Below are 144179 nucleotides of genomic sequence, written 5' to 3'. Positions count from 1 at the left end.
TCACTGTTCTGTAATTCGCAGCCTCCGCTCTGCAGCTCTTTTTGTGCAGAGGAACAACGTTAGCTGTTTTCCAGTCCAGGGGGACTCTCCCCGTACTTAGGGAGAGATTGAAGAGCATGGCTAACGGTTCCGCCAGGACATCGCACAGCTCTCTGAGCACTCTTGGGTGCAATTTGTCTGGTCCCATGGCTTTGCTCACCTTGAGTCTTGACAGTTCGCTGTAAACATCAGCTGGTGAGAACCCAAAATTCTGAAATGGGTCTTCCTTGCTTGGCTTTGCTTCCAGCTGTGGCCCGTGTCCAGGTGCCTCGCAGGTAAAGACTGAGCAGAAGTAATCGTTCAGTAGTTTGGCTTTTTCGGAATCTGTTTCCACATAATTCCCGTCTGCTGTTCTAAGACGTACTATCCCGTTTGTGTTCTTCTGCCTGTCACTAATATACCTGAAGAAGGATTTGTCCCCTTTCTTAATGTTCTTTGCTAGAGTTTCTTCCACTCGAAGTTTGGCCTCCCTGACTGCTGTTTTGACCGCTGCAGACCTTGTCTTGTATTCAATGTTAGCTTCTTTCTCCCCGGTGCGTTTGTATGAAAGAAATGCTCTTTTCTTGTCCTTGACTAGGTGTGAGACCTCATCAGTGAACCAAAGGGGTTTCTTCTTTCTTTGTTGTTTATTTACCAATTTTATGTAGCGGATAGTTGCTTCGTGTAGTGTCCTTTTCAGTGTTGACCATATAGCTTCCACATCATCCGTTGTTTCTTGAGCCTGTAGCGTCTGGTGGACAAAATCACCCATGCTTGCGAAGTCAGTGCCCCGGAAATTGAGTACCCTCGTTTTTGTTTGTGATCTAGGGAAGCCCTTTCTAAGGTTGAACCATACCATGTTATGGTCACTGGTTGCCAGCGTTTCTCCCACCGAGACTTCCGTGACGCTTTCCCCGTTCGTAAGTACCAGGTCCAGGATGGCCTGGGCCCTAGTGGGCTCTAGTACCATTTGTTTGAGCTGTACTCCCTTCATGGACGTTAATATCCTCCTGCTACTACAAGAATAGTTAAGCTCTGGAATGCATTGCCAAAGGATGTGGTAAGAGTGGGTTAAAGTAGCTGGTTTTTAAAAAAGGTTTGGACAAGTTCCTGGAGGAAAAGTCCATAAACTCCAGATGAGACAGACATGGGAGAAGCCACTGCTTGTCCTGGATTGGTGGCATGGAATGCTGCTACTATTTGGGTTTTTACCAGGTACTTGTGAGTTGGATTGGCCTCCGTGAAGATGGTATACTGGACTAGATAGACCATTGGTCTGATCCAGTAAGGCTATTCTTATGTTGTTACAGTTATGTGATGAGCGTCAAGCTCGCGAGGTAAAATATGGAATCAGAAACTGAGATAACAAAGTTGGTAGACCAAAATGTCAAATTATATATGCTAATGTAAGGAGCTTAAAAACTATACAATGTTTAATGGGAAGACAATTTTCCTTCTGTAAAAGTGGGGTGACGTGGTACAATTTTCATGCTACATGAATGAGCTTAATTGTGTAAAACATTGAATTTCTGTAAGACAGATTTCAGGTAGAGGTGTGCAGACTAAAACATTTTGTTTTGTGTGATTTCCCACTTTGATGTCTCAGGTACCTAAGACCCCTCCCATAGGGGAAGGGCCTTATATGCCTTTAGCCAATCAGGGCCTTAGGCTCCTCCCAGTGTATCCCTGAATGCACTAGGCAGGGACCTTAGGTCTAGATTGGCTCAGGCACCTATGCATCCTCCCCTTTGGAAGGGGCTTTAGGTGCCTGAGCCAATCAGGGCCTTAGGCCCCTCCCAGTGCATCCCAGGATGCACCAGCAAAGGGAAGGCCCACTATTTTGGAGAGCTGGGCCTGACATAGGAGGGCGTAGGCATCCTTCCTGCTCTCTTCTTCCAAATAAGGTATGGATATGGGGGTGGGTCAGAGGGTGTGTGTGGGGAGGGGGAGCTGAGTGGCAGAGGCAGGAGGGAGTGGGCATCCCTCCTGCCAAGGATCTTCATAGGGGGAGGGTGTCTGGGGAGTTGCAATCCTTGTGGTGTAAGGGTGTCCAGGTGGTCATGATCTTCAGCAGGGGGAGAGTCGGGAGTGTGGGGTGTCTGGGTGTCATGATCCTCGGTCAGGAATGTGGAAAAGTCAAGGTGGCACAACAGGGTGGAAGATTGGGAGTGTGGAGGGTCCAGGTGGCTGAGGCAGGAGGGAATGGGCATCTCTCATTCCTCTATTTTTGTTTCAGGGACATCATTGGGGGGTTGGCAGTATGACTTTTTTTTTTTGATGGTAACAGATATTGTGCCCATAAAAAAAAAGAAAAGACATGGCAGACCTGTCGATAATCATGGGCCCTTAGCAGCATCACTAGATTTAAGGCATGCCCTAGAATGTTATGAGCATCAATTAGAGAGCTCATTTTAATATTAATGACCTCATTTTAATACTTAGGTCATTTTCAAGGCAGAGTCAGAGAATGTACGAACATATGGAAAATCAAGCAGTGAGCCATTGTGTAGATCAGGTTGGCAAATTAGGTCATCGCTAAACCAGTTCAAACTGATTTAGCGATGATCGTTAGAAGGGCCTGAGATCATATTCCATAAACCCAGCTTAGGAATGAGGTTCAATATTGTCATGGTATGCACAAACCTATGATTACTGTATACAGTAACTGTAATTCTATTGCAAAATTAGTCTGAAAATTACTATGCCATAAGTGGGAGAACACTGAGGAGTTTGTGACATTTTCAACAGTGGAGAAAAAGCCTTACAAATACCATGCAGCACATTTCACTAACATTGTGACAAGCTGCCTTAATACTATCATACTTTGCACTACACTTTTGATGGCACAATTTTTCATGATAAGTTTGCAATAGGGATCAAACTTAAATATCCAGATTTTTATGAGTTTTACTATAAATAACAAAAATTGGTGTAGATTAACTGAAAGGTTTTATACGTGTTTTACAGGGAGATCCTTGAAAAAGCAATTATTTGAGAAACATGTCGGATCAATTAATCCCATGAGCATGAGAGTATGATGAATTTAAGTTAAGTATGAAATTCATCAGATTTAATTAATATCTTTATAAAAATTTCTAGAAAAGCACATGAACTTAAAAAATTGATAAAATGAAAATAAATAGGAGTGATATGAGGAGAATGTAGGCCAATGAGGATATCGATACACCGATATTCCCACCAGATATAAATTTTTATCAAATGTGGAGGAGGTGTACCTGAGGCCACATTCATCTATTTAATATATTAGTTACAACATGAGTGGTGATAATAATATATAGAATACACAGATATCGGCGGTAAATAGCTTTAGCATTGGGGAATATAGTGGAGATTTAATACTATCATAGGCATAAAAAAACTCCACTCATAAAACATAAAATACCTTTAATATCTCACAAGAGAACATCCCACTAGTGTGAATGCTGCAAAAATAAAGAAAACAAAACAAAAGCAAAACTTAGATGTTGGTTGAATTCTTTAAATGTTCCCTGAAGATCGATGCTGACACCACCACGCTTCTCAGCATTTTTTCCAAACAGACTTCACTCTTACAGTGGCATATCAAGGGTGGGGCGGGAGGGCGGCCCGCCCTGGGTGCACGCCCTAAAGTGGTGCACAGCTGGCACACCAGGTCTGGAATACACAGCTGCCCTACTCTGCCGCTGCTGCTTTCCCGAAGCAGCAGCAGCGGCAATAAAGTTTAAATTCAGGTATCGCTGGACCTTGCTGCACCTCCACGCGGCTGCCGGTCTACCCCCCTCTGACATCACTTGTTCCAGAGCAGAGTCAGCATCTGTGGGGAGGAGCAGCAAGGTCCAGCGATGACTGCAGCTGCCAACTCTGTTCTGGAACAAATAAGAGACATGGGTGGGGGTGGACCAGCAGCCGTGATGAGGTGAAACAAGGTCTCACAATGACTGCCGCTACCGGCTCTGCTCCGCAACACATAAGTGATGTTGGAGGGAGTAGACTGGAATTCATAGTCATCATGGGACCTTGCTGAACCTCCCCACAGCTGCCAGTCCACTCCCTCCATCGTCACTTACTTGTTCTGGAGCACTCCTGGCAGCCGGGGAAATGCAGCAAGGTCCCAGGAGAGAGACATAAGGGGGAAGTATACTGGATGGAATTGAATTGAAGGGAAAGGGACAGATGCTGATGGAAATGGGAGGAAGAGAGAGACAAGGGGCAGATGCTGATGGAAGAGGAGTGGATGGAGAGAGAGAAATAGCAGACATTGGATATTAGTGGGAAGAGTAGAGGGGGAGCCTATGCTGGATGGAAGTGGGGATAGGAGAGAGAAAGAGAAAAATAGATGCAGGAATGAAGTGTGGAGGAGAGAAAGAGAGGAGCAGACACTGAATGGAACTGAAGAGGGGGCAGACGCTAGATGGAAGTGGACAGAGAGAGGAGAAGATGCTGGATGGAAGGGGTAGAGAAAGAGGGCACATGATGGAAGGAAGAGATAAATAAAAACAGGGTACATGCTGGATGGGGGGGAAGAGGATTGAGTTAGTGAAATACTGGAGGGGGTGAGGGAAAGAGGTGGCAAGCTGTAGGTAGACACAGTGAAAAGGGAAATTGATGACAATAAGAACTTAATCTAGACAGATGCAGAAAATAAATTGAGAAGGAAGATAATGGAAGGGAGAGGAGAGAGTAAAGTGCCAGACCATGGGGGTGTGGGAGAGGGAAGGGAAGGAGAGGAGAGAGATGCCAGACCATTGGAGGAGGGGAGGGCAGGGAAGAAGATGGTTGCCAGACCAATAGGGTGAATGGAGAGATGGAAGGGGGGGACACACAGTTTCTGAAAGGGATATAGAAGGAGAGAAGATGCCATATAGAAGGTGCAGAGAGAGGGCAAACAGTGGATGGAAGGAAGAAAGGGATAAGAAGATGAGAAAAGTAGAAACCAGAGAAGAAAAAGGTAGAAAAAAAAATTCTATTTATTTTTTTACTTTAGGATAAAGTAGTATTGTAGCTGTGTTGATAAATATTTATAAAAAGAAAATGAAAATAAGGTGATCCTTTTATTAGACTAATTGTAATACATTTTTGACTAATTCAGAGACCAAAACACCCTTCCTCAGGTCAGGACAGGATACTGTAACAGTAGTAAACTTTACTGACCTGAGAAAAGAGGTTCTGGCCTCTGAAAGTTAATTGAAAAATGTATTAGTTCAATTAAATGGTATTATCTTATTTTCCATTTTTGTTTTATTCGCCCCCCCTCTTTGGCCCCCTTTTATGAAGCCGTGACGATATTAGCTCCGACGCTCATAGGAATTCTTTGAGCGACAGAGCTTTTACCGCCATGGCCTGCAATAAAAAAACAGCCCTAACACAGCTTAATAAAAGGGAGGGGTTATTTGTTAATTTGTAAAGTGATGATTTCTTAGAAAGAGGAAGAGATAATAGTTACTGCGGATGGGCAGGCTAGATGGGCCATTTGGCCTTTATCTGGCATCATGTTTATATGTTTCTATTTCTTTGTTTTTTTTCAAATTTATATCTGCTATCTTTATATCTTGCACAATATTAGGGGACACTATTTCTGTCACTATTTCTGTGTTTCTGCATCACTATTTCTGTTTCTGTGGTGTTGCATTGTATGCAGAGTCCAGCTTCTTGGTGGTTCAGTTTAACTTTTGTCTACATATTTCTATTTTTACCACCTCTCCCTTTTACAAAACTGTAGCCTTGTTTTAGCGCCAGCCACGGCACTAACAGCTACGATGTTCATAGGAATTCTATGGGCATTGAAGCTGTTATTGCCTTGGCCAATGTTAAAAATCGCACTACGATTTTGTAAAAGGAGGGGGGTCATAGTTTGTAATTACATATTCCATACTGGGCAAAGGTGTTTTCTGTATTCTGTGTGTACAAAAGGCATGGTTCTCTGTTAGCATTCACTGTGCAGACTCAATCTGAACTAGTCTGACTTGTTTAGTTTAACAATGGGTGTAGTTTGTTCTACTGCTCACTGCAGTATATAAGATGCTGCCTTTTCCTAGGTACACTTGTTGTGCGACGTGCAGATTGTTACTAAAAATCATGTTTTTCATTTAGATGGGGAAGGGGAGGTCAAAAATGATGGGCCCCGGGTGTCATATATGCTAGGTACGCCATTGCACTCTTGCAGCTAGCTCAGATTATCAGCGTAAGTATTTTATGATCTCTCAACAAGAATCTTGTTTTCACCACCAATACTGGCTGCGTCAGGGGAAATTCTAATTTTAATTTGTGCACTGAAAAAAATTAGAAGCATTGATCTTCAGGGAACGTTTGAAGAATTTTAACCAACAGCTAAGTTTTGTTTTTCCTTTTTTTTTTTTTTTTTTGTAGTGTGCACACTACTGGGATGTTCTCTTGTGAAAAATGAAAGGTATTTTATGAGTGGAGTTTTTTTATGCCTATGATAGTATTAACTTGTGTAGGTGTGGTAAAATTTCATGGTTTAATTCAGAACGGTTTATGTCAACTCCAATATTTGAGTCCCGAATATAGAACTCTATATTAAACCTTTATCTGGGTTTTAAGGAAGCCTCAGCCCCACCACTCCACCGCTAGTTAGTTTTGACAGCGGGAAGGATTACGTGGTTCTCATCACCAGCTTCCAATCTAATCTATTTTATAATTAAATATTCTTTAATATTGTTCTTAAATTCTAATAAAACTCTATTGTAGCCATTGTGTATTATTTAAGCCACTTATCTTTTTGCTAATGTGACTCGGGAGAGACAACCCGAAACATGTCAGAACAATATTTAAATCTAAAATAGATTAGATTAGATTGGAAGCCGGTGATGAGAACCACATAATCCTTCTCACTGTCAAAACTAACTAGCGGGACTCAAATATTAGGTATGATAGTATTAAGGCAACTTGTCATATTAGTGAAATGTACTGCATGGTGTTTTTGAGGCTTTTTCTCCACTGTTGTTGAAAATAACACAGATTTCTCAGTGTTGTCCTACTTTTGGCATAGTAACTTTCAGAATAATTTTGTAATAGATGCACAAACCTATCCCTTTTGGAGACATTGCTCTAGAAAGCAGTGCAAAAGAGCTTTTGTTAGCTTCCAGCACCATCTGCTGTTCCACAAAGGATTTACAACTATTTCAAATGCTCCTCTTATATCCTCCATTCACCATTCTATCTAGTAAACTTTTTTTTAATGCTTGTATGCATCTTATGTGCCTGATCATGTAGTTTTACAGATCCCACACATAATTGCCCTGTGAATGAAATGTTATAGTTTCAAGAGGAAAGTTATACCTCTCATTCTACTGTACAATCTTGTACACACATCTTCCTCTGTAAACTGCTCTGAACTGTTTGTGGTATTGCGGTATATAAAAATAAAGTTATTATTATTATACAAAGATGTACACACGTGGGTTATAGAATAGTGTTAGTTACATATATAACTTATTTGATAAAATAGGTGCTAATTGGCACTCGTAAATGATTATGCATGAAATAACAATATAAATGATTTTGTTTCTAAAATAGCTTAGACAGACATTTATGTTCAGTCACATAAACAATTATTTTTCCTGAAGCTGTTAGAGACTTTGGGCAGGATAATAATAATAATAATAATTGTATTTCTTATATACCGCTATACCATAAGTTCAAAGCGGTTTACAACAAGATTCATGCAATGAGAGTATGCGATGTTTACAACAAGATACATAAGTTCAGAGCAGTTTACAAGAAGATACATGCAATGAGAATAAGAGAGGTTTACAATAATATACATGCAATGGGGGTAAGAGGAGTAATGGGAAGAGAAAGGACTTTCAGGGATACAAAATTACCAATGGAATTACCAATGGAAGAGAACTCAAATTGTGTTAAAGAGACGAGTCTTCAGTGATTTTCTGAAGTCAGCGTATGACACGGCCTCGAGTATGGGTTTTATGAGCCATGTGTTCATTTTAGCTGCCTGGAATGATAGCATTCTGTCAAGGAACTTCTTGTAGTGACATGATTTCAGAGATGGGTAATTAAAGATGGGGGGGAGGGGGCATCTTTAATCAAGCTCTGCTCAATAGGAACATGTTTTTGAAACCTAGATGTTCTGGGTAACAAGCTTAAGTCCCAATGTCAATTTTAGGACACAGGCATTAATTCCCCTTCTGAAATGGGGACTAAAGATTTATTTATTAAGCCTGTCCTAGTCCTGTCCAAGTAAGAAAACAAGAAGGCATCTGGTCCACTAGATCCACCATAGGGGAAAAATAAAGAAGCATATCAAACAAAACCCAGATGTAAGGTCTTTATTAAAAGTAGTCCCAGAACACAAGGATGTGCCTGATGTGGCTGCGTTTCATCAGGGGCAATCTAGCTGGTGAGAGGCACACAAAAAAAACACCAAAGCTGTAAGTACAAATGTGCCTGGCTCTGTGAAGATTAGCAAACACACTCAGACGACATCCCTTGCCATTTGCACGTTCTTTAGTTTTAAATGTGTATATTTCAACTTTGCAAAATCAGAACTTAGATGTTCATGCAAGCTAAACATTTAAATTTCAATTTATGTACTTCTAAAATGAAGGTAACGCTTCTAAAATAAGTGCCAAAATGTGATGACCACAGGTAGCTCCGTGGATAACAACCACATTCAGTCAATTTCTCCCACATTCTATATATGGCGCCCAAAAGCAGATGCTGATCCAAGATGTTTGTCCAAGTAAATTTGGTTAATGAGGCAATTAGTGCCAATAAATGGGTTCTAATTGGCACTAATCAGTACCAATTAGCAGTGGCGTAATAAGGGGGGCAGTTTACCCTGGGCACTGCCTTAGTAGGGGTGCTGGCACCCATCCTCCTCTCTGCCCCCCCCCCCGCTCCTTCCCACTCCTCCCCCTGCCAGGCATGCACCTTCACTTCCCCCACCGCACCTCCAGCTCTTCGCAGGCACGAACAACTCCAACCTGCTGCTCACGCCAGCATCGGCTCTCCCTCTGACATCACTTCCGGGTCCCGCGCCTAGGAAGTGACATCGGCGGGAGAGCTGATGCCAACGCGAGCAGCAAGTTGGTGATGCTGCTCGCGCCGGGAAAGTTAAAGAGCTGCTGGGGAAGGGAAGGGGGTGGGAAAGGAGCAGGAGGCCAGAGAAGAGGGTGAGGAGGGGCGCCACCGCCCCGGGTTCCTCTCACTCTCGCTATGCCATTGCAAGTTAGCACCCAATTATTGGCACTAATTGGCTCATTATGATAATTATGTGTGTAATTCCTGTTAATAGAATTTATGAAAAGCATACATACTTTAGGTGCCTAACTTAAAGCAACCGGAACATAATTATCCTCTATAAAAGCAATTCTATAAATGGCACACAAATTCACGTGTGCAAAATTGCGTGCTATTCTAGATGTGTGTGCGACTAAATTGGTGAGTGAGACAATTAGTGCCTAAGAATTATATTAATTTGCATTTGTGCACACATCTTGCTAGGTGCTATTCTACAAAGATCTGTGTGCAAATTTTATAGTGCATAATTCAAAAGAGGGTGTGGCTATGGATGGGGCATAGATGGGTCAGTGGTGTAACAGGGGGGCAGGGAAGTGGTGCCATCTTGGTGGGGCGCTGGCACTTCTCTGCCCCATGCTACATCTTCCCTTCCCCACCCCCCAACCCCGTAGCTCTTTATAATCTTGGCCAATCAGGGACTTCCTTAGGCTCCTCCCTAAGGAAGTCCCTGATTGGCTCAGATGCCTCAGGCCCCTCCCAAGGGAGGAGCCCGAGGCACTTGAGCCAATCAAGGCCTAAGGCCCGCATTGCTGATGATGGACTACGGAGGAGCAGGAGGGACTGAGCACCCCTCCTACTCCAGACTAAAGGGGAGGGGGATGGGAAGACAATGGTGACTGCGACATCGGGGGGGGGAGTGGGCATCCCTCTTGCCATATCATTTCGGGGGGGGGGCGATGGCAGGAGGGAGTGGGCATCCCTTCTGCCATTTTTTTTGGTTCAGGGTGGGGGAGAGAGGGGGTGCTTTGTCTGAGGGAGGGGGATTTTTTTTTTTTTTTTATTGGGCAGATATTTTGCCTATGTAATACTGTACATGCAAAACATCAATGCCATACTCTACAGCAGTCAGGTTTTAGGATCATAAAACCCGATGCAAAATAGCCAAGCAAATGTTAGTGAATCAATCACTTGGCTATTTTGCATGGGGTTTTACAAATTTGCATGGCCGGATCGGAAAATGGGCGATCGAGGGAGAAAACACGCGGTGGGCTGTTTTGTGAATCGGGTCGGTTAACAGCGATCGTCGCTAAACCTGTTTAGCGACGATTGCTGACTTTAGTGAATCGGGGCCTTTGTCTCATCCCAGTTTTGAATGGCTTAGGCAATTAACACTTTTGCTCCAGAGTCCAGACCCTGTACCTTTTGTTCTACTCCAGCATCTGTTTGATGTTCATAGTTTGGATAACAGAGTTCTGTTACAGTTCTGTCATTCACTGAAAAGAGTACTTAACTTCTTTGTTTTTGGCTTTCAGACAGATAGCTAGAGTTTTTCAGGGGGCTGGTTAGGAAATATTTTATATAATTCAGAGACACTGACCATACAACTTCTAACCCAAAATGCCCACAAAAAATGTAAAGAGCATGAAAACTACTGCTGTTTTTAAATAAGAGCAGTAATCCACAACTCATTGCAAAATGTCACCTTTCCTATCAGCAGGATTAGGCACCGCCATTTTGGATCATAGCATTGCAGAAGGCAGGAGTGACAAGGCTTCACTCCTGCCTCACCAGTTTTGAGGTGCATGGGGTTAGTCTGGTGGAGATGGAGTATGGCAGGTGGTCAGGGGCCAGATGACAATGGATTGTCAGGGATGACAGCTACCTTGTTAGGGGCATCAGGTAAGCTATTTTTGGATCATGTCATGTTGGAGGGGCAAGGGGGAGTCAGAGATTGGGTCATGTGTCAAGAGTGGGGTTGTGAATAGCTACCAGTTAGTCAGGCTGAGATGAGTCCTATAAGCTCCCTTAGACCTGGCAATATATTTTTAGCATTGTGCTGACACAGAAACATCAGTGCTCAGCTTTCCAGTGCTGCAGATTACTAAAAAGCCTCTTTACCATGCTTTTTACTATGTTTTGCATTGATGTCTACTGTGTAACTCAACGTCAGTGCCAGGACCCTTCCTGCAGCCCACAATGAGCATGCAAACCACTGGTTAACCCTGGGAAAGAGAGGGGAAATCAAGTGCAGAAGAAACAGATTGTCTGAGGGGAGGGGGAATAGGAAATTAAGCTTGTGCACATACGAGGGGGAGCCTTAAAGTTCTCAGTCCAGCCAAGAAGAGAATGACGTGGATATGGTTCAATCAATGATCTGAAGCAATATCAAAATATAGAATTTTGTTTCTGCAAATTGGCACTTAACAAAACATCACTCTTTTCAGCTACAGTGGCAAGATAACGTTCGGAATTTAGGAAGTTGGTTGGTTGGGCTAACTTTTCAGCACCCCCTCATCTACCCTTCCCTAGTGCATATATCACACACCGACAGGTACATATTATCCATCTTCAACACCCTTTCTCGAATGTTGTGCACCAAAGGGAATACACCTTTCTCATCTTTTGTTTTTATTTTAAACCTGTTTTCTTTGCAGAAATTTCAAAAATCCACAATCAAGGTGCATCATGCCCAGCAAGATGGAACAAGATTTTTAGAAAAGGCTTTGGCTTTCACAACCAAAATATGGCATAAATCATCTCTGTTTTATGTTTCTTCAACTTTCACGAGACATTCACAACTCTAGATTGGATAGCTCCAGGGAGACCACCCACGGTCTGGCAGATATGCCTAATTTGAAACTAACAATAAGAAAAAAAAAATTTATTCTCTTATACAATCAACAACTGAAGGAAGCCAAGTCCTTTTTAAATCCAGTTAGTGTCATCCTTTTTCCCCTCTATCTTTCCTGTACAAAACACACTCTAATGCATTATGTTCTGCTTTTAAAAAATCTTTATAAATGATGGGAGATGGGAATAATTAGTGAGGTAATTAAATTTGCTGATAACACAAAGTTGTTAAATTGCAAGAGGATTGTTAAAAATGGCAGGAGGACCTTGCAAAACTGGGAGACTGAGCATCAGAATGGCAGATAATGAATAATGTGAACAATTGCAGCAGGGTTAGAAACACGGAAGACTGCGAAGACCTGCAAAGAGACCCAACGAGGCTGGAAGAGTGGGCAAAAAAGTGGCAAATGAGCTTTAACATAGAGAAATGCAAGGTCATGCACATAGGGAAAAAGAACCCGATGTTCAGCTATAAAATGGGGGGGATCATTGCTAGGGGTAAGTAACCTTGAAAGAGACCTGGGGGTGATGGTGGACACAACATTGAAAGCATCAGCACAATGTGCGACAGCCTCAAAGAAAGCGAACAGAATGTTGGGTATCATTAAAAAGGGTATCACGACCAGGACGAAGGAAGTCATCATGCCGCTATATTGTGCAATGGTGCGCCCACATCTGGAGAACTGTGTCCAGTACTGTTCGCCGTACCTCAAGAAGGACATGGCAGTACTTGAGGGGGTCCAGAGGAGAGCAACTAAACTGGTAAATGGTATGGAAAACTTTTCAGACGCTGACAGGTTGAAAATGCTGGGGCTGTTCTCCCTGGAAAAGCGGAGACTTAGAGGAGACATGATAGAAACATTCAAAATCCCGAGGGGCATAGAGAAGGTAGACAGGGACAGATTCTTCAGACTGTGGGGAACCACAAGTACAAGGGGTCACTCGGAGAAATTGAGATGGGACATGTTTAGAACAAATGCCAGGAAGTTCTTTTTTACCCAGAGGGTGGTGGACACATGGAACGCGCTTCAGGAGGTTGTGATAGGCCAGAGCACACTACAGGGTTTCAAGGAAGGTTTAGATAGGTTCCTAAAGGATGAGGGGATTAAGGGTTTCAGACAGATGTAGAGGTAGGTTACAGAAATGGTCAGGAACCACTTCACAAGTCACAGACCTGATGGGCCGCCGCGGGAGCGGACCGCTGGGTGTGATGGACCTCTGGTCTGACCCAGTGGTGGCAACTTCTTATGTTCTTATTGCAAAGCAGTGCATGTAAGAAAGAAGAATCCAAACTACTTCTATGTGATGCAAGTTTCTGTATTTGGAGTCACTGCCCAGGAAAAGGATCTAGATGTCATTTTTGATACATTGAAAGCTTCAGCTTAGTGTGCAGCAGTGGTTATGAAAGCAAATAGAATTTTAGGAATTATTAGAAAGGAATGAAAAACAAAAATGTGAATGTTATAATGTCTTTAAATTACTCCATGGTGCAACTATACTTCAAGTACTAGTATCTGGTTATAGCATCTCACAAAAGAAATAGCGGAATTAGAAAAAATACAGAGAAGATGACAAAAATGAAAAAGTGAATTAGGTGACTTCCCTAAGAGGAAAGGCTAAAGCAGCTAAGGCTTTTCAGCTCAGGGAAGATATGATAGACCTCTAAAAAAATTGAGTGGAGTGGAATGGGTAGATGTGAATCACTTGTTTATTCTTGCCAAAAATACGCACTAGAGGGCATGCAAAGAAGCTACTAAGCAGTAAATTTAAAACAAACTGGAGGAGGTATTTCTTAACTCAATGTGTAATTAAACTCTGGAATTCATTGCCAGAGAATGTGCTGAAAGCAGTTAGCTTAAGAGGGTTTAAAAAAAGTTTGTATAATTTCCTGAAAGTCCATAAGCCATTATCAAGATGGACTTGGGAAAATCCACTGCTTATTTCTAGCATTAGCAGTACAAAATCTGTTTTACTCTTTTGAGATCTTGCCAAGTACTTGTGATCTGGATTGGTCACTGTTGAACTCAAGGTACTGGGCTTGATCAATCTTTGGTCTGTCCCAGTATGGCAATTCTTATGTTCATCATTGCTAGGCCCAGTAAACAATGGAATGCCAAATGAATCTCATTGTTTCATAATTGTTTTTCATTCCCAGTCATGTGCTGTTTTCAGAGCCAGTTAATATACAAAATGAAAATGGCACGGAAACAGTGGATATTTTTTCACGATACATTTTGTCCTGTCATGTGATGAACTAATGCAGTGATGAAGTGTCAGAATGATGGCTGTGTGACAATTCATCAACACTTCTTCACTTCATCATCTCTCTGAAAGCAGTGTAAAACATATCTTGCATGAGAAAATACTGGCTCATATTGCTCACACAAGATCAATTTTGTGCTGTCAAGTGATGAAGTATCCATTATGAGCTGCCAACATGGCCATATACTAGGATAAAGGAGGGAGTTTGATAATTTATTATAAAATACCAACTGTAGAAGTATGTGCCATGACATGATGGTGTATACTTTGCTGGTGGATATGGACAGGGGTGGAACTGGGCAGAACATAGGCATGTGAAAACCCCTGCAGCTCCCTCTGGGGTTCAGCTCTACCCTGATCCAATGCAGCAGCTAATTAGCTGAGGTCTCAGCACCGTGTAGTAAGTGGAATTTCCCCCGGGTCAGAGCACACTTCCTCCCAAACACACTGCAGTAGTATAAGACTTTACAAAAGTCTCTGGATGGTATGAGTCTCAGTGTATAGCTGGTAAAGGAACACAATTTCACAAGTGCCAATTCAAAATAAATTAAATATTTATTGCACAGAAAGAAACCCAAATGCTTTGCATAACGTTAAAGTTCTTTCAACATGTTCAAAATTCCTTTAAAACAGCATTAAAACACACTCAATTAAAGTGCAGCAGCTATTAAAACACACTCAATTAAAGTGCAGTATTTGTTACTCTAAAATATTTCTCTTAAAATCACTTTAAAACTTCTCTGTAACAACTCTCTATTGCATAAACCCCCTCTTTTACTAAGGCATGCTAAATATTAGTGCGCGCTAAATGCTAACGCGTCCATTATATTCTATGGGCATGTTAGCTTTTAGCGTGCACTAAATCAGCTCACTTTTCACACACCCACCATCCAAAAATGTCAAACGAAAAAAAACTATATGACAACCTAATAGCCACCAAAGCAGCTAAACAGGACAGACAAATCACCATTCTGTCGTCATCGACCACAGACTACGAAACCTTCAAGAAAGAAACTAAAACCCTACTCTTCAAAAAATACATAAAACCTATCTAACACGACCAGTTCCTACCCAAACCCCACCTACCCACTTTATACCCTTAACATACTCTAATATGCTTCTAACTACCCAACTAATGCTAAAATGCCTCTATTTACCCAACACTTACCACCTTAAGATCTCGACAACTCTTTGGTAATTCTTATTACCCAACATTTATCACCTTAAGATCTCGACAACTCTTTGGTAATTCTTATGTAACTCTTATGGCATCTCTTATGCTATTCCTGTAAACTTTTATGTAATCTCTGAAAACTTTTATGTAATCCTCCTTGAACTTGAAGACCCTAGGCCTTCACAGACAGACCACTCAACTCTCTTTATGCTGATACAAATAATATGAGTTTTAATAATCAAATAGTAATAGCTTACAGGAACAAATCACACAGCGTACAGAGTGATAGAGCATACACCAGGCTGGCCAGACTGATGGAGAACTTCCAAAGAGTTCGGAATCCTTGGTTCAAGGAGCTTTCTTTTATATGATTCTGGCAGCTCTGGCCCACGTTGGTGCATGTTACAATTCACACATTTATTGGTTAATCATATTCATTATCTCATATATTAAGCTATGGATTGGTTAATATAATTGAGTGATTCTGTGTCACACCTTTTTTCATATGCTTCTCCCTCAATTCCCCATAAATGTCCTTTTAATAAACCAAGTTCCTCTTTTGAGCACCTGGGCCTAACGGTTTTCCGGTTCTGTGGTTAGCCTTCTTGTACACTTCTGTCCGTGGTTCGTCTTTCTTTCATAAAGTTATCATGCTACTTATATTTTTCACCAGAATTGTTTTTCTCTCTAACTACGCCCTCTGCTTCTAAGAAAAAGCAGAAGTGTCTTTCAGAGTTGACAGTGTCTTTCAGAGTTGACAGTTTCTAGTCAGAGAGCCTATTTTGCTTTTTCAGCAACCATTTTAGGTCTTAGCTGTATTGGCCTTGCTTTGGCCTGCTCCTGCTGTAACAGGGAAATTCTCGGGGGTCTTCACCTGAGCTTACAGGACTTTTCCTCCCCTTCCTCAAATTGCAAGGTATTGGCGGAATAGAAATCACTAATGTAATCTAATGTAATGTAAAAGGACCCCAAAGTGTTTTAACAGTTTGTCTTTGTCCCTCAGGAACCTTTCAGGTGAGTACCTTTTTACAACACTTTCCCACCTCTTAAATTCCTTATGTCCATGTGTAAACTATTCTGTCTTTAGAGTGTGTTGCACAATAGCAATCCGCTGTTACTCAAGCCACTTTGATTTTTTTTTTAATACTAAGTAGAGCAAAATAATGTTTTAAGACATTTCTAAAACCTGCTGAACTGTGTGATAGGTTAGGGCCCCTTTTACAAAGCCACGGTGGCAAGTCCCGGCATGGCAATTGTGACACAGCCCATAGGATATGAATGGGCTTTGTTACATTTGACGCAATGGGAATCACTACTGTGTTTTGTAAGAGGCTCTGTAGCTAGATAATATTTTTCTACACCATTATAAGTTGCAAACTACAAGTTTTTAAATCAATTTAATTTCTGGCATTCCCATTATTTAGATCAAACCCTGCAAAGAGAGAATTCAGGTTGCTGATTTGCATTTAATTGGCAGTTTAAAATAAACTGGAAGGTTCAGTCTTCTCTAAAAATAAAGGAGGAGAGTGCAGAGCACAGGACGGTGTAAGCCCCAAAGCATTATGGGAATTCATATACTAAGGGGCACACTCTGGGTCCCAAAACCCTGGATCAATGCTTTATTGAGCAGCTCTTGAAACTAGAGCTGAAAAGGAAATCACTCAAAAAAGATTGACGCTTTGCACATGTACTGTACTGCTCTGTTTTGACCTGTTAGCACAGCTAGTAGCTCAGGACTTTTTACTTTTCTTATGCTAAAGGCAGCAATCATATTCTAGCTGCATTAATATCAAGGCAATCATCCATTTTAGGGGGGTGGCCCTCTTACAGTTTTATGCATTTCCAATTCCATCCCCCCACCAATTTGTATAAGTCACTAATGTAATGTAATGTAATGTAATTTGGTCTTAAAAATTAACAGACCATAGGCCATAATACAGTACACATCTACACAATTATCTATTGATCTAACATGACTCAAAAAAATACTGCTCCCAGGGCAGGATTAATTCTTCGAGGGTCCCATGGCACACAAGTACACTGGGCCCCCCTGGCCCTGCCCCACCCACACACTCCTGCCCCGCCCACACCCCGCTCCCATTCATTTACTTCTTTATTTCCACTTGTATTTTTTTTTTCTTTTATTTTAAAATTCAAAACAAACAACAAAGATTACCATACCAGTGCCAGTGTAGTTTTAGTTCTATGCAAGCCCCCTTCCTTCCCTTCCCACCTACTTGCTCAGGATTTTAACTCTGAACCCTTTCCATACGTATATAAAAGTGTTCAAATGCATTGTAAAGCAGTAATACTATCTGAAACATAAGTCTATATTAATAACCAAGTTTGCAACTCCTCTCAACTGCCTCACTCTATGTTGTCCAACTTTAACCCATATGTATGTATAAACAACCAAATCTGTAACTCCTCTGGTATGTTCCACTCCATGTATGTTAATTTGTAACAAAACAGCAAGGCAAGTGAATCCAACGTGGAACAAAAGATTGGCAGACAATAAGGAGATTCAAATCAGATTTATTCAAGATGCTCCCAGGAACTATGCCTGATGCATTGCATTTCACCAAACAAGGCTGGTCAATGCTAACAGAAAACCATGTCTTTCATACACATAGGACACAGAACCACCATCACCCAGTATAGACTAAGTAATCACAAACTACCCCCCCCCCCCCTTTTTACAAAAGCACAGGAGAGGTTTTTAGTGCTGGTGGGCTGAATGTTCTGCGCTGTTCTGACGAGCATATGAATTCTATGACCATTAGAGGAGTGCAGAGCATTCAGTTTAGGGGGTGAAGAACAGTGGTGCATAGCCCCCAATACTGAACAAAATATAAAGATAGCAGATATAAATTTGAAAAAAGAGAAATAACAAATCACTTTACAAATTAACAAATAAAATTAAAACAAAAATGGAAAATAAGATAATACAATTTTATTGTACTAATACATTTTTTAAATTAGCTTTCAGAGGTCAAACCCTCTTTCCTTAGGTCAGTAAAGTATACTGCTGTTACAGTATCCTGTCCTGACCTGAGGAATGAGGGCAAAGAGTGGGCCATTTTTTATTTTTTTTTTTCAAACGGCGACAGTACTCAAGATCAGCAACGCCCCCTGCCCCCCCCTGGGCGACGGCACTTCAGATTGGCAACAGCCCCCCCTCCCCCGGCATCAACGGCACTTCAGATCGGCAATGCGGTTCTCAGTCCAAAACTTCCCTCTATCCCGAACTGCCCAGGCGGAAACAGGAAGCTGCGTCAGAGGGGAAGCTTTGGGCTGAGCACCGCATTGCCGATCTGAAATGCTGTCAATGCTGAGGGGGGAGGCCCGTTGCCAATCTTAAGTGCCATCACCATTTGAAAAAAAGGCTCTCTCTTTGCCCTTCTTCAGCAGGCCCCCCTAACAATTTTGTGCCCTAGGCACGTGCCTACTGGGCCTATCCTTTAATCAGGCCCTGACTGCTCCCTAGAGCTTTCAAGACCTTCTAGGTCCCTTCATTAGATGAGACTACAAGAGTGGTGAAGAAATGAGAACAAATATACCTATGTCCTTCAAATTTCTAGTTATGTATGGAAAAAAAAGCTGTGTGCTCTCTAAGGTTCATACATTATCAGCTCTGTAAATTACTTTGTTAGAACAATAAGATTTCTGTTTTCTCCAGGCCACGAGTGCTATCAGGAATATTCTGTTAGAGCAGGGATTCTTAAACCAATCCTTAGAAAACATCAAACCAGTCAGATTTTCAGGATATTCACAATAAATTCAAGGCTGTGAGTTCAAATTTATCTCACGCAGATTCATTGTTGATATCCTGAAACTGTGAGTGGCTAGATGTATCCCGAAGACTAGGTTAAAAGCCCCTGTGCTAGGGCGGGGTAGACAACCACGGTGTTCAAGATTATGACAACAAATATGCATGAGATTGATTTATATGTACTGCTTCCATTCTATGCAGTCAGATCTCACGAATGTTCATTGTCATAATATTGAAAGCCCAGCTGGGTTTCAGCCCTTGAGGACCATGGTTGCCCACCCCAGCTTTATAGTTTGGGGACCTGGATATAGAGTAACACATCTCCTCTCTCCTCCCCTACCCTATGGTGCATATCTCCTTCTTGCTTACTCTCTCTGTCCCATGATCCAGAATCAATCTCTCTCCCTTCAATCCTCCTCATGGTCCAGCATTGCTCCCTCTCTGTTACCTTCTTCCATAGCCCCAGTGGTCCAATATCTCTCCTTCCGTCTCTCCCCTCAAACCCATGGGTACAACCTCTCTCCTCTATTCCCCCCTGTCCATAATGCAGCATCTCTCCCTCTCTCTCAATACCCCTGTCCTAACTTCAAACTTGTGTTTAGTGTAGACGTCACCTCTACAGCCTACCCTTTCTCACATCTTCTTATTTTCAGTGGGGCAGGATGTGGCAAATGAAAGGTTTCAAGGATGGCCAGAGGCAGTGTATGTGAATTGCTGCTATTTTCAGTGACCTCTAGAACCAAAGACAAGATTCAACATAGGACAGGGAGGGGGGGGGTGAGGGTTGAGAGAGAGGGGGAGATTCAGAACCAAGGGAGATGAAGAAAGGACAGAGAAATGCTGGACAATGAGAGGGAGAAATGTTGGACCCAGAGATGGATGGACTATAGAGAACATGGAAGAAGGAAAGAGAGAGGGAGAGCTAACAGATCGGAGGGAGAATGTTAAGGGAAGGATGGAGAGATGCTGCGCTACAGGGGAGAGCAAGAGTAGAAATTTAAGACACTTTCTATGTCAGGAGTCCCCAAAACTATTAGCCTATAGACTCAGCAGAATTTAGAAAGCAAACAATGCAAATCTTTGTAAATTTATACCTCAGATGTTCTTCGATTTGGTTCATTATCATGGCGAAGCTCATTCTTTGGGATGGGCTGCCCTTTGTATCTCTGTATATAGCTGCTGCTCTCTTTTTAAGCAACAATAACAATTCATCATTATATTACTTTATAGATGGAATACATGAGAAGTACCCAGTTGTAATGGTCCTCATTTATCTAATTGGTTTTGGCTTTATACCTTTTTTCTTGCAGTAGGTTGTACTGGCGGAGATAACATTCTCAGCACCAGAGAATGTGCAGTGAACTTCCCTCTTATCATGGACCTGAGCACACCCAGACCCAAATGGCCTTGCTGGACAGGGGTTCCAATCAGAGATCTGTTAGGCCAAAGTCCACAAAAGTCTAGCCATATAGCAGGGTCCTGCAGTGCTGAGCTGTAAGCTTATCCAATGGTTGGCCTCAGGTGTCTGTGGGCAGCAGACATGCTCTACACTTGATCAGATCCAGAAACCTGGGAGCCGGCTCTTAGGTTTAACCAAGCTGTGAGGAAAAGTATGAACTGTTGAAAGCTAAGCCAAGGCCCAGGAGCATCGGCCTGAAAAACCTACCCTCTGCTAGAGGTAGAAAATACTGACTTTCCTATGAGCACCAACAGGTTATTATACAAGTGATGGCACTAGGAAAGACCAGTTTCTCTACCTCCCTCTGCTGACAGGAAGGGATAGGATAGCACGTTAGCACCCATTAGTATGGATGATGCAGCAAGGGCAATTAGGAAATTTAAAATATGTCCTCTCAGTCATGTGGATGCTCTGTCCATTCCAAACTGGCTATACGTAGGTTAATCAAGTATTTGCTGGGTCTTGATGGAGTTTTACACCATTGTAGTTAATCTGGTTTGCTATAGCTAGTACAATATACAAATTATGGACCCCCTTTTACGAAGCCATGGTAGTGCTTCTTCCACTGCACAAACACTAAAGCCCATTCAAGTCCTATGGGCTTCGGAGTATTTATCACAGAAGAATCACTACCATGGCTTCATAAAAGGGGCCCATGATTTGTGTAGATTACAGCAGCTACAGCAAACAAGGTTAACTACAAGATGGCATAAAACTCCAAGAGCCAGCAAATACTTGATTAGTCTCATCATTTAGGTAGCATGTGAATCTGTAACTTGGTAGTAATCTTTTATAAGGCTAAACATTCTTTAAACTTTTATGAAAGTCATTGTCCAAATTCCATGCAGCTGTATAGTTAAACACCATTCTGTGAATTTTTTTTTTTTAATTTTCAAACCTCCAGTCATCTTAGGGCTTTGGGAACTTTACGCGCATATCCTAATTAACATAGATTAATTTTAAATCTAAATACTCATGAAACATAGGAGTCCTTTTACTAAGGCGCACTACCCGATTTAGTGCATGCTAAAGATTAGCACGCACTAAATGCTAAGGTGTCCATTATATTCTATGAGCGCCATAGCATTTAGCACCAGACCCCTGATGCACGAACCATGTCAGGTCTAATCAATTTGTATAAATAACTCCTTCCAAGGAACAGTTATGACTGAGTTTTCTTCATTTCCCAGGTGAAATGGTTTTGTAACTCTACTTTTTTTGCTTGTCCTTGTGGAGATTTGGCTTTTTTCTTTTTGACAGAAAAAAACACAATCCATAGGCGTGGATTGGTGTAATGAGACAATAAGGAATACTCTTGTACAAATAAAATTGCAGGTTTCTTAAAAATCATCTCCGTGTCCAGTTGTATCTGAGCCTTAAATATTTCACTTAGTTTTATCAATTAAATTAGTTAGCATGCGTTAAATTGGTTAGTGTGCCTTAGTAAAAGGCCCCAAGTCTTTTTTTTGCTGGAGGTTGTTTTTTTTAGTTAATTGATTTATTTATAAACCACTTATATCCCAAGTGGTTTACATTCAAGTACTTTATCTTATTTCCCTATATGTCTCAGTAAGCTCAAATTCTTACCTGGGACAATGAGGGGATTAAGTGACTTGCCCAGGGTCACAAGGAACAGTGAGGGATTTGAACCCACAGCCTCAGGGGGCTGAGGCTGCAGCTCTAACCCCTGCCTAGTGTGGCTTCGACATATGCCAGCGCTAAAACCTGTGCTATGCATTCGTAAAAGAGAGGGGTTTGTGATGATGGTCAGGCCTTCAGTCTCTGGCTGATTTGTTTTGTGTTAATAACAGCAAATAACCCCCCTCCCCCCTCCAGCTTGATAGAAGTGTATGTGTCTGTGGGGGGAGGGATTCATTGCACACCATGATATATATCCTTTTTATTTACTAGTACAGTGGTGCCTCGCATAACGGCCGCCTCGCACAGCGAACGCTGCGCACAACGAACTTCTTGTCTTGATCCGTACAACGGACTTCGTTTCACACAACGAAGTCGCCCGAGCTGCATCGCTTAACTGGCGCTACATATTTTAAACCTCCCCCCCCGCCGCCACCGCATATTTTTAAACCTCCCCCCGCCGCCACCGCATATGTTTAAACCTCCCCCCGCCGCCACCGCATATGTTTAAACCTCCCCCCGCCGCCACCGCATATTTTTAAACCTCCCCCCCGCCGCCTGGGCCTGCGCTGATCTCTGAATGGCTGCAGTCAGCTCTCGCGGGACTCACAAGAACTAACTGCAGCCAGCTCTCGCGGGACTCACAAGAACTAACTGCAGCCATTCGGAGATCGGCATGGGCCCACACAGGCGTGCAGAGGAATTGCTCCTGATCTCTGCGCTTCTGGCCTGTACGCCACTGGCTGGGAAAGATGGGAGGAATTAAAAAAGGTACTGGGGAGTATGTGGGGGGTGATTATAATACACAGCAAGGATCAACAAAACCCCTGTCTCCCCTCCCCTTCACATATATCCCCTCTATATCATGCTAACAGCTCTAACAAGGTAAATTTATCTTTTTTTATGTCATCTTAGCATATTTTATGCTACAGAACGAATTATTTTTTTTTACATGTATTGTTATGGGAAAATGCGTTTCACATAACGAACTTTTCGCATAACAAACTTGCTCCTGGAACGAATTAAGTTCGTTGTGTGAGGCACCACTGTATAAACATTTACCAAGAATGTTACTTTCCTTGTCATCAGCAGCAGATGAATCCAGACGAGTGGTTAAGTCCACCTACCTATATGCTCTATCTCCGCAGGCAGATAGTTTCTCCTGCTCCTGGTCTTATCTGCTGTTCAGCATGGCTTGATCCAGCTCCAGGCAGAGCTTCACTCCTGTTTCGTTATACTGACTCAGTGAGCAAGGGGATAGGCTTCCCTGGTGCCTTTACTGGGTATGGCTGGTGGGGCCAATTCCCTACACATTCCCTCTAAGCCCATCTGTCTTGACCCTGTGCTCCTCACTCCCATTTCATATTTTTTTAAAAAATTGTCTGCTCTACCTAGAGGGAGGACAGTGGACTAGGGATGATTCTATTTTACAGTCCAACGGAGCCAGCAACAGACCTCATCAGTACCGGTGAGTCATCCCTCCCACCCAATCTGACAACATCCTTGGCAGCCTCCTCTTCGTTTTGAGGCACAAGGTTATTCTGTTTGTGGCAGCAAGCTCCCTCAATCTGGGTCCATCCTGACAAGAGGCTTTGGCCATTCCACAAGATATCTGCCACTTGACAACCTGATCAATCCTAAATTCCTTCTTTAAGCATTACAAGATAGATTTCTTGACCAAATAGGATGCAGCAGTTGGTAGGACAATCATTCAGGGGGTCTTGTGTCCTCCCTACTGTTAAGGAACTATTCTTATACATTCCATTGGTGTGCTGTAGTGGGACAATTAGGAAAGTGAATATAGTCACATAATTTCCTTTCCAAGAGTTATTCTAGACCAGCCCTGTGACCCATCTTGTAACATCTTGTACTATTTTTTTGATCTGCTCTGTCCTTCCTTGAAGCAGAAGATTTTATGATCTTTAATTATGATTTTTTTTTCAGAGGATTTTCACTATGGGGGAGTTTGGGGCTGGATAGTATACTGCTTAGGCAAAGCAATGCTAAATAATTCCTGCAAGCATCAGCCTTTATACCAATGATATCACTGGAAAAGTTCAGATTCTCTTCCTGCATCTGCTGGTCAGAAAAGACACAAAAATGTGGAGTTACAAACCCATTCCAATTAGGGAAATGAAGAAAACAAAGTCATAACTGTTCCTTGGAAGATGTCATAATTTATGCAAACTGATTACAGCAGACACGGTCCATGTTTCAGCTGCACTGTCCAAAAGTTAAGAATGTATGGCATCTGTAAACATGAATGTGACAAAGAGACCATACTCTATAGAAAAGTACTCGACTCAGTTATTTCTTCCTGATAGCCAAAAAAATGCAGCTGCAAAAAAGCAGCAGTTTCCAGATAACCAAAAAAAGTAGCAACATTTTTTAGCTATGAGTTAGAAGCTATTGCACAGAGTCTTCTGGGTTATCAGAAAGAAATAACCGAGTCGAGTACTTTTCTATAGCGTATGGTCTCTTGTCAAATTCAAATTCATGTCTACAGACACCAGACCCAAGGAACAATTATGACTGAGTTTTCTTCATTTCCCAGGTGGAATGGTTTTGTAACTCCACTTTTTTTGCTTGTCCTTGTGGAGATTTGGCTTTTTTCTTTTTGACAGAAAAAAACACAATCCATAGGCGTGGATTGGTGTAATGAGACAATAAGGAATACTCTTGTACAAATAAAATTGCAGGTTTCTTAAAAATCATCTCCGTGTCCAGTTGTATCTGAGCCTTAAATATTTCACTTAGTTTTATAAATTAATAAAAGCTCAATTGTTCCATTTCATGGGCTTTGCTTAGTTTTCCATGGGTTATAACCTGCTAGTCTAGGACAGCTGTATTTACATCTACCTCTCTTCTCAAGAAGAGAGGAACATCCTTTAGATTCAAATAATTTTACTAGCCTCTTGCCCAAAGGGAAAACCAAAAATCAACTCGCACTTCTATTTTATAAAGGTAATTTATATGTTTAACTGCCTTTATATAAGTAGTGCCACAAATAATTCCCAGCAGAGCACAAATGCTCTCACCCAAGTTACACTTGATCCAAGCAAGGTGCAATTAAAATATACTAGTATACAAAACAGCCATTCAAAAGCAGACCTATTAAAAGTAACATAGTAAATGACAGAAGATAAAGACCTGAACTGTTCATCCAGTCTGCCCATTAGTTATTCTCATTAAAAATACATGATTAAATTGTCTCTTCTTTGATATTTCTAAAGTCCACCTGGTATTGTCCCAGGTTCCAACTGTTGAAGTTGCCATCTAAGCTCACTCCAGCCTATCCAACTATCCCACTATTTGCAGGATATCTACTGTAAAGTCTGGCCAGTAACATCCTCACGTTACAAGTTAGTGGACTTAACACTGATGTCCTCCCCAGCCCATCCTACACTGAATCATCATATATATATAGGACACAAACTGTACAAGTATGTCCAATATTGGCCTTAGTTCTTTAATTTATAGCATTTGTTTTCTAATTAGAGATCCTCTGTGTTTATCCTACGCTTTTTTGAATTCCATCACTGTTTTCCTCTCCACCACCTCCCTTGGGAGGGCATTCTAGGCATCCACCACCCTCTCCGTGAAAAAGAATTTCCTAAGTCTTCCTCCCTGCAACTTTAAGTTATGCCCTCTATTTTTACCATTTTCCCTTCTCTGGAAAAGATTTGGTTCTATATTAATATCTTATCTTTTAAGTATTTAAATGTCTAAAAGTACCCCAGGAGATGACTCCTCCCAGTCAAACTCTAGTACAAGGCAATTAGGCAGATGGTCCAATGGCAAACCAAATCCTTAATCAAAATTCAAATGGTCCACTAGCAAGCTAAATCCTTAAGCTCACTATACCAGTGGATCCCAACCCTGTCCTGGAGGACCACCAGGTGAATATGCAAGGAGCAGATTTGCATTCCTGGAACCTCCATTATATGCAGATTCTCTCATGCATATTCATTAGGGCTATCCTGAAAACCCGACTGGCCTGGTGGTCCTTCAAGACAGGGTTGGGAACCACTGCACTATATTACAGAGCTGAGTAAAGATACAGGATTTTCTAGAACACAGAATTTGCAAACCTCAATTGCTAAAAAGTCAGGCTGGAAACAATTTTCCTGCACTTGCAGAGTATCCCTAATTCAGCAGAGAACCAAGCAGATAAGAACCAAAAACCTCCCAAGAAAGTAAAGAAAAAGAGGGTTTTTAAAAAAAAATTAAAATGTATTTATTTTACTAAAAGTAGAAGACTGAATGGAGAGGGAGGGTATTGGATTCTATACGTAAAGCAAAAAACAGGGATATAGAACTCAGGATCACTTTAGCTCCTAGAGATTTGCAGTGCTAAAAAAACACATGTGCTCCCACCAAGGCTTTGTCCCAGGAAAAGAAAATACCCCAGGAGATGACTCCTAGCCTGAAATAACTACTTACACATGTACATACTGTATAACTACACAAATTTATAAAAGCTATTTCTGTAGGTATCTCACAAAGAAAATGCTTTACAAAACTACATTAAAAGGAAAAATCACAACAGTAAAACTAAACGCTAAGCCACAAAAGTGTCCTGCATTTACAGTCAAATACACTAACCCCCTCCCCCTTTCCGTGATAGCAGCGGTTATTAGCGCAGGGAGCCGCGAAGAATGCTCCGCGAGTCCGCGCTGCTCTCGAAACTCATAGGAATTCTATGAGCATTGGGAGCCGTGCGGGTCATTCAGCGCGGCTCCCTGCGCTAATAACCGCTATCGCGATTTAGTTAAAAAAAAAAAGAGGGGGGGGGGGTTAGTGCGAGAGCACATAATGCACGTTCAAATCCATAAATGCGTGCGTAAACTCTTTGCGCAGGCTCCTGATGCCGCACACACGAGGCCTTGCACACAGCGGCTATGGAAGCTCTTTCTTTAGGAATTTCCAAGGACGGATCCTGCACCCTTCGAACAGGAGGCCATCAACAAAGTCGAAGCAAACCCGACGTACCACCATCTGCAAATGCGGTGAGAAGCGCAACGGAGGAAACCTATAGTTAACAATCGATCCTCTTTTCTTCCCTTCCCCTTGAACTTGTCTTTAAGGTCTCCGGCAACAAATCCCGGAGTTTTCCTCCCCCCCCCCCTTCTGACACACCTTCTGTCCCCGTCCCGCCGGAAACAGGAAGTAACGCCATAGGGGGCGGGGCGTTGGGGGGAAGGAAAGCTACGGGGCCTGCTTCAGGCAACCTGTATGAATTGCTGCTGGTGCCGGCGACGTCAAAGACAAGTCTAAAGGTAGGATGCGATGCGGGGCGGGGGGTAGTTTGAAAATGAGGGTGAGACATCGAACCGCGCTGTGGCAGGAAGGAAGAAAGTGGAAGCGATAGGGAGAAATGCCAGACTTGGGAAAGAGGGGGAGGGGATGGGTCGCCGGTCGCGCGTTTAGAGTGCTTGCTCGTCGTGTGAAAGCAGCCAAATGCGCGAGACTTGATATCTCTGTGTATGTACACAAGCAATCATTTTGTTGTTGTGTTTATATAGAGCCCTATATTAAAGGCAGCAATGGTTTGAATCTTTGTTTTAAAAAAATTCACCTGTCTCTAATGATCCTCCACTATCCCATTCCCCCCAGCTGCCGCAGCCTCCCATGCTTCTCAAAACAGCTTCAACATTTGATCAGCAATTCATGCAGGAAACATAGTAGTATCTCAAGGGAGCAGTGAGGAAAGATATTATTGTTAATCATTTGACATTCAATTCTTGCTTGGATGAAGAGGTGCTAACCTCTTTTTTTTTTTTTTTTTTCTTCATCAGTGTTACATGTGTAGAAGGAATTCTAGTTCCTCTGTATTAATTATTCCTTGTACCATTGACCCTTTGTGATTCTCGTAACCACACCCCATTGGTATATAGATCACTCTTTTTCACTCTTTGTAGAATTCACAGTAGGGAACACCCTTGCCAGTAGTTTTTCTACCTGTATGATTGGATTTAATCATGAATTGCGTCAGTAATGATTTTAATCACCTGAAACAACCACATCAGAGAAATATAAATTTGGAAAATCAGGGGCAACAACTTAGATTGTGAGTCCACTAAGGGCAGATAAAGTATCAATATACAAGTCAAACCTCGGATAGAGAGTAACGTGGTTTACGAGTGTTTTGCAAGATGAGCAAAACATTTTCTTAAATTTTAACTTGATAAACGAGCATATATATACACGTGTGTCACGTCAAATACACACAATATATGCGTGTTGCATCATTGATCATGTCTGAACGTAATACATGCACCTGCAGTTCAAGCACGCACAACATATGCACATCTCACGCTGAGCGCAGCTGAACATAATAAAAGCATCACGCCCAATTCACCCACAGTGTTTGAAATGAGTGAGATCTTGCAATACAAGTACATTCAGTACTGTATTTTATATTAAAGTTTTTGGGATGTGGAATTTCCATTATTTCCTAAGGGAAATTTGCTTTGATATACGAGCGCTTTGGATTATGAGCATGCTTCTGGAATGAATTATGCTCGCAAACAAAGGTACTGCTGTATAATATGTAAGCCATTTTGATTGTACCACTGAAAGGTGGTATATCAAATGCATGACTCATTAAGTCGCAACAGAAGCTCACTGATTCTTGCTCCGGATGCAGTGGTTTAGTAGAATTTTGAAAATCAGTCACAGGCTAACTGTTCAAATATTTTATGAGAATTCCTTTTTATAATAACAATGTAACAACGTTTATGCCCAAAGAAGGGAATTGGCAACTCTGTGAGAAAGGGAGGAAATAGAAAAGGTAGTTAAAACTATGGAATTTATTTGAGATGGTTAAATAAAGAAGGCAAAACATCTCGTCATCTTATTTGATCATTGCATAACATTGAATAGATTTTGTTGCTGAACATGCCGGTGAAGAATGTTTTCTAAATTACCCTACTTAGGGCTCCTTTTATGAAGGTGCACTAACGTTTTTAGTGCACGCACAGGATTATCACACGCTATAGCACTCGCTTGCTGTAAAACTGCTGTTAAAGGAGCCCTTAGTTTCATAAGTGTATAAGTACATAAAAGTTTCTGCACTGGGACAGACCAAAAGTTTATCAAGCCCAATATCCTGTTTCCAACAATGATCAATCGAAGACACAAGTACCTGGCAGAATCCCAAAAGAGTAAATAGATTGCATGTTGCATATTTTGGGCACAAGCAGTAGATTTATGTGCAAACCTCTTTTAAACCCTGCTATGTTGCCAACTTTGTTCACGTTCTCTGGCAAGAAATATTGGAGCTTAATTATACCTGAGTGAAGAAATGTTTTCCCTAATTTATTCTAAATGCATTACTTCCCCACCCCCACCTTTACAAAACCACAGAAGCAGATTTTAACGCAGGCCGGCACACTGAATGCTCTGTGCTGCTCCCAATGCTCATAGGAACTCTTTGAGTGTCGGGAGCAGTGCAGAGCATTCAGCACGCTGGCCTTTGCTAAAAACTTCTGCAGTTTTATAAATGGGGGGAGGGGTAATAATCAACCAAGTCACTCCTTATTGCATGTATGATTTTATAGACCTCTTTTGTATCTCTCCTCAGCCATCTCATCTTTAAACTGGAGCCCTAACCTTTTTAGCTTTTCCCCACAGGGAAGTCATTCCAACCCTGTGTTACGAGAACTGGTGGCAGCCATTCAGGGAGTGTCTCAGGGCTAGGCAGGAGTGCAAAAAGTTCACTCCTGCCCAGTACACTTCTGGGCCGTGAGAACTCGAGTCAGCCATTCAGGGAGGTGCTTAGTGTGGGGCAGGAGCACAGAAAGCTCGCTCCTGCCCGGTGCACTGCTGGACCACCAGGGATTCAAGTTTCCAAGTTTTATTTAAAATTTGATTGATCATCTATCCTGGATTCTAGGCGATATACAATAATAAAAAGGGGAGTACAAAAGTTAAGCCAAAGACAAGCAAAATACTTAGACACAACATACAATTAAACGAGAGGGAAGAGGGATGAACTACAATAAAATCTAGGTACATGGGGGGGGGGAGGCAGAAGGGAAGTAAAAAATTGTGAGTCGGCCTGGACAGGAGACAGGAGGAATCCCTCCTGTTCCAGCCTATCGCTAGACCACCAGGTCATATGGCAGGCTCAGTGGAGGCATACAGGGCAGGGAGGTGGGACTGGGTACAGGGCCTGGCAGAGCAGGGAGTGAGGGGCACATGACAGGACACATGAATATTAACAAACACACACCAAACCCCCCCCCCAAAAAAAAAAAAAAACTCAGCTTATATTCGAGCCAACCCTTTTTTCCCTCAACTTATATTCGAATCATCTTGAATTCGAGTATTTACCGTAATCAAATTTCTCTTAGATTTACTATGAAGGGGTGCTGAAAAGTTATGAACCCAACCAACCAGGTTCTTAAATGCTGAGTGTTATTTTGTCAATGTAGCTATAAAGAGTGTGCATCTTATTTTGTTAAGTGCCAATTTGCAGAAATGAAATTCTATGTTTTTTTCAGATCATTGATTGAACCGTATCCACGTAGTTCTCTTCTTGGTTGGGCTGAGAACTTTTCAGCGCCCCCTCGTTTACATAGTAGGAGTTGGGGTAGGACATTAGAAAAATAGTCACAGGTGTGGTATACTGATGCCACAGATCTGGGTACAACTCTGGTCCCCTTGTTGGGCAGATTGGACCATACTAGGCTTTATTTATCATCATTTACTATGTTACTGTGCTCTAACATATTATATTTGATGTGTTTAAAAAGCTATGTTTATGGGTGCAAAATTTTTCCAGTAATATTACCTCTAAAACAGAACCCCATATGGACAACAAACCTCCCCTCTGCAACACTAACAGGCTTTAATTTCACACACACACAAGCCAATCACACAACAGGTAGTAACAGGGAAAAAGAAAGGTGGAGAAAAAGCCTCAGTTCAGCTTCATCTGGCAAAAAACTCCACCTTTCAAGGCTAACCTTGTACTCCAAAATATAGAACCAGTAGAAAAAGCTCTATGGTAGCCTGCAGGGAGATGTTACAAAACACACCGGGACACACAGCCGTCAGTTGTGAAAAAATGGGTAAATCAGCACTGTAGCAAAGTAGTCCAGGATTCAGCATGGAACACAGCAAAAAAAGAGAACAACTTAGCTGCTACGGCATCCAGGATCTCTCAGTCCTTCACCTCCTGGGCCCTGCAGCCACTAAACCCGACGGGGAACCCTCCGTTTCGCTCTGGTTGCTGCGTCAGGGGTTTCAACTTCACTGCTTCTCATACGCTTCTCATACGGTGGAGTTTTTTGCCAGATGAAGCTGAACTGAGGCTTTTTCTCCACCTTTCTTTCCTTTCTTTTTCCCTGTTACTACCTGTTGTGTGATTGTCTTGTGTGTGTGTGTGAAATTAAAGCCTGTTAGTGTTGCAGAAGGGAGGTTTGTTGTCCATATGGGGTTCTGTTTTAGAGGTAATATTATTGGAGTTTAACTGACCCTTTTCCTGAGAGTATATGTATTAGTGGGTGTAAAATTTTTCCCCCAGTTACATCAATTGTCTCTCTTCTCTGGCTGTCCATATTTTATGGAGTACAACTAGAGTTTTCTTTCCATTTTAAAAGTTCTTTATATTTCCCTCAGGGCAGGATGCACAAAGCCTGGCAATCCACTAAAAAAAATACCAGGGTGGGAGCGATTTTGTTTTACCATACTATGCTCAGCACAAATAGCATACAAATTATATGCTTGCTATTTGTGCTGAGCAGCTCGGTAAAAGGGAGAGGAGAAATGCCTAGCACCTGTGCAGAAGAACAAATTGGTAGGCACAGCTCTTCTACATAGGGTGGTGGATACATGGAACGCGCTACCGGAGGATGTGATAAGCAGAAGCACACTACAGGGCTTCAAAGAGGGTCTGGACAGGTACCTGGAGGACAAAGGGATTGAGGGGTACAGATAGGAGTAGAGGTAGGTAATAGGGATAGGATTAGAGGCAGTTACAAAATTAGTCATGGACACTGTTCAGGCAATTAGGCCTGATGGGCCGCCGCGGGAGCGGACCGCTGGGCAGGATGGACCTCTGGTCTGACTCAGCGGAGGCAACTTCTTATGTTCTTATAGGCCCAGTACAGCTTCCGATTGCTGGAGATCAGAAGCAGGTTTTAAAAAAAAATTTCTGACTTGCCTGGGATCAAACCCAGACTCTCAGGCTGTTGAGGCAGGAGCTCTAACCACTGAGCTACTCACCACACTTGTATATGGCTGTGCTGAGTTCTGATAAGCAGCAAAAAAAAAAAAAGAGGTCCCAGGCTGGATGGTATTTTTTTGTGTGTGTTTGCTGCTGCTCAGCTCAGCTGTGTACAAGTGTGGAGAGTGGCTCAGCGGTTAATGCTCCTTCCTCAGCAGCCTGAGGTTGTGGGTTTGATCCTGGGCAAGTTTTAGAGTGATTTTGGATGCAGTTATTGTGCATATGTTAAGTGAGTACCGTATTTTCACGCAAATAACGCGCACCCGTATAAAACGCGCACACGGGTATAGCGCGCAGAAATCACGATGATATGTACAAAAACTTTGGTATACCGCGCTCACGGGTATACCGCGCATGCTGCCCGACGCTCCTTTCGCCCGCCCTGACTTTCCGTGCGCTGTCCCGACTCTCCGTTCACCCCCCCTGACTTCCGTGCACTGTCCCCCCTTGAAGGTCTGTCCCCATCCTGAAAGCCTGATGCCCCCCCCCCGACGTCCGATACATCCCTCCCCCCGAAGGACCGCCGACTCCCCAACAATATCGGGCCAGGAGGGAGCCCAAATCCTCCTGGCCACGGCGACCCCCTAACCCCACCCCGCACTACATTACGGGCAGGAGGGATCCCAGGCCCCCCTGCCCTCGACGCAAACCCCCCCCCCCCCAACGACCGCCCCCCCCAAGAACCTCCGACCGCCCCCCCAGCCGACCCGCGACCCCCCTGGCGACCCCCACGACCCCCCCACCCCCCTTTCCCGTACCTTTGGTAGTTGGGCCAGAAGGGAGCCCAAACCCTCCTGGCCACGGCGACCCCCTAACCCCACCCCGCACTACATTACGGGCAGGAGGGATCCCAGGCCCTCCTGCCCTCGACGCAAACCCCCCTCCCCCCCAACGACCGCCCCCCCCAAGAACCTCCGACCGCCCCCCCAGCCGACCCACGACCCCCCTGGCGACCCCCACGACCCCCCCACCCCCCTTCCCCGTACCTTTGGTAGTTGGCTGGACAGACGGGAGCCAAACCCGCCTGTCCGGCAGGCAGCCAACGAAGGAATGAGGCCGGATTGGCCCATCCATCCTAAAGCTCCGCCTACTGGTGGGGCCTAAGGCGCGTGGGCCAATCAGAATAGGCCCTGGAGCCTTAGGTCCCACCTGGGGGCGCGGCCTGAGGCACATGGTCGGGTTGGGCCCATGTGCCTCAGGCCGCGCCCCCAGGTGGGACCTAAGGCTCCAGGGCCTATTCTGATTGGCCCACGCGCCTTAGGCCCCACCAGTAGGCGGAGCTTTAGGATGGATGGGCCAATCCGGCCTCATTCCTTCGTTGGCTGCCTGCCGGACAGGCGGGTTTGGCTCCCGTCTGTCCGGCCAACTACCAAGGTACGGGGAAGGGGGGTGGGGGGGTCATGGGGGTCGCCAGGGGGATCGCGGGTCGGCTGGGGGGCGGTCGGAGGTTCTTGGGGGGGGGCGGTCGTTGGGGGGGAGGGGGGGTTGCGTCGAGGGCAGGAGGGCCTGGGATCCCTCCTGCCCGTAATGTAGTGCGGGGTGGGGTTAGGGGGTCGCCGTGGCCAGGAGGGTTTGGGCTCCCTTCTGGCCCAACTACCAAAGGTACGGGGAAGGGGGGTGGGGGGGTCGTGGGGGTCGCCAGGGGGGTCGCGGGTCGGCTGGGGGGGCGGTCGGAGGTTCTTGGGGGGGGCGGTCGTTGGAGGGAGGGGGGTTTGCGTCGAGGGCAGGAGGGCCTGGGATCCCTCCTGCCCGTAATGTAGTGCGGGGTGGGGTTAGGGGGTCGCCGTGGCCAGGAGGGTTTGGGCTCCCTTCTGGCCCGATATTGTCGGGAAGTCGGCGGTCCTTCGGGGTGGGGGTGCGAGTGGTCCTGCCGGGGGGGGGGGATGTATCGGACGTCGGGGAGTCGGCCGGGCAAGAGGGCTTGGGCTCCCTCTTGCTCCGATCGTGGATGCGGGTGCGGGTGGGAGCGCGTGCGAGCGGTCGTTCGGGGTGGGGGTGCGAGCGGTCCTGCTGGGGGGGTGAATCGGGCGTCGGGCGGGGTGGGAACTATGTTTTAAAACTTTTGTATACCGCGCTCACGCATATAATGCGCGAGGGGTATGCGCGGTAGGTAAAAACGCGTATAACGCGTGCGTTATATGCGTGAAAATACGGTATATATCCCACGTCTAACAGATGAACAGGACTTACACTCAAATAACAGACGTACTAATGAGCTCCTTGTAATGCATTTGAATAGGATTCTTGGTGACTGTTACTGTGATTGGTAAATGCCCCCGAGACCCCTTTTGAGCATCAGAGGCTGAGCTGCCTTGCAAGTAAGACTGACTATAACCAGTCTTACTTGCACAACAGGCTTTTGAGCATTGGGGCCTTAGTGAGGTGTGGCTTCATAAAAGTTTGTGGCAGCGTAGTAATGAGTTGTCATATTTGTTGAAAGATGCTGGTGTTAATATACTCATATATAGTGAGACAACTTTAGTTTAGTAGTTTGATCACTAGTACTAAATAAGATGGATTGTTGCAATACTATCAATTTTGGCATTTCTAAAAATTCCCACAAAAAATTGCAATTTAACTAATTTTTGGTTTGAAACTGTTTGGCAGGGTGACCCCATTCTTATTTTTTTATAATACTACATTGGTTTCCAGTGAAGGCAAGAATACTTTCCCCAACTACTGAAGTCATCATCAAAGTTCCTGACCAGCCATGATCAGAGCATAGACCACAGAAGTTTGCCTGGTACTGGCTTTGCATTTTGCCTAGTACTGGCTTTGCATTTTAATTACTGGAGTTGCCATCTAAGCACTGCTAAGTTTGTTTGGTTCAATTTTTTTTCCATACAGAATTCCTTTGTGTTTACAATTAGGAAGATTCAAAACATCAAATATATACATGCTGCATTAATGGAAGAAAATCTTAATTTTATGTACTTTATTTATTTCTAAAATTTCTAAACCGCTATAACTTAACAGTTAATAATTAAAACATTCACAGTAGTTCATGGACAGCATATTTACAAAATGCATTCAAATAACATTGCAATTTACATAGTAATTTAATCCACTTAAAATAATGTCAAAAGCTCAATGAATTTACATGTTAACCCTCCCCATTAAATAAAGTGCAACAATCGCAGTTCAGGATTCTTACTAAATATGCCTACTAACATAATTTCAGAGAAAAGAATCCACAAACAGTTGTGTCTTCAACATCTTTCTAAACTGTAAACAGTCAGAACAGGTTCTCAGGATTCCAAGGAGGGAATTTCAAAATTTTACCCCTGCCATGGACAACTTTGTCGCTCTAGATTTAGCATACCGGACATTTTTCTCCATCATGGAAGTTAATTTCATAATACCCTCAGACCTTAGATTCCTCCTCAGCTGATACACCTCTCACAGAAATTGAAAGTTCAAAGGAACAGATCCATACAAGCTCTGATGTATCACTGATAACATTTTATAACAAACTGTTTGCGACACTGGTAAATTGAAAATAACAGCTGAAATGCAAAAGTTGCAGAGATAAGAGAAAAACAAGAGAGAGAGAGATCAAAGTAAATTATTTAGAGAAAACCCAACTAAGGGAACTGAGAGAAAATATCTGTATAGTGAAACACCCATCACCCAAAGCTAAAATAGAAGGTTCATTTAGAGCACATCCAAGAAGCAGAATGATTTATACAGGAGAATTTGTAATGGACAAATATTTTAGTTATAGGATGGCCTGAAGTAACAACAAAAGAACTGGAAGAGCCTTGGCCAAGATGGAATGACCAACTTTTGGCTCAGACAGTGAATATCTCTTCACCAAGACTTGGCAAACTGCAAAATCAATTGATCAGTTAACCAGATTTGACACTACAAAATGGCCAATAACAAGAACGATGCTTGTATTGCCAAAGAGAAATGCAAGTACCCTTCCCAAAAATTGCAGGCTGATAACTTATTTCTTAGAATTTATTAATAGGATTTATTACCTGCTTTTATGAAGAGGTTCACCCAAGGCAGTATACAGCTGGTACAGTTTAACATAAAACTTGTAATTTTGTTAACAGCATAATGGTAAAATAAGCATTAACTTAGTCAATAAAATAAACATGGAAATAGAAAGTTGAAACCTCTAATAGGACTAACATGCAATAGAATCAGAAATGAGAAGACATGAAATGAGTAGTGTAGTAGTAGCAGTAGAAATGTTCACATTTAACAGCACTATAGAGCAATCGTATAACAAAAATATTTATTTATTTAAAGTACTTATGCACCACTTATAACCTAAGTAGTTAACATTCAGGTGTTCAAGTACCTGGGGCAATGAAGTTTTAAATGACTTGCCCAGGGTCACAAGGAACAGTGCTGGGCTTGAACCTGCATCTTATCACTAGGCCATTCCTCCACTGACATGATAAATGTCAGTACAATAGAAATGATGCTATAGTGAAACATCTAATAAGCACACATTAGAACAGTGGTCTCAAACTCAAAACCCTTTGCAGGGCCACATTTTGGATTTGTAGGTACTTGGAGGGCCTCAGAAAAAATAGTTAATGTTTTATTAAAGAAATTGCAATTTTGCATGAGGTAAAACTCTTTATAATTTATAAATCTTTCCTTTTGGCTAAGTCTTAATAATAATATTGTAATTTATAAGCTAAAGAGACATATGATCAAGAAACTGTTTTATTTTACTTTTGTTATTATGATAAACATACCGAGGGCCTCAAAATAGTACCTGGCGGGCGCATGTGGTCCCTGGGCTGCAGGTTTGAAACCACTGCATTAGAACATTTAAATAACATAGATAAGATATTTCATGGTATTGTAAGAACAGCATTAGAATACTGTGGAGCTGAGAGGCTAAGTGCAAATATATTAATGGAGACAAGATGGGTTGTGCAGTCAATTGAATAAATAGATGGGGTGGCTAAACTGGAAACAAATTCTATATACAGTTAAATAAGATATGAAGAAGTGGGCTAAGTTACAGTGTGTGTACCAAGCTAGACCAGGTGTTGAGTGAATGGGTAGTCACCATGGCCCTGATTCTGCAAAGCGCGCCTAAAGTTAGGCACAGTTTGGGCATCCAAGATAGGTGTCCTTTGTAGAATTGCGCTCAGTGACGTTCAGCACTGTTTAGACGTCCAATTTTTGAGATGTCCTTTAGAGAATTGGATTTTAGGTGAGAGTTAGACGTCCAAATGTCCTTAATGTTATAATATTTTATTATTATGACGTTATTAGAATGGCAATTTTATGGTGTTTTTCGTTATAATTGTGATACTGGGAGTTGGATCTGTTTAATGCTTTTGTTTTTTTCTCTTTCATCAGAAAAAGTGACTGGAATTCGAAACAGCAACATTAGGGTAGAAGGCTGTAGGTTTAACCAGTGAGCTACACAGTGAGCTAGCAAGTTGCATAGCAATTGTAAAACTAGGTCCTATAGGCATTGTAAAGGAGGTCTACTTCTGAGCATAGTTTGGGCTTCAGATTAGAGGTCTGCACGGGAACGGGGATCGCGGGGATCCCGCGGGTCCCGCGGGTTCCCCCCCTGGCCCACGGGACTCCCACGGGGACGCCCCCTGGCCCACGGGACTCCCACGGGGATGCCCCCCTGACCCACGGGACTCCCACGGGGACGCCCCCTTGCCCACGGGACTCCCACGGGGATGAAAACAACCTACCTAAATTCTGGCGATGCAAGCATGCAGCTTACAAGTCTGGCGTCGCGTCGGGAAATAGCCATGTTGAGCAGTGAGCTCAGCACGTACACAGATGAAAGCCTTGCTTGCTGATTGGTCCGGCGGCCCCGCCCCACCGTGCCGCCGGACCAATCAGCAAGCAAGGCTTTCATCTGTGTACGTGCTGAGCTCACTGCTCAGCATGGCTATTTCCCGACGCGGGCATTAGGCTGTTTTTTGTCATTTCGGGTGGGGGATGGCAGCGGCAGCAGCAGCCTGAAAAAGAAATCATCCTGGCCGGGTTCGGTGTCATGCTCCGGAGCTTCTACAGCCTTCCTATCTCCCTCTCCCTTCTACCTGCGGCTCTCTTCGGCAACTCAGCAGCAACGATCGACACAAGCTTCTGGCGTCGGGGCCTACCCTCTGCGAGTCCCGCTTGTTTCAACTTCCTTTTTCCACAAAGGTGGGACTCGTAGAGGGAAGGCCTCGATGTCGGCAGCTTGTCTTGATCACCGCTGCTGACGAGTTGCTTAAGAGAGCCGCGGAGCAGGGGGGTGTTGCCAGGTGCAGGTAGAAGGGAGAGGGCCAGATGCAGGACTCGTGGGTGAGGGAGGAGAAGAGAGAGGGGAGAGAAACAAAAGGAAATATTTCATACTGGGCTGGGCCGGAGTGGAGAGAGGGTGGAAAGATTCTGGCTACAGGGTGCAGTAACAAAGGAAAAGGGGGGGAAGCTGAAAATGGAGATAGTGACACAAAGAAGAGAAAGGGTAAGCAGGACCTTCTGAATAAGGATAGAGATACAGAGGGGACATGAAGAGGAGGTGAAATAGAGACATAGAAGTAATGCTGAAAAAGTGTGTGTGGGGGGGGGGGGAGATAAAGACATTGAAAGGGCAAATGGTGAATATGGGGTAAAGACAAGGACAGAGACAAATGAAGATTCTGAAAAAGTGGTGAGATACGGATATAGGTGAGATGGACACAAAGAAGGGTGATGCTGGAAAATAGGTGGAATGGTAATTCTGACAGACACAGAAGGGAAATGCTGGATCAAGGAGAGATGGGGCTCAGGCTGGATGGAATGAGGAGAAATGCCTTGTTGGCCCGGAACTTCCTCTCCTACGTCAGAATTGACGTCAGGGAGCGGAATGCTGGTCAGCGCGACGCTTCTGCAGGGAAAGCTTGGGACAGCGGTGGCTTGGGGACTATTCCCCGATGGCGGTGGCAGCAAACCGAGTGGCTTGGGGGAGGGCACGGAGAAAGAAAGAAAGGGGGCAGACAGAGAGACAGAAAGAAGGGGGAACAGGGAGACAGAAAGAAAAAGTTGGGGGAGAGAATGAGGTCTGGAGGAGAGGAAACATACAGGAGGCTGAAAGAAAGGAAGAAAGATTGGATGCACAGTCAGAAGAAGAAAGTGCAACCAGAGACTCATGAAATCACCAAACAGCAAAGATAGGAAAAATGATTTTATTTTCAATTTAGTGATCAAAATGTGTCTGTTTTGAGAATTTATATCTGCTGTCTATATTTTGCACTATGGCTCCCTTTTACTAAACCGCAATATTGTTTTTTAGCGCAGGGAGCCTATGAGCATTGAGAGCAGCGCGAGGCATTCAGCGTAACTCCCTGTGCTAAAACCTACTATTGTGGTTTAGTAAAAAGGGAGGGGGTGTATTTGTCTATTTTTGTATTTTGTTACCGAGGTGACATTGCATAGAGTCATCTGCCTTGGGAAATGTATATGGCAGATATCTTTGTTTTGTGTTCAAAAGAAAAGGAAATGCATTTCTGGTTTTATTTCTACAGTGTTGAAGTACTTGTTGGCCCTTGCTGTGACTGGTGGGGATCCCCAAGCACCGCCAGCAGAGGACCTCCTCTAGAGATGGTCAGAACTCCCCTCCACCAAGCGCAGCAGTCGCTGGCAGCATCCATGAGCCACTGAGGTGCCAGCATCTGTGACTCAGGGACGCTACTGCTGCCTGCCAAGCTTGGCAAAAGGGACCCCAGGCCAACTGCAAAGGAAGTCCTCAGCTGACAGTTTGTGGGTTCTCATCAGCTGAGTATTTATATTTTATATTTACATTAGAGGTTCTGGTAGAAACCCATTTACAAAGTATGTATTCTTCCCAATTAATATTTCCAAATTAATAGTCTCTTTGCTTATTTGTAAATGGGTCTCTACCAGAGCCTTTAATTCAGTAGCATAATTAAATAAAATAACTATTTCTGAAGTTTATAGGGAAGGATGGTGACGGAGGGGATTCCTCGCGGGGACGGGTGGGGACGGAGGGGATTCCTCGCGGGGACGGGTGGGGACGGAGGGGATTCCTCGCGGGGACGGGTGGGGACGGAGGGATTCCTCACGGGGACGGGTGGGGACGGAGGGATTCCTCACGGGGACGGGTGGGGATGGGTGGGATTTTGGCGGGGACGGGTGGGATTTCTGTCCCCGCGCAACTCTCTACTTCAGATAGACCTGAGTTCTATGGATAGAACTTAGGCACAGTTTGGATGTCCTTAAAGCAATTTGCTAAATAGCTCTCTGGGTTTTTATTTTTGCTTTTTTAAGCTCAAAATACATTTAATAAGACACCACATAAACAGGGCACATCAAAACAGATATATTGCATGCAAAACTTTCTATTTTTGTGGACAAACAGCAATGGTATTTGCTAATTAGAGGAAAAGATCCATTAACTGAAGCACAGCACATGAAAAACACAGCTTTAGGTTTCTTGCTAAAAATCTTCCCTTTTTTTCTGCCTAAACAGTGCTTCAATGAGATCATTATTGAAAGCAAGGAGAGCACAAGAAAAAGTATATAGATTGCATACATAACTTCATTTGCAAAAGCTTAAAAACTGGGGGAAAAAAAAAACCCGGATATAGACCATAGCATGGCTTCTACTTCATTGCAAATGGAGGTGTGCAGCTGCTTAATGCTGACCTCATTGTGAGATCATCAAGGTGCACCTGCAAGATAGAATGCCGCAATTAAAATATGTGCTGGGATTTGAACCCATGACCTCTGGAAGATGGCTCACAGAGCTTTTACCTGGTGAGCCACAGCTGCTTCATTTCAGTCATGGGGGTTCCTGCCATGAGAGCTTAGTGATCCTAGCCATGTGAAGGTGAAAATACCTGACAAGATCATAGCTTAGCAGATCCCTAAGCTATCATATCAGATGTGAGGAAGAAAGACATTAGTGGAAGCTGCTGTGGCTCAATGGTAAAAGCCCTGTTCCCATCTTCCAGAGGTCATAGGTCAGGGGGAGCAGGTAGTAGAGGATAGGAGTGCTGGTCATTAAAGGGGGAGGGTGTGATAGGAGTGCTGGTCATTAGGTGGAGGAGGAGATAACAATGGTCATTAGTGGGGATAGCAGTGCTGGTCATTGGAAAGGGGGGGGGGGGAGAGAGAGCAGTGCCGGTTATGGGAAGGGGTGGAGGATAGCAGTGCTGGGCATCTGGAGGGGTGGAAAATAGCATTGTTGGTCACTGGGTGGGGAGGGGAGAAAAAAAGCACCATCATCCAAAGGAGGCTCAAATATAAACTGATAACCCCTTTTTGGCCCAAAAATCTCGGTTTATTATTGACTAAATATGGTACTAGCGCTGACAGCCGCAGGTATTACTAGCATTCTGACCAAAACAAGAAGTAAGTGTGAGGAGTAACCTTGTGGTTAGTGCAGTGAACTTTAAACCAAGGAACCCAGGTTCAAATCCCACGTAAATAAATATGTAAGCCACCTGCAAGCCTGAAGGCTATTGAAGTGTTGTACATTCAGATACAGAGGTATTTTTCTATTCCTGAAGGGCTCACAATTACAAAAACAATGAGTTGAACCAGTGTCCCTTGGTTTAAAGACGAGCTGTAACGAATAACATATTTTGCTATTAGGTTGAATAGGAATAATGAAAAATATTATTTGGCCAAATATGAATACAGGAAAGCTAGGGACCTCCCTCCACTTCAAAATCACTGAGCTCTGGAACAACCTTACCTCCCCTCTTTGGAACTTGAGCTCTCTCCAAGTTTTCCGCAAACATCTGAAAACCTGGCTTTTCTCAAAAATTGTAAGTCTCCCTCCAACTTAGGAATCAAGAAAACTCTTATATCTTAGCATCCCAAGTCCTCTAAATTTTCTTCACACTTCTACCTCTAACCCTCTGTTGTAGTTCCTTCCTATTTCTCCTACTGTAAACCGCGTCGAGCTCTACGAACGTGGAGATGATGCGGTATACAAACCTAAGGATTAGATTAGAGTACAAATAATGGGCATTGAGTTTTAACATAACAAGTAATAAAAGAAGCAATATGAAATCAGAGATTGTGTTTATTTCAGTAGGATTTGGCACAGTAGAGCCTTGTATTTTTTGTGTTCAAATTTAAATCATTATTTGGCCAAATAGGAATAATATATTTGGACATTATTCAGGTCAGAATCAAATAGAATATTCGGTACAGCCCTAGTTTAAAGTCCACTGCACTACCCCTCTGCTCTGCCTAGACATCTGTGTGGCCATTTTTCTCAAAATGATACCACATAGATGTCCTTCTCCCTGGATTTTTACCATTCATAAGCTGGAATGTTTTATTTTGGAAAATGGCTATTAATTTTGGACGTTCTCAGCACAAAAGCATTCATCTTGCAGCCATTTTCTCAAACAGAAAATCTGAATGTTTTTCTTGTTTGAAAATCGCTGTGTAAGAGGCAGATTTTTGGAATGTTGGAGTGCCTTTAAGAGTCTATCTATAATAATAAAATGTTAGTCGCGCATGCGCACTCTAAAGTCGTGTTCCCTGATCCGTCGCGGACATGAGAGTGTGCATGCGCGCTTATCACGCATCGGGCTTACCACCGCTGCAGCCAGCTGAGGTCTATGACGCAGCTCAGCCTCTTCAGACACCGCCGCTCCTCCTCTTCGGGCAGCAGGCTCCTCTCACGCACCCAGCGCCGCCGCTTGGAGGCCGCCGGGACAGAGCTGCGGCGCCGATCGCCTCCACCAGTCGGGCAGCCAGCCGCCGATCTCCAGCGGGCGGGGTATCGGAGGAGAGGGATCGCGGCCGCTCAGCGCCCCCACCGAGGAGCCCAGCAACTTTCCACCTGGGCTCTTTAACTGACCCCACCGCCCGGTGGCGATTCCAGCAGCGTGTGCAACAGTCTTCACACGCTGCTTCGGGCCCTTCTACTGCCCTGATTTGCTCTGCCGCGTCTCTGATGATGTCATTAGAGATGCGGCAGAGCAAATAAGGGCAGTAGAAGGACCCAAAGCAGCGTGTGGAGACTGCTGCACACGCTGCTGGAATCACCAGGTTTGTAGTTGGGCCCACGGGAAGGGAAAGTAGGGTAGAGGAAACGCTAATGCTGCTGCACAGGGAACTGGTGTGGGGGGAGGGAAATGGAGGGGGAGGGAATGCTGCTTTGGACAGACAGACAGAGGGAGGAAGGGAGACAGAAAGAAAAGAAGAAAGACACAGGGGCAGGGAGATACACAGAAAGACAGACAGGCAAAGGGGGCCAGGGACAGAGACAGACAGAAAGGACAGCGGGAGTCGTGTAAGGGGGGGGGGGGTGCGGGATGTGGCCGAGGGAACTTTTCCAATGGGTGCAACTGGGCAGCTGTCGGGAACCTCTGATCAGGGACAGAGCAAGGTAAGTGTATCATAGGGATAAGAAGGAGGAGGGGGGAGAAAAAGGAAGGGATGCCTACTGCTGGACAGGGGGAGAAGGAAAGAGGTGCTGATGGACGGGGGGGGTGAAGAAAAAGGAACAGAGGCCTAATGTTGGACAGGGGGAGAAGGAAAGAGGTGCTGCTGGACAGGGGTGAGGTAAAACAAAGGGAGAAGGGCTGCTGCTACATAAGGAGAGCAGTGAAAGGGTAGTGGTGGACACAGGGGAGGTAAAAGGAAGGGAGAATGGACAGGGGGAGCAGGCAAGGGGTGGTGATGGGCAGCCAAGGAAAAAGAAAGAAAGAAAGCGGCTAAGGAGAGAGAGAGAAAGAAATAAAGACAGACACACACACATATATTCTAGCACCCGTTAATGTAATGGGCTATAAGACTAGTATGAAAATAAAGATTGTATGAGACTGAGAATCCTTTGTTTTCACATGTCCTACTTTTCCCCTTTGACTGCTAAATGATTTTTTGATTATGCCTCTCCACATCACCACTCTTGTTTTATATAGCACTTCTTAACTCTTTGCCAGTTCTAGGATTAAGGATAGATGCATAACACAAAGAGCCTGAAGTTATATCACACCTGCTATTTGTAGATGACTTGAATCTCTACAATTCCTGTGATCAAAATTTAGCAGAACAACTTTGTTTAGTAACAAGCTTTTCAGATGACATCAAGACAAATGTGCTAAAGCTACTTTCCTAGGAGGTATGTTGTAAAGCTGAAAACATCTCTGTGCTGAAGAACTTGAACAAGAAGGAGTATATAAATATCTAGGAGTTGAGCAATAAACCAGCATAAAGTACTGAGAGAGAGGACCAGCAGATAGTACTACAAGAGAGTAAAATTGATACTGGTAAGTGTTCTAACATCAAAGAATAAAATACAAGCCATCAACCAGCTTGCAATCCCTGCACTTCGTATAGCTTTGGAATTGTGGAATGACCTCTTACATCCAATTTTTCCAAGATATTTACAAACAAGAAAACTCCTCTATGCTTGTGAAGTAGTCTATAAGAATCGGTGTATATTAAGACTATACATTTCTAGATTTGCAGAAAGGATGGCCCTCATAGAAGTAAATTACATGATAGAGTGTCATTATTGGCCTCCTGGCCTATTTAACAGCACAAATGGATCCAAATGCAGAAAAAAATACGGCTATTAAAATAGTCAGTGGTCTTCATCATAAAGCAAATAAGGACAGACTTAATGATCTCCATATGTGCAGTATATTTTGAAAGAAAGGCACGAGAGGGAAGATATGATAGAGACATTTAAGTATGTAAATGGCATAAATGTGTAGGAGTATAGTCTTTCAGTTGAAAGGAAGCTCTGGAATGAGGGGGATAGTAAGAAAGTGAAAGGGGATACACTCAAAGTAGGAACCAGTTATGGAGATTTAAAGTCTTGTATCCTACACCAGATTCTATATGGAAACTCAGCAGCCCCTCTCATCCAACTATTCTCTCCTGCTTGGTCGACATCAAAAAGAATCCTTAACAGAATCCAAATAAACCTGTCATCCACAAAATACCTCCACTACAAGCAAATTTTCCACTCTATGTTAACTTATCTGGAATGACCTACCAGAAGCCATCAGGAAAGAGACAAACTACACCACATTCTGAAAAATCCTGAAGACTCGCCTCTTTGACAATTAACTATCTTGATATCTGTATAGCACCTCCTACTTCTAGGTCCCTCCTCTTGCTTCTCTATGCCCCCTTCCCCTACTACTTTCCCCTTCCTCTTTGATAAAATGCTTCTATAAAATTTTCAAAGCGATATCAATAAAATACATAGGTAGAACATATAATAGACAAAAGTAACCCAAGGAAATACTTCTTCATGGAAGAGATGATATATTCATGGAATAGCCTCCTAATGGAGGTGGTTGTGATGAAAACTGGGGACAGGTACATAGGATCTCTAAGGGAGAGGAAGGGTCTTTATCTGCCTTCATTTTATGTCTCTATGAGAGCAAGTGTTCAGAATCTAGTTCCATCATTAAACTTTGGACAGGCATTCCGATGAGCAGAAGGAAAGTGAGAATCAACCTGTAAGTACAAGAATGGAATTGACAGACTATGCCAAGCAAAAGAAGAACTTCTTAAAGAAACAGATCAAAAGCACCAAGGAACATCCAGACTTGGGAATGAATGCTTGATTCTTGGACCCGACACAGTCTGTGTTTCGGTATAAAAGCGCCTGCCTCACGGGTCTAAAATAGCAAATATTTACAGCATCAGCAAAAAAAACCAAAATAATCATACTGTAAATAATTAAAAATATAAAAATAAAACAAACCATAATGATCTTTATAATAGATCATCAACATTGCATGTAAAAAATTATAAATATTACATATATGAAAGCAATATTATATAAACGTATGGACAAATGGTGCATTGATAAAAAAATGATTATGTATGAAAAATGTTGAAAAGCACTGACCCGTGATAATTGAAGAACCAGTATAATTTAACCTTGAGGTATCCATAACAACTTGAGTACATAAAATAATGCAACTGCCGTGCCGCCATGTTGCTGGAGTTATTTCAAATGTGAATGAAGTTGAGCGCTTAATAATAGTAAGTGCTTTTAAAGTCTTTTTGATGATTTCTTTGATGTGTATGATGGAGCAAACTTTGGGAACTGACATTATTATATTTTTTCAGATAATTTTGCCCTGATGCAGATCGCAAAACATGCATGTCGGCAGTTCACTACTACAGCTCAAGATAAGTTTTTCTAATTTAATTTTCAAGTTGAAATTATAAGAAATATGAGATATGAAATATATATGAATTTGTTTCTATATGAAGTATATATTGAGCTGATGAGGAAGCTAGCGTTGGAAATTATTACTCAACATGGAAGCTCGTTCCGTTTTGAGTGCTGCTTCTGAAGCTCTCTATAAGGAACAAAGAAAGTTTAAAAAAATAAAAGGGTAAAAGACAAAAAGGTTTTTCCACTCTTAAGTGGTATTTTGTCTGGCTATGTTTTATGAATTTGAATGGATCCAAGAATAAAGCATTCATTCCCGAGTCTGGATGGTCCTTGGTGCTTTTGTTGTTTCCTTATATTTTGTACTTCGACCTTCTCTTACATTCCTTTTTTTTAAAGAAGTAGATAGCAGACAAGGAAAAACAAATAGCAAATGCACAAGTGGGACAGCACTTCCTCGGATAACATGGACTTTCAGAGCCATTGCTTGTATCACCTAATAATGAAGATTGCATTAGAAAGAAAGGACAATGAATATTTTCATTTGAAACAGTACTCTTCACTAATTTTGCGCAGGTAATCCTTGATCTCCAGAAGATTTTTCAACCATCTGCACAGTATCAATTTAGCAACTTTGATGTCTCTGGAGATGCTTGTTTATGTTTCACCATTATCAATTCACAGTATTGCTCTTAGTTTCTCTTCTAATGTATATGATTTTCTCTTCAATTAACCACTTGCCATTTTTAAGAGTTATGAGCCAGAAATGTGTATCCATCATATGAGCCAGAACCACAAAACTTGCAATCACGTAAGTTATTTACATAATTGAGCTAAAGCCACAAAATATTCAGGAGCTATACTTGCAAATGCATTGTATCCGAATTCACGTTGTAATGGTGCACATGATTATTACAAGGGAGTGGTATTTAAAGTGCTACTCCAGGAATAGTATGTAGATCAAGCCTAGACACATGAATGATTAAGGAGAGGAGAACTGAAACCAAAGGATGAGCGATTAATAGTTGCAGCGAAAGGCAGCGGATTACAGTTGAGATGGTTCACAGCAAGCATAGAAAGAAATTAGTGCAACTGACATTTGTGGATTTTATAAGCAAGAACTTGAAATGATTACTGATCTCATAGATGGCTACGAAATGTTGATGGTAGAAAATTTTCATGCAGAAAGGCACAAAGAGGTGACATTTTATTCACTGTAAACTGTAAACAATTACATCACTATACTGGAAAAGCATTGGGATAACCTTAAGATAATTATGGAAAATGAAGAGGTTATGATAACCAGGCACATTCCCATCCAAACTGATTAAAAGTTTGTTGCACAAAAAACTGGACATTATGTAAAACGTAAGAATGCCAGAATAGTGTTAATCATAGAGGCTTTAGTCTAAATGAATACCCTATGAATCACATGGAGAGAGAAGATCCTGAAGTACCAAGAAAATATGGCAGAAAGATACAGAAATATTTCCCATTATGTTGGAGGTTCCAGGCTTGATTAAAAAAAAAGAATTTCCAAACACACCTATGGTGGTTATTTTAGAAACTATATTTATGCTTTAGCATCTGAAAACCAACATTTAGATATCTATATAGATTTTATAAAGACGATGGATATAAAGATATTGATAAAGATATGGATGTTTAAAACTGCAATATATCATATGGCAAGGAGGTATGGTCTGTTTGTGTTTGTGTTTGCAGAAAGGGAAGGGATGACCATGATCAAAAAGATGGAAGTCTATATTTAGACCTGGTGCTTGGCATGTCCATATTATAGAAAGATGCTCTGATGGAGTAAGGGAAATCACAGCTATTTTTCTGTCCCTGGAAGGCTCTCAATTTAAAAAGAAAAAAGAAGAGTTATAAACAGTTACAGCGGGATTTGAACTGGCAACTTGTTCCCAAGCAACTGCTCTGTTAAATGTCCATATAGAGGACTAACCCATATGACCATTTTATAACATGATTGTTCCTCTGCTGCTACAAAGACATCCACATTCTTTATTTTGTTCCATTCATAATTTGGACATTTCAAAATGCATATTAATGTTGGATATAGTCAGCACTTGAATGTCCATTTCTCATGTATTTAATTTAGAAAAGATTATATGTAGGCAGATCCTGCTCTAAATACATAAGAAATGGGTATCCATATGTGATGTGCAGACTTGTGCATCCATATTCTGAGTTGTATGTTCTCTCTAAAATGCCCATCTTACAAACACCAGAGGGAAGCTTTCTTTGGCATGATGCAAGTGTTATGATGAGCATTAGCAGTAAATTTAAGAGAGAGAGCATAGCCCACATACCCTGGTTTAGGAGTGAGGTTTACTCCTGTCATTGTATTCACAAAGCTAATCCAGTTGGAGAAATTGCTACCAAAGAAGGTTAGGTAAATTAAAAAACAAAATAAATTGTGGGCTAGTCCTTTAAAAAAAAAAAAAGTGTTAGTAATCAAATGCATTGACAAGCTTTGTTACTGTGTGTATAACTTTAGATTACCATATGTACTCGAATATAGGATGAGATTTTGGCCCCCAAAAAAGGGCCCAAAAATGGAGGTCTCGTCCTATATTCAGATCATCATCCAGTGACCCCTTGACACCCGGACTTCCTGCAGGCCTGTCGTTAGACTGGGATAGAAGGAATCACTCCCGTCCCGGCTGATACTAACAATTACTCCTCCTCCCTCCCTTCGTCATGTACCTTTTCCCTGGTGGTCCAGCAGTGTATCCCGCCTGAACTCCTCCTGCCAGTCTCGCAGCCAGTGGTGCATCTGGGCCGGAATGCAGAAGCGAGCTTTTTGAACTTCTGCCTGGCTCTGCGCTGCTCTATGAAAGGCTGCCGCCAGTTCTCGCAGCTCTCACGGCAGCTATTCAGGGAGTAGCACAGGGTCGGGCGGGAGCTTGAAAAGCTTGCTCCTGCGTGCCGGCCCGGATGCGCTGCTGGCCGCAAGATCAGCAGGAGGAGTTCAGCGCGGGATACGCTGCTAGACCACCAGGGAAAAGGTACGCGACGGAGGAGAGGGGGGAGGTAATTGTTAGTATCAGCCGGGATGAGAGACAGGAAGGATCCCTCCAGTCCCAGCCCTACCACTAGGTGGTTTTAATAAAAATAAACATTTTAATCATCTGACGTTCTCTGGAACTATGGTCTTAATGTATGTACATTTATTGAAGACCAGGCACATGCATTGGTAGCTATCTCTCCCCTCTGAAACAACTTTACAATCTGTGTATGCTCATCTACCCTTGAAATGTCTCTGTGGCAGAGGCCAGCCTCAGATCTGGAGCAGAGGAATTAGCAAGTAAGTACAGGATATCATGGATACAGTTAAGGGGAACAGTTAATCTGCTGGCTGGGTTGAAGGGCACAGGACAATCAAGCCATTGTGACATCACTGATGGGGTTGGCTCTTATTGGTAGAAAGAGAGGACAGGGTGCAGAGCCTGGCAGGGAGTGAGGGGGCTGAGTTCAGAACCTGGCAGGGGGACACTGGGTGCAGATCCTGGCAGGGAATATTAAGCCCCCATCTTATATTCGAGTCAACCATTTTTCCTCCTTTTTGGAGGGAAAATGGGGGTCTCAACTTATATTCAGATTGACTTAAATTCGAATATATACAGTAATTTGACTCCTTTTATCTCAAAGGTGTGGAACATTTAGATTCCATTATTTATCAATAGTAATTATAGTACCAGAATGAATAATAAGTTCCTGTATGAGTTAAAAGAAACATCCATTGTGTTATAAATATAAACACAGGTTCAGGAAATTTTAGGTCTTAGTAAACTTAGGGCTCCTTTTACCAAGGTGCGCTAGCATTTTTAGCACGTGCTAAAGATTAGCACGTGCAAACCATGCGCTAAATGAAAAATACTAACGCAAGCTCTATGGAAGCGTTAGCGTTTAGAGTGCGCAGCATTGGAGTGCGCGCTAAAACCACTAGCACACCTTAGTAAAAGGAGCCCTTAAAGTTTGAAATAAGATTTTGTTAAGTATACATGCATGTCTTCTCAAACTCAAACTGCAACACGAGCTTGATTCAAATTGTTTTCTGGTTTGATTTTAGAATTGCAGATGTGCTACTTAATAATGAAATTGAAGCTGAGAACGTGATTTGTCTGCCCACTCCATACTTGTTAATATCGCTTCTGTTGAACATGCTAGAAAATGCTTTATCCGAAGAGACTGGCTTTACACCTGGTATGTATCAACTGAGCTCAGAACAATTAAGGATTTTTTATCAATAAAGTGAGTTTTTGGAGAAGTTATGTTGCTAGATGGTCTCAACAAAACAGTCTGATGAAGTCGGTACAGCAGTTTCAAACACTTTGCTTTTCATCTTGTAGAAAAAGCTAATGGAGAAGAGTCTTCAGATGACTATAACAAATTGCTAATACAAAAATAATATTTAACCACATCCACTAATAAGATATATACATGGTCAAGTCACATTATTATGACCACCTGCTAATATCCAGAATAACCGCCTCTGGCAACACAGACAGTAGCCAGACGCCATGGATTGACTCAATAAATTGCTGGATGGTGGCTAGAGATATATGAAGCCATGTAGACTGCAGTGGGTCCGACAGTTGCAGATGGGTGCATGGTGGTGGATCAAGTCAAACATGTCGATTGAGGTGGTCCCAAATGTACTCAATTGGGTTAAGATCTGGGGAATTTGGATGCTAGGGAAATAGCTGGAAGTCTTGGTCGTTCTCTGCGAACCACTCAGGAACAATTCTGGCAGTGTGACATGTTGCATTGTCCTATTGAAAGATCCTATCGGCCCTAGGAAAGACCATCAACATGTATGGGTGTACTTGATTGGAAAAGATGGAGAGCTACCCATATCAGTTGAGAGTGTCTTCTAGAGGTATCAAGGAACTCAAACCATACCAAGAAAACATTCCCCAGACCATAATGCTGCCACCACCAGCTTGTTTATGTCCAACAATGATTGCTGGATTTTTGTTCTTGGCAGTTTCACGCCTGACACGCCAACATCCATCTATTCAATGGAGCTGAAAACATGTCTCATTGGAGAAGGCAACCCTTTGCCAATCGGTGAAAATTCAATGTTGGTACTCCTGTGCAAATTGCAGCCATTTTTCCAATGAATCCTTGTGAGCATGGGTGCAGTCACCAGCCGTCTTCTCCATTGCCCCTTTTGCAGGATTCACTGTACAGGTTGTTTTAGACACACATCTGGAAGTCTCCTGGTTCATAAGGACAGTGACTGCTCCATTGGTAGTGTTCCAATTGGCTCGCACCAACCTGTGCAGTCGACATTCACCTCTCACATTGATGGCTCGTGCTGCCCCACAATTATCACGCCGGGTTGTTGAAAAGGTTCCATTCGGCCACTCATGGCACACTTTAACCACAGCAGCCTGTGAACAGTTCACAAACTGAAATGCTCACCCTTGACCCAGTAACTGGTGATCATGCCTTTAGTTGTGGTAAGAGAGGTTAGCGTAACTGGTTTTAAGAAAGGTTTGGACAAGTTCCTAGAGGAAAAGTCTATAGTCTGTTATTGTCAAAGACAGGGGGGAAGCCACTGCTTGCCCTGGATTTGTAGTATGGAATATTGCAACTCCTTGGGTCTTGGGTTTTGGCCAGGTACTAGTGACCTGGATTGGCCACTGTGAGAACAGGTTACTGAGCTTGATGAACCATTGGTCTGACCCAGTAAGGCTATTCTTATGTTCTTATGTTCATTGGCTGATAAATCACACTTTATTCCCCATGACAGCCACGGTTGCTTTATTGGCAACTTGTTGGCATCCCACCTTTATATAGCAACGAAGTCTGCATGCGACATGTGCATTCCATTTATTGGCTGTGCATCCCTGACATCTGAGGTAGACAGCAATCATAATAATGTAACTCGACCATGTATATAAACATATAAATGTTAAAAAACATATTATATGGTGGATTGTGAAAGAGCATAAACTGCTGACAGATTCATTTACAGTCTAATATTAGTCTATCATGATTAAAATCAAGTAGTACATGCCTGACATATTCCAGTGTGACACATTGAGCTAAAGGAGATCTCATCCACATCTAATATTTAAACCTTAAGTATCCAATTTGGATGGGTCTTTTCTACCCCTCTGTTAGAACACTGTTCTAGCATTGTTGTTTCACTTAATTATGAAGTTCCTGAAACAGGCATCTGTCAGCATTGTTTATGCTCTTTGGCAATCCACCATATTGAATGGTTTTAACAATTTATATGTTTATGTATGTGTCTGAATAGTGAATGTGATTAAGAGGGGCAATTTAATAAAATATGGAAGCCATTAGAATCTTACAGTCACGCGCCTGTTAAACCATGATGATTCAGCTGAACAAGGTGTATGTCCATACTGTCCTTTTTGTTGTATCTATGACAGCATTATTGATTAATTGTTGTTTGTCATTATATCACTGTATTGTTTTGCTTTTTTTTTCTTCTCTACCTTTTCTTTTCTCATACATTTGGCTCATGTTATCTTATACTGTTGTATTCATTTATGTATGATCTATTTAAATGTCAATAAAAATAATTGAACTAAAAAAAAAGAAGGGCATTTTCGATATGATGTCTAAGTCTGAATTTGGACATTTTGTGAAGTACTTCCAAAACTCGGGTAGAGAAAATGATAATTTTCAAAAGCTCAAAACATCTATCTTATTTTTTTGAAAATGACCTTTCTAGATGTGTTGCAGTTGAGAATCTTTCCTACATGCTAAATAAATCATACAGTGGGGTGCTCTGTATCAAAAAGATATTTAAGTTTTGAAACAGTGACTTATCTTGGTCTTTGACATGATGACTATGGTAAGTTAGTCAATTTCTGTCATTGTACTAGTGTCTACTAGAGTGCCCTAGTGTCATAGTGTGTTGATTTAGGTAGGAATTTTTGTTATTTCATAGAGCAATAGTTCTGGTGGATCCCCAGCTAGTTGAATCTTCAGGATATCCTTAATGAATATGCATGAGAGAGATCAGCATGCATTGCCTCTATTACATGCAAATCTAATTTATGCGTATTAAACCTGACTAGCATATTAAACCTGACTCTGACAGATTTGGGAACCCCTGCCATAGGATGACATTTGATTTTATGCTATTTTTGTGCATGTGTTTTGTTTTGATTTTACTTTTACTTTTACTTGTTGGAAACATTTATTATGACCTAAATGCAAGTTGGGGTGTTCACACAAAAAGTAATCTGGAGCAATAGCCTTTTCTTAGTAACATAGTGACAGTAGACAGCAGATTAAAGGCTTATCTAGTGTGGCCAGATTACATGGGGAAAGTGTTAATAAATTAGATTACCTTTCTGGGTTCCTGTTTATTTTAAAATTAGACCTGAGGTACACCCTAAGAAATCTAAGATGCATATATTTTTCTTAAACCCCCCCAAAAAGAAAAATCCAACAGGTCTGCAGTAAAAGGCGAACACTAAAAACAAAGAAAGGATTGCAGAGTAGAACGTACAAGGTGCAGGAATCTTTATTAAAAATCTATATAAAATGATAATCCATAAAAACCGGCTCTCTTATACATGGAATGCGGACGCAACACGGTCCGTGTTTTGGAGAAACACTCCTTCCTCAGGGGTCCGGGATATCCGATGTATCACATAGAGAGAGTCATGTGGAGCGCACTGTTGTAGTCTAAAATAATCAAAATTTGTGAATCAAAGGCAAGAAGTTCTCCTTCCAGGCTAAAACACAGTGCGAATACTGCAACTGAAAGTGAAAAGATAAGTCAGAAATTGTGTTGCCACACACCTCACTTCCAGAGCTACTAAAATTCACTTATGTCATCCAGCTGTTTTAAATGGAAACACAGTAATATAGGAAATTGGTAATGCACCGTTTTCTCCATATGACTTGTAACTGTCCTTTAAACCATTATTAATACTATAAAATGCTGTTTCCCTGATTTCCACTGGTAAAGTGCTATTTTACCTATGGAAATAGTTTTGTTACCCTCTAAAATGTTACAATAATGCATAAGATTTTAAAATGTGTTCAAATTCAGTTGATTACCAACTGTGATGCACACAGTTCAGTTTATATTAGAAATGGAAGAATAAAATCCTGATGTTGAGAAGATGGTATATGCCACTACATAGCCCACATGCCTACATATTCATTCCACATGCACACAAACATCCTTTAAAGCAGGGATCTCAAAGTCCCTCCTTGAGGGCCGCAATCCAGTCGGGTTTTCAGGATTTCCCCAATGAATATGCATTGAAAGCAGTGCATGCAAATAGATCTCATGCATATTTATTGGGGAAATCCTGAAAACCCGACTGGAATGTGGCCCTCAAAGAGGGACTTTGAGACCCCTGCTTTAAAGCATGACTAAGGGTTCACTAAAGGCTCCTTCTTCTAAGATGTGCTAATGATTAGTGTGCGCTAAATGCTAAGAAGCCCATAGGTATAATATGGACTTGCGCCTCTGCAAAAGATAGCACTGGAAATTTAGGTCTAGAAAACCCTGGCATACATTTCCGATACCAATCTTAGTCATGAATTGCGCCTACATAGGTGCTTTAGGCCACCTAATGCCACTTTTGGTGTTAGCCACATCGATAGTGGCATTCGGCGGTCTAAAGCAGGGGACAATGGAAGACACTGACATGCCGGACCGCAAGAGATCACCTTGAGCAACATCTATCCATCCCTCGTTCCCATCCTGCACAGCAGAACCCTTCCGACTGCAAGGCCCCGACATACCTCCTTTCTGAAAAGCAGCAGCGGCGGCAACACTGCACAGGCTGCTTCGCTACCTTCCCTGGGGTCTTCCCTCTGCTGCTGCATCACTGATGACATCATTAGTGATGCGGCGGCAGAGGGAAGGCCCTGGCAGTGAAGCAGCCTGCTCAGTGTTGCCGCCACTGCTGCTTTTCAGAACGGAGGTATGTCGGGGCCTTATGGTCAGAGGGTCATTGGGGTTCTGCTGCATGTGGAGGATGGGAGGGACAGAAGGAAAGGTGCTGCGCAGGGAGATCGGTTGGCAGGGTCCTGCTGCACGGGGGGGGTGGGGGGGAATGAGAGGAAGAGATGGAAAGATACCTGATTAAGTCTTCAGTGATGCGGTGGCAGCCTGTTCAGTTCTGCTGCCGCTGGTGTTCGGAACAGAGATATGTCGGCCTTGTGGTAGGAGAATCAGCGGGATTCCTCTGTGCGGGATGGAAAGACATTGCGCAAGGGGATCTCTTGCGGTCCGGCATTTTCATTGTCTTCCATTGTCCCTAGATGGTATCATCTGGTTGCAGGAAAACAGGGCTCCCACTGATTCTGCATTATGGTGAGTTTAATTTCTATTGTGATATTATAACTTAATAATAATTATAATATAAATGCAATATATATTGTGTATAAAACTGCCCCGAATCCTCCCCATCTTACCGGTCCCTGGAAAAATTTGCTTCTATAAAAGCGGTCGTTGATGTCAAAAAGATTGGGGACCACTAGTCTAAAGCACCTATATAGGTGCGAGTCCAGCGTGTATTAGGCTTTGTCATTTTAAATGGCATTTGTTAATTAACCTAGGTGCCCTTAGGGTACTATTTCTAGAATTTCCTCCTTAGCTCTCACTAATCTTTGGTGCACCTTAGAAAAAGGACCCCATTAAGGCTTTTAAAACCCCAATATCTAGTTGTTAGGCCTTAAGTGTCAAAAGGTAAATGTGTTGATCCTGAAGCATGTCACTATGAAACTTCTATCATGGAATTATTTTTTGTGTTTGTGTGATCTCACATGTTGCTTTCTGACAATTGCTTTAATAACTCAAGAGATTAGGTTGATAAGTGCTATAAGGCAGAAAAGTACTGCCATCATGCTCTGTTTAGCACACTAACTAAGCCTCTAGTGATTTCATTTGATACTCAGTACTAGGGCTTTTTAATTGTACTTTAGGGTTAGAGCTGATATCATTTTGCAGTTATCAACTTTTATGACTTAGAATATTTTAATTAAAAATGTAACTTTTGTAAATTATAAATAGTGATAAATAATAATCCTGCACTATTTACTAGCTTCTCCTGCGATCTGCTTCGAATCCGTGCATGCAAAGTAGGGAGGGACGCGATTTACCAAACAAATTTGGGACACCGATTGGACTGGCCGATCAAGAATAGACGCGACTGCTGGGGACCAGTTGCATACGTCTCTGCCGACTCTCCTGCTCCATTGCCGCCCTGCACTCTGCCCCGATCTTCCACTGCCGCCCTGCACTCTGCCCCCGGAAGTTTTTTCCCTGCCCTGCTTTCTCCCCCGGTCAGTTAATAATAACGCTTATGCCTTTCATCTGCAGAGACCTACAGAGTCATCTGCATGACTTTACAGAGAAAAGCCGAGGCGTCGTACCAAAAAACCCCGCATTGTCCGAGCCTGAGCACACAGGCTGCTCGATTGAGCTCAGGGCCCTTAAGTGAAGGGAGGTCGCAGCTCGGAGCTCAGGTCATTTGTACTGCTCCGCCAGCCTTATAACTGGGACGTGTTTCTTAGCTCTTGGCTGTCTTTAAAGCAGGTTTAATTGCTGGAAGTGCACAATGGCGTGTCTTTCAGTGCTTATTGGGCAAGCTGACATGTCCTTTCTGCTCCCCCTGTCTCTGCTGCCTTCCCTGCAGTGCAGCTCCCTCGCACTGCAGGGAAGGTGGCAGAGAACAGGAGAGTCTGGGCGGAAAGAGCAGGGCTTGGAAGGGGAGAGCAGGAGAGTCAGCGCAAGTGAAATAAAGTTAAATTTTTTTTTTTTTAAAGTCACAACTGGACGGGCTAGATGCATGCGTTGGGATTGCAGACCTGCGATCCATGCCGGCAGATGGGGGTGTTCCTCTGATTGTCCCCATCTGCATATTAGAGTTTAGGGAATTCATCAGACCTACCCGGATTGGGCCCGATCGGGCAGGTTCATGAATCTAGCCCTAAGTTGGAAAGGGGAATGATAAAAAAGAAGCAGTTTTGAATACTGTTCTCTCAAAGCAGTTCAGTGGAAACATAGCTTACCCTTTGAGAACTGATGCATCTGTGGGTTAATGGGCTTTATATTGGTTTGAGACATGCAGCCTTTAAGATAAGTTTCTAAACTGCTTTGATGTGGTCTCATTCGAAGATCACTGTAGAGAATTTTGTAAACTAACCACACCAGATGTTGGTAATAGCTGTAACAACGTGAGTCACTTCTTTGATTTTAGTTAGTAATGTACCATATTTTGTTTTAACATTGTAGTATTGCAAACTATATTGTGATTTCTTAGGTTTTGAAATATTTTGCACAGCTTAATAAAGACATCTTAATATAAAATCTTTCAAATAAGATCTCTGTAAGCTACTTTTAGTGGTGCTCTCAATTGTCTAACTTACTAATACAGTGGTACCTCGGTTTACGAGTGCACCGGTTTGCGAGTGTTTTGCAAGACGAGCAAAACATTTGCAAACTTGGTGCCTCGTAAACCGAGCGCGCCTTGATTTGCGAGCACCCCCCCTGCGAACCGGCACCCTCTCCCTCGCAATCCGGCACCCCCCAGCCGCCATCCGGCACCCCTCCCCCACCGCGACCTGAGGTCCTCCCAACCCACCCGAACCCTCTTCTACTTTGATGTAGCCTCCGCACCTGCACCAGCATGTCCTGTGCTGTGCTGTGCTGTGCCAGTGCCCGAAAATCTGCCTCCGGTGCTGGGCCTTGAGCATGCGCACATGCTCAAGGCCCAGCACCGGAGGCAAATTTTCGGGCACCGGCACAGCACAGCACAGGACATGCTGGTGCAGGTGTGGAGGCTACATCAAAGTAAGAAGAGGGTTCGGGTGGGTTGGGGGGACCTCAGGTCGCGGCGGGGGGGTGCCCGATGGCGGCGGGGGGGGTGCCGGTTCAGGGGGGGATCTTCGGGGGGAGCAATGCCGATTCTCGTGGGGGGGGGGAGCAGCGCTGCTGGCCTCGGGAGGTGGAGGGTGGGAACCTATCAAAGCGAGTTTCCATTATTTCCTATGGGGAAACTCACTTTGATAAACGAGCATTTTGGATTACGAGCATGCTCCTGGAACGGATTATGCTCGTAATCCAAGGTACCACTGTATCAGGAAAAAGAATTAAAAATAGTCCTCAACAGACATTGAACAGGTTGAGATTGCTTTACCTATCAAAGCGAGTTTCCATTATTTCCTATGGGGAAACTTGCTTTGATAAACGAGCATTTTGGATTACGAGCATGCTCCTGGAACGGATTATGCTCGTAATCCAAGGTACCACTGTATAAGGAAAAAGAATTAAAAATAGTCCTCAACAGACATTGAACAGGTTGAGATTGCTTTACGCTCCCCCTCCCATTCTGTTATGAGGGTCATTTCATAAATAATGCACACTTTTTTTTTTTTTTTAATTTACATGGTTTTTTTTTCCAAGTATTTGTTTACAGTCCTTCAATATAATCTCCTTGCTTTGCAATGACTGAGTCTCAACGTCCGAGAAGCTTCATTATTCCATCCAAGACACCGTTTTTGTCCAGTTGCCGAATGGCTAGGATACCGGCGGAAAAAAGCTCTTCCAGAGATGCAAAACGATATCCACGCATAAGTTGTTTCAACTTTGGAAAAAGGGGGAAAAAACATACACATCCGGAGGGGGGTTTGGGTACATTTTGGAATTGGTTAGGAGGTATGTTTAGGTTGTTTATAGGTATTTATTTATGTATTGATTAATTGATGGAAGGGTGGGAGGAAATAATTTTTTGTCTATAATTTGTGTAAGTTTATTGTGCTTTAATTTTAATATTCTATGTAAATTTACTAATTATTGTGCACAACTGTAGTTTTTAAAATGAATAAAGAATTTTTTTTTTATTTTAAAGAAATAGGTCGAAGTCTGGTGGACTCATGTCTGGACTGTAGGGAGCATGATGTAACACCTCCCAGCCGTATTTGCGTAGTTTTTCAATAACGACATTCCCTATGTACGGGTGAGCATTGTCGTGAAGAATGAGTGGCCCAGCCGAGAACAACTGAGGTCGGGTTTTGTGCATTTTTATGCGCATTTTTTGCAAAAAATCATGATAATACACTGCTGTGACACTTCTTCCACATGGAACTTTGTCTGTAGTGATGATACCTTCATGATCATAAACAAAAATCATCATTTGTTTGACTTTTGAGCTCGTCGAAATTTTTTTGGCCTTGGGGAAGATGGAGCTCTCCACTCATCATTGAAAAACTACACAAATACGGCTGATAGATATAAGTGCTGTTTTTTTCAGGCAACTTGTTATGCAATTTTTGTATGCACTGTTTTTAGAATGAAAATGAATAAAGATATATATATATATATATATATATTTTAAAAACTGTGCATTATTCTAGCAGTCTTACCACAAAGAAGTAAGTTTATATGAAGCAAGAAAACACATTAGATTCACAAGCCCATATGCAACTCCAGGGCCTGATTTATGAAAAAGATTTTTTCTGTTTCCATTTTATTTTATTTTGGGGGGAGAGGGGGTAGGCTTAGTGTTTCTGGTCTCTAGTCAACAATGGTTTGTTCGTGTACCTCTATATATTGTAGTCTTATAGATACTACTGTGAAATAGTTGTTAGAAGGTTGGATTCATAGAACAACATCAGATTGCAATATACGGTAGCTTTATAATATTACATACAACAAAATGACAGAAAAGTATATGAAGCCAGTGAATGGAAATCAAGATAACAATCCTTTCTTATGTTATAAATTAACAAACTTAAGGTGTAATTATTTCAGTACATACTCTTTATTGTATATAACAAATTGTTCTATTGAGCAAGTGGAAATACTTTCTATCTAATCAGCATAGGTTTATATTGATATCCAATGTAAATTTATAAATATAGACTTCACTGCATAGCTGGCAACCTAACCTACCATTTTTCTTGATTTGTATTCAGATTGCAAGCTATGTTTTTTGCAAGGACAATCGAAGATAGATTTACTTTAGATTCATGTTTTTATCTTGTTGTCAGGACAACACCAGCAAAAGCAGAGACAGCTAGATGAGGGTACTTGATAAAAGCAACTATTTAATTTGACATTTTCTTCTTTGATGGTTGCACTTATTTAATTGAATTTAGAACAGTCAAGTGATCACTGTAGGTGAGAGAGTTTGTCAGAACTCCTAGTTTAATACAAGCTTGATAAATGTACAGATCTGATGTATTTCTTTCCCCCCTAAAATGTGCTAATTTTTTCAAAGCTATTTAAATGCAATGCAGTCATATTGTGTCACAGCTCAGGAGCTGAAGCATCTGCACAAGGTCATGTAAGATGCAGAAAAATGTTGTATATATTAAAGTGCTTGTGTTTATTATGAAAAAATTCAGCAGAAGGAGCCTTGTTGTAAGCCAGTAATCATTTTCTAATGTGATTTTATGGAGAGGGTTGATTTAATTCAAAGTGAGATTAACATAAAGGGCTATGTAAGATGATCACTAGAAAGACGAAAGTTGAGAGCAGTGTGCTTCAACCAGAACACTGTGAAAGTGGTGGGAGAGGAGATTAGCAGAGATGTGTGGCTCAGGGCTCCTGGTCAAGCCAGGAGGTCCCAACCCATCAATTGCCTAGAGACCCAGGTGGTCCATCTCGCCTTGCAGAAGTTTCAGTCACCTCTGGAAGGGAGAGTGGTCAGACAATGCCATGGCCATGGCATATGTCAGCAAGCAGGGTAGTACCTAGAGGCAAGTGAGTCTCTGTCAGTGGGCAGACATGCATCTTGTCACAAACCCGACACTGGAGTTAGGTTTGTGCCAGGAAAAAGACAAAAACCCCTAAACTTTAGGAGAGCTGATCAATGTGGTAGCCCTTCCAGCAGCAGACAGCAAGACTCTAGCCCTTATGAAAGTGCCCAAGAGCAGGAGCCCTGGGGGAGGGGAAGCAGGATAAGTTGATTAACTTCCCTAAGCCTAAAGCAGCCCCTAGCAAAATGCACCCTAGTAGGCAGGCTCTTAATCAGGCTAGCACTCAGCTGCTGAAGCTAATTGAGCAGCAGCAGAAGGCTCAGCCCATCCCCCACTCAGGTTAGGGCGTGGCTTTCTCAGGTCTGGTCAAAGCCAGCAGAGCAAGCTTGGAAGAGGCAGTCTGGATCCAGCAGTGGAAGGAGACTCTTGGCCAACAAATGAGATCGAGATGGAAGACTTGGAAGCTGTTCCCTTGGTGAACCAGCCGGTCTGCTCTCAGTCTGAAGAAGAGATGGACACTTACCTGGAACCTGAGGAAGCGCCCATGGAACTAAGCTAAGTTTGATTTTGGCTTTTTGGATTGCTGACTGTGTTTTGTTTTTTGAATGCTGAGACTTGTGCTGGGAGAGTGAGCATTACCCAGCTCACTACTGAGGGACTGTGCAAGCTTTCAGAGGAAGTATGTTTTGTTTTTCTTTCCTCTGTTTGGAGAACTGTGCCACTGAATGTTAGTGGGAATTGTGGGGAGAATCCACAGAAGATCCTTGGGCTGGGATTGTGGGGCCAGTATTGGCAGCGTTTAATTGTGGATTCAGCAATTCCCCATCTCCACCAGTTAATTGAAGCTGGTTGAAGAGGCCTGATTGAAGCTAGGCAACTACAGTGTGCTTTATTGAAGGCAATGAACTTTTATGATTGACTGCTACAAAGACTGTGCTAGTTGATCCACTCCTGTTTTTGCAGTTGTTCTTTTCTTTTGTGAACAAGCTGAATAAGGACTGTAATACTTACCTGAGGAAAGGCTGAGTGCAGTCTCATGTAGGACTAAGTCCTGTTTGCATTTGTTTCTTTTGGTTTTGCCTTTACCTTTGAAGCATTAGCCACCTGGCTGAAGGAAGCTGGGTTAGGCATTAAAGACTTATTATTTTGAGGAGAACCAGGCTGTGCTGAACTTTATTTTTGCTCCTCATATTAACACCAGCAGGGCCTTCAACCCGTGAAGGCACGCCAGGGACTGTGTTTTGCACACCTCCCGGTAGCCATTCTGACTACTCGGTACCGGGGGTGCGACAATCTACAGGCTCTCTCAGCATTCCACATTGTGGGCAAAGACAATACGCAAGCAGACTTTCACAGTCACTCTCCTGGATCTGGGATAATAGGAACTGAGGCTAGGGGGCCTTTCAGCTCATGGACTACTGGGAGCTTCCTCAGTTTGACTTGATGGTTCCCAGTGCCAATATAAAGGTGGAGCACTTTTTCAGTCACCAGAGGGACCAGGCCTCTTGGGGGATAGATGCCATAGTTCAGTTTTCTAATAGTGGATCTTCTTTGTCTTCCCTTCATGGCCTCTCATTGGCTGTTTGTTGCGCAGGATTGCATGTCATCCTCATCTGATCTTGCTGATGGCACCAAATTGACCTCACAAACCTTGGTATGTGAATCTCTGACATCTACCAGTGCCCACGAGTGAGACTGCTTCAAGAATGGGTAGTAGAGATGGAAGGTCCAGAGGCGTTAGTCGGGTGCTCAGCATGCACAGCCTGGCTCCTATTTGCAATATCCTTCACGCAATAAAAAACAAAACACAGGACACTATGCTCGCCTCTGTGAGCCTGCAGGGATGGGAGCTTGCTGCTCATTCTCTTTAGTGTTTGCCCTGTCCGCGTCTCTCATTCAACTCCCCGTTAGCAGAAGCCCCTGCCTGGCCCTCCCCCACCCCTCCCGTACATGCCAACCAACCTGCCCGGTCAAGCCGCAGAGCGTCGCTCCCTTCGCCACCCATGGACTAAAGTGCTTCTCTCCCCAGCCGACCGTACCAGTCGCTCCCCCCACCCTCCTTCCACACGCCTGCGCTGCGGCCCTCTCGGAGTCAACGGAAGAGAGGTAAGCGGAGAGCAAAGAAGAGGCGCTGGTAGACAAACCGAGGGGAGAGGGGGGGTCCTAGGCTTTTTCCTCCCTCCACTGCGGCGGGAGCCTGAGCCGGCATAGACGGTTGAGGGGGGAAGGTTGTGGTCGGAGCTGCTAGGCTGCAGCGGATGGGGAGTGTGATGGGGCGAGCGCCTCTTCCCCCCCCTCCGCCCCCCAACAACCAACTTCAGATTTGAGTTTGTCCGTCTTCCACTGTGCCGAGCCCTTTTCGGCGTCTGCCCTCTGCCGAATCCCGGGCCTGCTCTCCTTCCCATAAGTGCCGGTTCCTCACTCCGCGCCATCTAGCGCATGCGCACTCGTGCTGCCACAGCGTGACAGATCAGGGAACACGTGGTGCGAGTGCGCATGCGCGCTTAGCGTTTTATTATTATAGATATTACATAAGTACAATATGGTAATTATGAATTGAAGAAGCTGGTAATCATTTTGAATATTCCTAAAGTACTGTCGGCAATTTAGATATTTATACTCCTGTATTTTTATAGTTTTGTAGCTCCTTTTTCTGGAGCCATATGGTAACCCTACTTTAGGGACATCCATATGCTTCAAAAATAAGCACCATAATAACATTAATAACTAATTATAGTAGATGATGGCAGATAAAGGCCTGCATAGTACATCCAGTCTGCTCAACAGACACATTCTTTATCAATTGATAACATTGCTGGATTGTTAGTTTAATCATTAAAGAACAACATTGTGCTTCTTAAATTCAATTTAAGATGTCCTCTCCTCCCCTACTGAGTTATACAGCACCCTCGATCATACATTCAATATGATTGTGGTATAAAATATGTATACTTGATCCAAGCTTATAAATCCATGTTATAGCATAAATGTCACAACGGCACTATGAAACCACAACTGGCTCTAAAATAAATTAAAATTGTCTAAATGTATGTTTTGCTTGACAATAGTGGACTACCATTGGAGATCCCCAGGATCCACTTCAAATGTGCGTGTCTGGCCTACAAGATCCTACATGGCATCCTTCCTGCCGTTATCCCTCTATCCTGGAACTCCCCAACCCCTACTTCCTCCAGATCCTCCCAAATTTTTAAACTATCCTTCCCTTCCATAAAAGGTATTTCCCATGTAGGCAAACTTGGGTCATCCCTCCCCTTTAGAATCACTGAGTTCTGGAATAACCTCACCTCCCCTCCCCTCTCCGAACCTCAAGCTCCCTCCAACTCTTCCGCAAACACCTAAAAACCTGCTATTCTCAAAACTGTAACACTTCCCCCCTCTTAGGCCTCTCACCTTCCCCCTTTACACCTAACTCTTTAATCTCTCCACTGTAGTTCCTCTCTCATCTTTCTTCCTGTAAACCGTGTCGAGCTCCGCATTCGTGGAGATGGTGCGGTATATAAACCCAAGGTTTAGTTTAGTTTAGATTCAGAGTCACATTAAAAAGTATATTTTTGTGTTAAATCATGTCAATTCTGAACATTCACTGAGTTTTGTCCACATAAATTAGTAATCATTAGTTTCTATTTACCAACTCCCAAATAATATGTATGGTGCCTACAAAATTGACATTGATTAGATTGGCGCTTAGGTTTAGGAACCGTACATGTCACTAACATTTAAGCATACCTATTTAGGCCAATGAAAATCAGGCCTAGATAGCTGTGCCTAAGTTATGCGCACATTGGGCATATTCTATAATACTGGGTCTAGCTTTTATGAATGCCTATGATCCGCCCATGTTTCTCCCCTTTTGAGATTTGTACACTTGAAGAGATGCATATAGAACAGGGATCTCAAAGTCCCTCCTTGAGGGCCGCAATCCAGTCAGGTTTTCAGGATTTCCCCAATGAATATGCATTGAAAGCAGTGCATGCACATAGATCTCATGCAAATTCATTGGGGAAATCCTGAAAACCCGACTGGATTGCGGCCCTCAAGGAGGGACTTTGAGACTCCTGATATAGAATGCACTTAGAAAGTTCTGAGCATAATCTCTAATTAGTGCCAATTAGCATTGGTTATTAGATGTTGACAATTATCAGTGCTGATTGGCTTGTTAAATTATGTTGTGTACGCAGATTGACTATGCACATTGATTTGCACATGCAGCTTAAGATGCCACAGACAGAACTTCTGATCTAGTGCAATAAAGTATTCCTGAACCTGTGGGTAGTCAACCCCCTCTCCCTGAGAATTTTTGTAGAGAATCTCATTAGCATTCTTTTATTCTGCCTCCCATCCTTCTGGCTGTCCTCCAATTCCTCAGTTGTCTCTCTACAAGCGAGATGGTAGGAACCTGCCTCTTTCTGCTCGTGTTTATTTTTCAATAAAATTCAGGGGGTTTTTTGCTAACCCGTTTGCGAGGCATTTTGGTGCTGCAGATTATCCCAATCTTGGATAAATCTGGCTGCGGGAGAGCACAGACTCAGAGGTCGAGGGTCTGCTTCCAAGGGACAGACTGTTTGGCAGTGCACCCACTTGGACTGCCTACACTAAAATTTTTGGAGACTCAGGGATTCCTTGGGCTCTCCACAGTGGGCTTGGGTGCAATCTGAGTTGCTTTGTGGTGATTTTTCCAGGATCAGGACTTTCCTCCCCCGATTGCATATATGAGGTCCAGTGCATATTGAGGTCTCCGGCCAATTTGTTGGGCCCAAGAGGCAGTCTGAAGACACAAGCAGTCTGGATTCCAGGCTTGTTGAGGCAGAAGTTCTCCCTGTAAATTGTTTGCGGCTTCAGCATTTGCAGCTCCCAGCACACAGCATAGCACAGTGAGTAACAGACTGACAGCCTGGAAAACAAAATCAAGGGAGTTGGGGTAGTGTTAAAAGTTCTTTTGGGGAGAATTATGTGGTTAGTCAGGTTCCCCCACCTCTAAAATCCCCAAATTGCTAGTTTTTGGACCCCAGTGTAGCTCCCTCAGGCTTTGGCACTAAAATCATTACCATCGTGGCCATGTTGGATTTCCCGATTTGAAAATAAAAACTTTTTATCTGTCTCAAAACACCCCAATTTTGCTTAAAAAGAGGTGTGATGGACTCTTCAGGCCAGGATATCTTGGATTCATTCCAGATTTGCAATGGGTCGGTGTCTGAAAATTGTCTGTATTCCACATGCTGTGTGGCGCATAGGGAGGAGTTGGAAGCCACTGGCATAGCCTTCTCTAATCCTTTGGAGGGTGTTAGTACCCAAATGGTGTTAGGGTCAGAATAAAAAGTCCAGGTTTGATTTGGAGAGCAGCACAACTGCGTCCCCAGCAAAGCACAGCCATGGCTCTGCCACAAACCCCCAGAAAGGAGCTCGTGAGCATCTGCAGGGGCCGTCTGGACATCCTAGACAGGAGTTTCCCACTGAATTCATCAATATGATGTTTGAAGTTTACATGATTAAAAAGGGCCATATAGGACCCTTGGGGATTGTAGCTATGCTGGCACTAGGGGTCTCCCCCCACCACCACCAAAGAGCACAATTCCTAAGCAACAATGCCATGCACAAGACAGAGAGGTCCACTCTGAGAGAGACTAGAATGAAGAGGGCTCCATTTCAATGCCTTTACTCTCCAAATCAGGGTCCTCTATAGCAGGAGATCCTGCTTCATCTTTAGGGGGGGTCAGATCTGGATCTGGTGGAGGTCCTTGATCTCGAAGAGGACCTGACCAGTCGCAGGCTGTAGCCTTCAGCACTTTTAGAGGTGATCACGGAATCCCTCCAGGAATTAAAAATAGAGACTCTACAGTTCTCTGCTATACAGTGCTCACTTATGAGCAGCACAAAAGCACAGACCATTTGTTTTCCCTCTCATCAAGACATTGCAAAAATGCTCACAGACCATTGGAAGTCCTGGAGGGGCCCCTTCAGGTGGCCAAAGTATATCTGATGGATGCTGAATTTTTATTGTATTTTATTTTTTTTTAATTTTCAAAATGTTTTATTGCGCAAAAAAATAAGCATACACAGGCAGAATGCCAACTGCATAAACAAGGAAACACTCCCCACAGAAACAACAACCACCCCCCTCCCCCACCCAACCCAAGCAAGTATATTGCCCACTCAAAACATGTAGGAAAAGGCCACCCACGGTCGAGACCAGTACACTATGCAAGGCCCCGCCATGCTCCGTAAGCACCCCATATTCTATAAAAAGAACCACAAGTATCTGTCCATAAAGCAGTCAATTTAGACATGAGATAGATATCATCCAGTTTAAGAAGTAGATCTGTCCGTGCTGGGAGAGCAGGCTGTTTCCAGAAGCGGGCCACACATAATCTGGCCCCCGTAGCAACTAAAGCCACAAAGTGGGCAGGATCACTATCCAGCCCCCGTGCAGGGAAATTAAGTAAGAAAACATCCATATGCAATGGTACAGGAGTATGCAAGAGCTCAGACACTAACCGTTGAACCATCTCCCAATAAAGAGCCACCCGAGGGCAATCCTACCAAATATGCACAAAAGTTCCCACCCCCCCACATCCCCTCCAACAATGGCCAGTTCCAAAAACAAACCATCGAAATAATTTCTCTGGAATGTAATACCACTGAAACAACATTTTATAGCCCTGCTCTACCAAAAGAGTGGCTAACGATACCCGCAGCAACTGACTATAAAGATGTTCCCATTGCTGCCGGTCAAGGGATACCCCCAAAAGGGTCTCCCATTTGTGCTCAAAGGAGCGAACTAAAGGGCGACTATAAAGTAAAGCTTTATACAAGCGGGAAATAAGTCCCTCCGCTGAGCCCAAGCGAAACACCTGCAAAAAGGCAGAGTCCGCTCCCGCCCACTCCGGAATCACCCTTCTGCGCAAAAAATCCCTAAGTTGGGAATAGGCAAAAACATCCGACGCTGGGAGATCATAGATATCCCTCAACACTGCAAAGGGGATCAATGTACCCTGAAGGATCAATTGACCTAAGACACAAAGTCCCCCAGTCTCCCAGCGGCGGAAAATCCCCGAGTCCCGGGCAGGTAAAAATCACAGAGCATATCTTATAGGGGTAGCATAAAAATAACGCTGTCTTGGGAACCATGTTCGACGCACCTGTCCCCACAATTGGAGAGTGCATGCCATACCATAGGGAGCCCTTTGCTGAACTTCCCGAATAGTCTCCAAGGGAAGCCATGGCAAAGCCGCCAATGGATAAGTAGTCTGCAATTCTCGTTCCAATGAAACTCAACGACGAGATGGAAAAGCCCAATGAAATAAAACATGTAGTTGAGCAGCCCGGTAATAGGTCAAAAAATCTGGGACTCCCATACCACCATGCTGTCGATCCCAATACATACGTTCACTGCGAACCCGAGCCGGCTTGTTTCCATACATACGTAAAAGCCCGACGCTGAAGTTGGAGTAAAAATTTCTTGTGGACTGAGAGAGGCAAATAAGAAAACAGATATAAAAAACGAGGCAAAAAATTAATACGTAATGCACTAATCCTCCCCATCCAGGACAAATGTAAGCCCTCCCACCGATCAAGATCATAAAACAATGATCACAATAAGGACGGGTAATTCAAGTGAAACAGCTCAGATAAATCACTAGAAAGTTGAACCCCAAGATAGCGAAGCGAAGGGGCAGCCCATCTAAACGGAAAGGCCCCCGTCAACCCTATTACTGCATCCGCTGAAAGAGAAATATTAAGAAGCTCAGATTTAGCAGCATTAATTTTAAATCCCGTTACCCGCCCATACTGCTCCAATACAGATAGCACTGCCCGCAGAGACACCATCAGGTGAGTAAGAGTGAAGAGAATATCATCTGCATAAAGCGATATCTTATATTCCTGCTCTCCCGAGGTAATCCCACGGATATCAGCATGCGCCCGAATAGCCGCAGCCAATGGCTCCATCACCAACACAAAAAGAAGCGGAGACAGAGGACAACCCTGGTGCGTCCCACGCTGAATCGAAAAGGGGATCGAGCATCGGCCATTAATCCGCAAACAAGCCTCGGGATCAGCATACAGCAAAGTCAACCAGCGTAAAAAATTACCCGAGAATCCCATGTGCCGAAGCTCCGCCTCCATAAAAGGCCAAAAAACCCGATCAAAAGCCTTCTCGGCATCTATAGAGAGCAATACGGAAGGGGCAAAGAAATGCCTGGCCGCCCAAATAAGATCTAACACCTTACGAATGTTATCCCCAGGGTGCCTACCAGAAATAAAACCACATTGGTCCCCATGAATCAAAGTAGGCATAAAACGTTGTAGACGGAGAGCCAAAATACGGGTAAACAACTTATAATCGACATCAAGGAGGGAGATCGGTCGATAAGAACCACACAGCTCGGGATCTTTCCCAGGTTTTAAAATCAGCGATACCGCCGCTTATCGGAAAGTATATGGTAGACGCTCCTCCTCCAGAAAAGAATTAAACAACCTATTTAAAGGATCCACAATATATGCTGCCATTTTTTTATAAAACAATGGGGAAAAACCATCCAGCCCAGGCACCTTATGGGCTGACAAATGTTGAATGGCCTCCAACACCTCCTGAGAGTGTATAGGGGAAGAGAGCCATTCCACATCTACTGCTGCCAACCGGGGCAAGCAAATACCCGCCAAAAAGGTCTCCACCTCTTCATCTGAAGCAGGGGACTCAGGGGTATATAAAGTGCGATAGTATTCCAAAAAGGCCTCGTGAATATCCGCCGCTTGCACCTGAAGCTGTCCGGCAGCATCCCTCACTTTAGTATTAATATGTTGGGCCTGAACCTGCCGCAGCTGTGTGGCCAACAATCGACCCGATCTACCTCCCCATTCAAAATAATGTTGCTTCCGCCGTTGAAGCACCCAGGCCATCCCCTCCAAGTCCAACTCCCGTAAAGCACACCGACAGGCCTCCCGGGCAGCCCTCCCCTCTAAAGTGGGCTGTCATTTATGCCTCCCCTCCAACCTCCGCAAATGAGACAGTAAGTCCAATTGACGCGCCATCCTACATTTGTTTCGATAGGCACCCCGGAAAATGCAACACCCACACAAGGTCACCTTAAAACTCTCCCAAACTCTCCCGTGCTAACCGCACCCGTATCATTAAAGGCAAAAAATTATTTAACATCAGATTCTAACAACGCCAGAGTAACGGGGTCAGTCAACAAAGAGTCATTTAGGCGCCAGGTGCTACGTCCTCCTCTATCTCGACCCACACTCCACACAAGAGAAATGGGGGCATGGTCGATGGATGTTGAATTTAACCAGTTCTTTGTTCCACCGAAAGTAGATTCCCTGGTGGCACAGGTTACCAAGCATAAGTCCCTTCCCAGTGAGGATGGCATGGTTTAAAGGATGCCCAGGATCACAAGCTGGATTTGTTCATAAGAAGCTCTTCGCGATCACGGCATTGAGTTTGAAAGCAGCTGCAGCAGCATGTATTGTCACCCAGGCTTGCCATTCCAAGTTGTGCTGTGATCCAGAAGCAATTGCCAGGGCTAATTGCCTCTTAGAGAATGGCACAGGGACACAATTTGTCCCTATCCCTGTGGATAACCGTGATAAAACATCCCATGTCATTCTTTAGTGCCTATCTTAACCTCAGTCCTTCTACAACAGTATTCTTCAGTGCAAGGCTTGAGGGTCAGCGGCTGTGCCCATTCATACTCTGATTCTTCCCTCTCTCCTTAAAGAATGACATGGGTTTGATTTCCTACTGTTAACCATGGGAATGGGGACAAATTCTGTCCATGTGTCATTCTCTAATCATCAGTTTCTAATGTCTGGAGTGGATCTTTACAGCATTGTGAGCAAAATGTCTGCTTATTCCATTTCGGCCCAAAGGATGTGATGGATGTGGGTATGGGATTCCTCCTCCAAGGCAACCTTGAGTAAATTACCATTTAAGGTACATTTATTCTTTGGGAAAAGGCCTGGAAGATCTTATGGCCAGTGTGCAGGATTGCATGTCAAAGTCTGCCAGACAGCAGACCTAGAGCCCCTAGGGTGTCAGGTTACAATAATTTTTGGACCGCCAGAGAATAGTACCAGTTCTTGGGAGGGTCTTTGTGCCAGAAATTTTTTAAGGCTGCAAACAAAGATTTGGAGTGGCCAGGCGCCCCAGTCTTCAGGATCCCGCTCCGCCACAATTCCCAAGAAGTTATGATGCAAAGCCATCAGCTGAGCGAGCCTCCATGCATCAGAGGGAAGTTAAAAGTCTATTGGGGAGCATGGGCGGAGATCACTACAGACCACTGGGTGCTGGACATTATACAGGAGGGGTACAAGTTTGAGTTCTTTTGTCCCCTCCTGGACCTGTTTCTGGACTCTCCGGCTGGGAAGTCAGAAAAAGTAGCCAAAGTCCAAGCAATGGTGTAAAGACTCCTGGATCTGGAAGCCATAGAGCCCTTAACAGAAGAAGAGTCAGACTCGGGCAAGATACTCGGTATACTTCATAGTGCCTAAGGGAGGCTCAGAAGACTGGAGGCCGATTCTAGACCTTAAAACGGCTCTTAAATGCCCTCAAGATACCGCATTTCTGGTTGGAGACGGTGCAGTCGGTGATTGCTTCAGTGGCGCCTAGGGAATTTCTCACCTCGCTGGATTTGACTGAGGCCTATCTGCACATTCCCATTTTCCAGAGCACAGGAAGTTTTTCCATGTCCATGTGCTGGAGCAACACTTCCAGTTTGCTGCCTTACCCTTTGGGCTGGCCACAGTACCACAAACCTTCACCAAGGTGATGGCTATAGTTGCAGCACACTTATGCAGAGCAGGTATACAAGTATATCCATATCTGGATGATTGGCTGAAAAAAACCCCAGACTGAATCTGAAGGCAAAATGGCCATGGAAAGAGTGATTCAGCTACTGCAGAAGCTGGTCTGGGTGGTCAACTTTCAGAAAAGCCACCTGGAGCTGACGCAGATGTAATGTAATGTAATTTATTTCTTATATACCGCTACATCCGTTAGGTTCTAAGCGGTTTACAGAAAATATACATTAAGATTAGAAATAAGAAAGGTACTTGAAAAATTCCCTTACTGTCCCGAAGGCTCACAATCTAACTAAAGTACCTGGAGGGTAATAGAGAAGTGAAAAGTAGAGTTAGAGGAAAAATAAAAATAAAATAAACATTTTAACAAGACAGCATTGATCTAAATACTTTGGAAGGTAGAAGAGAGGAGAGAAAGGAATAGAAGCAGAAGGGGGAGCCGTTGAACAGTAGAATTCTGGAGAAATTTAAATGATAGAAATAGAACAAAACAAAACAAAGACAAAAGGCAAAACAATAGATAAGATTAAAGATAAATCATAAGCTGGAAAGAAAAATAAAATAAAACTTTGTCTTCAATCCACGGTTTCAGCGTCAGTGATGAAGTGGAGCAAGTAAGTTTAGGAGATCTTGGAGTATCTGAGAGTTCGATTCAACACACAGAAGAACAAGCTATTCATCCCGGAAGCCCACAGAGAAAAGTTTATGCATCAGATACAGGAGTTTCAGAGCGAGACTGCTCCAATGGCCTGGCACTGTTTGCAGGTGCTGGGATCAATAGTTGCGACCATAGATGTGGTCTCCTGGGCAAGGGCACACTTGCATCCATTTTAGGATTTGCTCCTCTCTTGCTGGTGCCCGCAGAGGGTTTCACTCTAGCAGCAGCTGCCTTAGACAACAGAAACATGCCACAGTCTGGTATGGTGGTTAGAGCCTTAGTCTCTAAGCAGAGGAGTTCCCCTTCCCATCTCTGCATGGATGATCCTGACAAGGACAACTGCCTATATGGCTGGGGAGGCATTTTGCAAAGGGTGTCCAATTTGGGGATGCTGGTCCCCTTCTCAGAGGAAGTGGTTGATAACCGCTTGGAACTCCAAGCCATCCGCCTGGTATTTCATACGTTCGGAAGCATGCTGCAGAGCAAAGCAGTATGAGTTTTCTCGGACAATGCAATGGCAGAAGCCTATATCAATTGGCGGAGGCACCAAGAGTGCTACTCTACACTTGGAAGCCCAGATGCTGTTTGGATGGGCAGAGGCCCATCTCTCGGCGCTCTCTGCGGCACATGTGACAAGAGTGGCAATGTGCAAGTGGGTTTCCTCAGCCAGAAGACCCTAGATCCCAGGGAGTGGTCATTGTCTCAGAAAGCCTTTACCTGCATTGTGAGGCCGGGGGGGTACCTAATATTTAACCTAATGGCAACAGCAGCCAACAAGAAGGCGACTTGATTCTTCAGTCTAAGATACGAGCCAGGAAGCAAAGGTCTGGATGACCTGGTGCAACCTTGGCCAAAGGAGAGACTTTTTTACATCTTCCCTCTGTGGCCCATGATAAGCAGATTTCTGTGCAGGATCATGACTCACAAGGGGCTGGTGATTCTAGTAGCACCAGACTGGCTGAGGTAATTGTAGTATGCAGACCTGGTCTGTTCAAAGGGACCAAGATCTCAGACTTCCATGTCATCCCCAATTCCTCACAAAAGGCTTAATTGCCCTGCAGGATCCAGAATGCTTTGGTCTTACAGCATTGCTCTTGAGCATGCGGCACTAAGATGTAAAAGTCTATTTGGACAGTATGGTCTCCACCCTTTTAATATGTAGGAAGAAAGGGACTCTAACTGCAAATGTGAAAGCCTTGAAGTGCTTCCAAACTTGATGAGCTCAGAGGAGTAAGGACCCAAACTCAGCACTGATATCTGTGGTGCTTGCCTTTCTGCAGGAAGGTCTGGAAAAAGGCCTAGCAGTTTGCTTCCTGAAAGTTCAGATTGTGGAGCTCTTGGTTTTGGGCCTAGGATAAGAGCACCACAGCTGCACATCAGATGTGGCCAGGTTTTTGAAGGGCTCTTTGCACTTTAGTCCTCTGGTGTTACAGCCTTTTCCAACATGGAGTCTTAATCTGGTTCTATGGGTTCTGGCTTGAGCACCCTAAGAACCTCTAGAGCATGCATCCCTGATGGATCTTACAATCAAAATGGTGTTTTTGGTAGGAATTATCTCCGCCCGATGAGTGTCAGAACTGCAGGTTTTGTCATGCAGAGATCCCTTCCTCAGAATCTCAGATTCAGGAGTGGTCTTGCATACAATCCCCTCTTTCTTACCGAAAGTGGTTGCTAGCTTCCACATTAACCAAGAAGTGTGCTTGCCTGCCTTCATTCCCTCAGGATCAAGGAAGAGTGATAAGGTGTTGAAATTGTTGGATGTGCGCAGAGTATTACTGTGGTATCTGGATGTTATGAATGAATTTCGACTGTCAGATCATCTTTTCGTATTGGAGAGGCTGGCTATAAGGGCCAACCAGCCTTGAAATAGATCGTTACAAGATGGATCTGTATGGCCATTTCTTCAGCCTATATTGGAAGCAGAAAGCATCTGCCTATATCCATCATGGTGCACTCCACTAAAAGCGTGGCTTCCTCATGGGCAAAACCTTCAGCGGTATCCCTAGAAGAAATTTGTAGAGTGGCCACATAATCCTCTCTCCATACGATCACAAAGTTTTGCAGGGTGGACATAGCGGCCAAAATGGACTCCGCATTTGGATCATCCATTCTGTCAGCAGGCTCATCTCCATCCTAAACTCGGGGGACTGTCCTGCCCTAAACTTGGGGGACTGCTTTGATATGTCCCACAGGTTCAGAAATAGTGTTTGTCGCACTATAAGGAAAGATTAGATTCTTACCTCGGTAGTCTTTTTTTCTAGTAGACAGACATTTTATTCCTGAAGCCCACCCTCACAGATGTTCATTTCCCTGCTAGCTGCCTCGAATGTGCCGAGGAATACAGACATCTTGTTTCTTTCCTTTATCCAGGTTTAACAAGGATAAAGAGCATAACTGCTGCATTGAAGAATCTATGGTATATCCGTGGAATCTCCCATATTCTTAGGACAGGTTGGTGACTTGTTTGTTTTCACCTTATGTATTGCAAATGGTTAAGTTTTGTTTCATCTGTTATATATTACGTTAATGATATGAGCAGAACAGACGTTTCTCAGGGAGAGTCCCTGTATCCCTTCCTATTTTATTTTCTCTCCAGGGCTAACCGTCTGCTTTGGTACGAACTGAGGAATTGGAGGACAGCCCAGAGGGATGGGAGATGGAACAAAAGAATGCTAATGAGGATCTTTAGAAGAATTCTAGCAAGAGGGGGTAGATTACCTAGAGGTTCAGGAATAAAGTGTCTCTCTACTAGAAAGAAGATTACCGAGGTAAGAACCTAATCTTTACTTTCCATTTACTTTGTTTTCTTTTAGCAAAGCATCCTTTATAGTATGTCTTTCTTTTTTAAAAAAAATCTCCACAGGATTCTGAATTGAGTTTTGTAATATATATTGAATTAAAAATTACAATTTCTTGTACATTGTTTGAAGAAATTACTTCTAAAGAAGAGGTGAAAATATTTTAATTAAGTTGACTGCAGATAATACTGCTGAACAGTTAGAAATTAGTGACTGTTGTTCTTTTTCAGGGAGGACATCACTAGATTTGTAATGGAGTCTGGAACAAGCTCTTTTCGAGTGGATTTTCCTGATTTTTCCAACGTCATTTTGCAGAAGTTAAATCAGCAGCGCCAACTGGGACAGTTATGTGACATTTCTATCATAGTCCAAGGTCACCTATTCAGAGCTCATAAAGCTGTCCTCGCAGCTAGCTCACCATATTTTTGTGATCAAGTACTTCTGAAAAATAGCAGGCGAGTCGTTCTACCTGATGTGATGAATCCTCGTGTGTTTGAGAACATCCTCGTATCTACATATACTGGACGGCTGGTGATGCCAGCACCTGAAATTGTTAGTTACTTAACAGCAGCCAGCTTCCTTCAGATGTGGAATGTGGTAGACAAATGCACTGAGCTTTTGGAAGGAAACCCAACAGTCTTGTGCCACAAGTCAAACCACAGCAGTGATCACCAGTCCCCTAGCAGCAGCAACTACAATGGCCTCGTTGAAAGTTTTGAGTTTGGCTCTGGGGCACAGTCAGCATTTCAAAAAACAGAGGAATTAAGGGATGGAGAAAATGATGAGGAAAGCCCAAAAGATAATGAACTTTCATCTCAGCTAACAGAACATGAGTATCTTCCAAGTAATTCTTCAACAGAGCATGACCGACTTAGCACCGAAATGACAAGTCAAGATGGGGAAGAAGGAGTAAGTGACAGTGCCGAGTATCATTACATTCGACCGGTCTACAGTAAGCCTAGCATTATGTCCCATAAACGTTGGGTCCACATTAAACCTGAAAGATTTGATGTAGATTGTCAAGGTGTTGAAACACATCCTCCTTATGAAGAGCATCAAGTTTCAGACTCTATGACTATCAATCAGGTGGATCCCGCAAGCCAGTCGTCTGGCATCAGTCATGAGTTTGCTATGACCGACAAAAAAGTGGAAGAATTAGAGGCACATCCTACAAGAAACAGTTATGATGAGCAAATGGATTTCTATGGTGCTTCAATGGAACAGTTTTCCGGTGAAAGAGCAGATGAAAATCATGTTGATCAGAGCACAACAGCAGGGTGTGGAGATAGTACTGATATAGCCACCAGCATTCAAGAGGATCCCTCCCATTCTGGATTCTCTTCTATTGTTTACAAATTGTATCCCTGTCAGTGCGGTAAAAGTTTTACACACAAAAGTCAAAGAGATCGACATATGAGCATGCACCTTGGTCTGCGGCCATATGGCTGTGGTGTGTGTGGTAAGAAATTTAAAATGAAACATCACCTAGTGGGTCACATGAAAATCCACACTGGTATAAAACCCTATGAATGCAATATCTGTGGAAAAAGATTTATGTGGCGGGACAGTTTTCATAGGCATGTAACTTCTTGTACAAAGGCCTATCAGGCATCAAAGATGGACCAGACAATTACTGACAGCTAACTAAAGAAAATATGGCTGAAAACTGTGCTGTTGGTTTTTTTTTTATTGTTGAGGGGTTATCAGAATGGCCAAAATAAGCAATAAGTGAAAAGAGAAAAAAAAACGACTATGTTATTGCTTGGTACTTGCTACTGTGAGGTGGGTTAATGAAAATATGGGACTATTCTCTGTGCAGAGAATTTGTAGCAGCTTCAAAGTCTGGCTTCTGCCTTAGCGTGCACATTTCTCATATTGACAATCCAGTGTGTGAAGTTTGCTCCGTTACACTGACACATGTATTCCCCCGTTGAGTTGAATTTGCTTATAGTTAATCTACAACCAGATTTCTTTGCAGGGTGTGATAGATTTATATTGAACCAACATAAAAATGAGTCGCAGATGATGAGACTATTATACGAATCTGAACATGCTACTTTCATAAGTGGGATCTTATTCATCTGCCCAAGATGGTAGAATGCAAGGAGGGAAGGGGGTTGGGAATTGATCTGGCTTAGGAAAGAGGCCTTATAGACAGTGGGTATGTTGTAACTGGTCAGACTGGTGGCCAGTTAATCTTTTTGCTGTGTTTTAGAAACTCATGCACATCATCTCTGGAAAATTCTCATGTTGGTCCCATTGGAAGACATTACAGTTTGCAAAGAATCTGGGATTCTCCTGGACTAATACAATAATAAGAACTCTACTTGCAAGAAGTCCCAGATAGAATGTTTGAGGTGTATATAATAAGGGAATACCCTCTGACCAAGATAGATATCAAGCTCAATATATATATCTCAAACTCCTCACCTCTAATGTGTAATCCCTAGCTCCTCAGAAGTACCACCTGGGCTCAAAAGCTTTCACAGCCCTAGGCTTTATGTACTATCTCCTCAATGGAGCCGTTATCAATTTTTACTCACAAACTTTATTTTTAATTTTTTATTTAACAACCCTTCTAGCATATTTCAAGGGTACTTAGCTTTTAATTGTGGTCTTCTTTTGAGGGAAATAGGAGCCAACACGTTTCACCCATAGAAGGTTTTTTAAAGTCTTATTATCCCTTAGCAAGCTTTGTAAAGCTTGCTAAGGGATGATGCATCAACATTCAGTGGTCATATATGTTGGTGTAAAGCAGGGGTGCCCACACTTTTTGGGCTTGCGAGCTACTTTTAAAATGACCAAGTCAAAATGATCTACCAACAATAAAAATGCTAAACATATATATATTTATTTATATTTATATATATATATTTATATATATATATATATATATATATATATATATATATATATATACAGTGGTGCCTCACACAACGAACTTAATTCGTTCCAGGAGCAAGTTTGTTATGCGAAAAGTTCGTTATGTGAAACGCGTTAAGCGCAGTGACTGCGCGGAAGGATGCAATACATCGGCAGCGATCGTGGAAGCTCGGGCGACTTCGTTGTGTGAAACGAAGTTCGTTGTATGAATCATGACATGAAGTTCGTTGTGTGCAGCGTTCGCTGTGCGAGGCGTTCTTTATGCGAGGCACCACTGTATATATATACACACCGAGTGTACTTTGTATTTATGTTCAAATATTTTTTTATTATACAGCCCCCCTCCCCCGAAGGCCTGACCCCCCCCCGAAGGTCTGCACATTCCCCCTCAAAGGTTGACTCCCCCCCTGAAGGACTGCACTCCCCCCCCCCCCCGAAGGCCTACCCTCCCCACATCCATTTACCTAATTCCAGCAGGGAGCAGTCTGCAGAGAGGATCGCTGGTACTTTAGCGATCCTTGCAGGTTGCCATAGGCCTCAGGAGCTGTCTTCCCTCTGCCCCAAGCCTGTCTCTGACTTAGAGGAGGGGCAGGACCACGGCAGAGGGAAGACAGCTCCTGAAGCCTATGGCAACCTGTAAGAATTGCTAAAGTACCACCTGCCACCGGCCGTCTCCCATTCGTCCCTTTGGAGATCCCCACAGGAATAAGGAAGTTAAATTAATAGAATACTTAGGCACAGAAAAACAAAGAAATACTTCCAAGAACTGCCTGTCACAATGCTCATTAGTGGAACTGAATAAAAGACAAGTACAATGGATTTAGAAGGGGGACGATCCGCCCGGGTGCACGGCTTGGAGGGGTGCACAGCCGGCCAGGTCCGGGTCATCCTGCCTTTCTTTTCCCCCGGTCCGCGCTCGGGGCTTGCGCCTGCCTGGTCCCGCGCCGACGCTCGAATGGTGCCGTCAACTCCTGCGAGTCTCGCGATAACCAACAGCACCATTTGGGCGGCGGGTGCGAGCCCTGTGCGCAGACCGGTGGAAAGGAAGGGCAGGAGGACCCGGACGGCTGTGCATCCCTCCAAGCCGTGCACCCGGGGCGGGGGCAGACCGCCCCACCTCGGTACGCCACTGATTGGGAGGACGATTTTGGGGTTTTTAAAATTGTATATTGGGCAGCATTAGGCCTCGCTCTTACCTCAATCATTACAGGTGCTTCTATTTCTTGTGATGCGCTGAGCTCCGTCCCCCACCGACCTTCACCCCGCCCTTCCAGCACTCTGATTGGCCAGCGTTCTTTAAGAGGCGGGCCAGTCAGGAGGGGGAAAAAAGAGAAGGGAAGAAGGGAACCTGCTGTGCAATCGACTGGGGTCGCCTGAGCGAACGACCTGTCGATCGCGATCGACGCGTTGGGTACCCCTGGTGTAAAGCTTGCTAAGGGATGATAAGCCTTGAAAAAAACCTTCTGTGGGTGAAACATGTTGGCTCCTATTTCCCTCAAAAGAAGACCACAATTAAAAACTAAGTACCCTTGAAATATGCTAGAAGGGGGGTTAAATACAAATTTAAAAATAAAGTTTGTGAGTAAAAATTGATAACGGCTCCAGTGAGGAGGTAGTACATAAAGCCTAGGGCTGTGAAAGCTTTTGAGTCCAGGTGGTACTTCTGAGGAGCTAGTGATTATACATTAGAGGTGAGGAGTTTGAGATATATATTGAGCTTGATATATATCTTGGTGAGAGTTTGATTGGTGATCCTCACAAGAACATTTACATATAAAAATTGAGTGCCGTTTGGATAAATATTATAAGGGAATAAACATAATTTTTGTTTGAATGCACCCTCTATGTTATCTTGAGGAAAGGAGATTGTTGCAGTGACTATGAGGGCCTGCTCTAGATCTCCATGTCTTATCCACTCAGCATTTTGATTGCAAGAATCATATGCAAACAGTTGTGAATTTGGAAAAATAGAACATGGATCTTAAAATTTGTTCCATGAAATCTTTATAAAGTAGGCTAGTCATTTTAAAAATGTCAGCACACTGTTCCAGTTTGGTTTAAAAATGCCATCTTGAGCTTTGCAGGTTCTTTTTTTTTTTTATAGAGCAGGGGTGGACAAACTCTAACAAATGAATGTGTTAACATGTATTATTCTTAAGGAGGTTTAACACATTAAATTGCATTCATGCATGTTAATTTGGTATAATCATTAATAAAACAGCATGTTGGTCATTCTAGCCCCAATTTGCAGATCTTAAGATTTCCACTGTCCTCCTCCATCCCCTACCCAATCAGACCAAAGTTTATCCACCTCTGTTCTAAAAGTGTGTAGTGATTTTTATTATTGTAAATCGCTAAGACTTTTACTTATATAAGCGGTATATCGAAAAAATTTAACCTTGAATAGTGTCCACTTGGCAGTAGAACTGCCATATGAGGATGAAGTGTGTCATTTTCCTAAAATGATTTTTATTATTGTAGACTGTACGTTTTAAATTATTTTATTTTATTACTACTTTATATGTTTGCACATATAGAAGAGATACTATATTTTAGCTGCCGTCTACAAATTATAGTTATAAAATCACTGACCAAGCATAGCAAGAAACTCCATTGAGAAATACTTAGCAATACTGGACAGTGCACAAAGCATTAAAGCCTCAAGAGCCTGACTTAGTCCCGAGTATTTTGTTGTTTTTTGCTAATGCAAATGATTTGCCAGTCTAAAAATCTTACTTTAGGCAAATAAATGCATTATCTGATGTAGGCGTCCTAGATCAGTATTTTCCAAGCCTATCCTACAATATTTCTTTGCCAATTAGGTTTTCAGGATATCCACAATGAATATGTGTGAAAGCGTTTTACATACAATTTCATGCATGTTTATTGTGGATATCCTGACCACCTGACTGGCAAAGGAGTACTGCTGGACCAATTTGGGAAACAGTGTCTTACATGATAAAGCACCTATTGCTTGAATTGGGCCCTTAACCTCTCATTCTGTAATATTGTCTGCACATTTTCACGGTTAACGTATGAACTTGCTCACACAGATTATAAAATAGTAGTAGTTACATGCATAAATTAATTAGGAAATTGGGGGCTCATTTTCAAAACACTTAGACCAGTGTATCGCAAACTGTGTGCTGTGAGATGCTGGATAGGAGGAGAGGTGCTGGCTGACTGCCTACAGGATGTGCCTCTTGCGGTGAGAGGCATATCCTGTAGGCAGTCAGACAGTGCCAGCGCTTCTCTTCCCTGGCACCTCTTCCCTTCCCTGGAGGGCCATCATGCACGCGTGGATGTCAACATGATGACATCATGCATCAATGTCCATGCACTTCTGGATGCCTTCAAACTGCGGCTACTAATTTAGTGTGCCACGGCTTCGCAAGGTTTGCGTGACACTGATTTAGACACACAAAGTATAGAAACCTATTGTACTTTGTGTGTTTAAGTGTTTTGAAAATGAGCTCCTTAGCTACTAATTATTGCTAATGGTTGTCTAATTGGAGTTAATTGGCACAAATTTTCAGTTATGCATGTAATTACACTTAGCCCCTGTTCTAGAAACATAGGGACAAATTCTATAAAGTCCACTTACATCGAGTGCTTAGTTGATGAATTAATAGGCTTAATCTGTGCCGATAATTGGCACTTTAATACCTCATAATTGACATTAATTGGAATTAATTGACAGGCACCTCTCTTGGTAGGCATGATTCTCTAAAAGTTAGTTCAAACTGCCTGCTTTAAAGTGGGCATGGTTAGAGGTGGATCGCGGTCGTGTTTTTGACTTAGGTGCCATTGTGCACCTAAATTAGGTTTTAGCCCAAGAAAACCCTGATATGAATACAGTGCGCCTAAAAGTTAAGGATATCAATCGATGCCTAACACGTCTGTACATTGCACCTAACTTTTATAGAATTACACTTAATGCTGCACTATTCGCCGCTTGAATTTTTTAAAGAGACATATAGAATCAGGGACTTAGTGCGTAAAACCTATAGCATGTAGCTGTAAGGAGGAGGAGACATGGGAGGGGTATAGGCAGGTTGGGATGTGCCCAGTGCTTATGCACCAAATTCTAGAATACTGTTAAGCACATAATATTTATTCACAGAATTTACATCTGCTATTGATATGGCGTAAGAGGCTGCACTTAAAGGTTGGCATATATATGCCCATTTATGCTAATATTCTATACTTTTTGTCAGTTCACATATGCTGTAGCCAAGATTTATAACATACACGTCACATTTATATATCCTGAAGATTTCCACTAACAGACCTTGGTGGTACTGCTGTGTGTATAATATTTCAACACACAGGATATTAACACCCAAATCGTCATTGGTCTAAAGTAGTGTTCTTCAACCTTTTTACACCTATGGACCGGCAGAAATATAATAATTATTTTGTGGACCAGCAGTTGAAGAACACTGGGCAAAGTCGTGGGCCAGACCCTGCCCATCTCCACCCTAGACCCCGCCCCCATGATAGTACTAATTGTAACACTATTTTTTCCATTCATTTTCATATATACACACACAAAATTAAACTACACAAAGCACACTGTATGCTTGTCAACATTCATTCCTACCAGAACACAGATAACCCCTATGCAAACATGGGACCAAAAACTAAAAGTACTAATATATACAAACAAACCCTAAGATGCAAGACTCTACATGCAATACAACCTCAGAGAAAAAGAAACAAATGCATTTCTTCCTGAACAGTGTAAAATAGACAGCATATGAAAATTCTCAAAATTGACACAATTTGAAAATAAAATAATTCCCCTACCTTTGTTGTCTCCCTCCCTCCATGTTTTTGGTTTTGTTTTTTTTGGGGTTTTTTTAAATAGATTTCTCTTTCTCTAATTCAAGACAAATAGTACATGACCAGCTATACTTCTACCTTCCCTATAACCGTTTACAGGGAAAAAGGAGGCAATTTTAACAAAAGCTCTATCAGACAATTTTGCCTAACTCAGATAATGCTTCGTTTTGTGGATGAACATTATGTAGCAATGCGATTAAAAATTAAATTAATGATTGTGATATGTGGTTTATCCACCATGTAAAAAATCAGCAGATTAGAAAATAGGGCAGTGGAAAGCTAGCCAAGGATACTATTTAAGCAGTGAGTCCTCAAAGAACAGGGGTTTTTTTTTTTCATTATACACATGCTGTGTATGCTCTATGCTGTGCCTTACCTTCTGGCCTGTTCCCGCCTGGTCATTTTATGCCATCCCCAGTGTTATCTTCAGGCTAGCTCCCCTCTTCTTTACTGCCGCAGTGCACAAAGCCATGGACAACGGCTCCTCTCGCATCCAGCGCCTCATCTGGAAGCCTTCCCTCTGACGTTGCGATGTCAGAGAGAAGGCTTCTGATTTGGGCACAGGACGTATGTAGGAGCCGGCCAGAAGATAACACTGCAAAGAACACAGTCTTGGGCCCAATGCACGTGCCGGCCCTGAAGACCAGTAGGAAATTTCTGCGGACCAGCACCGGTCCACGGACTGGCGGTTGAAGAACACTGGTCTAAAGCACTTGTAAGCGGGAGACATAGAACCAGCAACACTAAGGGGAAATGCCTTGAGACAGCATATATGAGGCGAAACATAAGTCTATGTCAGCCAAGACCCCCTAATCTTGCTACCTAGAAAGATGAGTATTTAAATACTATGAAATTGGAGTATATATATATATAAAATAATAATAATGAGTATCTTGAAAAATAATTTTAAAAAATATACATACATAAAAACTTTAGACCTATGACGATTTGGTTGCTAATAGCCTGTGTGTTGAAATCTATACACACAGCAGTATCACCGAGGTCTGTTAGTAGAAATCTTCAGGATACATATAGGTGAAGTGAATATTCTATAATGGCAATTATGTAAGTAATTGCTGATATAGGATTTGTGCTTTGCATGCAGCATCTTAGTACCTAAATTTTGGCAACCTTTTCAGAATTACTCTGTTTTAAGGTAGAGATCATTCTAAAACACTAAGAGGCCCTTTTACTAAATTGCAGTTAAGTATAAAGCCTGTGCAATAAAATCAGGGCCATGCCCATGCCCCTCATCTCTCTTGCATTCAATTCATGGCGCAGCCATTTAACCTCTAATACAGTTGCCCAATCTGTCAAAAAAAAAAAGAACTGAAGTCACATTTGTGCCCCTTTCCTCCCTCAATTCAAACAAACCAAACACACCCAAGCAAGGTCAGACTCTCCCCTCACTCCCGGGACTCACCTGAGGATTTCCTGGTAGACTAGTGGAATGGGAAAGAAGTAGTTTCCTTCCACTCCTGCCCTATCTGGCACAAGATTCAGAATGTTACCGATTACCTCTGACAGTTTTGGTATGGGAGGATACCCCCTAACAGTAGTACCATAAGACTACTGTTGGAGGTCATTGGCACCATTCTGTAACCCAGAAACCAGACAAAGCTGGAGTAGAGAGGAGCTGCTCCCATCCCATTACACTATCAGAGAACCCCAGAGAGAAGAGAGAGGGACTATCCCTTCTCAGGGGCATTTGATCTGTTCAAAATGGGTCTGCTGTTGGAGAAGGTTTAATGTAGCTGTATGGATTGTAGCACTGCTGGGGGGGAGGGTTTGAGATTGGGAGGCAGGAACCACTGGCATCTGTTTTCCAACAGGTTGAGGTGACAAACTATTAGACTAGAAATAGCGCAACTGCACACCACCTGAAGTGACATTAAGTGCAACCTCTCTGTGTGCAGTCATGAAAGATAGTGCATGGCAATAACTCCCATACTAGCCATCACAGCTGATCATGCCCCTGCTCTTCATCTCTTCAATGAAAATGAGTGAACAGACCCTTAGAAGTACCACCTAATACTCAAAACCTCTCATTGTATTAAGCTTTATATACTACTTCCTCACCGGGTCCTCCAATTTCTATCTGTTCTAGTGAATTTTTTAGTAAATTTTTTTACCACTATCTATTTTAATAGATGTTTAGGGTACTTAGCTTATATTCGTGGTCCTATTTTCAGGGTAGAATCCATGAAAATAGGACCATTACTATAAGCTAAGTACCTTAAACATCTATACTTCCCCCTCAGTATTCGCGGTTTCGTTAACCGCAGTTTTGATTATTTGCAGTTTTTCATTCTCTGGCTCGGTCCCCAAATTTACATCACAGGAAATCGCTGCTCCTGGCGTTGAATAGAGGAAATCTCTGCTCCCGGAGCAAATCAGGTTAGGTTATTCATGTTTTTTTTATCTTTTTAGGGGTTTGTTACCGAAAAACCGCAAATAACATACGAAAAGTTAATTGCGGTTTTTTGGTATTCACTGCTATGCTTTTCCCCTATCACCGCAAATGCAGTGTATTTAAACAGATGGTGGTAAAAAATTCACTAGAACAGATAGAAATTGGAGGACCCAGTGAGGAATTAGTACATAAAGCCTAATACAATGAGAGGTTTTGAGTATTAGGTGATACTTTTGAGGGTCTGTTAACTCATTTTCATTGAAGTGAGGGATTACTGAAGGTGTTGAAAATCACACATTCAAGGAAATACTGTAGTTGAAAGAACATATACAGTGGAACCTTGGTTTACGAGCATAATTCGTTCCAGAAGCATGCTCGTAAACCAAATTGGTCGTATATCAAAGCAAGTTTCCCCATAGGAAGTAAGGGAAACTGCTTTGATTGGTTCCACCTCCTCCTCCCCCCCCCCCCCCCGAGGCTACCGGCGCTGCTCCATTCTCCCCCCTTGAGGAATCCGACGCTGTTCCAAACCCCTCCCCCTGATCTGGCTTCCCCCCCTGCGAACCGGCATCCTCCCCCCACTCGCATTGCACACCCCCCTCCACCGCGATCCTACTTCCCCCCCCCCCCCGAGCAGTCAATGACACTTCCTTTACCCGTCTTGGCACCAGTGCCGGTGTCCGAAGATCCTCCCTCTTCTGGCGCGGGCTGGGCGGTGCGTCGGAGATCCTCCTTCTGGGCTGGGCTGGACTGGCTTTGAGCATTTGCGCATGCTCAAAGCCTTCTGGTCTCGCTCTCAATCTCGGAGAGAGCGAGACCAGAAGGCTTTGAGCATGCGCAAATGCTCAAAGCCAGTCCAGCCCAGACCAGAAGAAGGAGGATCTCCGATGCACCGCCCAGCCCAGGCCGTGCCAGAAGAGGGAGGATCTTCGGGCACCGGCACTGGTGCCAAATCGGGTAAAGGAAGTGTCATTGTCTGCTCGGGGGAGTAAGTAGGATCGCAGTGGAGGGGGAAGCAATGCGAGTGGGGGGAGGATGCCGGATCGCTGGGGGGGATGCCAGATCGCGGGGGGGGGGGGTCATCGCTCGTACAGCGAGGCAAGCTCGGTTTACGAGGCACCAAGTTTGCGAATGTTTTGCTCGTCTTGCAAAACACTCGCAAACTGGTGCACTCATAAACCGAAGTACCACTGTACTCTCCTAAAGATTTTCTATTAAATATAGTGCTGTTTGGAAATTCTGCTCTTCATCTGTTATGCCTGGTTCCTTCACATACCTGCGTTAAACAACTAGTGTGGGGTTTCCGTTAGCGCAAGAAGACATGAGAATCTTATTTTATGATCGAAATAAATGTTTTGTGGTTCAAGAGTTATATAAACCAGTCCTAATCTCAGGTTTTGCACTGAACTCGGTAAAATTGCAGTGGTTACCTCTGGAGGTAAACCAGGATTTACATATTTACGTTTTGACATTACAGAGAGATTTGTCAGAGTGTACAGTTTGAATTATTCACTAGGACTTTCTTGAGACCATAAGCACCATTCATCTGCTACAAGTGCACATAGCTATTTAAATGTTCAGAGGGATAACTGATTTAGTTGTCTACTCTCACAGTTTCAAATGTTTTGGAATTCTAATGCTCTGAGTACCAGTTGTATTAAAGAATTTCTCCTATATAATGGAACAACATGGTGCATCTGTGTGTGTGTCGTTAACCTTTGAGACGCCAGGCAGAGGCTGTTTAACTGTGTGAAATTTATACATAGTGTAACTTAATATTAAAAACAGGCCGTGCAAGGACAATAAAAATTATTCAGCTATTGCTGGTACTAACATAATTGTCAGACAATAACTTTTGAAGTGGAAATAAAGCTCAGGATAATAGTATCACTGGACAGTGATGTGGTTATTATCTGATTTAATTTCAAACTAAAAACAACAACAATTTGAGTTTCTTAATTCATTTTATAGAATGCATAATTGAGAAGCAAATTTTAACCCGTGTACAACATTAAAGGTCAGTACAGAAACACAGGTAAATTTGAAGGCATTGGTTCATATACACAGTTTTGGCATGGAAGAACATGAGGAATCACAGTGAACCTAAACATGAGGAATCATTGAACCAGTAAAACAAAATTTTAAGGACAAGAGAGGTCCATTCAAAAAATGTGCCCACTGAGGCTTCCGCCTTCCAGATCATACCTGTTCAGAGTTTTCTTGCTGCTACCATTGTAAATGCTCCATGAGAATACATTCCCTTACATCCACTGGTGTGATGTCATGGTCAGGAAAGGCCAAGCCTGAGATGAACAATTTGGTGCCTCTGAGGAGTAATAAGTATGACAAGAAGTGATTCTGATTTGAAAATCAAGCATCGATGACCAGGAAACTATGACACAGCCATCTGCACTTGACTTTAGTATCTGAGGGCATAGGAACCTTTATGCTCATGAAAAATCTGAAATGGGCATATGTTTACATGTTTCGCTCTACCCTAAAATGTAAATGTGGTCATACATACTTATGTATACAATGGAAATGTCTCTAGTTGAATAATTTAGCTATTTTGCAGTTTTTGGAAGACTTTTAACACACGTATTTTGAACATTTTCTTCTCTCCAGATGTGGATGGTACTCAGCAAATGTGGAATTTTTAACATATAATGGTCTGTTACTGTGCTATATTTCATGTACAATTTAAAGGAAAGAGTAAACTTTAATATTTCAAATGTTTATTTTAGTCTTTTTCTAAATATTTTCTTATTTGTGTAAGTCTATATTCTTAACAAGTGGTTGACTATCAAGGAAATAACATAGGCTGGAGTAGTTAGTGACAATATTTCATATTCTATGGTATTACAATAAATACATACACCTATTCAGCCTACTAGAATGCCATAGTATGGAGAACATGAGCATATAAATCAATTGTAAAATGCAGTATAATTGAGTTCAGATTCTACATCTTGGTGGAGAGATCACTAAATACAATATGGTGTTTTCATCATTAGGTATTTTTCTGCAGATGCAGTTCTCATTAGAGAAACATCAGAAGTAAATACAGTATAAATTTATTCCTGTTATGTTAGCCTCCATTTCAATTGTACGCCTTAAAAATTTGTGTTAAATTACATTATAGATCTTTTATTTATTTTAGCGCATGTCTCCAAAATGGAAAATAAAGCCAATGACTGTAAAACATGAACCCAAAGGAAAACCACAAGTTTTACTGTGGTTGATTGGTGGGGGAATGCAATTGCAGCAGCAAAAGAACATTGAGAGGATTATTTTATAACATTTGGCCTTTACACATAGGCAGCTAAGTGCCTGTTTTATAAAGAGACACAGGCGCTTGTGTCTTTATAAAATACCAGCGCATATCATGGAAAATGCCTAGCTTGTAGGTGTGGACATTTAAAACGTTATCATGTAAAGTATGTGCATATTTTAAAATACATATGTAAATCAGGACTCAACTCCTCCCCTCAACATGCCTACTGTACAAATACATGTCTGCTTGCACCACACATACTTTTAGGTATGATTAATTTTATAAGAAAGCTTGTACAGTATGTGCATGAAAGGTTAAGAAATGGCTGAAGTAACCTAAAATGCAAAATCCAAAAGAGAATGATGGAAGGTTGTGAGCCCATGAAGATGTGGAGCGGTGGGGCAGGAAGGCGATAAGCACTCCTTCCCCCTCCATATGCCCTATCTCAGCACATGCTTTTAGTCCTACTAGAAACCACTTAGGATTCTTTCTTCTGACAAAAGATGTCAAATGACAGTGGAATCCTAAAAAAGGGGGATCTGTAGAATATAAGTCAAAGAGTTTTCCAAACTGTGGATCATGAAATATGCATTTGGAGTTACGATCTGGGCAGGCCTTCATAGAAAACCATTTTCCTGCGGTTTAGCATGCAGTAACAGGCAAACTGCTGTACAACCCCCAAATGCATTTGTGCAGTATTTCATTACAATGCATTAACCATGCATTTTAGTAAAATAGGGCTCATTTATTTGGTATGAAACTGTATACTTACTGGTGTAACATCAAGGGAGAAAAATAAGTACCGTAGGTTAAAAATAGACTCCAGTGTTTCTCTAATGACAAGAACATGTGCAAGAAAATACCTTTTATTTATTTTTAAAATTCACTGGTTGTCTGAGAACACTACCTTGCCTTCCAGATCAGGAATCAGGGATGTTTACAACAAAGCTAAACCCTGGCAAGTCTGAAAAGGCACTTTGTATTTATAGCTTTCTGTGTTGTGTTATTTTTTTTAAAATTTGGAATTCTGTATTGTCTCTTAATCATTTTTTACATCAATGATGCTGTTAAATTTACTAATAGTTTTAAGAAGATATGTCATTTTGTTGCTGTAGCCAAGGTTTCCTTTAGATATTTACATAATGCTTAATAATTATTTGGTCCCAGTTAAATTATTCCTCTTTGTGAATTTTATTTCTTTGGAAAACAGCCTAGTTACTTGGAGAAAATGCTTCCACTTCCCCACTGCCCTTGACAAGATAATTATGTAAGAAATGTTCCTAGTTTTCATTCTATGGAAGTGGCTTGTTTTCTATTTTTACACTAGTGCTTTTTTTCACTCAAATTTTTCTGATGTTTTTGAAGTTTAAAACCCAAACATTGTTTGTAGAACTTTGAATCTTTCCCCCTCTTTTACAAAACTGTAGCGCGGTTTTTAGCACTGGCTGCGACGGTAGCAGCTCAAATGCTCATAGAATTCCTATGAGCGTCAGAGCTGTTTCCGCTGTGGTCGGCATGACAAACCGCACTATGGTTTTGGGGAGTTTGTGTTCTGAAATACATTTCTAAAATGTTTAGCCTGATATTTTGCTGTTTTGTTCCCTGGTTGTTATAATTTTGTAACATAGGATATCATGTCTTACCCCCCTCTCTCTGCCCCCCACAATGCACTTGGTCCATAGTACTATTTCTGCAAACTTAATTATTTTATGTAATATAATCATGCAGCACAGATATTTATTGCAAAACATTAAACTACTTTTATGTTAACTAAAACTATTGTTCCTCCATTGTGGTATGTGTGGGTGAAAATTAAGATTAATATTGTTTTCTTTGTACATCATATGTCCTTGTCAAACCTCAAACTTTTACAGCCAGTCCAGTCATCCTGTTACATAGTCTATTTTTAAAAGATTTTTACAGGCAACCAGTATTCTATATTTATGCAGATCTACTTGGTTTGTTTAGCTCTGCAGGCTACATGTTCAGACGTGCTCTCTCTAGCTCATTAGCTAGATATGTGAACCAGACAGATGCCTGGACATGCTTTCCACCTTGCATTAGTTAGTCTCAATTCATTCTTTTCTGCTTTCTGTAACAGATGGAAAAAAAAAATTATTATAGATATATAAGCAGAGAGACAGAGCTGAGGTCCAGAGGTTGCCAGTAGAAAATGATACGGGGACAAATTTTCAGTAGACTTAAACTGGCAGAGAATGACATGGCGACAAATTTGTCCCCGTCCCCACGGGATCTCAATTTTCCCTCCCATCCCTGCAAGCTCTGTCCCTGCCCCTGCACCATTCCTGCAAGCTCTGTCTTCACCTGCACAAGCCTTGAACACTTTAAAATCATAAATGTTCGAGGCTTGTGTGATTAAGGCAGAGCTTAAACGAATGGGACAGGGACAGAGCTCGTGGGGACGTATCTGGGATATTGAGATTCCGCGGGGACAAATTTGTCCCCATGTCATTCTCTGCCGATTCAAGTCCCACTGCAGCTTTTAAAAAGAGATTTGTGTTTGAGAGAGATTTTTTTGGAGTCATTGAAGGTGTTATACCATCACTCACAGGCAATGATTTTGGTCAGTGGGATTCTTTCACCCCCTATTGCTTATTAACACAAGGCAGAATGTTTGAATGCAAGGGGTAGACTTAGGAATCCACACAGTCAAATGTTTAGTTTTTGCTGATTGATATTTTTCAGTTTTTAGTGGACTCTTTTGCTTTGATTCCTGCTGTTTGATTCAGGAATTTGATATGTATAGCCAGTATTGAAGTCTTAAATTGAACTATTCCAAGACAGTGGCAATGCCTATTCTGTTACACAAAATATACGAGTCCTGACAAGTGAATTGAATCCTCCAAATCATGAACTTTTGCAGAAGGAATCAGTACTTTTTGTTCGGCTCTGATTCCTTCCTCAATGGTCTGTGCTTACCTCTTCAGTTTCTCCTTCTACAAACAAGTTGGAAGGTGTCTTTCTGTTCTGCTCTGAGAAGTTCTTATTATTTTCAAGGGGGGGAGTTATCCACTTTTGAGGCTTGCATTGCTCAAGACCCCAGTGGCCTTGGGGCAGCTCTGCCTTGGAGAGGACACAGACCCTATGATGAGCTGTCTGCTGCTGGCAGAGCAACTGTAAATGAACCTGACTAGTCCGCCTGCACTAGTAGTTAGGAGCTTGGGTATCATTCTCCTGGGAGCAAGGCTCGACCCTGATTTATCAGGCTCTTGAGTGCAGACTGTTTGGCCCCACGTTGGTCTGGGAGGGCTTTAACAGGTGCCTTAAGAAGAAGCATTTCTCCAAAACACGGACCATGTTGGGTCCGGTCTTCATGTAAATGAAAGCCAACCTTTGGTAAACATTTTATTGACTTAAATAAAAGTTACTGAACCTTGTTCATTTTTCTCTGCAGTTTCTTTTTTTTTTTTGTTAAAATATTATTTGGACCTTTGTCAACTGGCTCCTGTTAGTAGGGCATGCAGCTTTTCTGGCAAGATTGGATCATAGTGTACTTCATCAATGGTGGGTGGGCACAGGGCATTATTAGACAAACGTTTAGGTCAAGAGTCAACCATTGATAGCTTTATTCCCGCATATTCAAAGCCAGGACCTGTGTTTGTTGGTGGGGGAGATGGAAGGAATTAAAATAAGAACTTACTTTGTTCTGCCATTGAGTCTGTACATATGTACTGTTATATATTAATGTCAATGTTGACTGTATTTTTTATTTTGATAATAAAAATAATATGAAAAAAAGAAAAACATGGACAGTCAATTCAGTATCAATCTAAAGGCCTTATCACAGGTACTGGTGGTATCAACCTCTGATCACTTGAGCATCCTGACGCTGCAGGCTCTTTGCTCATACTAATGGGTCATGGCACCAATGTACTACCTCCTCAAGATTTCCTTGCTAAAGTGTAACCTTCAGGTCATTCTAAAGTGCCTGAACACACTTGCTAACAGAGAAAATCTCCATTGACAGTGCCCAATATAGTTTGACTCTGACCCAAGACAGCTTTAGGAAGGTGGTGCAAGTTGTCCTACTGCCCTATATAGATTATTGCAACTCCCTCTACTATGGCATTACAGAGAAGGAATTGAAGCAACTGCTCCAGAATGCAATAGCAAGACTAATTTTTCACTCTAGCTGTTTTGAGAGGGTTAGTCCTCTACTGCTTAAATTAGGTTGGTTACCTGCGAAAAAAATTTTTGCTACAAGATAACTTGTATAGTTTACAAAGCTATCTACAGAGAGAAATCAGACAGACTAGTGTTCAACATTAAGGTCTCACACCCCTTCCTCAACTTGAGATCTACACTGTGCTTCCCCTCTCCTCAACAAGTGCGCTGGGAAAAAACGTTTGAATCCACCTTTGATTTTTCTAGGACCAGACATTTGGAACAATCTATCAACATATCTGTGCAATCCACATACTGTCACTTCAAGAAAAAGTTAGACATACCTTTTCCCCTTGTAACTACTAAACGTTATTTGTGGACTTCGTCTCCATCCTTATCTATCGTTTATCTCTAAACCTTGAGTCATCAATGTTACATTCTCTTGCGGTGAGCCGCATTGATTCCATGTAGAAAATTGTGGGATACAAGAAGTTGTATTCATCCAAATACTCTTTTAAATAACAGCACAAAACTCTCTCATAGGTCAATTCCATCTCCTCATGCTGCACAGGCGATTCTGTCATCTGAACATGTCACCTGAAAAAAAAAAAGCCAGTTAAAATTAAGCACACTTGAGACCTGTACTTAGCTCATGCAACTACCCTCCACCATGAATTTAACCTCTTCAACATCTCAAACAATGCAGGATGCAGCTGCCTTTCTTTTACAGTTGTTTCTGCAATTACTTCGACAGCTGTGTCTACTGTCACAGTAAGTCATTCTTCTCAACATATTCTGTGTCAGCCACCTGTGTGAGCTGCTTTTTTTTTTTTAATCATTTTTATTGAGAAGGGAACAACAAGGTATCAAATACAACAAGTACGCCTGAGGCGACCAATGATCCATCTAGCCCAGTATCCTGTTTCCACAGTGGCCAATCCAAGTCACAAGTATCTGGCAAAAAACCCAAATAGTAGCAACATTCCATGCTACTGATCACGGAGCAAACAATGGCTTTTATGTCTGTCTCTCTGGCACCTTCCTGGTTTCCCCTCCAATCATTCATCTATCAATTGCAGCCATTTTCTTCAGAAGAGGAACTTGAAAACCTTTTTCCTGAGAATCCATCCTCAAAGCTGGTGCAGCCTGACTCTAAGGCAATAAACAAGACACAACACTAGAAGTTGCTACCTAGTCTAAATTTATACAAAAAGATTTGAAAAAAACTATCCTTAGAAGCAGAAACTACATCTAAGAATAGAAAAAAAACTTAAATCTATGATGAACCCTAGTGACACCCCTCTAGAACCAGTTACTGTCCCTATTTAGTCCTCCAAATAATACAATCTCTTAAACTATGGTAAAATCTGTATTCCATATAACCTACATCCAAATATCTTGACAGCAAATACATAGTCTGCTCCAGAACATGATAAACCACAGTTATCATATCACTCTGGTTCTAGAAGCAGTCAAGTCAAATGCTTCCAGGCAAAAGACACTATGGGCAGAAACATTTATTAAGGAGGTACTAATTGTTTTCATATAATTTAACCTCATTCGCCAAATCAACAAAATTTTAAACAGCAAAAACTACGAGAGCCAAAGATTTAGGGCTCCTTTTACAAAGCCCTGCTAGGGCCTTAACGTGCGGAATATCATGTGCTAAATTGCCGTACATGCTAGCCTCTGCCGCCTTCTTTTGAGCAGGCGATAGACTTCCAGCTAGTATGCGCTAATCTGGTGCGTGCGGCTTTGTAAAAGGACCCCTTAGTCTTCATTCTCCAATACTTCACCTAAATTAAACCCTAACTTTTGACAATTTGCCACTGAGGGCACGCATCCAGCACTTTTTGAAAGAGTGGCAGGCAGTTGCCACAAACACATGGGTTATAAAGATAATCACCCAAGATTATAGAATATGCTTTGCTCATTCACCCCCACAGTACCCTCCTGTATTGATTTATCTTTATCACACTAGGAGAGCAAGTACAATCTCTCCTCTAAATATGAGGGTAAATCAAAAAGTAAAGGCAAATACATTTAAAGGCTTTAATAGAAATAACTGAGCAACTGAACATATCACTTTTCCATATAATCCCCATGCAAGATGACACATTTGTTGTATCATGATTCAACTATCTTCTAAATTCCTGCAGAGAAGAAGTTTTTCAGCTGCTCAATGAGCACCACTTCCTTTATTTCATCATCGGGTGAATCTGTGATCTCGTAGCATCTCCTGTATCGCAAGTCATCATGTATTATGGCAAATACAGATTCATATCTGATATCCAAATTTGCAGCCAATTGAGACAGCGTTATCCGTCAGTCTTCTGTAATCAAGGCATCTGCCCTGTCAATGTGCTCTTGTATGTGTGATGGTGATGGTGATGGTGATGGTGATGGGCTTTAAACATTTTTACCCACTCATAAACATTTCATTGATTCATGGTGCCATGTCCATACTGAGTCAATATCTGACTGAATTTCCACAGGTTTCACTCCTGCCCAAAGAAAGTGCACTACTGCACATTGTTTTTCATTGGTGCAATCTTGCAATGGAGCGTCCATGTTTCTGACCTCATGGCTGCCACATGACTAAAGGCCGAGTGCTGCACTGTGTGTGGACAAACTATCCAACAAGCAATACAAGTACAAGTATATATGTAGCATTTTGCTAGCTGTGTTCCAGTTATCGTGTAATTTAACAATTGCATTTAATTTTTGATTCATCCTCGTACAACTCATTCAGCCAGTGCCCACAAACAAGATCAGTTGAGGCTTTTACTCCTATTCCATGGCACCATGGAAGATGAAAAATGGAATTGCTAAACTAAAAGATGCCGGGAACCGATATGTGGAGAGTGATGAGGAAAAAGCAAATGTGCTAAACAAATACTTCTGTTCTGTATTCACAGAAGAAAATCCTGGAGAAGAACTGAGATTGTCTGGCAAAGTTACACGAGAAAATGGAGTAGATTCTGTGCCGTTCACGGAGGAGAGTGTTTATGAGCAACTTGAAAAACTGAAGGTGGGCAATGCGATGGGACCAGACAGGATCCATCCCAGGATACTAAGGGAGCTCAGAGAGGTTCTAGCGAGTCCTATTAAAGACTTGTTTAACAAATCTCTGGAGAAGGGAGTGGTTCCTGGGAATTAGAGGAGAGCGGATGTGGTCCATGTTCACAAAAGTGGTCACAGGGATGAAGCAGGAAACTACAGGCCGGTGAACCTCACTTCGGTTGTTGGAAAAATAATGAAAGTGTTGCTGAAAGAAAGGATAGTGTACTTCCTTGAATCTAATGGGTTACAGGATCTGAGGCAACATGACTTTACAAAAGGTAAATCGTGCCAAACGATCCTGATTGAATTTTTTTGATTGGATGACCAGAGAGCTGGATCGAGGACATATGCTAGATGTAATTTACTTAAATTTCAGCAAAGCCTTTGATGCGGTTCCTCATAGGAGGCTGTTGAACAAACTTGAAGGGCTGAAGTTAGGACCCAAAGTGGTGAACTGGGTTAGAAACTGGCTGTCGGACAGACGCCAGAGGGTGGTGGTTAATGGAAGTCGCTTGGAGGAAGGAAAGGTGAGTAATGGAGTCCCTCAGGGTTCGGTGCTGGGGCCGATCCTGTTCAATATGTTTGTGAGTGACATTGCTGAAAGGTTAGAAGGAAAAGTGTGCCTTTTTGCAGATGATACCAAGATTTGTAACAGAGTAGACACCGAAGAGGGAGTGGAAAATATGAAAAAGGATCTGCAAAAGTTAGAGGAATGGTCTAATGCCTGGCAACTAAAATTCAATGCAAAGAAATGCAGAGTAATGCATTTGGGGATTAATAATCAGAAAGAACCATATATGCTGGGAGGTGAGTAGCTGATATGCACGGACAGGGAAAGGGACCTTGGGGTGATAGTGTCCGAAGAGCTAAAGGCGAAAAAACAGTGTGACAAGGTGGTGGCTGCTACCAGAAGGATGCTGGGCTGTATAAAGAGAGGCGTAGCCAGTAGAAGGCAGATGCCCCTGTACAGGTCATTGGTGAGGCCCCACTTGGAGTATTGTGTTCAGTTTTGGAGACTGTATCTGGCAAAGGACGTAAGAAGACTTGAAGCGGTCCAGAGGAGGGTGATGAAAATGATAGGAGACTTGCGCCAGAAGGCATATGAGGAGAGACTGGAAGCCCTGAATATGTATGCCCTAGAGGAAAGGAAGGACAGGGGAGATATGATTTAGACGTTCAAATACTTGAAGGGTATTAACATAGAACAAAATCTTTTCCAGAGAAAGGAAAATGGTAAAACCAGAGGATATAATTTGAGGTTGAGGGGTGGTAGATTCAAGAGCAATGTTAGGAAATTCTACTTTACGGAGAGGGTGGTGGATGCCTGGAATGCGCTCCCGAGAGAGGTGGTGGAGAGGAAAACGCTGACTGAGTTCAAAGAAGAGTGGGATGAACACAGAGGATGGGCTGGAGAGGGCTTCAATGGCTGGGAGGGTTTAGATGGGCTGGAGTATGTTTTAATGGAAATTTCGGCAGTTGGAACCCAAGCACAGTACCAGGTAGAGCTTTGGATTCTTGCCCAGAAATAGCTAAGAAGAAAAAATTTTAAAAATTTAAATTGAATCAGGTTGGGCAGACTGGATGGACCATTTGGGTCTTTATCTGCTGTCATCTACTATGTTACTATCAGAAATTAAAGGGAAGTTCCTGGAAAATCATAGATAAATATTGTCTGATAATATAGATTGAGTGTTTTGCTTAAATCAGGGGTGTCCAACCTTTTGGCTTCCCTGGGCAGCATTGGCTGAAAAAAAATTTTCTGGGGCCGCACAAACACTAACACTAGCTGATGAGCAATAAAAAGGTTGAGCAGGTCCCAAATTTGCAATAGTAATATAGAAGATATACATATCTAATAATAAACCTTCATTAAAGGGACACTATGGAGAGGAACCCAAAAAAGCATTAATACTTACCCTGACTGAGTGATCCGCCATGTACACCGCCGACAGTAGGAACAGCCACAGGCTTCCGCATCCCCATTCTGATGAGCAAGGATGTGTGCTCCTGGTTCTCCTATTCACTTCTATTACAGCAACGGTGAGCCTCTTCAGAGGTTAGCCTCATCAGAGCGGGGATGCTGAATCAGCTGTCAGCAGCGCACGTGGAGGATCGTTTAATCAGGGTAAATATTACTGCTTTTTTGGCCCTTCCACTTTGAGTTTAGGCTCCCTCAAAATGAATATCCCCTGCTGTAGCTAGTATGGATCCCCAAGCCTCACTAACTGACAGCCACCTCCTCCCCCTCCAACTTCCCAAGTTCTGCAGCTGGCAGCAATATTGCAGAGCTGCTGCCTTTCCTCCTCCTGCCCCCCCCCCCCCTTTGGCTTTCATGCATGCATGAAAGCAGGGGCAGCTTGAGGATATTGCCATTGGCTGCAAAGCTTGGAGATTTTGAGTTGCCAGACTGAAGGAAGATGTCTTCAGTTACCAGGGCTTAGGAATCCCCTCTAGCTCAAGTATTTATAAATTGCACTCAGACAGGGAGAAATTTTGGTGCCCATTGACTAATTTTGGGCTCCAGTGCCTCCCCCAAATCAGCTGTATATGACTACGCCACTGAATACAAAAATAATTGTGATGCACATATCCCAAAGCTAACATATTCCAATTAATAAAATTATTTAAAAACAATTTTTTTTACCTTGTCTGGATATTTTGTTTTTCTATCATCATGGTCCCAGTTTCTCTTTCTGCTTTTTCTCTATCTTCAACTATCTGCTGTCCATTTTTCTCTCCTCTTCTCTCGTTCCATTTCCTTCTTATGCCTGTCTCCAGTTAGGCTAAAGTTAGGCTTCAGTTAGGCTAAAGTTAGGCTTCAGATAGGCTACAGTTAGGCTTCAGATAGGCTACAGTTAGGCTTCAGATAGGCTAAAGTTAGGCTTCAGATAGGCTTAAGTTAGGCTAAAGTTAGGCTTCAGATAGGCTTAAGTTAGGCTTCAGATTCAATTTTTTGAGACCGTGAACAAGCAAATTGATAGTGGAATGCCGGTGGACATAATTTATTTGGACTTCCAGAAAGCATTCGACAAAGTTCCGCATGAAAGACTTCTCAGGAAACTACAAAGCCATGGAATAGAGGGAGATATACAAAGGTGGATAGGCAAATGGCTGGAAAACAGGAAGCAGAGAGTGGGCATAAATGGGAAGTTCTCAGACTGGGAGAAAGTGACTAGTGGTGTGCCCCAGGGCTCGGTACTTGGGCCGATTCTATTTAATATATATATCAATGACCTGGAAGGCGGAATATCCAGTGAGATCATTAAGTTTGCAGACGACACAAAGCTATGCCGGGAAATCAGATCGCAGGAAGATAGCGAGGAACTCCAGAGCGACTTGTATCAGCTAGAGAAATGGGCAGAGCAATGGCAGATGAAGTTCAACGTGGAGAAATGCAAAGTAATGCATTTAGGTAGTAAGAATAAGGAACACGAGTATAGAATGTCAGGAGCAACTCTGGGTAAGAGCAAACAAGAAAAGGACCTGGGTGTACTGATAGATAGGACCCTGAAGCCGTCGGCACAATGTGCGGCAGCGGCAAAGAAAGCAAACAGAATGTTGGGCATGATAAAGAAAGGAATCACGAGTAGATCGGAGAAAGTCATAATGCCGCTTTATAGAGCAATGGTCAGACCACACTTGGAATACTGTGTACAACATTGGTCTCCCAACCTAAAGAAGGATATAAAACTGCTGGAGAGGGTGCAGAGACGAGCAACGAAACTAATAAGAGGTATGGAGAAATTGGAATATGAGGAACGACTCAAGAAACTAGGATTGTTCTCCCTTGAGAAGAGGAGGCTGCGAGGGGACATGATAGAGACGTTCAAAATACTGAAAGACATCGATAAAATAGAGCAGAAAAACAAATTATTTACATTGTCCAATGTGACACGGACAAGAGGACATGGTTTGAAGCTAAGGGGTGACAAGTCCAGGACAAATGTCAGGAAGTTCTGCTTTACGCAGCGAGTGGTGGACGCATGGAATGCTCTTCCACAGGAGGTTATTAAGGAATCCACTGTGCTAGGATTCAAAGGCAAATTAGATGCACATCTCCTTATGAGAGGCATAGAGGGATATGGGTGATTAGAACAATCAGGTGTATACCTGACTGGGCCTCCGCGTGTGCGGATCGCCGGACTCGATGGACCATGGGTCTGATCCGGAGATGGCAATTCTTATGTTCTTATGTTCTTAGATAGGCTTAAGTTAGGCTTCAGATAGGCTTAAGTTAGCCATCAGTTAGGCTAAAGTTAGGCTTAAGTTAGGCATCACGTGAGGAGTGAACGTCTGCAGTTTTGAGAGAAAATCCACTGCAGGCAGCAAGGGAGCTGGCCAGCAGCTAAATACCTGCCGGAGGGAGGCACCGAAGGAAAGAAAGACGGACACTCCTGGTTTAAAAAGTTTACTGCATCTGCTGCTGGTTAAGGAAAGCAGCAGTGGCAGAATAGGGAGGATAGTTCGGCGGCAGAATAGGGAGGGTGGTTCTGGTGGCGGGCCCCCCTGACCATTGCGGGGCCTAGATCTGTGCCTACTTGGCCTACCCTTTAATCTGGCCCTGCACTTTGCAAGTGTACACTGTTCAATTTGTTTATCTCTAAAACAGCTAAGTGATGAGAGGCAATACTGTAGAAACAACTTTGTAATAAAAAAGGCAGATAAATTCTAGTGCAGATATGTTTTCATTTAACCAACATCACATTGTCCCAGGTCCTCATTTAACCTTATATGCATGTTGCAAATCAGTTTCAAATTAGCCAATCTAATTAGGACTTCTTATTTTAGATTAAAAATAAAATCACCTTATCTTGTATCCTCCAATTAATTTTTCTGCCTTGTTTGTGCCAGTGACTCCTGAATAGCACATACAGTATATACATATGTGATTTTTAACCAGAAAAAGAACCCAGTAATAGCATCTATGTTGGAGAAACACCCATAAACACCTATTTTTTTGCACTCTCAAAAGAACCACTGATTATGAGGAAATAACACCTAAATGTACCATTTATAAACACTTATGAATAGAAGCCCTAAATATAATACAGTGTGAAATGAAAATTAGCTAAATCAGAGGTGGGCAACTTTGGTCCTTGAAGGCTGCAACCCAATTGGGTTTTCAGGATTTCCTCAATGAATAAGCATGATATCTATTTGCACACAGTGGAGGCAGTGCGTGCAAACAGATTTCATACATATTCATTGGGTAAATCCTGAAAACCCAACTGGATTGCAGTTCTCAAGGACCAAGATTATCCACCCCTGAGCTAAATGGTTGAGATATGTCAACTGGTGTTGATTTTCTATTAGGTCACACCATGTTACTGACTTTTGTTTCTGACCTGCAACTATTCTGAATTTGCTGGAGTGGAAGGTAGAATCTTTCCCCATTCACAGTCCCCAACCTGGTAATTAAAAAAATAGAACTATGTCAACTGAGTTGACACAGACATACTTGTTTGGTTTTCTTTCTTCATCTTCTGGGGATAAGTTTGGCAAGTACAGGTGTAGTGCCCGAGGAACAGACACATTCATGGAAGGTGAAGACCTATGTGAAAGTTTCATTGCCCAAGGTTCAGGGGTTGGTGGTCTTCCACATACTTCACTGTAACTGTCGTCCACAGAGTCATCACAGTTCTTAGGTTTGCCTGTCACAATATGTGTTTAGGCTAAAGTCTTCCCAGTCATAATTAACTAGAAATAATACTGCCCCTACTTTGCTAATACAATTGAAAGGTCTCCTTCAGGACCTACAGACTGTTCCATAGAGTCTTCACAAGCTAATGAGAATACTTTCTCCTCCCCCCATGCCCAGTGATCTGTTATTCATTCAACCAGGTCACAGAGAAGGCTCTTGGAAAAAAATCTTGAAAGGCCTACATCTATCCTCCTGCCCTCTTGAAGAAATTTAAAACTGAGTTGAAGATATTTTTGTTTCAGGATGCATTCACTTCATTATTCTCAATATTTCCCCTAGTCCTCCATTCAGTTGGATTTTGGGAAGGAGATCACTGAACTTCTATAACATACCCTTCCTTTACTAACTTACTATTTTTGATATTATAAAGTCTATTTTACTTTTATAGAACAATGTGAACCACTTGGAAAGTGTGTAACGGGTGGTTTAGCAAGTCTAAAACAAACAGCAAAGATAGTACAGCTAGCAAGCAAAAGCCTTATTGAAAGAACCGCTAAAATCATCCATTCCTCTCTTGAAGAAGAACAATTACCCACAATACTAAAAAGGGCTGTGGTACACTGCCTACTGAAAAAGAGCTCCCTTGACCAGGACAAGGTCAAAAGCAAGCAACCAGTCTCTAACATTCCTTTCCTGGAAAAAGTTTTAGAACAGACAGTCTACATTCAGCTCAATGACAGGCTAGATGAAAGGAACTGGCCAAACGAATGCCAATCTGGATTCAGACTGGGGTATGGAATGGAGTCAGTTCTTTTGTCCCTTTTTTGAAAATTTGTACAGAAACAGTGATGGGGTTCAGTCTCAGTCTCAATGTTGCTGGTTTGCTGAACAGCCTTTGCCACTGTGGATCATAATATCATGCTTTCAAATTTGGCAGAAACAGGCCTCAGTGGCACAGTAATTATATGGTTCAAATCCCATTTGTCAGATAGACAAGCTGTTTTGTTCAGCAATAACACATTTTTACCTTTGGGCACTGAATTTCAGGATATCACAGGGATCCATACTGCCATCTATTTTATTTGATATCTACCTCGGGCCTTTAGCTGAGCTTCTTTGATTGATGGACACAACATTTTATATCTATACCAATAATGTAGAACTACTCAAACCCATTTAACCAGATCCATATATGACTTTGTGTAAACCGACTACCTGTCTAACAACAACTTAGGAATGGGCAAAAACCAACAAATTCATCCTGAGCCCAAACAAAACAGAGATTTTGTATGTTCCTAGCACAAGAGGACAGGTACACTTTGGAAGTATGAACTCCCCCTAAAATCACAGGTCAGGAATCTTGATATACTGCTAGAGTCATCATGAGATACTACTAGACTCATCACTTATTCTGATCCTGCAAATTCAAACAACTTTTAGAAATTGTTTCTATCACCTGTGGCAACTACGAAATCTCTATCCACATACTGAAAAAATGAGCCAGATCACAGAGGTCTATGTAGATTTACATTATGCCTCCAGAAAAAGGAGGATGGACTGAGACATCCGGGTTTTACATTCCTTGAGAGCAATGGAAGTAAGGAGAATGGACAGAGACAATGGAAGTACAACCCGGATGTCTCAATCAGCCATCCTTTTTCTGGAGCCATAGGTCTATTAGTTATGATAACTTCATGACTGGACTGCTATAATGCAAACCAAAAATAGTTTGCACCTGCTCCAATTAATTCAGAATGCTGCAGCACAGGTGATAGAAGGTTGCAAGTAGCATAATCATATCATTCCTTTCACTTCGTAGCATAGACAGTATAATAAATTGTTGGGGGGGAGGCAGGAGGGAGTAGACATCCGTCCTGGCTATTGTTGTTGGGTGATGCAGGGGGTGTTTTGGGGGGATGTTGTGGCAGGAGGTAGTGGGCATCCCACATGCCTATCGGGGTTAGGAGGGGAGGTGTTTGGGGGGGAGGTTTCAGCAGGAAAATTGGATCATCTACCCTCCCTCATCCCTCTTTCCTTTGGCTCCAATCTACAGCTTGAGCACTCTAGCAAAGTTCTGGGAATCATCATTGACTCTACATTGTCCTTTAATGACCACATCAACTCCCTAGTAAAAAAATGCTTTTTCAATCTTCATATGCTAAGGAAAGTCAGATCCTGCTTCCACCAGCAACATTTCACTGTCCTTGTCCAATCCATCATTCTCTCCAGACTTGACTACTGCAATTCCATCTACCTAAGCCTAACAAAGAAAAATCTTATCAGACTCCAACGGATTCAGAACACCGCAGCTAAACTAATCTTCACAAAAGGCAAATTCGACCATGTCTCCCCGCTTCTGTCTAAGCTTCACTGGCTCCCAGTCTTCCTCAGGGTTCGTTACAAATGTGCCTGTCTTACCTTCAAATCTCTTCACGTCATCCTTCCTCCCCTCTTTCCTTTATCTTGGCTCTCGAGTACTCATTCCACCAGATCCACTCAGAAATTCAAACTATCCTTCCCTTCTCTAAATGGCATCTCCCATACAGGAAAGCTTGGAACATCCCTCCTCTTCAGGATCACCGAGCTGTGGAACAGCTTTACTACCCATCTCCGGAGTTCGACCTCCCTCCAACACTTCAGAAAACATCTAAAAACCTGGCTTTTCGCCAAAATGTAACTTCCCCCTCCCTCCCCCCCTCTCCTTCCTATTTACCAAGCCCTCCTTCCTTCCATTGGAGTTCCTTTCTTTGTTTTTAATTCCTGTAAACCGTGTCGAGCTCCACTTCTGTGGAGATGACGAGGTATATAAACTTAAGGTTTAGTTTAGTTTAGGTAGTCCTCCTGCCGAGGTTTGCTTGAGGGTTCTGGTAGGAGAAATTGGGCACTCCTACTGGGATGCTTCGGTGGGGGGGATGCTTAGGGGTAGTGATGGTAGGAGGGAGTGGGCATCCCTCCTGCCGCCCGCCATTAGTGTTTGCCCATTACTGCCTCCCATTTTGTAGTCAATAGGGCTCATGCAGTATCTGTGAATTAACTAAATAGCGCAAGGTAATATGGCTGTGCTAACTGGTTAGCGTAGGAATGCCCACAAAAATAAATTAACATACAATTAGCACACCCACTGATTTCGTAATTACTGCAGGAAACCTGAGCATGTCCCATGGTGTACTAGTTCAAGCTGTTAGGTGTGTGTTAAAAGTGATCCTAATTTTGTAAAAGGTTGCGCAGATTTGAAAGCCATTATTACCCAAGCAGCCCCTCATAGATCTCATACATATTCATTGTGGAAATCTTGAAACCAACTGGAGATTTTGGCCTACCCCATGTTAAGTTAACTCACATTGCTCTATAGATTTATTTTAGACAAAGAAAATATAGAACCATAATCTCATAAAAATCCCAAAATGGTTTACTAGATCTCAAAATTGATTATACTACAATTTTTAACTTTGTGGTCCCTAGGGCAACTAGATTGCCTAAAGTGAAGAAGGGGCCAGGCTTATCTGGTTCTGATTTTACCCCTGCACACAGGGAGATGTACTTCCTGCTTTCTGATAAGAACTTTATTTCCATGGAAGTAAAATAAAGACTGGATCAGTCTGTCCCACTGGGCATTCAGTTACCTAGGGCTTACCTTACCAGGTCTCCATGGCACTTCCAATTTGATTCAGCCTGGATCTGAGCTCGGTTGTATTTAATTCAGTCTAACAATGTTGATAAGGATGACATGATTGAAAGTAACACCATAAATGGGCTCCAACAGCAAAACCACCATCCTACTGAATACAAAATCTTGCATAAATCTGAAGGAACTTGAGCACAGATCGAGTATCAAACCTGTCTAGCTGCAGTGCTAGAGGCATGCATTGCTTTGCTTTAAAAGCACTCAGTATAGTTGTGCCCTGTGTGACTCACCCACTAGTGCCTTCCCAACCCTGCTCACTTTGCCACTCTAAACAAGAGGAGATGGTGGGCTGGAAGCAATTCTTGGACCACTCCATATTTCCGCCCTCTGCAGCTGTACCACTTGTACAGCCCTTGATAAGGTGCTCTCTAGGTCAAGAGGGCAGGAAGACAGCTCAAGTCAATAAGAGACAATCTCAAAAGGAGGAGACATGGGAGAAATAAAGAGAAGTGCCAACTGGGGAAATGCATTACTATTCAATATAAACTAGTGGTTCTCAACCCTGTCCTGGAGAACCACCAGCCAGTCAGGTTTTCAGGATAACCCTAATGAATATGCATGAGGCAGATTTGTATGACTTTCATTCTCCATTATAAGCAAATCGCTCCCATGCATATTCATTAGGGCTATCCCAAAAACCCGACTGGCTGGTCCTCCAGGACAGGTTTGAGAACCATTGATATAAACCAGGGGTCTCCAAACTTTCTGGCTGATGTTAGGCATAAGTTAGGCTTCTGTGCTGCCCAGCTCTGAGACGTTTTCGCTATGTGTCTTTTTCCTGTTAGACTTTTCTGTCGGCTTCACGGTATCTGCTTGCGACTTTCTAAAATTTCTTGATCTACATTTTATAACATAGCATAACTGTTAATACTTTTCCCTCTTAGGGGATCTGACTGCCTAATATTTTCTTGATCAACCGTTATAAAAGTAATGACATTTTCTTTTAACACTAGTCTCCTTACAAAACTAGGGTATCTACTATTTCATTTATCTTTTGGTTGTTGGTTAGAACTTATTGATGTAGAAGGTGTCGGTTCTCCAGCCATTTCTTGGTCTAATCATAACGTAAAAAGAATGCTTTGTAGATGCTGTTTTTTTAAAAAAAACAAACCAACATACGTGCCAGATAAATCAACTGTTACTTACTTTTTAACAATCTGTGTTGTCTTTTTTCTGGTAAGAGGTAGTTTATTTCTACCATCAGATTCCCACTCCTGTTTTTAAATAAAATGATAGATTCAGAGACAGAAAAAAAAAAAATGATAACCCCTTTTCTAATCATCTTGTTAGCGGTTGATGTATCTGTGGTCCGGTGTAATATCCACAAAAACCAGAACGCTTGTTGGTCTTGTCATAGCATATTTTTATACACTTACAAGGAAAAGACGGCATTGATATCGATCTATGGGAGGGCTTAACATGTTATAATGTTCCACATATTACTGCCTCATACATCAGTAGAATTGATGATTCTAATATGATGTTACTTTTACCCCCAGAACACCTAGATGACAATGCAAGCAGAAAATGGGCTATATAGGCCAAAATGGGCTATATAGCAGAAAATGAGTTATATAGGCAAAAATGGGCTATATAGACCAAAATGGACCTTCGTCAGATGCTGGGTTCTGCTTACTTTCAAAATTTCAAATTTCTGGCTTGCTCCACCCCTGTACCTCGTCAGATGCTGGGTTCTGCTTAAAGCCCAGCGGGGGGGGGGAGGGGAGAAGAGAAATCAGATGTCTTGCTTAAGTTAGGCTAAAGTTAGGCTTCAGGTAGGCATCAGTTATATGTTCATCTGCAGGTATCTTACTGGTGAGCTCCCCTAAATAATCACTTTTTTTCTATCTTCAACTAATTCTCTTTCCAGTGTCTGCTGTCCATTTTTCTCTCGTTCCATTTCCTTCTTATGCCTGCCTCCTGTAGGAAGATTTATGGATGACTAATCAGTTACATAAACAAATACGTGCCTGTTTTAGTTAGATGCTAGGGAAAACCATAATCTCCTTACCCAAGGTTCGTTATTGTGCCAGTTTATACTAAGAATAGAGACCAAGGCTATATGAAGAATTTTATTAGAAATATAAAAATATAATTCACAAGCCATCAGTAAATAATAACTAATTATTGTTCACAAAATATCCGAATATATATATGAAACTCATTACATAATTATTACACAATAATCCCTAAGTAAATGAGCAAAACTAATTCTTAAACACACTAAATAATTCCTTATAATAATAATTCCTGATTAGCAGCAACTAAAATATAGCTTATCACCACAGGTACTTCACTTCCTTGTCCCAAAGACAATAGAATTCTCTAACCCAGCTGAAGAGACAATAGAATTCCTTATTCTCACCATATAGATCAGGCCTCAGCAAAGATCGGGGAAAAGGAATCGGTGTCTTTCCTCCGCTTAGCAGATATAGAAATTCTTCTGATTAGGAACAGTCCGTCAGCCACTGGTAAAGCTATAAATTAGGTTGGCAGCAAAGGTTTCCTTTATGTGATGGAATCCAGATGTATAAAAGTCCAATTTCTCTCTCTCAGGCAGAGTCACAAGAGGTAACTTTTCAGGTCTTAATTATTATAGAAGAGGTACAGAGAATCCAATGTTAAGATGCAAGCTCCCTCACACCTCAACACAGAATAACTAATAATTAGGCGCATTCCACTTGGTTCATCAGATGACCTCTCTGTACCAATCCAGAAACATAACTTAGATGAATAGCCTTTCTGTATAGAGTCTCACACAGGCCGTGAAACAGAGACACCTTCGTGAGATAAGAACAGCATAGGAGCAATGCCTCCTCCAAGATTCACACAGGCTGAGTATGTAGGCATAGCTGGATGTCCTTGACTAGAATACAGTTCTGGTGCATACCCAGAATGCATCAGGCATCATAAACAGCAAAGATGTTTTCTTCTTTCTCTTCTTGCATTCATGGTTCATGCTGGAAAGATTTCTTGCTTTCAATATTTAGGTGTTTAAGATGTCTGATCACCAGAATAAATCTATCTTATTTTTATTGTATCCTTTAATGTATATTTCTCTGTAAACCGCTTCGAACTTAACGGATTTAGCGGTATATAAGAAATAAATTAGATTACATTACATTACATTCTTTCTCAACCTGCTTTTAAAATATTCAGCTACCTCTCAATTCTCCATCTTCTCTCAGTCCCTAGCTCTCCCATTTCCCATCTCACTCCTTTCCCAGCCTCCTATTCCCTTCTATATACTCCCCATTACCACATTTCTACCACTGTACTCACTGCTTTCTCACTCATCTTGTCATCTCCCTTTTGACCTCATCCACATGGCTTACCACTTTCAGAATCCACCCCTTCCTCTATCCACTGGTCAGGCTATAACTCCCTGTCCCTTTCTTTCCATCCCCTAGCATTATCTTATCCCAGCTCTCTTCCCTCCTGCCCTTCCATGGTTCCATCTCTCCTCCTCCATCTCCATGGTCCAACATTTTGCTCCCTCTCTTTTCTGTTTTTCTTCTTCCCTCCCTCCTTGATGTCAAACAATGAAATCGAAATAAAAGAGAGATGCTGCATTTCTCTGCCTTCCATCCACAGGCCTAACATTTCTCCCTCCCTCCCATCCCCAGATCCAACTTCTCTCCCTTTCTCTTCCCAACTGCCCCCATCCCATCTCTCCCCCTGCCTGCCTGCCTCCCCCAGGTCCACCATTTCTTTCTTTCTCTTCCCAACAGTTCTCACTTCAAGTATCTCTTTCCCTTGTCCTCCACACCACCCCAGGTCCAACTTCTCTCCCTTCAAACCATTGCCCACCATCTCTCTCTCTGTCCTCTGTTTCTGGTCCCATAAGCTCTCCCCCCATGCCCAATCTGGCACTTCTTTTAATGTCCTCCTCCCCCCCCAAAAAAAAAAGGTCCAGGAGGCTTCCTCTGCCCAGCATGTTCTCCCCCTTCTCTCTGCGCCCATGCATCTCTACCTCACTGCTCTCCTACCACCATGTCCAATAATTCTCTCTCTGTCTCCATCCCTCCTCTCTCTGCCCAACATTTCTCCTCTTTCTTTATCTCCCCAATTGCACCATCTCTTTCCCTCTCTCAGACACCCAATTCTCCCTTTCTATTATCTCCCTCACCTCTGCATCTCTTTCCCTCACTCCCTCCATTCTTCCATCTTATGGCTCATGCTCCCCTCTATCTTTCCCTTCATTCTGTGTCCTAAGTTCATGCCCCTCCCTCCTTCCTTCCATCATTTTTCCTAAGTTTGTGCTCCCTCCCTCTCAAGTCCTCTCAAGTTTCACGCCCTTCTCTCTCCCTCCCTTCTGTGCCCCTGGTGTTTACCTTCAGGCTGGCTCTCTCCTCACTGCTAGTCATATTTTGCTGAAAGCCGCGAGCAGTGCCTCCCTCTCAAGTCCCAACACACCCTTCTCCCTCCCTCCCTTCTGTGCTGTGGGTGTTTACCATCTTGCCTGCTCCCTCCTCCATCCAAATTTCTTCTTAAAGCACAGCATTTTAATTGCAGTATTTTGAATTGTTTGTAATCTCCTAATATTACTTTTTGCTATGCCCATGTAGACGATATTACAATAATCCAACTTGGTGATCAGTAATGCTTGGATAAGAGTATGCAAATTTTGTTCCAGAAATAATCCCCTAATAGATTGTAACTTTCTGATGGTATAAAAACATGATTTAACTAAGTTTGAGACTTGTTAGTTGAAATTTGATTTATTTGGGGTTTTTTTAATTTTCTTTGAGGCTGTAACTGCCAGCAAAAGACACCGTGAGAGGTTTAGAATTGTTTGGGAGGAATTCACTTAATATCTCAGGTTGGGATTTTTCTTCTGGTTTGCTTTTTGAGAAGCAAAGCTATTGCATAGTGAATTCAGCAATTCTTTCCCCAGTCAGCTCTTTGGGAGCTGTAACCTGCCAATAACAGTCAAGGCAGATCCTCTGAAGTTTATTGTGCTGGAGTTTTTCTGAATTTGGGGCTTGTCCTCTTTGCTGCCAGTGCAGAGAGAAGAAAGAAAGATAAAGGGCCCGGTGAAGAGGACATGACTAAATTTGTTAAGCCCGGGTGTCCTATTAGGGTGTGGCAGTCAGCCCACTCTGTGGAACTGTACAAAAAAAACAGATCGCTAAATATATTGTTTGGGGACTGAGAATATCCTGTGATATTTAGATTTGTTTTGTTCCTATTAGAGAATGACACGGGGAAAAAATCTGTCCCCGTCACCGCCCCGTCCCCAGCCCACCATCCTCTGCAACGCCCCGTCACCGTCGTTTCCTTCACCGCCCCATCACCGTCACCGCCATCCCTTTCACCGCCCCATCACCGCCACTGCCATCCCATTCACCGCCCCATCACTGTCCCCGCTGCATCCATATAAGCCTTAGTACTGTAATATTTAGCTTATTCCTTTCTTATAAATCAAAGTTCCTGCTGCTGAACTAGAGAAAGAGATGTTCAGCTGGCAGGGCTTTGTTTATAAATTTTTATCAACACAACTAATATACTACTTTATCCTAAAGCAAAAAATAAATAAATATAATTTTTTTTCTACCTTTGTTGTCTGGTTTCTGCTTTCCACATCTTCTCATTCAATTCCTTCCATCCACTGTGTGTCTTCTCTCTGCGTCTTCCACTTGCTGTTACTGTGCCTCTCCCTTCACCCCCCCCCCCTCCAATTGGTCTAGCACCCATCTTCTTCCCTCCGCTCCCCCATAGTCTGGCATCTGTCTTCTTTCCACTCTGTCTTCCACATTTCCCTTCAGGGTCTGTTCCTCTCCACCCTCCTTCAGTGTCTGTCCTATTCCTTTCCACCACCACCCTTCCCTCCCTCCTTTACCATCTGTTCCTTTCTACCACCCTTCAGCACCTCTCGCGTGGCCTATCTATCTACCTTCCTCCGTCTTATTTTCATGGCACGTTACAATGTAATTTGTGCAAGCCACTGGAGCCTGCGAGCTCGCTCCCTGTCCCATCCCCACAAACCATCTCGCTTCTGTGCTCCTATTTTCCCCATTTCTAATATCTCCCCTATGTATCTGCCATTTCCCCCCCCCGTGTCCATATACCATCCCCTTTATGTCTCTGTCCCTATGCCCCATGCACATAATTTCCCCTCTTTCTGTTACCTTCCTGTGTCCAGATTTCCCCTATCTTCCTCTTCCATACCAGTGTGTCTCTTCTTTTCAACCCCATCTAGCTTTTTTCCCTCTTTCTTCCCCCCCCCCCCCCCGCTTCTAGCATCTGGCTCACCTGCCTGTCCTTCCCTTTCTTTCCTGCTGTGAGTTTTTCTTTCCGTCTTCATCCCCTTGGTCCAGAATCCTTTTCCCTTTTATTCCCTCCTTCCAGTTTGAGCCGGGAACATGCGCGATCGCACGGTCCCCGCAGCCCCCACCCGCCTGCCCAATCGATCCTAGTGTTTAGCCAGCTCTCTCCCTTCTCCTCACCTTAGTTTGCAGGCTTTCTTTTTCGGCGACCTGCACGCTTTCTCAAAGAGCAATCTTCTGCTCTGCTGCATCTTCCTGTTTCCGGTTGCGTCAGAGCAGAAGATCGAAACTGAGCAGCAGCGGGTGCGCAGCTCTTTGATAGCGTGCGGGTCGCCGAAAAAGAAAACCTACAAACTAAGGTGAGGAGAAGGGAGAGAGCTGGCTAAACACTAGGATCAATTGGGCAGGCGGGTGTGGGCTGTGGGGACCGCGCGATCCTTCATGCCTCACTGCGGAGACAAGACCATTCACCGCTCCACAGGGGCGGTGAATGGCCTTGTCCCCGTTCCCGCAGCGACTGCTAGTTTTCGTTCCCCGTTTCGGCGGGTTACCCGCGGCTAAACGCGGTGGCCGTGGGTAAACCGCCACTGTATCATTCTCTAGTTCCTATTCCTTTTTCTTTGGCTTTGTACCTGATAAAGGAATATTGTTGTTTGGAGCTGTGCTCAAAAGGGGACATTGACTCCTTTAGACTAGGCAGTTGCCTGAATGCTTATTTTTCCTGCTTGTGTTTAAAATAAAGACAAAAGTTATCTTTTCTGTGATGATACGCATGGTGATGAATTTTTACAGAGAGAAATATTCTAAGATAGAGTGCCTAACACTTGATTGCCCCTGACCACCCCGTGGGGCTTCCTCCTTTTTGAGGAGCACAAAAGGATAGTCAAGGCCACCCTCGTAGGCATAGTAACTTGCCAGTCTGTGCCCTGGTGGGTGACAGTATGCCTTTGCTGATCCTCTGGATATGCCAGCACAATGTAATGCTGAATGTTAATGCTGACAGATCCATTGCTGTGACTAAGAATGGATCAAGGACATTGAGTGATGTAAGCTGCACAAAGTGGTAGTGGGCAAAAGCACAACAGACATAAATTCAATGTCCGACAACATGATGCATGACCTACTCCTACTGGAGCACTGGTCTAGGTCCTGGCAACTCAGCTTCAATGCCAAAAAATGCAAAGTCATGCACCTGGGCAGCCAAAATCCATGCAAGACTTACACCCTTAATGGCGAGATCCTAACAAGAACTGAAGCAGAACGAGACTTAGGGGTGATCGTCAGTGAGAACATGAAGACTGCCAATCAAGTGGAGCAAGCTTCATCCAAGGCAAGGCAAATCATAGGTTGCATAGGCAGGAGTTTCGTCAGCCATAAGCCTGAAGTCATTATGCCATTATATAGATCCATGGTGAGACCCCACCTGGAATACTGTGTGCAATTCTGGAGGCCGCATTACCGTAAGGAAGTGCTGAGACTGGAGTCGGTCCAGAGAATGGCCACCCGGATGGTCTCGGGACTCAAGGATCTCCCGTATGAGGAACGGCTGGATAAGTTGCAGCTGTACTCACTCGAGGAACGCAGAGAGAGGGGTGACATGATCGAGACATTCAAATATCTCACGGGCCGCATCGAGGTGGAAAAAGATATCTTCTTTTTCAAGGGTCCCGCAGCAACAAGGGGGCATCCGTGGAAAATCAGGGGCGGGAAACTGCACGGGGACACCAGGAAATTCTTTCTCACTGAAAGGGTGGTTATTATTATTATTATTATTATTGATCGCTGGAATAGTCTTCCACTTCAGGTTATAGAGGCCAGCAGCGTGCCTGATTTTAAGGCCAAATGGGATAGACACGTGGGATCTATTCACAGAGAAAGGTAGGGGAGGGTCATTGGGGTGGGCAGACTAGATGGGCCGTGGCCCTTATCTGCCGTCTATTTCTATGTTTCTATGTTACAGCCCTAGCCACATTACTGGGCAGACTAGGTGGACCATATTAGTGTTTATCTGTCATCCTACGAGTATGTTCTTACATATCAGTACCTTCTCGAGGTTGGAGGACCCTAGGGAGAAGCTATAGTGAGATCAAGAGGGTGGGCTGGTTTTGATTGCCTTTTTGGAGGAGGTCCAAGATGATGTATTGAGCTGGGCCACCCTGTTGCAATGTTTATATGCAGGACTGTTTTCTTTCATCAGCAAAAAACCTTCCCAATCAATGAAAAAAAATATATACAGGCACAATGTTATGCAAGTACTGTATATCAATAGTGGTTGAATTACATTACATTACATTAGTGATTTCTATTCCGCCGTTACCTTACGGTTCAAGGCAGATTACACAAGAATTGTTATGATGCTACAAAATACATTCAATGGATTACATGAGAATTGTCATGATAATAGTAAATGCCTAATGAGTGGCTTGAATATTTTTTGATTTGCTATGTAGGTGGAGGGGCATAATCGAAAGGAACGTCTAAGTCTGTTTTCGTCTAAGTCGCAAGTCGTCCAAAGTATAAAACAGCCTAGGACACATTTTCAAAAAATACGTCCAACTATACGTCCTGCCAATCTGATCATCCAAGTTGCTAAATCGTCCATCTTTATACCACATTTTCATCCAAGTCAAAAATGCCTAGAACAAGCCCTGTTGGACATGGAAGGGGTCTGCAAAGTGATGGACTGAACACCCAGACATGGCACCTAAATAGTGGGGTACCTTACAGGGCACTGCAGTGAACTTCACAAAAAGGGTGCCATGTCATCATCTCACTACAGCTCCCATATAGGTCATGGTGAGCCCCCCAAACCTCCTCCAGAATCCCCTAGATCCACTTATCTACCATCCTAATAGCCCTTATGGCTGCAGGAGCCACTTATATGCCAGTAAAAAAGGGGTGTATAGAGGACTGCACATGTTTAAGTATCAATGCAGTGATTACAGGGGCTTATGGGATTCTCCATGAGTCCCTAACCCACCCCCAAGACGGATTAAGCTGCCTCTGTGCTGGACGACTAGGCTTTCCTATGCCAGGTTGCCAGGTGATGATGGTCTGGAGGCTGAATTTTAAAGGTGTGATTACGATTTTTCTGGGGTCGGGGGGGGGGGGGTCGGTGATCACTGGGGTAGTGTGTGGGGGTCTGTTTTATGTGTTTGCAGTGCTTATCTAGTGACTTTATTTGGGTTTTTGTGACTTAGACCATGTTTTACTTGGTCTAAGTCACAACGTCCAAGTTCCGTCTAGGCTCTGTTGTAAAACTTTCGGTTATACATATTGTACGACTAAGTCTAAGCCAGACCACGTCCCGCCCAACTCCCGCCCTCGACACTCCTCCTGAAACGCCCCGTTTAGCTTTGGTCGTTCAGTGGCACTATGAAGGCCTAGGTCAATTTTAAATACGTCCAAAACCCGGTTTTATTATCAGCACTTGGACGTTTTTGACTTATGATTGTCTACGTGCTGACTTAGGCCGTTTTTGGGATGTTTTTCTCTTTCGATTATGAGCCCCATAGTGTTTTGGGTGAAGCTTGGGGTGGGTCTGATTCTGTTATAGAGGTTTAATGTATTTTTTGAAGAGTAGGTTTTTGTTTCTTTTTTAAAGGTTTTGTAGTCTGTGGTCGAGGATAGCAGATTTGTGAGTTGTCTGTCCAGCTTTGCTGCTCTGGTGACATTTTTGGTAGGTGGGTGTGTGAATAGTGTGTGGGTTCTCCTGTGTCTGGTTGAGGTAGATTGAGTTAGTCGGTTGTTCCAGTAGGTTAGGCTGTCTCTATTTATAGATTTAAATAGTAGGCAGTGGAATTTGAAGTGTACTCTTGCTTGTATTGGGAGCCAGTGTGAGTCATGGTATGCTTCTGTGATATGGTCGTATTTTTTTAGCGAATAGATGAGTCTTAGGGCTGTGTTTTGTATAGTTTGTAATTGTTTTATCATGGTTGCTGGGCAGGGGAGATATAGTATGTTGCAGTAGACTATTAAGCCTAGGATTAGAGAAAGTACCAAAAGTTGGAATTGTTTTCTGTCGAAGAATTTTCGAACTTGTCTTAGGTTTCTCATAGTTGCGAATGATGTTTTTATTATTTTGTTGATTTGTGGTTGCATAGTGCAACCTCTGTCAATCAGTATTCCAAGGAGTTTTAGCGTGGGATGAATGGGATATGAGATCGAGTTTATCACTATGCTTGTTAAGGTTGGGGTTTTGCTGTTTTCTAGGAGTATGAAGTTTGTTTTGTCCGGGTTAAATTTTAGTTTGTGCTCTGTCATCCATGTTGCTACCGTTTCAAGTGTTTTGTGTATTGTGCCTATCATGGTGGGCTCCAGTTGGTCGAAGGGAAGGAGAATGGTGATGTCATCTGCATAGCTGTAGGAGGTTAGGCCATGTTTGTCTAGGTAGAAGCTGAGGGAGGCAATGTATAGGTTGAAGAGTGTGAGAGATAGAGGTGATCCTTGGGGTACTCCGCAGGGATTGGACCATGGTTCTGATTTTTCTTTGTTTGTTTTAACTCTGTATGTTCTGGATTGTAGGAAGTCTTTGAACCATGATAGTGCCTTGCCTGAGATTCCTATAGAGTCTAGTGTTTGTAGAAGGATGTTGTGGTCTACCAGGTCGAAGGCTGCTGATAGGTCTAGTTGTATGATCATCATTTTCTTTCCTGTACTGAGGTGTTGTCTAGCGATGTCCATGAGTGTTCCTAGTAGGGTTTCCGTGCTGTAGTTGGATCTGAAACCAGGCTGTGTGGGGTGGAGCAAGTTGTGGTTTTCTAGGTATAAGGTTAGGGTTTTAGCTACAAGGCCTTCCATAAGCTTGACGTAAAGTGGGATTGAGGCTATAGGTCTGTAGTTGGAAGGTTGGTCCGTTGTTCCTTTGGGGTCTTTTAGGATTGCAGTTATGATGATTTCGCTGAGGTCTTGTGGAAAAAGGCCATCTGTGAGTAAGGTTTGTATCCATTGTAGAAGTAGGGTGCGGAATAGTGTACTGGAGGTTTTTAGTAGGTATGGGGGGCAATGGTTAAGGTCACAGGCCGCGTGACTGTATTTATTATAGCACCAAGAAATCCCCTGGCAAAACCACAAGTGAAATGGGTCCGTCAAGGTCAAGACGATAAGTGCTAGTTTGAATTTAACCACTATCGATATATAGTACTTGCATGACATTGTGCCTGTGTATTTTTTTTCATTGATTGGGGAGGTTTTATGGCGATGAAAGAGAACAATCATGCATGGTGTAAGCATTGTAAAGTTTGCAGCTGCACAGACCAGGACATCTGAGGCTTTTTCCTCCTACGTTTGATTATTTGTGTGTGTTAAGATTCCACCCTTTTTTGTTTTGTTATGTGCAAGCTCACAGGAAAGAGTTTCTTGTATCGAAGGAATGTACGCTGGCTTGAAATTCTTCTGTAGATGTTGCATGTCCTATCAGTTGAAGGAATTTATCTTCCCTGACCCTGGTCATTTAGCCAAATCTCTCTTAGCTAAGTGAGCAAGAAGATTGTTTTTGAACCTAGGGGGTGGATGAGTCTGCAGCATTTATTTCTGGGTTGATAAGGGATCTCTCTTCAGTTGTCGCTTTCCAGTTGTATACCTGCTTTCTCCCTGTGGTGTGGGCTTTCTGTAATCAGATCATATTTCAGATTCATCATCAGAGTGCAAAAAGTTGAATAATTTTATAATTGCACATGTGAATGGTAACATTGCCTTATTCTTTCATTGGAGTTTGACATGGCTGTTTTGTTTTCTAGTGAAAATGTACCATTTATTTTATTGTAACCTACTTGGCCTTGCCACAGCTGTCATAACTGACATCTCTTGCACAAGATTAGGAATGAATGTTTGCTTTCAAAACAAGAGAGTGAACTGACTTCAACTTGAAAACCAGTCACTCAGCCAGTCCTCAGAAAAATCAACATTCACACCCACAACCACTTTGGTTGTTTTCAGTTAAATTTTTGTTTTAATCTGTCTCAGATTACTCCATCCTATTATGTGCTAATACCTTTGAGAGATTGTTTCTACATGTTATCCCTCAAATCTTTTAAAAAAAGTTGTAGATGTGCATTCATTGTGTTTATGGATTTTTGATTATATATACAAAAACTATAAAAAATATCTTGATATTTACCTACAAGTTCCTGATTTCTTATTAATGCTAATAAGCATGCATTTTTATATTTATAATAAGACTTGGAACAGCAGAAGAGGTTGTGTAAATAAAAATGGCAAAAGCTGATGTCTCTGTTTTGTTTCTGCTCCAAGGTCCCATGTTTGTTTTTCCATTTCAGTGTACAATTAAGCTGTGGAATGTGATACCAGAGGCTGTTAACCCAACTGGTTTAAAAGTGGTTTAGCTAAGATTCTGCAAGAAGTCCAAAACCATTATGAGCCAAATGTTTAAGGGGGGGGGGGCTGTCAGATGTGCTCACAGTTCAGGAGGTTAGGATTGCCAACTGTCTGGATTTTTTCATGATTCTAAAAAGTAGTGTATTACCTGTTTAAATCCAGAAAGAATGATAAGTGTGTGGATATTTCTCAGAATTTAACCCACTACAGCTCTCCAAGATTCCCCTCTCCCCTTTCCTGTGCTGAGACTCCAGCCAAAGGGAAGGCTGCTCTAATCCAGTGGTTCTTAACCTGGGTTCGACCGAACCCCAGGGGTTCGGTGAGTCAGTCTCGCGGGTTCGGCGGAGGTCAAAACACACCTCCGACTCATATAGCGCTTCGGTCACGTTCAATCATCTATCAGTTATTCAGTGATTTTGATCAAGACTGATCGTGTACTTGGTTTCTTGATCTATCAATCTGTAACTAACGCCTTATATACATCAATCAATTCCTGATCAAAATTTGTGATTTAACTGATAGATGATTGAACGTGACCAAAGCGCTTATGATTCGTGATGATACGCCCCGCAACAGCAGAAGTCACACTGATTTGCAGTAAATTTCATTATTATGTTATTATTATTATTCGAAATATAGGAGAACTTTTTTGTTTTCAAAATTGATATTATTTTTTCCCTCACTGTATACCTATGTTTTGAATTTGTAAAAATCATATTTTATTTTTCCAATAAAGAAGGGTTCGGTGAACACACATATGAAACTGGTGGGGTTCAGTACCTCCAACAAGGTTAAGAACCACTGCTCTAATCACAGGAAGGAGGGTCTGAGCTGCAAAGCCTGAGGAACAAGCAGATCTCTGCACAGGGTCTTTGAAGAGAAACAGTGAAATATGAATATGCCATTGTCTAAAAACCTATATACAGAGGTTTGGCATCACAGCAAATCAGGCAACATCCACAGCAATTAACTTCGTTTAAAAATGAATTCAGTTATCTCAAAACTTGGGAAGAAATTGTCCATGATAATCAATTTTACCTGTTTTTGAAATGAACGGCTGATGACATCCATGCCATCTGGGTGTGTGAAAAATAGAAGGAATCAATGGCAGTTGTGAATATCGTCAGTCCTCACAACCATGCAGTACGCTAGTACAGCATCAAGATCCAAAGCAGCCCGACTCGTCAATGAAGTAACCACCAGGGCACAGACAACATTGGAGACACCACAACAGATCCTCACAGAAGTCATTTCAGGGTGTCCATGCCAATGTTGGAGTGCTTCTCCCAAGAGAACTTGGCGGCATCCCAAGGTTGTCTCAAATCACTGATCAAGTTGTTATATCCCCCGGGAGTTCCAGGAGACCAATATCGATGGCATCCAGCAGCTGTTCCTTTTGCATGACTAAGGCAGGCTCTTTCTTAAATTTAAAATAATTTAATAATGCATAATTATTGGGTTTTTCATAAATTTCAAAATTTCAACTTTATTGTTGTGTTATTATTTTAATTTTTATTCAGGAAATAAAGGCAACCATATTTTGAATTTTGTAACAAATGACAATCTCCATCTGCTGGCACAAATCAAAGAGATGTTTTCCTCCGCACCATCCTTGTTTGAGCAACTTTACACAATCCACGTTCCTTGTTCCAGTGGTGTATGCCTTGCTGCCAATCAAGACCCGTGCAACATTGCAGAGGTATGCAACATAGTTACAAGAGTTGACGAAATGCAGCCAGGACTCCAGCCACAAAAACTGATGACGGATTTTGAACAAGCCACAATCCAGACGTTTATAATGAATTCCCCAACATCAAGAAGACAGGTTGCTTCTTCCACCTATCACAGTCAGTTTGGCGGAAAGTTCAGAATGAGGGTCCAAAGGTGAAATACCAAGGCGACCACAAATTTGCCTGTTGGATCTGCTTGATACCAGCCCTTGACTTTCTCCCACCAGAGAATGTTGTGCAATCATTCGAAGAGCTGCTTGAAAATCCCAAATTTCCTCAAGAAGCACTACCCATGGTGAATTACTTCAAAGGCACCTATATTGGCCACATAAATTGCAGAGGCCATCAAGCACCCTTTTTCCAGTTCAACTTTAGAACATGTGTATCAATGAATGATCAAATGGACAAAGATGTCGAAGGGTGGCACCACAGCGTTCAAGAAATATGTGATACCCTTTTTCCAAACATTTATCAGTTTATCAACTGCTTGAAACATCAGCAAGGACTTCACAATTTTGAAATCACTCACATTATAGATGGAAATCCTGCCAATTCCAGGAACAAGAAATATTTGCAATTTCAACAAGGATTAGATACATTATGCAAGATTTGGACAATAGATATTTGGTTGATTACAATTGCCTACAATTTCAAATTCTATTTGTGGCTCGTGGTTTTTGTGCTTGCCCTTTTATTTTGACTTTTTATTTGATTGTTCTGTTTTTACTATGCATATTTTTTTAGTGTGATTTTTTTCATTGTGATTTTTGGACTTTTTGATGAAAATTAAAATCACTCTGGCTTTACTGGAACTGGGACAAAAAATGCCATAAAATATCAAAAGATGTAAATGTGCTCAATGAATAAAGTCATGTAGCATATAAATTTACTGGGGCAAAAATTCTGGGAGATGAGGGGCCAAAAATACCCAGGGGGAAATGTGGTTGGTGAAGCATCCTGGTGATGAAATGCTAAACTTAATCTGGCTCTGACTGCAGGTCACAGTGCATTTCACTACCAAAGCTGTTTGTTAAAACTAGGCTCCTTTTACTAAGCTGCGATAGTGGTTTTAGCGCGCGCTTAGTGCATGCTAAATTGCCACGTGCGCTAGACGCTAATGCCAGCATTGAGCTGGTGTTAGTTCTAGCCGCGTAGCGTGGGGATAGCACGCGCTAAAATTCTGCGCGTGCTAAAAACACTCGCAGCTTAGTAAAAGGAGCCCTATGGCATGTACAAAAAAAAACATTCTGGAATATAATGAATGGCTGGGGGCATATTAAATAAATTAGTGTAACCCAGGGATCTCAAAGTCCCTCCTTGGGGGCCGCACTCCAGTCGGGTTTTCAGGATTTCCCCAATGCATATGCATTGAAAGCAGTGCATGCACATAGATCTCATGCATATTCATTGGGGAAATCCTGAAAACCCGACTGGATTGCGGCCCTCAAGGAGGGACTTTGAGACCCCTGGTGTAACCTCTTAGGGGTTAAAAATATATGAATCCTGGGGCTCGTACAGAAAATTAAAATAAGAAATTTAAAAGTGAAAATTGTTCCCTGAAGGTAGGTAACAAAAGAAAAGAAGTTTATGTATTTGTTACTGCTGAGGATTTCTAGCTTTTCATTTGCAGGGTTTAAAAGGCTGTTCTCTGCTACCTGCCCAAGGCTGTTATGCTCCTAGCAGGAATCACAGCAAAATAATAAAGTAATCACTCCTGTACTAGTTCCAACATCAACAGTTTCAATATTGCATACTCAGCCACCCCCTAGTATGAATATTCAAATGGTCAACTTAAGTGCCAAAACCGTTTTGGCACTTAAGTTGACCATTTGAATATTCACACTATTTATAAATGGTGCTTGAAGATGCGATGATTGAGTGGTGAGATGGTAACGTCGGGGCATTAGCGTCCCTGTTATCATCTCTACGATTCTGAGCTCTAAAGCTACCAATATGTGTATGCAATATTGAAATTGTTGATGTTGGAACTAGTACAGGAGTGATTACTTTATTATTTTGCTGTGAATCCTTTCTAATCACTCAAGAGGAAACACCTTGAGTTTAATTGCCCCTATTTTGTGTATTTGACCTAGCAGGAATCAAGCTGATGCTGTTACAGTACCGTAGTAAGATTCTGTAGCTGACAGTTGAGGCTGTTGGAAGGGAGCCTTTGCGAGAGGCAGCTGTGTACTGGAAACTGTCTTAGTCAAAGTTATATTTTGTGGGTCAAACTTGAATTTTGAGAGTTTGTGTAGTTAAACAAATCAAAGCTCGCAAGATTATTTGGCTCTTGAGTGTGTGATTGTGAATTTAAAAGCTTATCTACCAAACTGAGTTTTTGTGAAGCTGCTGGTCTGTGTAGAGGTTTTGATCAATGATTTCAGTTTCCATTAAAATTTAAACCACATCATTCAACAGACCTTTAAGTATCTTCTCATTGTCTGTTAAAGGAAGCTAATTTATGTTAAGTTCTGCTTCTTGGCTTGATGTAAAGTGATAGGTGACAGGTCAAATGCGCGCAAGACAATAGCACGCAGACAAAAACGCAAAGACAATTCAGCGCAAAGACAATAGCGCGAGAGACAATTGAGCGCAAGTATAACTCAGCAAAGTGACATATTGGTTCAGGAGAGTTTTTTAAGGGAGTGCTCGCTTAACTGAATTGTGTCAGATATTTAAAAGGACCAAAGTGACTGGGCTTCTCCCTTCTGTTATAAGGGAATTACATGTATATATATTTGGGGCTCCTTTTACGAAGGTGCGCTAGGGGGCTTAACGCGTGGAATAGCGTGCGCTAGCCACTACCGCCTCCTATTGAGCAGGCGGTATATTTTCGGCTAGCGCGCACTAAACTGGTGCGTGCGATAAAAACACTAGCGCACCTTCATAAAAGGAGCCCTTGGTGGTATATATAGACGTCTAAAAAGCCTTTTACAAATTTGGAGATATTAATTCATTTGAAAGGCTGGAGACTTAGACTGTCTTGTGAATTAAAGAGAACAGTCTTATTTAATACCTGAGACTGAATTTTATGAAATATTGGGATTCTTTTTGACTGCTTTGATGATTTGTGCTCACTGAGTGTGGCTCAGTTTAGGGCTCCTTTAATTATCTGTTTATTTTAATTAGTTAGGGCCAAAAGTAGAGGTTATTGAGGAAAAGAAATATATTTAAATATTTGCTTCATTAAAAAGACTTGGAGGGGCATAATAAAAAAAAACGTCTAAGTCTCCTTTTGGCCTAAGGCCCTAAACGTTGAAAGTAGAAACAGAAAATGTCCATTTTCAAAAAAAACATTCAAAAGGAGGTTTTTTTGATAATGGCCTGCCTCTACATTCAGCTGTTTGAACGCCCAAACCACCACTATGTCTATACTAACAACATATAATCAACCAAAAAAAAAAAGCCTAAGTCCCAAACGCCAACAAGAGCTTTTAGGTGAAGGAGGAGCCAGTCCTTTGCCTAAAAACTAGCTTCCGTAACCGGTGTGTGTCAAAAAGAACACCAGTTACAGAATCTACCTTTCCCCAGCAACACTCGCGGCAGGATACATGAGCCATCTCTCCTGCCATGATCCACCCCTCCTCCCCGACACGATCAGGGCAGGAAGGATCCCAGGCCCTCCTGCCACAGCGAAACCCCCTATCCCCCACCCCCACTAAGATACAGGCAGGAGGGATCCCAGGCCCTCCTGCCCTCGGTGCACCCCCTCCCACGATCGCACCCCCGAACCCCCAATCAGCTTCCCATCAGTCGACTCCTCGACACACACACACACCCCCCGTAGACACCCCCTGTACCTGAAAAACGGATGGATGGATGGGTCCCAAGGCCGGCCGGCAGGCCCGCCATCTGTTGAATGGCGGGCCTTAGAGCCTGATTAGCCCAGGTGCCTCAAACCTCGCCCACAGGTGGGGGTGGTGTCGAGAGGTCGGCGGGCCGATCAGGGGTTCGGGGGGGGGGGTGATCATGGGTGCGCCGAGGGCAGGAGGACCTGGGATCCCTCCTGCCCATATCTTAATGGGAGTGGGGGATAGGGGGGTCGCTGGGGCAGGAGGGCTTGGGCTCCCTCCTGCCCAATCCGATCAGGGGGAGGGGTGGATCACGGCAGGAGAGATGGCTCATCTCTCCTGCTGCGATAACGATCCCAAGTGCCGTGGTTGGCGGCACTTGGTGGTATTGCTATCGCAGCAGGGGAGATGAGCCATCTTTCCTGCCATGACCATTGGTGGTGGTGGTAAGCAGGTTGCCAAGGCCGCTGAGCTCATCGCGGCAGCGCGATCAGCTCAGCGGCCCCTTTTTCAGTACTTATGCCTGTTTTGACTTGGTCTAAGTCAAAACGTATAAGTGCCGACTAGGCAGCCTGCCTAAATCTTAGGTTATAAATGCTGTACGACTAAGTGTAGGTCAGCCCACCTCCTGCCCTTTCCCTTCCTCTAAAAACGCCTCTTTTTGCTCTATGCATTTAGAGGCAGGGGAAAGGCCTAAGCTGGTTTTAGATACGTCTGGTTATAGGTACTTGGATGATCAGGCTTTTTGATCGTCCAAGTACCCATTTAGGCCAATTTTTAGACGATTTTTGTTTTGATTATGAGCCCCTAGGGTTTTGCTTTATTGATTTCTTATCAGAGGAGAACTACAATCAAGCAGGTACCCTCTGCAAGACAGGATAGCAGGACCTGTAAGAGAAATACAACAGAAAGAATCAAAGACTTAGGGCTCCTTTTATGAAGCCGCGTTAGCGACTTTTCATCATGGGCTAACTCCCGCGCTAGCTGAAAAACTACCGCCTGCTCAAGAGGAGGCGGTAGTGTCTAGTGCGGCCGGCGGTTTAGCGTGCGCTATTACGTGCGTTAAACCGCTAACGCGCCTTCGTAAAAGGAGCCCTTAATGGTACTTTTAACACCTTTGGGCTCAGAGTTGTGAGAACTATATTTAATAGAAAACCTTTTAGAAAAGTACTTATCTGATTCATATTTTTTTACTGAGAGAATTAAAGAATTTTGTATTTTTAGGATTCCGTGTAGAAACATAAAACGTAAGTTGAAAAATGTTATTGTAACTCCCTGAAACTATTTGAATCTCTTGAATTTCACTAAATTTGAATTTTACATAAGAAAATAAAATATTATATTTTAACTGTTTTCCATTAATCCTAATTATTTTATTTCCTCATGCTGCTTTAGAAACAGCAGGACGAGGTTAGTTTGTTTTATTTGTACTCCACCCCTGTTTAGGGTTTTACAAGACAAACTCTCCAATCTTGTAATTGCCTTGTGGCCACTAAAAACTGTCCTGGGGTGGGGTACATTAGTTAATGTCTCCATTTACCTAGGTGTTTGAAAACTGCCCTTGAGGGAGAGCACAGTCAAACTAAGTCAAAAACCATCAGCATATACCTTTACCCATGTGGATATATATGCTAATGTTTTTGGCTTAGTGTGACTGTCGGGTAAGATTTGTCTCTTTGCGGATGATACCAAAATCTGCAATAGAGTAGACACCCAGGATGGTGTGAATAACATGAAGACAGACCTGGTAAAGCTTGAAGAATGGTCTGAAATTTGGCAGCTAAAATTTAATGCTAAGACATGCTAAGCCATGCATTTGGGGTGCAAAATCCCGAGGGAACGGTACAGTTTAGAGGGTGAAGAACTTATGTGTACGACAGAAGAACGGGACTTGGGTGTGATTGTATGTGACCATCTTAAAGTGGCCAAACAGGTTGAAAAGGTGATGGTAAAAGCTAGAGTGCATAGAAAGAGGTATGGCCAGTAGGAAAAAGGAGGTAGTGATGCTCCTGTATAAGACTCCGGTGAGACCTAATTTAGAATATTGTGTACAATTCTGGAGACCGCATCTTCAAAAAGATATAAAAAGGATGGAGTTGGTCCAGAGGAAAGCTACTAAAATGATGTGTGGTCTTCATCATTAGGCAGAAGTCATAAGACATACTTAAAGATCTCAATGTGAATATTTTGGAGGAAAGGTGGGTGATGGGAGATATGATAGAGACATTTAAATACCTACATGGCGAAAATGCGCATGAGTCAAGTCTCTTTCATTTGAAAGGAAGCTCTGGAATGAGAGGGCATAGGATGAAGTCAAGAGATGATAGCATCAGGAGTAATCTAAGGAAATACTTTTTTGCAGAAAGGGTGGTAGATGCATAGAACAGTGTCCTGGAAAAGGTGGTGGAGACAAAGACTGTGTCTGATTTCAAGAAAGCGTGGGATAGGCACATGGGATCTCTTAGAGAGAGGAAGAGATAATGGTTACTGCGGATGGGCCATTTGACCTTTATCTGCCATCATGTTTCTATGTCTGGGCCTAGGACTATTGTTTTACTTTGACTATAGCTTCTCTTTGGCACCCACCACCATCACCTCAGCCGCAGGTGCCTGCCTAAGCTGCCTCTTGGTTAGAGAGAGATAATACACATTCTGCTGCTGTTCCTTAACTAATTAGAGGTAGTCTAATTAGATTGGATCATCTGATTAGGTGGGTTAAAGGTGTCTACTTTGTAGCCTAGCTTGTGGGGTAATATACTGTCAAACCCCAGTCTTATCAAACATAAGGAAAATATTGTATTTATGATAGCTGACAACCTGTGAAAGTGTGAAGAACAGAGCATCAAATGTGTGTGTTCTGCTCCACAAAATTCCCAACCACATGATGAAAGTGTTGCTGAATATTTTATCAAGCCTATGTAAACTGTATAGTGTTAATTGAAAGATTAGAAATCTGACCTGGTTAAAAGGCCTTTATCTTTAAGGATGTCACAGACTTTAAAATATTCCAGTCTTTTCCAGGGCCAATATGCTATTAGAACTGGAGGATTTAAAAAAAAAAAAAAAGTTAGTGGAATTAAGAAAAAGTATAGAGACAGGCAACCAAATTAATAGAGGAAATGGACTGACTCCCAATGAATAAAGGCTATCGAGATTGGGACTCTTCAGCAAATTGCTTGTTTACTCTTTCAAAACAGTACAAAAACCAGGGGGCTGTGTATGTAAAAGAAATTAGGAAAAACAAATTCACGCTATATAAATTAAGCTTTAGGATACATCACCAGATGAAATGGTAAAAGCAGTTGGCATAGCTGAATTTCAACAAAGTTTGGACATGTTCCTGGAGGGAAATACCATAGAATATTATTAAGGCAATCTTAGGGAAAGCCACTGCTTACCTGTAGGGGTGTACAGCTCAGCCTCCAGCTATTTTTTGACCAGAGCTAGCTCTACAATTAGGCAGACTAAACATCCGTCTAGGGTAGAAGAGTTTGGGAATGAAAGACGGCTCCTTAGCAGCAGGAGAATAGCACTTCACTGCTTTTCTCAGCTCTGTATAGGCTGCAGTGGTGAGCAACCATGGTCCTCGAGGGCCACAACCCAGTTGTGTTTTCATCATTTCCACAATGAATATGCATGAGATCTATTTGCACAGAGTGAAAGCAGTACCTGCAAATCAAGCTCTTGCATATTCTATGTGGGGAATCTTGAAAAAATGCCTTGGTTGTGACTCTTGAAGACTATTGTTGCCTACCTGGCATAGGGTCTCCTAGCGTAGGCCCACACTCTAGTGTAGAGCAAATGCCAGAACTGAGGTAGGGGCTAAAGTAGTTTAAAATGTTTTAATGGTAAATTAGGGGTTACGCTGGAAGTTTGGGACACACTGCTTTAGGCACAGAGAGAAAATAAATCAGTTGATGACTTATGCCCTTAGTTCAACCTATCTGAATTAAAAATTACAGCGTTTGGTCTTCAGTAACTAACAACACAACCATTCCATCCAGTTTCTCCAGCAGCCATTTGTTCACTTGGCTAGATGGGTATGGAAATTTTCATATGGAACCCAATACCCAGACCTTGAAGTTAGGACCCAAAGTGGTGAACTGGGTTAGAAACTGGCTGACGGACAGACGCCAGAGGGTGGTGGTTAATGGAAGTCACTCGGAGGAAGGAAAGGTAAGTAGTGGAGTCCCTCAGGGTTCGATGCTGGGGCCAGTCCTGCTCAATATGTTTGTGAGTGACATTTCTGAAGGGTTAGAAGGAAAAGTTTGCTTTTTTAAGGATGATACCAAGATTTATAACAGAGTAGACACCTAAGAGAGAGCGGAAAATATGAATAAGGATCTGCAAAAGTTAGAGGAATGGTCTAATGTCTGGCAACTAAAATTCAATGCGAAGAAATGCAGAGTAATGCATTTGGGGATTAATAATCAGAAAGAACCGTATATGCTGGGAGGTGAAAGGCTGATATGCATGGACGGGGAGAGGGGCCGAAGATCTAAAGGCGAAAAAACAGTGTGACAAGGCGGTGGCTGCTACCAGAAGGATGCTGGACTGTATAAAGAGAGGCGTAGCCAGTAGAAGGAAGAAGATGTTGATGCCCCTGTACAGGACGTTGGTGAGGCCCCATTTGGAGTATTGTGTTCAGTTTTGGGGACCATATCTGGTGAAGGACTTAAGAAGACTTGAAGAGGTCCAGAGGAGGGCGACGAAAATGATAGGAAGTTTGCGCCAGAAGACGTATGAGGAGAGACTGGAAGCCCTGAATATGTTTCCCTAGAGGAAAGGAGGGACAGGGGAGATATGACATGAAAGCCGAGACATGAAGACATGAAAGCCGAGATGAAGCGAGAATGCAAAAGCGGTAACACGATTATTATGGGAGACTTCAACTATCCTGGGATAGACGAGTCTTGGAAACTCACAATGCACTCGGGAGACCAGATTCCTGGAGGCTATACAGGACTGCTTCATGGAGCAGCATGTCAGAGAAACGACGAGAGGGAATGCCACTCTGGATATAATCCTTAATAGGCTAAGAGGATCTGCAAAGGAAGTGGAAGTAGTGGAACCGTTGGGAAACAGTGATCACAATATGATCAAGTTCAAAGTTGAAGTAGGAATATCGAAGGGAAAGAGAACCACAGTGACAACTTTTAACTTCAAGAAAGGAAACTACGAAGCAATGAGAGTAATGATAAGGAAGAAACTTAGGAATACCTCAAAGAAATTGCAGACTGTAGAGCAAGCCTGGTCTTTATTCAAGGACACGGTGAGTGAGGCGCAAAATCTGAATATCCCCAGATTTAGAAAAGGATGCAAAAAGAGCCGAACAAAAGACCCGGCGTGGATAACTAAAGAAGTGAAGAAAGCGATAGGAGATAAGAAAAATTCATTCCGGAAATGGAAAAAGGACAAAACCGGGAAGAACTGGAAAGAGCACAGGAAGCATCAAAAAGAATGTCACTGCATGGTTAGAAGAGCAAAAAGAGAATATGAAGAGAAGCTAGCCAGGGAAGCACGAAATTTCAAACCGTTCTTCAGATATGTTAAAGGGAAGCAGCCGGCAAGAGAGGAGGTGGGATCGCTGGATGAAGGAGATAGGAAAGGAGTGGTGAAGGAGGAAAAAGAAGTGGCGGATAAACTAAACATGTTCTTTTCATCAGTATTTACAAAAGAGGACCCATCAAACATGCCAGAACCTGAAAAAATCTTCAAAGGAGATCAAGCAGAAAAATTAACATCCATGGAGGTAAGCCTTGAAGACGTACATAAACAGATAAATAGATTAAAAACTGACAAATCTCCGGGCCTGGACGGAATCCACCCTAGGGTATTGAAAGAACTAAAGGAGGAAATAGCGGAACTACTACAGCAGGTTTGTAATCTATCCCTGAAAACAGGCATGATCCCGGAGGATTGGAAGATAGCTAATGTTACGCCCATCTTTAAAAAAGGATTGAGAGGTGACCCGGGGAACTACAGACCGGTAAGTCTGACTTCGGTTCCGGGTAAGATGGCGGAAGCACTGATAAAAGGCAGCATCGATGAGCATCTAGAAAGGAATAAACTGATGAAAACAAGCCAACATGGCTTCTGCAAGGGAAGATCGTACCTAACGAACTTATTACACTTCTTCGAAGGAATTAACAAACAAATGGACAAAGGGGGCCCCATAGAAATCGTATACTTAGATTTCCAAAAAGCCTTTGACAAGGTACCCCATGAACACCTACTACAGAAACTGAAGAACCATGGGGTGGAAGGAGACATACATAGATGGATCAAAAATTGGTTGGCGGATAGGAAGCAAAGGGTAGGAGTGAAGGGCCACTATTCTGACTGGAGGAGGGTCATGAGTGGTGTTCCGCAGGGTCGGTACTCGGACCGCTGCTGTTCAATGTATTTATAAATGATCTAGAAACAGGGATGAAGTGCGAAGTAATAAAATTCACAGACGACACCAAACTGTTTAGTGGAGTTGGGACTAAAGGGGACTGTGAGGATTTACAAAGGGATCTGAACAAACTAGAAGAGTGGGCGACGAGATGGCAGATGAAGTTTAATGTAGAGAAATGTAAAGTCTTGCATGTAGGAAACAGAAACCCGTAGTACAGTTATAAGATGGGAGGGCTAATAATGGGTGAAGGTACCTAGAAAAGGACTTGGGGTAATAGTGGACAAGACAATGAAGCCGTCGGCACAGTGCGCAGTGGCCTCTAAGAAGGTGAATAAAATGCTAGGTATTATCAAGAAAGGTATTACAACCAGAACGAAAGAAGTTATCTGCCGTTGTATCAGGCGATGGTGCGCCTGCATCTGGAGTACTGCGCCCAATATTAGTCGCTGTACCTTAAGAAGGATATGGCGATACTCGAGAGGGTTCAGAAAAGAGCGACGCGATTGATAAAAGGTATGGAAAACCTTTCATATGCTGAAAGATTAGAGAAACTGGGGCTCTTTTCCCTGGAAAAGCGGAGGCTTAGAGGGGACATGATAGAGACTTACAAGATCATGAAGGGCATAGAGAAAGTGGAGAGGGACAGATTCTTCAAACTTTTGAAAACTACAAGAACGAGAGGGAATTCGGAAAAATTAAGAGGGGACAGATTTAGAACCAATGCTAGGAAGTTGTTCTTCACCCAAAGGGTGATGGACACCTGGAATGCGCTTCCAGAGGGTGTGATAGGACAGAGTATGGTATTGGGGGTTCAAGAAGGGATTAGATGATTTCCTGAAGGAAAAGGGGATAGAAGGGTATAGATAGAGGATTACTATACAGGTCCTGGACCTGTATGGGCCGCCGCGTGAGCAGACTGCTGGGCATGATGGACCTCTGGTCTGACCCAGCAGAGGCACTGCTTATGTTCTTATATGATTCAGACGTTCAAATACTCAAAAGGTATTAACGTAGAGCAAAATATTTTCCAGAGAAAGGAAAATGGTAAAGGGGTGGTAGTTTCAAGAGCAATGTAAGGAAATTCTACTTTACAGAGAGGGTGGTGAATACCTGGAATGCGCTCCCGAGAGAGGTGGTGGAGAGGAAAATCGTGATGGAGTTCAAAGAAGTGTGGGATGAAAACAGAAGATTTAGAATCAGAAAATAATAGTAAATATTGAACTAAGGCCAGTACTGGGCAGACTTGCATGGTATGTGTCTGTATATGGCCTTTTGGTTGAGGATGGGCTGGGGAGGGCTTCAATGGCTGGGAGGGTGTAGATGGGCTGGAGTGAGATTTGACGGAGATTTCGGCGGTTGATACCTGGACACAATGCTGGGTAGGGCTCTGGATTCTTGCCCAGAAGTAGCCAAGAAGAAAAAAATTTAAATTTAAAAAATTTGGGTTGAGACAGGTTGGGCAGACTGGATGGACCATTCAGTTCTTTATCTGCCATCATCTACTATGTTACTATGTTACCTAATTTATTACAGCTCTACAGTACTTGCTAATTCAAATTCTTAGTTCCATTCTGTCATGGTCCTTTCTGTGCCAGACTCCCAACAATTAGTTACCAGTTGGTCATCCTAAAGCATTAACTACCTTGGGCACTCTGGAGCACGTGTCATACTTTCCAGGATAGAATAGTGCTGGCCTTACTCTGCATTCTGCTTTTAATAATTTATTCTGCATTACATTTAGATTTGGCATTTGATGATCCATTTTACAGCTTTATTGTGCTCATCTGAATTACTTGTCTTTATGCTTTGCTGATGCCTGGATGTATCCAGCTGCTCCCTCAATTAAGATGGCAGGCTAACTTATTACAGTATTTGATGGCTTGCACTGAGAATACAAAGGCCAAGCTGTAGATGCTATACTCAAAACTGGCAATAAAAATGAGATTTATAATTTATACAGTGCTGTCATCAGCGACATATATCAAATGGTTATAATATTGCTGTGCCAGAGAGCTGCCAGTGTGATCGGAAGCAAATTCAGTGCTTTTGTTAAATATCACACTGAAAAGTGGGTGATGGGAATGAAACTTGTATTCCCAACTTTTCTAATTACCAGAGCTATATAAGCTGTTGTACAGTTACAGTAGTAAATAAGAGAAACCACTTACTCTAATGCAGGGGTCTCAAAGTCGGGCCGCAATCCAGTCGGGTTTTCAGGATTTCCCCAATGAATATGCATGAGATCTATGTGTATGCACTGCTTTCAATGCATATTCATTGGGGAAATCCTGAAAACCCGACTGGATTGTGGCCCTCAAGGAGGGACTTTGAGATCCCTGCAAAATGCAATGGTTCTCAAACCTGTCCTGGGGGGCTCTCCAGCCATTCAGATTTTCAGGAAGTGGAAGCAGTGCATGGAGATCTCTCTTGAATATTCATTATGGATATCCTGAAACCCTGACTGGCTGGGGAGTCTCCACTGACAGGTTTGGGAACCACTATCCTAAAAAATAAATCTAAAGAATGAAGGGGGTTGAAGCAGATTTACCAATAGGCAGCATTGGCAAATGACTATGTGTTGCCATCATACTTGAAGGAGTGGGGGTAATGTTGCCAAATGGCACTTACCATGAGAGTAGTGAACTTCACTCCCAAGCCAGGTTATGCAAAATGTGATCTCAGTCTCAGATTTGCTGTTGATGTTCACTGTGCCATAGTACCTGTGCAAATCATGATTTGCATCTTCAGTTGTGGTTCTGTAGCATTATGGGTGTTGCTACGGCTGGCCCAAAGGTATATAATGCCTTAAGCCACTTGTGTTCTCTAATTTTTAACTTAGGGCATCTGTGGATGCAAATGACCTGAAGGAGAACTACCAAATATTTTCCCATGTAAGGCCACAACACTGCTGGCCAGTGTGTGTCAACGGCATCCACCCCATCAGCCTGTCTTCAAACTTTTTAGTGGGTGTATCTTCAAGGAGGTGGGCATTTCCAAATGCATTCTCTTCATCTATTCATAAATGCCTGTCCTTCAAGTATGTGGCTCTTAACTTGGGTAGAGAGGCAGACAGTAGCAGAAAAAAAAAAATCAAAATAATGATGAGGGCTACCCTAGAGGTCTTCAGGGGCTGCCACTGGCCCCCAGGCCTTGCATTGAAGACACTGCCTTAAGCAAACCTTCAGTCATGCACCCCAACCTCATCATCCATCTCCCCATTTTCCTTTTGCTGCCACTACTATTCTCACTCTCCCTCCTTCCAATACCAACATTGTTCAGTAAGCCCTTTTTCAAAGTACAACAATCCAGTCAGATTTTCAAGATTTCCATAATACATGAGATTGATTTACACGTACTGCTTCCATTGTATACATTGTTGCCCACCCCTGCTCTGTATTCTTGATATTTAATTATTTTTGAAAAGAACTTTCATCACCAGATGTTGGGAGCATCTGGAAAGTCCCTGAAGCAGATTCTAAAATGGAGAATGTCATCCTGACTGTGGCCATTTAAGCACATACAACTTGACAGATAAGTGTTCACACCTGAATATGTTCATTTTAAAATTAGACAAGGACTGTTTTTAATTTTAGCCACTGTTGGACATTGTGGCACTAATTCCATGCCCCAACCAGTGGCTTAGTGAGGGTAGGAGGCACCCAGGGTGGTAGCACCCCAGTGCCCCCCTCCCCCGGGCCCTCCCACTGTACCTCTTTAAAACTTCACCAGTGCAAGCATCTATTCCAGCCTGCTGCTTGCATCGGCGTTGGCTTTCCCTCCGACATCACTTCCTAGTCCCACGACCTGAAAGTGATTTCAGAGGGGAGCCAGGCCAGTGCAAGCAGCAGACCGGAAATGTTGCTCATACTGGCAAAGATTTAAAGAGGTACCGGGGAGAAGAGGGCACAAGCCTGGTATAGGGGTGGCAGAGAGGTGTCGGCGCCCCACCAAGACGGCACCCAGGGCTGTCTGCCCCCCGGCCAACCTTACTACGACACTGTGCCTAACCTTCAGCATAGAAACATATTCTAATGGATGCAAGGCACTGATATGGGGCTGAAATGGCAGACTGGCAACTGAAATACTTAAGGCCAGTTATAGGATAGTGCCTAAGGGGCTCATAATCGAAAGAGAAAAACGTCCAAAAACCGGCCTAAGTCAGCACTTGGACGAACATTTCTCAAATACGTTCAAGTGCCAATACTAAAAACGGGTTTTGGATGTATTTCTAAATGACCTAGGCCTACATAGTGCCGTTGAACAACCAAAACTAAACGGGGCATTTTGGGAGGAATGTCGAGGGCGGGAGTTGGGCGAGACATGGGCCAGCTTAGACTTAGTCGTACAGCATGTATAACCGAAAGTTATACAGCCCACGATCGACGGAACTTGGACGTTGTGACTTAGACCATGTGAAAAATGGTCTAAGTCACAAAAACCCACCTAAAGTCACCAGATAAGCACTGAAAACACATAAAATAGACCCACACACACTACCCCAGTTATTCCCGACCCCCCCACACCCCCATAAAAATATTAATTACACCTTTAAAATTCAGCCTCCAGACCATCATCACCTGGCCGCCTGGCATAAGAAAGCCTAGTCGTCCAGCACAGAGGCGGCTTAATCCATCTTGGGGGTGAGTTAGGGACTCATGCAGAGGAGGACCCATGCCCATAAGCCCCTGTAATTACTTCATTGATACTTAAACATGTGCACTCCTCTATACACCCCCAAAATCCTTTTGTACTGGCATATAAGTGGCTCCTGCAGCCATAAGGGCTATTGGGATGGTAGATAAGTGGGTATAGTGGATTCTGGAGGTGGTTTGGGGGGCTCACCATGACCTATAAGGGAGCTGTACTGAGGAGAAGACATGGCACCCTTTTTGTGAAGTTCTAATATTTTGTCTAATATTTATTTATTCAATTTTCCCGTTCTCCCAAGGTAGCTCAGAACGGTTTACATTAATATATTCAGGTTCTCACAGCAGTGCCCTGTAAGGTACCCCACTATTTAGGTGGCATGTCTGGGTGCGCAGTCCATCACTTTGCAGACCCCTCCCACGTCCAACAGAGCTTGTTCTAGGCGTTTTGGACTTGGATGAAAAGTTAGATGAAAATGTGGTTTAAAGATGGACGATTTTGTAACTTGGACGATCAGATCTGCAGGATGTATAATTAGACGATTTTCGAAAGTAAAAAAATTTTGGACGTATTTTTCGAAAATGTGTCCTAGGCTATTTTTTACTTTGGACGATTTGCGAGTTGGACGTAACGGACTTAGACGTCCCTTTCAATTATGCCCCTCTAAGTGTATCTGTGGGCTACTGCAAAGGGAGCATTCCCGTGGGAGGGTCAGGAGTGTTCCAGAAAATTGTGCACAGTATTATCGAATATTGCGGATATGTGTTCAACTTGCGTGCAAGGATTTACACCTGGGTTAAGTTGGTGTAAGTCCTCGTACCCAAAGTTGGACATAGAATTCGGCAACCAACGCTACTGTATAAAGAGTGCTAATCCTGGAGCATCTTTTATAGATGGGTGCCATTTAATGAATCTGACCATAAATGTTGGACACTAAGTAGCACTGGCCTAAATGTTTAAAGAGAGACTGATAATGTGCTTAAATTCAAAAGGCAATGATGATAGCTAGCACCAGCCCATATATTTGAGCACATCTGGGACATCTTGAGCTCAATAATGCTGCTTAAGTCGCAAAGTCCTAACACCAAAGGTCTCTCAAATCTTAAGTTATGCAAGTCTTTTTTCTACGCTAGTTATTGAAGGTTTATTTCACAGTTTATAGGAGTGTGAGTTATTTAAGTTGACTTAATTATGAGGGTGGCTTGAAGAGTTTGATTTAAAAAAAAAAAACAAAAACAAGTTAAACAGGCTATACAATTAGTCCAGCGAGTTTCCAGTTTTTTGGTATCATAGGAAAAATAGCTTACAAAAAATGTGGAAACTCGCTGGTCTAAGGGCTTCTTTTACGAAGCTGCGTTAGCGGTTTAACGCGCGTAATAGCGTGCGCTAATTTGCCAGCCGCGCTAGCCACTACCGCCTCCTCTTGAGCAGGCGGTAGTTTTTCAGCTAGCGTGGGGTTTAGCGCACGCTAAAAATGTGCGTGCAACAAAGCCGCTAACACGGCTTCGTAAAAGGAGCCCTAAGTGCATAGCCCTTGATGGAGACTACATTGTTTAACTTGCTTTTCTGCCAAACTTTTCAAACCAGCCTCGTATTTAGAGGGGAGGGGGTTTTGGATTTTTGCATAGGAAATTAAGCATCCTGTCCCCTCTGATTGAGACTTCTTGTCTGAGGGTGCGGGATGTGGCTGGCTTCAAGTGCAGGTATGCTCAAAGACCCACTTCTATTCTGACAGCGGCTACTGTCCAATGCCTTACAATCACCTCTGAATTCTGCTTCCCTAGGCAGACACCCATTTTGCATAGTGTTGAGCCAGCTCTGGATGTTGCATTCTGAATACCACATATGAAAGTTGAACAGGGAGCAACTGGGGCTATAAATCTGTCCTGGGGTCAGGTGCCAAGCGTTTAATCAGTGACCCTTTGCGGCATGACTTCTACCTCCATTGTCTTCACCTAGCAGTAGTTCATTAGAGAGAGGGGTTTGGCCAGTTCATATACAGGTAAATAAATAAATACATACAAAAAATACAAATTTGAACCCAGGTTACAACATAGAGATAGTTGTAGTCCTGCTTCTCTGCCACTGGTGGCAGCAGGACTGAGAAAGGTTGCTCTAGAAATTCAGGATTGAATTGGCCCTTCCGAAAAATGGAGTGAAATTGCTGCTGGGGAAACTAAGCTCCCGGAGAGATCTTTTGGTCAGTCCTGTGTTTCCCAAGTCAGTCCAGGAGTACCTCCTTGCCAGTCAAGCTTTCAGGATATCTAGAATGAATAGGCATGAAAGAGATTTGCATACAATCATGCATATTCATTGTGGATATTCTGAAAACCTGACTGGGAAGGGAGTACTGAAGGACAGACTTGGGAAACACTGCTATAGAGCACAAAGCATTGTAATAGGTGTAAGTCCCTGATTCTACCAATTGGAAATCAGTGCTGCAGGTCCCATTATACACCAGGAAGGGGTTTTTATTGATTTAGGACAGGCCTTCATCTCCTTCTCCTGGACTTGGACCCCTCCGATATAGGTTCAGAGCACACACTCCCCTGTGTGATGCCGCACTGCACCATCAAAATCAGGAGCCAGTGCATCAAATGTATTGCTGTAGTTTTTAAAAGATTCAGCACTCAGTTTCTCCTTTAATATGGCTGATGCTAGTACTGTGAGCACCTTTTGGCTAGCCCTCCAACAGTGAAACTGCTTAGGTCACATGCCAGCATCCATTATAATGTTCTATATATTGGTTTAGCTAGCAAATTTGGTAGGGAACTCCAACAGCCTCTTTTATAAAGCCGCGCGGCAACAACCCCGAAGCCCTTTAAATCTCTATGGGCTTCGGGGCCGTCAGTGCAGCCGCTAGCGCGGCTTTGTAAAAGAGGCCGCAAGTCTTTCAAAACTTGATAGCACAGTTGTTAACCAGAAACAAAAAAAATCAGCAATTGCATGGCCTTTGCTGAAAGAACTATACTTAGTGTGACCATATGGCTCCAGAAAAAAGGGGACAGATTGAGACATCCGGGTTTTACTTCCATTGAAAGCAACCAAGATGTCTCAAGCTGTTCTCCTTACTTCCATTGCTTTCAATGGAAGTAAAACCCGGATGTCTCAATCCGTCCCCTTTTTTCTGGAGCCATATGGTCACACTAACTATACTGGCTACCCATTAAAGAGAAGAGCATCTTTTTTTTTTTTTTTTTTGTAAATCTTTATTGACATTTCAAACTTTTATAATGTATACAATTGAAGAATCAGAAAAACTATATGAAAATACATTGTTATTATTACATTAAACAATTTTTCCTCCCCTTCTTATCCTAGTTATAAACAATAATATTATATCTTATGCTATCAATATAATAAAAAAAATTAATTTTGCTGTTGTTGTTTGTTTGCTTGGTACATAAAAGTTCTATCCAGAAAGGTTTTGTATTTACAGCCGGTAATGCTTGGGTATGCAAATAGATTGCAGTTTCTGGTTTGTCTTATAGGGCTGTATAGTACGAAGTGAGGTAGCAGGAAAAAAAATCCTTCAGTGTTCTTGACCTAGAATAATGGGACAAACTGCCTCCGGAACTCAAAAAGAAACCTTCCTTGATCCCCTTTAGGGGAAAGATTAAAACATGTTCTGTCCCCAAGCTATCTGTAATCCTTAATCTTTGGATCTATCTAAGTCTATTGATCTCTTGCTTCACTTTAAGGCCTTTTTGGATCGTTAATGCTTCTGTCACACTTTAATGTAATACTTTCTCCTCTGAGTAGACCGTCTTTTTCCTGTTTATTTTGAAATGAAACAAACGTGCTTTTTATCAATTTCAAAACCAATATACATGTCTACTAAAGGGTGGGCTAAACATAGGTATACAGAATTTATTCATTATTTCTTTTTATTTTACAAGTATTGAATAAGTATAATACAGTACTGAACGATAAATAAAAGTGAAACGATATAACATACAAAAACATCACACGAATGTTATTCATGACAACTGTAAGATAAAAAGAAATAATGAATAAATTCTGTATACCTATGTTTGGCCCACCCTGTATATAAATCCCATTGTTAAACCAAAGAATGCATTTTGTAGACACTTTGGGGTAAATTCTCTATTAGTACGTCTAACATAGGCGTGCTTTAGACGTCCGGGAAACGCAAGTGTCAATCAAACGGTACTTAGGCGTGCGGTAGATGCCCCTACAACCTCTTTGCGCAAAATAGACTCAGGTTTCTGAAACGTCATTAAGACGTCTCCAATGGACCCGTGATAGACGTGGGTACGGTTTTGTTTTTTTTGGTTTGTTTTTTTAAGTTATACTTTATTTATACTCTTTATTATCACTCATTCAGCATTGTAAGTATAGGATGATGAAAAAGATAACTAAAACACAGTACAGTGGTGCCTCGCATAACGGACGCCTCGCACAGCGAACGCTGCGCATAACGAACTTTTTGTCTTGCTCCCTATAACGAACTTCGTTTCACACAACGAAGTCGCCCGAGGGGCCCGGGGGGGGGGGCGGAACTACTCTCGCCGCTTCCTAATGTGAGCCGGGAACAGCAGCACCCTCCTGTCTGAATGCAGTGTTCCATCATCTCCCTCCACCTTACCTTAGATACCGAGTTTTCCGGCTTTCTTTTTCGGCCAGCCACACACTTTCAAAGAGCAGCACATGCGCGCATGCTCTGTTGTTCAATCTTCTCCTCTGACGCAACCGGAAACCGGAAGTTGCAGGAGAGGAGAACATTGATCAACTCCAGCAGCTGCGCGTGCACAGCTTTTTGAAATCGTGCGGCTGGGTGAAAAAGAAAGCTGGCAAACTCTGCATATAAGGTGAGGTGGAGGGAGGGAAATGTAGGGCTGCAGAACGAATTATTTTGTTTTACATGTATTCTTATGGGACAACAGGGCTGCAGAACGAATTATTTTGTTTTACATGTATTCTTATGGGAAAACGCGTTTCACACAACGAACTTTTCGCATAACAAACTTGCTCCTGGAACGAATTAAGTTCGTTGTGTGAGGCACCACTGTATACCATTTTGTAAACTATATATTAGTTGATCTAGCAATATCAGTGAGGTAGACAGAGAACACTGCTGTGTTGTATCTTTTTCCTCTAGGATATCAGAATTGTACAGTTTACCATTAATACAAGGAAAAAAAATATGTTCTGTTTCAAAGGAGAACTAGAAGATGAAACGTACCGAGTGGGTGTTGAACTTACATTATCAGTATGGAAGGTGGGAACCGGTAGATGTATGCTACACAGAAAGCTGTACAGAAATGTCATACTCACCTCCTATTAGAAGTGGAAAGGATAGGACTTTGAACACCATATAAACTTCGTTTAAGTTCCACAAAGACTGGCAGGAAAGGCACCCTAAGTCATCCAATAAGCTTTCTCTCGATTTCCCAGAGACATTATTTCAGAGAGGATAGTTTAGAAATGATATCTTGCTCGAAAGAACACTCTCCTGGTCTTAAAACATTGCAACAATCAGCTCATTCTTCAGAACAAAGGTAAATCCCATAACTTACACTGGCCCAACTTAGAAACAGAATCAAAACACAGATTAGACTTGAATGTGGCTTCTAGTTCACAGGAAGAGGAAGCAGCAAGCAGCACAATGCTGATCTCATTGTGACATCATCAAGGTGCACCTGGAAGGTAGATATGCCACAAGTAAAAGACAAGCTGGGAGTTGAACTCACAACCTACAGATGATCGATATAGTGCTTTTACTCACTGACCTACACCTGTGTCTCTGGTTCCTCTGTCATAGCATACCTTAGTGATGTGCTAAAGTATACTCTACTTAGCTATCATATCACAGTCACTTGACGCAAAAGACTGGTAGCTCAATGGTGTAAAGCACCGTTGTCACGGATGCAACACCCATATTCTTAAGTATGGTTCAATAAATGTAATACAGAGTCAAAATTATGCTGTTTATTTTATCAAACCCAAGCTCAACTTTGTAATGTATTGTGTATAGTCTCGCTAATGTGTTTGTGATGAAAATGAGATGCGATAGGTGTATATCCTATATAATAAAGCCCTAGCCACGCATGCGCACATACCTGCGTGCTTCTGTGATCTCTGCTCTGTGATCAGTAGGTCTGTGGTCAGCAGGAGTGCAGATGCAGCAGCCAGGCGACTCCCCCCTCCCGCCCTCACTCACCACCAAAACCACCACCGCCAAAGCCTCCTCCTTCTGCCCAGCCGGGAGGAGGGCTCCGAGTCGCTGAAGACTGTCCCAGATCAGCTTACACGGTCCCTAAAAAATGAACCTTTTCATCTGAGGCGCAAGGCTGCAGTGACCTCCCTCCCCCGGCTCACTAAGGTTTCGTCTTAAGAAATTCAAATGCGTTGTTGAAAATGCAAGTGACTGTTCTCTTCATCCTAGACACCCCTGCAATACCCCAACAACACACTCCTGCAGCATAAACCCCTCATGTTATAATCAAGTAAAAGACAATCTGGGAGTTGAACTCACAACCTACGGATGATTGGTACAGCTCATTTTACTCACTGAACTACTGAGCTACTTAACTCTAGCCCTAACCCTAACCATAAAGTAGCGTCTGACGTCATAGAAGCCGTTAGAATTTTGAAATCGTTTTGGACGTTCATTGGGTGTTCTCAGATCAAATACACCTGTAGATACTTGCAATGATTACCCCTTGTCAAAGCTTGTACGTAAAGCCATTTCTGGAGACTCCCATTCCCAAATCCCCAACATAGCTCAGTGCTTAAAAGCACTGCATGTATCTTCCAAAGGTCATGGGTTCAAGTCCTGACTAAGGTTACTAAAGACATAATATTATTTTTTTTTTCCACCCACCCAAACATGCATAGCTAAGCTAAACTATGTGAACCTCACTTCCCAATCTTCATTTATTTAATTTATAACTTGTCATTGTGTTTGTTCAAATGTAGATAGTGTGAACCTAAATACATGGGGGGAGGTGAAATTTCATTAGGTTTACATGGTAAGCTTCTAAGCTTGTACCTAAAGTCATTTCTGGAGACTCCCATTCCCAAATCCCCAACATAGCTCAGTGCTTAAAAGCACATGTATCTTCCAAAGGTCAGGGGTTCAAGTCCTGACTAAGGTTACCAAAGACATAATATTCTTTTTTTTTCCACCCACCCAAACATGCATAGCTAAGCTAAAATATGTGAACCTCACTTCCCAATCTTCATTTATTTAATTTATAACTTGTCATTGTGTTTGGGGGAGGTGAAGTTTCATTAGGTTTACATGGTAAGCTTCTAAGCGTTCTGCTATACTTTTTTGTATAACAGCGATATCGGCGTGGTTTAGGATGTAATCAACAGTGTTGATGTAGCGTGGATCGGCCGCTGCAAGCACGCCCAAGCGGCACAAAAACGTCATCGCGTTGTTTTGCGTTGTGACATCATAGAATCGCCTGTTCTTCATACGCAGATATTTCTTATAAAATGGCTGCCAGGAGACAGCCCAACTTCAGCACTGCTGACAGTAAACTCCTGGCAAGGCTGTTTTTGGTGCGCGAGCACCATTATTTTGTGATGCCGGGACATCGCAGGACATACCTGCAATATAGAGAGTCCTGGACCCCGCCTGACCCGGCTGTACAATCGAAGAGCCTCATGTCCCAGGGAAGTAAGTATTCCAAGTCAGGCCCTCACAAATAATCATGTCAAATGTAATGATGATGGAAACCTGTCTCAATCAAATTGTCATGTTTTTGTGGGTAAATCTTGATTCCTTTTAAAAACTACAATTGTGCATAATAAATCTTTTACATTGAATACTGAAATTAAAGCACATCCCAAAGGAGCAGTAGTAGGATTTCAAATGACAAATTCAGCTCCTAGAAGGCATCTATTCCATTCACAACATGCACACAACTAATTTTTGGGTCACGAGCTTCGCATTTGTAATAGAAACATCTTGAAATCAACTTTACCAAAGGAAAACAAATATATTAAAGTGCTGCTATGTCATTTCAAATACCTTCACCTTTCCTGTATCAATCTGCTGGTCTAGGGAGATAGTGGCATGACGTTTAAAGTGACAGCGTCAGTACCCTGACGTCAGGGGTTTCAAGCCACGCTGCTCCTTCTGACCAAACTATTTTATTGCCCCTGCTGCATGATTGTAAGCTCACCAGGACATGCTGTAATGTGGGGCAGTGCTGATAGGCTACAGCCTCAGCACCCTGGGGTTGTGAGTTCAATCCCACACTCCTCCTTGTGATGCTGGCCATGTCACCTCACCCCCCCCCCCCCCCCCACTGTCCCAGGTACAGTAGAGAGATAGCGATGCCTCCAGCACAGAAAGGGGAAAATGCTGGAGTACGTGAATACATTCATGTAAAACATGTGGCAGAAGGGGGTGGAGGCAGGCAGCAAAGCGGATAGGGGCTCTTGGAGGGCAGCATACTCCATTTTTATGTGCTTATAGAGGTCAATACTTAAGTAAACATGTTATGCCACAGTGCTAGATGGCACTCATCATATCCCTCCCTCTCCGTTCTTTCTCTCTCTCTCTCTATTATCCAGGTTGAGGATCTCAGGAAACGGGGTCGGCTGCTGAGGCACCAGGAGCGAGCCTTCCTTGAGGGGGTGAGGGAGGAATTGCGCGCTGAAGCCGGTGAGTAATGAGTCCAGCGTGTGTTTCTTTGTGATCAGCCTACCAGAATAAATAGATGAAAATGCTTGAGTAGCTGTAAACCATTCTTAATCATAAAATCTGCAGTAAAGCTGCTATTGTGATATCATGTCACAATGGCTTTATGGTGTTCTACTTGCCTCACTTACTTATGCTACATTTTGATGTTTACAGTGGAGTAGGTGCTTTGCATCCTGTTATTAGCATTTGAAGAAAATAACGTAGTAAAGAATGTAATGTTCAAAAGTGTTGTGGACATATCTGACTGGATCCTGTTTCCCTCTTGTCAAGCTGCAGCGCAGGCACCCCCTCAGGAGGCACCGCAGGTGATGGAGGGAGCCCCACCCTGGTCCTCGGCGGAGGAGGAGGAAGAGGAGGAGAGGGAAGAAGGGGAGGAAGAAGAGGAGGAGGGGGATTATTCTCCCTGGGAGCCCTCATGACCACCCACACTGCCTGCCCCACCACTGCCCCCTGGACCCCCACCGCCTGCCCCACCATTACCTCCAGGACCCCCACCACCATCCCCTGTTGGACCTTTCCCTTCCCCCACCCATAGCCCTTCCCATCACTCTCCTGCCCTTCCTGTTCCTGATCCCATCCCACCCCCTTTCCATCACTCTCCTGCCCTTCCTGTTCCTGATCCCATCCCACCCCCTTTCCTTTCTGTTCCCCCCCAGGAGCAGCCCAACCAGCCTCAGGAGGGGGCGGGCAGGGAGATGGAGGCCTACTCTGCCATCTTGGAGGAGGTGCAGGTATTGAGAGGGTGTGTGGAGAGGATGGAACATGCCCTCTTGCGGCTGGTAGCCGAAAGAGGGCAAGGTGCCAGCAGCCATACACCCTCTCACTGACTGCACCTCTTCCGCCCCCTCGCCTGAGGTAGCTCAAGCTGCTCTTGGG

The 144179-nt window shown here is 42.9% G+C and overlaps 1 protein-coding gene across 5 annotated transcripts; it reads left to right on the top strand.

Annotated features, from left to right (window-relative positions):
* The first annotated feature begins 27318 nt into the window (after positions 1 to 27318).
* On the top strand, positions 27319 to 143336 carry ZBTB43 (zinc finger and BTB domain containing 43). 5 transcript variants are annotated; one of them, XM_033959981.1, is made up of 5 exons: positions 27352 to 27452; positions 46454 to 47078; positions 50599 to 50732; positions 75091 to 75171; positions 75749 to 77965. In XM_033959981.1, exon 5 carries the CDS (start codon positions 75771 to 75773, stop codon positions 77160 to 77162), a length of 1392 nt encoding a protein of 463 aa, XP_033815872.1. In that variant the 5' UTR covers positions 27352 to 27452; positions 46454 to 47078; positions 50599 to 50732; positions 75091 to 75171; positions 75749 to 75770; the 3' UTR covers positions 77163 to 77965. The 5 variants fall into 5 exon arrangements, 4 of the variants coding, with proteins under 4 accessions (XP_033815873.1, XP_033815872.1, XP_033815870.1 ...); XR_004540766.1 differs by lacking the exons at positions 75091 to 75171; positions 75749 to 77965 and adding an exon at positions 143174 to 143336 and having other exon boundaries at positions 27345 to 27452; XM_033959979.1 differs by lacking the exon at positions 75091 to 75171 and having other exon boundaries at positions 75749 to 77964.
* Positions 143337 to 144179: the final 843 nt, after the last annotated feature.

Source organism: Geotrypetes seraphini, chromosome 10 (genome assembly GCF_902459505.1).
Source record: "Geotrypetes seraphini chromosome 10, aGeoSer1.1, whole genome shotgun sequence".
Taxonomy (NCBI): domain Eukaryota; kingdom Metazoa; phylum Chordata; class Amphibia; order Gymnophiona; family Dermophiidae; genus Geotrypetes; species Geotrypetes seraphini.
This window is presented reverse-complemented; position numbering and strand designations above follow the sequence as displayed.

Excerpts from the sequence above, each read along its gene's own strand:
- ZBTB43 (XM_033959981.1), top strand. The coding sequence starts at position 75,771 with ATGGAGTCTGGAACAAGCTCTTTTCGAGTGGATTTTCCTGATTTTTCC.